The sequence below is a fragment of the Pollicipes pollicipes genome, unplaced genomic scaffold (assembly GCF_011947565.3).
Source record: "Pollicipes pollicipes isolate AB1234 unplaced genomic scaffold, Ppol_2.1 Scaffold_3087;HRSCAF=3621_pilon_pilon_pilon, whole genome shotgun sequence".
In the NCBI taxonomy this organism is placed as follows: Eukaryota; Metazoa; Arthropoda; class Thecostraca; order Pollicipedomorpha; family Pollicipedidae; genus Pollicipes; species Pollicipes pollicipes.
Genome location: NW_023596225.1, coordinates 5,038,154 through 5,175,007, shown reverse-complemented (window position 1 = coordinate 5,175,007; position 136,854 = coordinate 5,038,154). Strand labels below are relative to the sequence as shown.

Below are 136,854 nucleotides of genomic sequence, written 5' to 3'. Positions count from 1 at the left end.
GTGTCTCGGCGCCTTACCTTATAAGGGCCCAGCAACAGCACGAGGCCCTCTAAGTAAACGGAAAGAAACGAAGATGAATATGAAGGGCCCCGGAGCAATTGAGTGTACCCTGGCATATGGGGCCCCGGAAAAGCGTATAGAGCATTTCGGGCGAATGGGAAAAACCCATGGAGGAAAACCTAATCGATCAAGAATACCCAGGCATGAAGGTAGATAGCGTCCCAACAACAGGGTTGGGCCCTACGAGGAAATGCAAAGAGAGCAAAGGCAACATGGAATGCTCCTTAGCGACCAGACTGACCCGGCAAGTGGACATACAGGGCCCGGGCAGCAGCGTAAAGTCTGGACAGCGTAATGAGCCCCAAAATTTCCCCCAAGTAACGCCTTTTCAATCAGGAAAGAATTAACTTCGTCTGCTCATGAACTCTCTACTTTTGCTGGCAGTTGTTTTTAGTCGCCTGTATGTCCAAATACGTCCAATTTTGTTGTAAAAAACTGCGTCTCTTCGGCCGGTTATGGGCCCCTCGGAGCCTTTTGGTGCTCCTGGCGTGGTCCATGGGGACATGGCCCCGTGCACCCCCCTCCTCTTGCTTCCGCCACCGGCCCGAACAGCTTAATAGATGAGGCCCGCCAAGAACATAGGGTCATTCACTCAAATAAGAAATAGTTCCGACGAAATATGTAGGGCGCCCAACGATCGAGCGTGCCCGAGCAGGTTGAAATATAGGGTCCTAGTTAAGAGCGTAAGGCCCTCCATTTAAGCAGAAGGTACCCAAAATCCAACGAAGAGAGCCTCCGAATGATCGGGTGTGCCAGAGCGGGTTAACAGATAGGGCTCCCAACAAGAGCGTAAGCCCCTCCATTCAAACGGAAAGCACTTAAGACCCTATGGAAATGGCCCCTCGAACGATTGCATATGCCCGAGCAGGTTATCAGAAGGGGCCCGACAGGAGCGTATGGCCCTCCAGTCAAATAAGAAGTACCCAAAACCCAGTGCGGAGGGCCCCGAAAGATGGAGGGTACCCGAGTAGATCATCAGATGGCCCGACATGAGTGTAGTACCCTAAATCCAAACGCCAAGACCCAATATACAGGGTCCCCGAACAATCCACTGTAGCCGAGGAGGCAAACAAATGGGCCTCCCCACAAGAGCGTAGGGCCCCCATTCAGAAAAAAGTATCCAACACTCAATGTGAAGGGTCACCGAACGACTGAGTGCGCCCAAGCAGGCCATCAGATGGGCCCCAACAAGAGTTTAAGGCTCTAAGCAAGTGACAGAGAATTGGAAACGCCCAAACCATTGCAAGGTCCCTTGTAATGTAATGGAAGCCAATGCAAGGTCCCTTGAGCATATCGCAAGTGTGTCGGCAGGTTAACCGAGTCCCACGTAAAGGGCCCCTGAGCAACCGAGAATATCCCGGCAAAAGCTCACGGAGCCTTTTTGGCGAATGGAAAGAATCCGTGGAAGGGCCCGTCATTGACAAGAGTGCCCCCGGCACGCTAACGGAAAGGGCCCCAACAACAGCGTGGGGCCCTCTGAACAAATTCAAAGAAATGAAGGGCAACGTGGAATGCTCCGTAACGATCGAAATGATCTTGCAAGTGGGCATATAGGTCCTCCGGAGACAACGTAGGGCCCCTAAATGGTGTAATAGGGCGTACAATTTCTAGTTCACAACTTTTCCAATCATGGAATGATTTTTTCTTTTTACTTCTGACAAGCCCTTCACCTTTTGCTCGCAACTGTTTTTGGTCGCCTGGAAGTCCAGGGATACCCAGTTTTGTTGCGTTTTTTTTTGTTAAAATAACTCCGCCTGTTCGCCCGGCTATAGGTTCCCTCGGGGCCGATGGGCTCCTTCGGGGCCCAGGGGGAGGCCATGGCCCCGTGCTCCCCCCCCCCCCCCTCTGGATCCGATCCTGTTCCTCGGGCGCATTCCACGTCGGCCCCGCACCACGCCTTGGCTTTTTTCGAAGCCCCTGACGTCGATCGGGTCACGGGGAATTAAGTCCCGACCGAAGGATTAGCTGACTGAAGGCCACGTAAAAGCTGCTGCGACACGGGGCTCCCCGCCGCCCGGCCGGCGCCGAGCCGGCGCCACGGCCGCTGGTCTGCGGGTGCAGCTCCTCGTACCGTCTTCCCCCCCCCCCCCCGCCGCAGCGGGGCGGGGGAAGGATCAGCCTGCCGACCTTCGCTGCAGTGACGGGGAGGCGGTCGAGTCCTACGGGTCGCGCGTGCTGCCGGCCACAGCGGCCACGTGGAGGACGGGCAGGGGGGGGGGGGGGTGGGGGGTGGACCGGCTGATAAACGGTCCCAGGGACGTCCATGGGCTTTACCCGAATTCCCAGAGCTCTCCGAAATATACTCCTACGCGAGATGGTGCGAGATGAAGATGAGGTATGCATGCGGCGTTTATGGCACACTTGCGGTAGTACCTGGTCGTGGACTCAATGAAGCTCTACGCCCGTCAGTCTAGCAGCAGACTGATATCCAACTGCCAGTTGGACATTGCGGGGCGTCACGATCGCCTCCAAATTTGGTGTGCTGGGCCTTCTCAACACGCTGAATCCAAAAACCAAATTTGGAGGCAATCGAGACGCCCCGTAATATAAAACTGGCATGTCACGCATCTTGTAACACGAAAGTTACGCAAAATCCCGCCCCACAACTAATGATCACACGGGTGCACACAGGCGTATACAGACATGCTTACACTTACAGTGCATGCATACCTACACTTAGTGTATACTTACGCAAGTGCATATCGATAAAAAAGAGTCACAATATACGGCAGCTTTCTAAAGTAAAGGGTGCCCAGAGTGTGAGTTGAGTGATATTCTCCTCAGCAATGCACGTGTCTTTGTCGTACAATCGTGACTGTGGTAGTATTCGACCACCAATTCGATGACAAAACACGAGCAGTGACGTTGGCAGCAAGAGATCCCACAACCGTCAGATAATAATAACACGATATGCTCTAGATGGCTCCCTGTCGGTCCGGGATGAGCAACAGCTGAACCTTCTACAGGTGATCAGCTGCCCTGCCGATCTTGTCGACGGTGATGAGTCCCATCTCAAGTCTGAAGGCGTCCAGAGCTCTTGAGGGTACGTCGGCTCGGCCATGTTGGATGCGGTTCTTGAGGGACGTACCAGAGTGAGCCCTTAGTATGAAGTTTAGCGACGACAGGTCGGATGGGTGCGAACTGCGAACCCACTCCACTGCGTTGTTTGATTCCCTTTTGCCACCACTGATGTATGAAAAACGATATCTATTCTCGTTGATCACAACTGGTCGATGTTCTAAGGCTTTTCTTCTTTGAATTGTACCCCACTCTAAGCTTGCTTCAAAAAAGTGAGCTTCACGTGGGCTTCAAGCGGGAAGTCATCCCTCATCCTAGATGTTTGGGGACTGGATTTCCCTTTTATTCGACACCGAGGACGTAAATTAAGGGGGCCGAAATCCGGGAACGAATCAGGAGCGGGTGGGCTAGATCAGCTTTATCAGCTCAGCCCCCAACTATTCTCAGAGAGTGACAATTTTGGGAGGTAGCTTCAGCCATTTTCCCTGTCCAGATCTCCTCCACCCCTCAACTTTTTGCGAACTTACACCTTCGATCGAGGGAGTGGACAGGAGAGCAAGGATCGAGGCCGGGTAACTCGGTAATAGGGATTAGTTATAAATTACTTACGTAACTTGGAAACGTATCATGCTTATAGCTACTATCTGTTTTGGATCCTGTCTTTCTCGAGCTGTGCGAAAAGGCAGTTTGAAAGTCGTGAATGGCCAAACAACATAGAACTATGGCTAATAACGCAGCAAAATGCATGCCCCATGCCCTATGGCGTGTTCTTGGACAGCGGCAAGATAATGCACATAGGCGTTGATTTGGATGATAATCGGAAACCATGAGCCAAAACTTTTGGAGCTTAAGACGTCCTTTGCATTTCTAAAGCATACGAGCTGGCCCGAGGCATCCAAATAGGACGTCGAGTCTACAGCAACCATCCTAATTAAACAAACATGGTCCATAAAACGACGAAGAGGGACTCTTAACTGAAGAAGCCTTCTTTAAACCGATTTTACCCCCTCCTGAGCTAATTCATGTCGACAACACTATCTCGCTCATCCAAAGCAGGTAGGAGCTGAAGGAGACCGCAGACAGCCCGGCTTCCTTTGTGGCAGCTTCGTAGTCACGCGCAGCGGACAGAATATAGACCCCCCCCCCCCCCCGAACGCAAAAGGTGCAGAGCCTAAGGGATTATTGGGCTAAGGGGCTATTCGGCTTGTTCTTACAGTAGATCATTTGTTCTAATAAAAACAGCATAGAAATCAGCTGCGCTTGTGTAGCTGAGACGACTGGGGTAGGCAATTGTGAACAGAGCATATATCATATGAAGTATAAGGGTATGCGCAGCTGAGACAACACGCAATGTATGTGTACAGATATGTGCCGGACACCGTACATGTCATATCCTTACATATCCACCTGGTTATCCTCCGGCCTTGTTACCAGCTTAGGTGTACTGGGTGCATCGCTGTGACAACGGATTTCAATAACCGCGAGTCCATCGCGGATAGTTGTGCTGTAAGTTGTTCAGTGCATTATCGAAGAACATTAGTCACAGAGATAAGACAGAAGTATTAGCGTTATTCCTCGGAAAAACAAGGAGAATGGAGATATAGCTAGGTTGATATTTCGGCAACATGCCTTTCTCGAAACATTATCAAAAGAAAACAAACCTCTGCTATTGTTTCGAGAAAGGCATACTGCCGAAATATCAACCTAACTAGATATCCATTCTCCTGGTTTTCCGAGGGACAACGCTAATCCTACTGTCTTATCGGTAGTTGAGCTGTGTTTACGCTTTTCATCTCTGAGATTTTCTCTGGAGCTCTCAGGTGTTAAACATTAACAACAAATAACCTTGATTTGCAGCCATACTGTAGCACATCGTTGCGCTGTCTTTCCCCTCCCCTCTCTTTCCTTGCGCTTAAGTCACGTTCCATCTAAATCCTGCCTCCCCTCCATGTGTAACGAAATACATGAACACCCCTTATATGGCCTATTTGCGACATGTCATTTCCATGATAACAAAAAGGGTTGTAAGGTAAATCAAGCTTGCTGATCACCAGATTTTGTCACGGAGAAACTTCCACTGGATCCTGACGAAGACGGGAGGGGGGGGGGAGGGGGTCTGAAGCCTCACGAGGCCGCCCTCTGATTGCGTCCCTGTATTCAATATAATAATTTATTATCAGGATTATTAACGGGTAAATATCGTGTGCAGGCTTTTGAAGCCTTGGAGCAGCTTTCAACTGCAGCGGAACGGGCTCCGAAGAGAGCTTATTTATCATCTGTTTGGAATCGGGTCTTCGCCGACCGAAAGCTGTACACTTCAGCTCGGGGTCTGAGTCTCAATCAACGCCATACGGTGTAAGTCGGATATGGAACTGATTCTGCCGATGCGAGAATAAGCGCATGTCTCCATTTTGGGGACATATCCGGGGAAGGCGGGGAAATCCGAGGTGGGGGCCGAGGAAGGCAGGGAAACCCCGTCATCCGCGTGCCCCAACCTCAGTCAGGCCAGTCCCTCCCACTCGGCCGGCGGGGATCTCGCTGGTGGCGTCGGCGGCTGTACACTACTGCTCGGGGTCTGAGGCTCAACCAACGCCATACGCTGTATGTCGGAGATGAAATTGGTTCTGCTGGTGCGGGAACAAGCACAGGTCTCCCTATTGGGGACATATCCGGGGAAGCGGGGAAGCCCCGGCATCCCTGTGCCCCCACCTGTGTCGGGCCGGTTCCTCCCTCTCCACCAGCGGAGCCCGCTGGCGGCGTCGGCGGCCGCCCCGCGCGTCTGATCAGCCCGCTCCCTGTGACGTCAGCCAAGGTCGGCGGCGGGCCGCTGCGCCGTCCCGCTGCTCGGCCGTGCGGCGCCATCACCCAAACACGGCTGGGGTGAGGCGGCGACGCAAGCGGTGAGGTTCACGAGCGGCAGTTGTGGTGACGGGTCGGCGAGGGTCGCAAGACGTGGAGCCCCACTGCGCTGTGACGAGGTTCGGACCGGCCTGGAGCACCGCCGTGTACCGCGTGGTCTCTGCTGTGCTTTTTTCACCCTGGATAGCTCCAGTCAGGCGGTAAAAAACCGGCGTGATGTGTGCTCACCGACCTCTGCCTCCCCCCCCCCGCCCCCCACTCTTCAGAAAGTTCTGGCTTCGCCTCTGAGTGGCAGGCAAGACGTGTCGCAAAGCTTGTGCGTTTTGTTTTTAGCTTGACTGAGTGGTCGGCGCCTCAGTGTTTCTGTTGAACGCACTGTCTTGGCAAGCTATAAACTTCTTGGAAGAGTGTTACGCCGTTGGCCTGAATATGCTTTTCATTCACGTCTTCCACGCGCACGCGCGCATCAGGCCAATCGTCGATGGTGCGCGATCTTTCTACAGCAAGCACGTAAAGCTGCCATGGGACCGCTGGGAAAGTCGGCAGTTAGACATCGTGTTTGGAGACGAGTGTATATCCTATATCTTTGGCGAGACAACAAATATGGGAAGTGGAGTTCGACGCTCTGTACCATGCTTAACATCGTTGTATTTTGTCTGACCACGCTCTGACAGCAATGACCAGTCCATAGCTATGCCGTATGGACTGTCTTAATTGGCAAATTGACGCGCAGGGATCTATGTAAATCCGTCCTGGGATGAGTCTGTCTGCTACTGTCTGCTCGCGCGCGCGCTTGTGTGTGTGTGTGTGTGTGTGTGTGTGTGTGTGCGCGCGCGCGCGCGCGCGTACGTGCGTACGTGCGTACGTGGGTGCGTGCGTGCGTGCGTGCGTGCGTACGTGCGTGCGTGCGTGCGTGCGTGCGTGCGTGTGTTTCCCCCGTTTACGCGCTTTCGATAATAACTGATGAAAACCAGTGCCAGCGACATAGTAATGGTGACTTTGCACCCGTTTCAAAGGCATCTCATCTTATTTCCACGTGCGTTCTATTGATATACCACGCACTTCCCTGCCTACGTAACCAGCATTAGTGCTAGGTGTGGTGTGCCTGACCGACACAGCGATGTGGGCCTGCTGTTTCCCGCTCCACGGATGCTCTGGCTTCTCATGATTAAAATGTTATGCTCATGGGTGTAGGAATAGAGGGGGGGGGAGGGGGGCAATCTCCCTCCCCACACTTTTCAAGGTGGGGGCAGCAATGTTCACTGTCCCACATTTTTCTGATTTTATCTACGTTTAGCTTATTTCTATGCAACTTTTATCATGCATGCCGATTTACCTAGTTCTCCAGTCATCTTCCTCAAACTACACTGGACAAATGCTTCATGTGGTAGATAACAGCATTTTATCCCATCATATACGGCGATGGCATATATACGGCATCATCATATACGGCATCATATACTCAGGGGCGAGGCCCTCTGGTACCAAATGTCCCGTACCGTCTTTTTTATAAAACCTTGGATCTTTTGAATAGCTGCTTGCAGCCCCCTCAACATATATATATATATATATATATATATATATATATATATATATATATATGGTGTCCAAAAGAATATAATGTATACATCTAAGGGCTTCGGGATCGATGAGGGAACCCCGCTCCCGTGCCGCCAGAAGGGCAGCAGCGACGCATCCCGCGCTGGGACGGAATGTCAGCCAGGACTGGTTATGATAATGTGCCCCCGAGTGTTCTCAGGGATCCCTTGCCCCGAAAACGTTAGAGGTCTATGAAAATGAGGAATGGGGTGGATCAAAATGAAGTCAAAAATTAAAAAGGCCAACCCACGCTCGCCTGAAAACGTTCAAATACCGTAAACCGGCTTTAGGCCCTGCACGCTCGCAGTCTCAGGAGCAAGAACAGCGGTGGGCGGGACTGCAGTTTTGTTAAACCGAACGGCGTTGGCCGCTGCAGGCAACACCAGGCGGTACGTGCCGTGCGCGCGAGAACGACCGTCGTAAAATAATGCTTCCGAAAGCCTTTCAAAATAAATTTGAGGCATTCAGAGATCAGAGTGGGAAGTATGCTTCTACAATTTTTTGAGGATTTTCTTCAGTCAAATAAACAGCTACAGCAACACGATAAATCGTGATTCTACCTTTAATCTTCCAGTTCTAGCACCAGTTTCCATCGCCATTTTGCGGTGTTGCAAAGGCGGATCCGTCCTTATTATCAATTTAAAAATGTACATACGTACAAATTGTACAGACATCGTGAAACATACGCCGGGCTTACTTTCTAAACGTACGAATTAGTGTTTCAATGTGTTCAAAAGTACTTCTTTCAGCTGCGTCATGTTTTTCGTCTGTCCGTTGGCCACCGTTTTGTGTCAGCCACAGGACCGACGCCGCTCAGCCTATGGAGACTTCAGCGCCGGACGTCAAGGCTGTTGCAAGATTGGCGGGCGCATATACTCAAAACCATGTTACATATTTGTTTCCTGTAATCAATCGACTGAGTGTTGAACATTTCAAGACGAGCATGGGTTAGCCATATCAATGCATATTTTGGGCCCCATTTCGATTTACAACCTCCGATAAGCGGGTCCTCAATATCCCTGAAGAATACAGAGAATATATGGCAGAGCTTCTGATTTCTATTGGTTGGAAAGAGTTCACTGCACCGTTGTAAGCCGAAGAGTGTCGGTGGTGTGCTTCATGCTGTCATTCAATTCCTGTTTTCACCAGTTCACTGACTTCGAAATAGAATCAGAATTTATCTCGCGGTAGCTTCTGGTTCCTGTTTCCTTTTTGGTTACAAAAGGAAAAATAGCAATATACCGAAGAATAGTGCTGTTGCGAACAAGTGAGCTTTATCCGGCGTTCTTTTTTTGGTGGGAATATTTATCAATCCAGTGCCCCGCTTGACAAGGCTCGTTAAAAACTGGGCTATATTCGGCGGTTTTTGAGGGGTCATCATCCGGGGGGCTTTTGTCAACCCTGTGCTCCCCCTGGCAATGATGTGGCTACATCCCTGCTTGCATATGAAAGCAGATCAAGTTGGCTTCGTTGAATGAGGGGCAAATGCAGTCCGGTAGACCAATTCATGCCTGAGGCAGGCAACTTCATGAAATGCTATTTTCTACTGTGGTGTGATTTGAATGAAGATGATTTGGTAATCGATGCTGTGACAGATGTCTAATCTATGCTTTAAATATAAACAACTAGCAATGCTAAACCAAAAACATACGGCAAAGCAGTCTCCGATCAGTTCGCAGTCAGTCATGCGGGGCAGCCGGGCTAAGGTAGTGGCTGACGACGGCGAACAGGAGCAGGGCTCAGATAAGGATACCTGGAAGAAGGACTTTCATTCTGTGACTTATATTTTACAGGGGAAACTCAAGTTTGCTAATTTTCGTCACAAGCTTTTTTGACAGGTGAAATTTTAAGCTTCCGGATTTATTTCCGCTCAAGATGCTGCAACAAATCTTATCCTTTGAAAAGCAGCTGGTGAAATCTACACGCAGGAAACTCTGGCGCGCTATTTACCACTGATTCGCATTAAAAACCCTGACCAGCCTGCGCCCCAGTTGGAAACCGGTATCTACCCTAACGATATAGATGCCTTCCCAGTGACTGCAAGTGTCTACCCACTCGTGCAATTTCGTCTCCCCAAGGAGAGCATTGTTGAAATTAACGAATAGTCTTGGAAGCTGGATAGTCGTATTCGCCAAATGGCGTAGACCGCTTGAATTGACAAGACTGTGCACCAGTGGGAAACATATAGGGATGTATATCTAGCAATGCGACCATGACATTTAACCAGTTCTAAAATATGTTATATGAATTAAAGGAAATGTTCCGCATTTAAAGACCCGAAGCAAGCATCAGATATGATGAAACAGGCTCACTTATACTACTGGTATACCTCTAAGCAAAAACCCCCACTCTTCATGCAATTTGTGTGCGTAGTAACTGTTTTCCTCAATACGCCGATGTTCGAATACGCCGCCGTACCTTGCGCGACATTAATTAAAAACCTATTGACGGCCATTTTATCTAGTGATCATGCTCAGGAATGCCAGATATGAGTGAGCAGACAATTGTATTGGCCTTAATGGCTGCATGACTAACGGAATGACAGGATTTGAGTGACGTTATGGTGGCGTCAGGGATGCCGGGGTGACCTGAACACGCGCTCGGGTGAGGGTCAGACTGAACCCCCACGGTTTTTCCAGAATGGTTCCTGAACGGCGCGGTGCAGCCGCGCCAAATTTTGCCTAACTATAGACAAATGAATAGCGGATCGCTTGGTTTCAAAAATTTAGATGCACTTTGTAAGGTTGCTGAGCTATGGTAGGTCAACGTCAGGCCATGGTTCCAGTGACGTCAGTTTCTAGGGAATCGTTCAATCTGATGTAACAACAGAGTTTTAGACGAAGCCATACATCTCTGAGATGACTTCTTAGGCAACACAAATATTGGATGAGCAACTTACGTCGACCAAAGGCCATATATGAAGATCAGACCAAGGTCAAAACCAACCTGTTTTATTGCTCTATGGGTTGCTGTATGGGGTAGTTTCTGGTGCTCATTTCGAATTTATCGACAGCAGGAATCGCATGATGCATTTCCATGGACTTTTTAGAGGTTACAATAGGTCATTGACTTAAAATGACCAAGGTCAGCATTTTGTTTTCAGATACTGTCTAGCGTAACCTTTGTTGCTTATTCAAATGCAAAATTCAATCAGTCTTGTATGATTTTGGTAGCCATGACCTCCAAAAGGTCAAACAATGTCACTTATCTTAAATAAGCAGGTGCCCTCTTGCTTAGAAACAGTTAGTTAGGTTCTGGGGGCACTTTGGAGACCAACCTGGAATTTGAATGTTTGACCTTATTTTACCCGCAAGTCGTGATCTACGAACCCCAAACTTTGACCGAAGTGAATTCACGTACAGATCAACACGCTCTGTAAATTTGGCGTCTCTAGCTCCCTTAGTTCCCGAGATCTCAGGGGGGGGGGGGGCAAATTGACCCCCACCCCCCATCCGAGCGAAGGGTATCTGGCCGGGCGCCCGGGCGCGTGTTTAAATAGTCTTCCTGAAATGGTCTGCACATCTTTGTGGGCGTATGGCTCAGAAAGTAGAGGGGTTTAGGTGTGAAGAATGGCAGGGCTGAGAGCTGCACCCAATGACCCTCAGGATGGTCATTTCAGCTCAAAACCCAGGCATGAAACACTCCCTTGAAGGGCGGACATTGTCCTGAATCTCCTCCCTCCCCCGAGCCGGGTGGCCCAGTAAAAGCATTCCTCGAGTCTTGTCCCCCGCCCCCTCCCTTTTTGAAACATTCTTACGCCTTTAATTATGTTTCGACACGTTATTAGATTATTACTGTTTTATTATTAGTCGCGTGACCGTTACAACTCATGCAACGAGCAGAGTACGTTTGGCGTGATGTTTGACAAGGACAGGACGTGAAAGCTGACGCCGCATTTTTGCTTGCAGACGCCATGGAGGGCTCCTATACTCAGAAGGGGTCCCTGCACGGGCAAGCGCACACAACGCCACCTGTTGTCAATGAGCAGCCTGCCAGCTTAGCAAAAATGTCGACAGATGGATCAGCAGGGCCCGGAACTGCGTTAGCGAACGAGGATGAGGATTCGTGCTGCGCGTGGTGTTGCTCTGGCGGCGGCGGTAGAAGCAAGCACACATATCACTACACCAGCAGTGGCGCATCCGACACTCATCTAGGGGGTGATTATGGTGACAGTGGTGGTGGAGGATGGTTCAGTGGAGGCGGCGGGTGCGACAGCGGAGGTGGTGGTGGAGATGGTGGAGGCGGCGGGTGCGACAGTGGAGGTGGTGGTGGAGATGGTGGAGGCGGCGGTGGGTGCGATTGATCAGGCCATACCAGGCTGTTCCGGTCGCCAAGGCCAGCCCGGCAGTCCGATCAGGAGAAGCAGCCTTCACCGCCGAGACCGCACGGCCCGAGGCTGACGTCACCTGGCCAGCTGGGCTCAGCCCCGATGGTCAGACCGCCCGGTCGGCGCGGCACCGCACCGTCAAGTCGGGAACACCAGCTGGCAGCTGGAGCCGTTCTATATTCCCCTGCTAGCCTGAGCAGTGCGAATCAGACTGACACACCAGGCCAAAACTTTACCTGGAGAGATGTTCCTGTCACTGTGACTGTCTTCTTTGTCGTGTAAGTTTTAGCCCTTTGGCACTCGGGTAAAAAAGAAGCTTGTTTGCTGCAGCCACCAGCAATGTGACATATGAGGTGAAGTGAAAGTGAAGGATCCAGTGTAAGTGTCTGTGCTAATTAGGCATTGCATGATGAGCTGGATAGGTTCTGCAGCCGCACAGTAGTTTTAATATATGTGTCATTCACACTACAACGCTGCTGAACAAATGCAGTGGCTGTCCGAGTAGGCAACTGCCTCTCAGCTGCCCTCTCTGCCATCGCTGCCTGAATACAATACGCTTCCCACCGCAGACGTTCGCTAACCCGCGAACCCCGCCTTACGAAGGAGGCAAACTATAGTGTTCTCGAGCCGGCAGGACTGCAGGCGGGATCACACGCGTGCGTTTTCAACGTTGGACTGTATTTCAAGATGGTCTGGTAGAGATGGAACCGCAAGTACTTTAAGAGGCGGACAATAAGAGTACGATTTGTCAGGTGAACCATCTGTGGACACTGCATTCGCCGGCCCTCAGAGGTTTACATATTTCCAGTCACGTGTTTACACCAGACGCCGGGGCAGAAAGCGGCGGCGCCCTTTCGAGGAAGCTGGCAGCTCGCGGTTCGGGCCGCTTCGGTTAGCGGCGTCCGCGAGCCTTCGGGTGGCTGGATGCGTCTGTCGCCTGGCGGCACCACGTCAGCACCGTCTGGTGGTGCGTCTTCATCGCCGTTTGGCGATTCGCCATACCGGGCCGTCGGCGATCGGTGGTGCTGGGGCGGTGGCGCCTGGACTCGGCGGTGGCGTCAGCTGGTGTGAAGGCGGCACCGGGCCGTCGGCGATCGGTGGTGCTGGGGCGGCGGCGCTGGGACTCGGCGGTGGCGTCAGCTGGTGTGAAGGCGGCACCGGGCCGTCGGCGATCGGTGGTGTTGGGGCGGCGGCGCTGGGACTCGGCGGTGGCGTCAGCTGGTGTGAAGGCGGCACCGGGCCGTCGGCGATCGGTGGTGCTGGGGCGGCGGCGCTGGGACTCGGCGGTGGCGTCAGCTGGTGTGAAGGCGGCACCGGGCCGTCGGCGATCGGTGGTGTTGGGGCGGTGGCGCTGGGACTTGGCGGTGGCGTCAGCTGGCGTGAAGGCGGCACCGGGCCGTCGGCGATCGGTGGTGCTGGGGCGGCGGCGCCCGTGATGTCGCTCGGCGTTTTGGCCAGGTGTGCGGCGTTCCGCTTGCTGCCATCCGACAGCAGGAACGTGGCTGGTCCGAGCGGCCGTACGATGGGGAGCGAGCTGGAGAACCTGCTGTGGTTCTTGGGTACGTGGCCCTGCTTCCGCACGCAGACACTGTCGCCAGGCCGGAGGTCTGGCGGTCGGGCGGCTCGTCGGGCGTCGTCGTCGCTGCTACGTGTCAACCCCATGCAGGAGTGAGCTGTTGCGTGGCGGCGCCACTGTAGCGACCGGCAGGTTGAGGCGCATGCGGTGTCCCTGTAGCAGCATGGAGGGCGACTCGCCGGTGGTGCAGCGCGGTGTTGCCCTGTACTGTGTACTGTCGCATGTGGTTTGCGAAGTTCGCAGCCATACGTGGTACCAGTTGCGTAGCTTCGTGGATCCACCCCTACAACTCTCGGCTGAGCCGCTCCGCTGCACCGTCGCCGCGTGGCCAGTGTACTACGGAGGTGGTATGCCTTATCCCGCGTTCGGCGAGGTACTGGCGGAACTTCTCATCGGTGAACTGCGGGCCGTTGTCCGTCACCAGCTCCGCGCAGAACCCCTCTCGCGACCAGGCCAGACTGACAAACTGGACGACGTCATCGGTCTCGACGGTCGCTGTCAAAGCGATCTCAGGCCCTTTACTGAAAAAGTCCCTCATTGTTATGGCGCATCTGGCGGACAGAGGTGTGCCGGGGATCGAGCCCACAATGTCGAGTCCCAGTTTGACCCATGGCCGGTTGAGGAGCTCGACCGGCTGCAGCGGTGCGGGGCGCGCCTGCTGCGTCAGCACGGCGTCCTTGGCGTGGCAGGCCGGGCAGTCTGTGACCAGTTCTGCAGCAGTCTTTGCCATCCCAGGCCACCAGGCCAGACCGCACGAGGTCTGTTTGGTGCGCACCACGCCGTCGTGCTCGCGGTGGGCCAGCTCCAGGCACTTGGTGCGAAGGGAGGCCGGCACGACGACGCGGTCCGGACTCCGCGGAGCGATGCCGTCTTCACGGACCTGCAGCTCGTGCCGCACAGCGTAGAACTCATGTGTCTGTGGCGGGCACTTTCGCGCGGCGTCCGGCCAACCGGTGCGGATGGTCGACCGCAGCTCCTCCAGGACTGGATCGGCGGCGGACGCGGCGCGGACGGCGTCGTCCGTGGTCACGTCAGCGGCCTCGTCGGTGACGGGGGCGACGATTTCGTCACTGTCAGTCTCGGCGGTGGCCGTATCCGACAGTGGGAGGCAGGACAGGGCGTCGGCGACCGGGATGCTGTGGCCGGGGCGTTACCCCACCGTGTACGAGTACGGCAGCAGACGTGCCTGCCGTCTGACGATCCGCGCGCCGGCGCGGTTGGCCGACTTCGGCGTGGGCAGCGTCGCGAGCACCGAGTGATCTGTCCTCAGGGTGAAGGAGCGGCCCCACAGGTACACCCGCCAGTGCTCCACAGCGTTGACGGCACTGAGGGCCTCCTTTTCGGAGGCAGAGTAACGCGACTCTGTGTCGGTGAACAATCGCACCCAGTACGCGACGGGGCGCTCATCACCGTCTGGCTGAACTTGGGCCAGGACGGCGCCCACGCCGCGATCACGGGCGTCGGACGTCACAACGGTGCGGAGGCTCGGACTGAAGGGCTTCATCACCGATCTGGCAGTGATGAACCGCTTCACTTCATTGAAGGCGTCGTCGGCCTCCTGGGTCCATTGGAAGATGGCGTCCTTCCTCAGCATAGCAGCAAGAGGCCTGACCATTGATGAGTACTGGAGCACGAACCAGCTGAACCAGCCAGTTGTGCCCAGGAGGCTGCGGAACACCTTCACGTTAGTGGGAGGCGGGGCCTCGACCACGGCCTTGATGGCAGATAGGAGTGGGACCAATCCGTTCTGGGACAGCTGATGTCCGCAGAACTCCACCTTCGCCTGGCTGAATGAGGACTTTCCCATGTTGATGGTGACGTTGGTCTGACGGAGGCGGTCCAGCACGGTGACATTGGTCTGATGGAGGCGGTCCATCACGGTGACGTTGGTCTGACGGAGGCGGTCCAGCACGGTGACGTTGGTCTGACGGAGGCGGTCCAGCACGGTGCTGAGATGCTGATCATGCTCCTGCTGGTCGCGGCCAGCCACCAGGATGTCATCCAGGTAGTGGCCACGACCCTCGATGCCCTGAATCAGGTTAGTCAGGAGTTTTTGGAAGGCGCTGGCACTGGACACGTTGTAACGCATCAGGCCGTCCGGCGTGAGGAAGGGGCGGTGATGTCGCGGGATTCCTCGTGCAGACGCAGCTGAAGGTAGACCGTCTTCAGGTCAATCCGGTTGCAGATCGATCCACGGAGCTTGGACTCGAGCTCGTCGATGGTGGGGAGAGGGTGCACCTCTACCACGATCTGGGAGTTGGGGTCTCGCAGATACACACAGATCCTGATGCTACCGTCCTTCTCGCGAGACACAGTGAGCGGGCTCGCCCACTGGGAGGCGTCGATCCCTTCGATGATGCCTGCTTGAAGTAAGCGCTGCAGCTCAGCAGACACCTCATCCGTCACTGACAGGGGCAGTCTACGAAGCTTGTAGGCAGTGGGCACAGCATCTGGCTTTAGTTTGATAAGGTGCTGTTACCCTTCAATGGCTGGGAGGCGCTCGGGCGTCGAACCTGCTGTCACTGCATGCACAGTGTGGGAGCCTCCCACACTGTGCATACAGTGACAGCAGGTTGGGAGGCTGGGTGGAGCGTGGTGTCCAGAGCACTCAGCAGGTCCATCCCCAAGATGGCTCCTTTGCGGGCATCTCAACTAGGTAGAACGCTGGACGCTGCTGCTTGGTTGCCATTATGGGAGACAATGGCAGGCAGCATTCCTTGCACAGTGAGAGCCTGATGGTCAAAACCGAACAGCTGGGCACTGGATGGCTGGTAGGCCGCCACACCAGGGAAGAGTTGCTTGGCATGGCTGAGGCTCAGCAGGGAATATATTGCACCTGTGTCCACCTGCAGTGGCACATCATGGGGGGTGCCACCAGTCGTCACCTGAACAGAACAGGTGGGGCGAGTTGGGCCAGCAGCCCCTGAGGAGCAGGCCAGCACATGGAGCTCCTTGACAGCTAGTTTGTGACCTCGCTGGGCTGGTCAGGCAGTGACTGTGCTGCTGCTACCACGACACCAGCCGGCGAAGTGCCCCTTCTTCCCGCAGGAGTGGTAGGCAATCTTGCGGGCAGGGCAGGCTGCATTCCTGGGAGCGTGGTCATCACGTTCACAGTTGGTGCAGCGGTCACTAGTGCTATCATTCAGCTGCTGCTGGGTGCGCTGCCGGTGGCCTCTGGGCCTGGTGACCTTGGCCATTGTGGCCGCAGGTGGCACTGTTGCTTTAGATGGAGTAGTGATGACGGCTGCCCCACGCAAGAAGTGCTTGTAGCTTTCCGTGAGACTAAGCACCTTCTGCAGGGTCAGGTCCCTGTCCTGAAGGAACCATTTCCGGAGCGCGGGTGGTGTGTCTTTTGAACCACCACGTCCCGGATCAGTTCCGACTCCATGGGGCCGAACTGACAGGACCGGGTCAGGTTGCGGAGGGCAGCGACAAAGCCAGCAGTTGATTCTAGGGGGGCCTGAGCTCGCTTGTGAAACTTGAAGCATTCCACGATGACGTTGGCTCGAGGAGTGTACAACTCCCGGAGCCGGCGGAGCGGGGTGCCGGCAGTGTAGTGGTTAACGCGTCTGCGTCAACCACTGCGCGTCTGAGGAACCAGAGGTACGGTTTCGATTCCCAGGGGTGCCCGCCCTTCCCGCCAGGGTGAGGGCAGGCGGCGCCATATAGCCTCAGCTGCTGAGTGCGTCGTAAAGCCTCAATGACGCACGAGGTGAAAATCCCGTCAGGATGTTCGCAGCACGCCATTGCACCACACTACAAGAGAAAAATCCTACTCCTCGCCAATCATAGTGTTCACGAGCCAGCAGGACTGCTGGCGAGGTCACACGCGTGGGTTTTCAACGCTAGACTGCATTTCAAGATGGCCGGGTAGACGTGGAACCGTACGTACTTTAAGAGGTGGACAACACGAGTACGGTTTGCTACGGTGAACCGTGTGCGGACACCACACCAGTGTGTGACCAGTCGGACTGAACATAATCAAAAATCCTACCAATTTAAGCACGGACCCTCACGTCAACCTATACACTAGAGCGCTCGGACGCTCGCCCACGACGTCTCCGCGGCACGCGCAGTACAACAGATGATCTCTCCGGCCCCCACGCACGTTTTGTGTTCGGCTAGGAGGGTTGCGCCATTTACGTATTTCTTGCGCCGGCGGTTTAACGGCGGTGAGCTGGAAAGGTCTGCGCTGGAGTTTCCCGGAGAGCTGTGGTCCGGCGTTTTCGCGTAGGGTTCTGCAGTTCATCTGCGTGAGTTGAAAATGTGTCCTTGTTTTTTGCTTTTTGATTGTTGCGCTTCAAAATAAGTATAACCGCCAGGATTTGAAGGCCATTACTTTGTATACAGGCAGCCACGAGCATCCAGTCCAGACTGCAAAAATACATGTTGCGCCAAACAGGTGAAAGTGAGCTCGGGTGTAGCGGTTAAATTTTACTTTAAAAAATGAGGAAATGTATGAATTTAAATTGAGAGTCACAAGTGTGGTACATGGGTGTCATTGTAAGCACTGTGTGCACAGGCAATGTTTCAGGAATTAAAAAATTGTGATTGTGATTTAAACAGGGATTAGCTTAGAATCAGGGCTGTTTGTTTTTCTTCTTTTTCAACAAAATGTTATGTGACAAACTGATTACTGGGCTTGTACAGAATGCTGGTGCATGTAAGGGCCATGTTAGTTATGATGCGGTATAGTGCAACTGAGATTAAAATCCACATGGGATTCTGATGCTTTAAATGTTTGGTTGTTACTTTTTAGGCCATTACTTTGACCATTTCTCTTTGGCCTTACTTTATTAGTATGCCTTACACCATTGCTTTGTGTTGCTAAACAGTGCAACATGATGAAAAAGTCAAAAATAGAAAATAATAATTTATGTGCAAATGTGTTAGTTAGAACCACTTTGCAAGTTGTGACAAGCTTTTATGCTACCTTGGGACAGGGTAGTGGCAAAACAAGAAATTTGACACAGATTTGAGGAGTTTTGAGAACAGGAATTCTTTGCCAAGTGCATACTACTCTGGCCCTCAAGAAAGGTTGAGCATCCATCAGGCAGTTTCTGTGATCATTGTGTTTTAATGAGTACCATAGGTTATAGACTCTGTCTGCAGTAGAATTCAGAGTGTCCCAAACATCTTGTTGCTGTCATTGTCATTATTCAGATGCTTTGAAATTGGTGTAATAATGCTATAACAGTAAGATGAATGATATTGTCAACATTAAAAAACAGAAAAGTTCCAGTCATAACAAAAGCCTCATAGCAGGTAAAGGCACAGTCAGTTTATTGGATCACTTATATTGAATTATTTTTGCACTTTGTACTAAAGTGTAGAACCAGTTATTAACTTATATTGAAGATAGGTGGTGAACTGATGGTGAATGCCATGCCAGGATGTGGCATGAAATGTACATGACCTGCATAACTTTATATTTTTATGCTTCTTTGAGCTTTTATGGTTTCCCTTTTTCTAGCTTTGCTGTTACTCAGCTTGTGGCCATGCATGGTGTGAGCCCTACCTGTAGCCTGTCCCTCAGACCCGACTGACTCCTGGTCCACACCAATGACCCTACCAGGTCCCCTAAACCTCGTCTCTGACTTGACCAGCCCCCCAGCCCATACCCCTGGCCTGGTCAGCCCACTAACCTGCAGCTCTCACCTGACCAGGTCAGGCAGTCCACATCTCTGGCCAGACTGGTCTGTACCTTTGACTGAACTGGACTGCTGGCCCACATTTATGACCTGACTGGGCTCCTCAGTCTGTGCCTCAGACCTGACTTGGTCCCAGTCTAGCCCAAACCTTTGACCTGGCTGGGCTCTTCAGTCCACCAGTGTTGGAAATTTGAAAAAAAAATCCTGGTAGCAGAGTACAAATTTTGTAGAGTGGAATACAAAATTATCTAGGTACTGTGGGTCATTACAGCTTTATTTATGTTAACTTTGCGAGGTAATAGTGCAGTGGGTGTCTCTCAACAAAACCACCACTTAGCATATACAGAAATTCATGTAAAATCACTTTAAATGAAATAAAGCATCATTATTGAACATGGCACACTGAAACAACACAGTCCCATGCTCTGGACTATGAAACACATGTGCATATACTTTGGTTTGCAATTAATTAAAGGCTTTGTGTATACACCCCCCAAAATGAAGGGTAGTTATGCATTGGGCTTATACACTTTCCAAAATGGAGGGTGGCTACACACTGGGCTTATACACCCTCCAAAACAGAGGGTGGGTATGATGCGCACGGCCAGACAAAAATGGTACACAAAAAATGCAAATGAACATGCCACAAATGGCCACCTACTCATGCTCCACTACGATGACGCTACTCACGCTCCACCACAGTCCCGCTACTCACGCTGCACGAGCTAACTGGTTTTAAAAACAGCTAAACATTCATGACCACCTTCCCACTCCCAGTCAGCACACAAGGCCCTGCACGTCCACCCAAACAATAGAGACAGGCGGCACTCCTAACCGATTTACCGAGCCAGCACAAGTACAATGCTTGACAGACCGGTGTAGGCCGGCCGAGAGGGATCGGAGTCAGGCACTCCGCTGACTCCGCCGGTCATGTCATTGCTGAAGATGATAATTTATGTTGCAATTAATTGATGTTTTTGTCCTAATAAACTCCTCCCCTTAATTTGCCGGGCAAAGTTATGGGTTTGTGTTACTCTGGTGTCCTGGTGTTTTTGCCAGAGTGAGATGGCTGTCTCCAAACACTTTTTTGGCTATTCATAGGAATGTTTTTCGACCTAAAATGGTATTTTGTAAAGTTTGAATTACCAGCTTTAATTTCACACCCTTAAGTGACAAATTTAACTTGGTTTAAATCCACAGCTGCCATAACATTTTTGTACTCTGGATACCAGGAAGTGGCCGAAAATACAACCGCATGGCGGTTCTGGATCAGTACAAATAAGCCCTTCTTCATAATCGTGATGCCCACCTCTATACAGCTTCCCTCGAAATGTTTACAAATCTGTTTAAGGCATGAGTGCGAGCAGAATATTCATGCTCTTGACAAATCGGTCACGAAAAGACGAATCATTAAAACCAATTAGAGAGTTTTGCTATATTCAACCTCCAACCTGAGCTGGGAGGCGGGCGCAAGCTGCTGAATAGTTGAGACATTTCCGACACTGAATTGCGAGTGATTCTCTTATTCGCATTGCCATGACAGAGTGGTGGCGCGTGGGTAGGCGGCCGTCGCGGTAGGTGGTTGGGCGTGCGGTTTCCTATGAATTTTCATTGCATCCTTGGCAATTAATGCGGTTCGTCGTCAGTGGTAGGTTAAGTCATGTTCAATGTTCAAGTTTGAGGTGGTCTGCATAGGGTGAAGGAAGTGAAAGCTTTGCTAATCTACAGACCGCTGCGATTCTGGTACTCGTTTCTGATTTCCCAGTATTGTTCAAAGGTGATTCCATTCAACATTCACACACCTTATTTTTCACATTTCCTTGCATGGTTTATCATATACCTAGGTGGCAACACAGGCTGCTTGCTATTGGGCATATTAGTCTGGTGGGTGCAAGATTTGTTCTCGTGCAGATGTCAATACATGGCTCCTGATGGAAGCAGCAAGTCTCAAGCCGTTGCATGTTTTGGTTTTATTTTGTCCTGACACAAAGAGGTAAAATGAGTTTTTGCAAAGCTGTTCTTTTTGCATCATGATGGAATACAAATATTTCATTTTACCTAGTCACAATCCTGGAGTACAAAATCTCCTGGCATACATTATGCCAGAAAACATCAAGTTTTCCAACACTGCTGAGTCCATGCTTCTGGCCTGACTGAGCTCCTCAGTCCACACCTTTGACATGACCAGGCCCATTCTGGCCCACACGTCTGACCTGACTGGGCTCCTCAGTCCACACCTCTGACCTGACCAGGCCCATTCTGGCCCACACCTCTGACCTGACTGGGCTCCTCAGTCCACACCTCTGACCTGACCAGGCCCATTCTGGCCCACATCTCTGACCTGACTGGCCTGCTGACATACACCTATGACCTGACTGGGTCCCATTCTGGCTCACACCTTTGACTTAACCAGCCCACTGGCCTACACCTCTGACCTGACCTGGTTTCCCAGTCTGCACCTCTGATCTTGTCAGCCCCACTCTGGCCCACACCTTTGACCTGACCAGCCCACTGGGCCATGCCTCCGACCTGACCGGGCCCTGTTCTGGCTGCCAGGTGGTCATCAGTGACCTGGCACCCGACCCCCAGCCGCCGTCATGTCTGTGATGTTCGCGCCGGCGACGCCGGCGCAGCAGCAGCACCAGCGCGTCGCTGGCCGCCCGCCGCCCAATGCCCAGCAGATCCAGAAGGTGAGATGTCCAGTGTGTCCCTGCTGATAGGTCTGGATCTGGGAGGACCAGGGCTGCCTGTGTGTGGGACATGTCTATTCTGGGACTGCATTACTGTGCCTCCCATGTCCATCCGGGGTTGGATCCGTGGTGCCCCCTTCCTAATGGGCTGGAGTGTTGCCTGTGTCAGTATCCCTGTTCAAGACGTTATTGTAGGTTGTTGCCAACAGTCTGAAGCATGATGTTTCATGGGTTCCATTTCACCTGCCTGTAACAGGAGAAGTCTTATAGGTGTGAATTTGTGGATGGTGTAATTGCTTTTTGCCTGTTTATGTTTCATTGTATATGGAATCATTATGATTGTGTGCTTGTGGCACCTTGTGTGGGCAGGCTTTTGTGCCTTGGCATGAAATAAAACACTTCATTCTGCAATATTAAATGTATGGTGTTTATAGAAGCCAAATGGAGAGAACAGATTGCTGCATAACATCTAAAAATATGATTGTATGTAATGGCAAACCAATGGGTCTGCATGGATGACTGCAAAAATATATGACCTGTTTCTTCTGCATACAATAATTGTGTGCTCCCTCACTGATAACATCCATCTACTATCACCTCTAGCTACTGGATGAGAACAGCCAGCTGATCCAGACCATCCAGGAGCTGCAGAACAAGGGCAAGCTACAGGAGGTGCACCAGTTCCAGCAGGTGCTGCACCGCAACCTGGTCTACTTGGCCTCCATCGCGGACTCAAGCCAGAACATCCAGAGCCTTCTGCCAGTGAGTAATGCCCAATGACAGCGACCCATGCATCAGCCTCTCCGTAATTGATTGAACTCCCAGCGCCTGAATTGCTCCTTAATCTTTTGTACAGAATGTTTTTGCTCTCTTTTTGCCTGATTGCTTGATCCCAGTGTGCTCGACATCACATGTTCTCAGTGCGTTTTGGCTAGTTACAGTATGGATTGTATATGTTTTTAGCATACATTGTTGCTGAAAATGTAGTTTGCACTTCTCATGCTGCATACTACATGCACTGCAAACGCACTGCTTGTAAAGAATACGTGTAATGTACATGATGTGCACGGCTCTGTGTTTGTGACGGTGTCGCCCTGCTCCGTCAGCCGCCGCAGCCGCCGGGCGCCCAGCCGGGCGTGGCGCCGGCGGACGCCGCTGGCCAGCGCGGCCCGCAGTACGGCGCCGGCTACCCGCCCCAGAGCCCGGGCATGATGGCCAGCCGTGAGTAGCGCCGGCGGGCGGCGACGCGGGCACGCGGCGCGCAGCGGGGCGGGCCGGGACGTTTGGGGCACCAGGATAGATACACCTCAAGACCAGTGTCCACTGATACATGTTTTGTGCGCACTGCACGAACATTTTGCTGTTGAGTCATCCAGCAAAAGGCTGGTTTGCTTTGCGATATGTGGTAACCAGGGTTAAAGTGTCATAAAAGTGAGCCTGAACATCTGCTAGTTCCGTCGTACCACGTTAGCACAGATCAAGCTTGAAGGTTGTGCGCCGGCTACCAGCCTGATCTCGATCAGATGCTGTGGACCGCCCTGTGAAAGCATCGCCTCTCGGTGCGGCGACTTTGGCTGTCGCATGTGCGCCATTTGAACCTGGCCACCAAGTGATATAGATAGCTGATAGTAGTGGATAAACCTGTAACGTTTAGCCACCAATCGCAACTGAGGCGGCTGGTGCCGCCCTGACGCCGCCACCACCCGGCCGGCTGGCGATGTGTCTCTCTATGGGCCCGGTCTCCAACGTGTGTTGTGTCCGTGCCGCAGGTCACCAGGGCCAGTACCGGCCCCAGCAGGGCTACCCGCCCCAAGCACAGCAGGGATACCCACCACAACAGGTCAGGGTACGGCGCGAGCCGACCGCTCTGTCAGCCAGAGGTCAAACCGATCCATGCGGCGTGCTGACAGGTTTTCGTCTGACAGTCCACTGTGTGTGTTTGTAGTTGTGACCCAGGCGGCGTGGTGGTATGTGTCCACCAGAGTTTAGGATACATACGCGCATGCATCGTCCGACCCAAGGGGCAAGTTGGATCTATTGTCCAGGATCTCCTGTGTTCCAAATATGCCGTGACTGTGGGATATATAGCCATTTACAAATTGCTGGATAGACATATGGGGAAGGTGGGACGTCTCCGATCGTAGTAGCGAACGTATTTGGTGACTATGAGCAAACAATTTCTGATTGGAAAGGTCTCTTGAGAAATTTTGCAATTGATAGTTATTGACGTAAAGATGCAAATGGTGATTTTCGAACCGTTATCTTTCCATCGTGCGTCGACAGTTTCTAATGCAACAGTGCAATCTAGGGCAGAACATCAGGCGACTCTGTAGTGTAAAAGTATTAATTGCGTGCCAAAAAGCAGGCTTATGCTGCCGCTGTGTTTTGCGGTTCCAGTTTCATGCCTATTGATAATGTTGGACAATGTATCAGGTTTTTACCCAAGGTCAGCCACGTTTTCAATTTATTTGCAGTACGAGTCCGTTCGCAAGCTGTATGTAAAATCACTCAAATGTAAGAAGTTTTTCCACACAGTGCAACAAGACTCCTTTTTCTGTGGCGTGAACCGGACGGCTTTTTCGCCGCCGGCTTGTTCTATATTCACAGTTGTGTGACAAGGCCATCTGTAAGCAGGCCTGCCACCTCAACGCCGCAAGGTGAATTGCTAAACTACGTCTCCCGCCATGCCGTCGTCTGGGCTTACTTATTGAATCATACTCGGCCCCGCAGTCACATCTCGGCGGGCACCACGGACGTCATGCGGGACAGGACTCGGTATCAGGACTGACGGACATGCGCAGAAAATGGTCAAGGCTCGGCGAGGTGGCTCGTGATGTTTCCCGGCCTCCCCCCCCCCCCCCCCTCCCTCCCTCCGACCACTGGCCAGACTGGGCCCGCGGCTTTGGCATCAACAGTCGCTCATTCGACACGTCTAGAATCTCGTACGTGTTCGATGACGTCATGGTTGGACGGTCTCTCACGTTGCATGCGTGCGTGTCGGTGCCCGGGCGCGGTACGTTCGGGCGCAGCTTGACCGTCGCTTCTCCACCGCAGGCGGGCTACGGTTACGGCGGCCAGGCGTCCAGCTACGGCGGCGGCTACCAGCCGGGCTACCAGGGCCATCAGATGTACGGCTACGGCCAGGCGGGGCCGGGCGGCGGCCAACAGGCGCAGCCTCCGCCCGGCCAGTACGGCCAGTACGGCCAGGCGCCGCCCGGCCAGCCGCAGCCGGCGCAGCAGCCGCCGCAGCCGCCGGCCGCCGGCCAGCAGCCGGGCTACTACGGCCAGCACGCGCCCGGCTACCAGCACCAGCCGGGCTACCAGTACCCGGCCGTCAGCCAGGCGCCGGCAGGCGGGCCGCCGGCGCCAGCCGGCTCGCCGAGCCCCGGTCAGCAGCCGGTGTCGGCGGCTGGACCGACCGGCGGCCGGCCTGAGCAACAGCAGCAGCCGCCCCAGCAGCAGCAGCAGCAACAGCGACCAACTGGACCGCCTCAGCAGCAGCAGCAACCACAGCAGCAGCAGCAGCCGCAGCAGCAACAGCCGCAGCAGCAACCGCAGCAGCACCAGCAGCAGCCACAGCAGGCCCAACAGCAGTCGCAACAGCACCAACAACAGCCCCAGCAGCAGCCCCAGCCTCAGCAGCAGCAGCAACCGCAACAGCAGCAGCCGCAGGCGGCCACGTCTCCGCACCCGCCAGTACGCAGCCCGCAGCAGCCGCAGCAGCAGCCGAGCCCGCAGCCGGGTGGGCCGGTGTCGGCGCCGCAGGGCTCGCCACAGGCCGGCCAGCCGCCGTCGTCGACGCCGCAGCCGCGGCCGGTAGCCACGCCCAGCCCGACGGCGGCGGCGTCGGCCGGGCCCGGGCCGCAGCAGCACATGGCACCGCCGGCCGGCGCGCACCCCTACCAGCCGGGCGGCCAGCGCTCGCAGTCGCCATACCAGCAGGCGTACGCGGCACAGCCGGGCCAGGCGTACCCGGCCGGCGGCCCGGCGCCGCAGCCGCAGCACTACCCGGCCGGCGGCCAGCAGCCATACCCGGCGGGTAGCCAGTCGCCGCACGCCCCGCCCGGCCCCTACCCGCCGTCCATGGCTGGCGCGCACGGCGCTCCGGGTCCGTACCCGGCCGCCTCGCAGGCGCCGTATACGTCCACCAGTCAGGCGGCGCAGTCGGCCGGCTCGCCGTACCCGCCCAGCTCGCAGGGCGGCCACGCGGCGGCGCAGCCGTACCCGCCGAGCAGCCAGCCGGCGCCGCACGGCGCGGCCGCCTCCGGGCCGCCGAGCTCGCAGTCGCCACACGCGGCCGGCCAGTACGCGCCGCCCAGCAGCCAGCAGTCACACCCGTCGGCCTCGCCGTACCCGACCAGCAGTCCGGCGCCGTACAGCGGCCCGGCCGGCGGCCAGCACTACGGCCAGGCGGGCGGGTACGCGCCGCCGCCGGCGCCGGGCCAGCCGTACGCGGCCGGCGCGCAACCAGGCCAGGCGTACCACTACCCGCACCACGGGCCGGCCGCCGGCGCACCGCCGCAGGGCCAGTACCCGCCGGCAGCGCCGCCGCACGCACCCTACTATCAGACGCCGGGCGCGCAGCAGTACCCCGGCTACCACCACCAGCAGTACCAGTACCGTCCGGGGACGCCAGGCGCGCCGCCAGCCGGTCAGCCGGCTCAGTACGGCTACCCGCCCTACCAGCACTGAGGCGGCGCTGGCGCCTAGTGTCGGTATGCTGCGCTGCGCTGCTGCTGAGCGCTGCTCCAGCGCTGAGTGGTCCTGCTGCTTCAGCGCTGAGTGGTCCTGCTGCTCCAGGGCCGAGTGGCCCTGCTGCTCCAGCACTGAGTGGAGCTGCTGCTCCAGCGGTGAGTGGTCCTGCTGCTCCAACGCTGAGTGGTCCTGCTGCTCCAGGGTCGAGTGGTCCTGCTGCTCCAACGCTGAGTGGTCCTGCTGCTCCAGCGCTGAGTGGTCCTGCTGCTCCAGCGCTGAGTGGTCCTGCTGCTCCAGCGCTAAGTGGTCCTGCTGCTCCAGCGCTGAGTGTGTGTCTGAGAAGTGTCAAGTCCGACCGCTACGCGAGTGTTGGGTGGGCCGGCTGCTGCCGTCCACTGTGCCGATGTTGATGCTATGCCAGAACTAAGTGCGCCCGCTGGGCCATTGCTGAGTACGCTAGCTGCTCGACCAGCTCTGAGTGCCGAGTACACCAGTTCTGCTGGTCGGGCAGTCCCCTGCGGTACCAGGGCGTTGCCACAGTGACTACAGCGCTGCGTGCACGGCCCCCAGTTCTGGGGTACGTCCGCTGCGCCAGTATTTGGAACACCAAGTCTGGTACCTCCGAGTACAGCAGCTCTGCCGCATAGGCACTGAGTACATCTCCGCTGTACCGAGGCTGTATCGGCTGAAGCTTGGCCAGCTGGCGGTCCAACTCTCTCTGGGCGCGAGGACGGTGGAGAAGTGACGACACCGCCTGTGTCCATGATGGTCGCAGTTCGAATCTGTGGCGTGTTGCGTCCTTCCTTGGCCGCCGTAATGACGGGAACAGGCGGAGGCGCCGGCCTTTGGACGGTGTCTGTGGGAGTGGGCAGGAGAAGAGCCACATCTGGGAAGGATGGATGTGCGCTAGCTGTCGGAAGCTCCTGACTCGTGCGTATGGTGCATGGGTAGATGGCTGCTGTTACCTCCGGCGGCACCTGGCTTTGTAATATCCTGCTTGGTTTTAGTCTACAACTTTCGTAAACTTTTAGGAGCGGGGCCTGCGCTGGGTGTCGATCGACAGATTGCCTTTGTCGTCTTAGGAGTGGGCTGTTGCCGTAGCAACGTAGACTTTTAGGATAAGGGTCCGCTCTACACCGCTGTTTGTGTCCTGGCAGCGACCGCTGACTTGTGTCGGAGTAGAGAGAGGAGATGAACGGAGTAAGGCGTGCATGTTTTGAATCATCATGTCTGACTCCGGGACCACGATCTGCGCGAAGGACTAAAATTTGGTGCTTGCTTGACTTGCGCAGGTGTCGTTTAGCTTTGGGGGAGGATTACTGTGCAAATCTTTATGTTCGGCAAGTAAAACGTGGCATGTTGATGAGTGCCTAGTTGCCATTAGGCGTGAACGTTCTGGATATCTGACCTGTTCTCATTAAGCCGTTAAGTGTGATCATCCCAGAATTTGATAATCTTTTGCTCCCCTTAACTGGATCAAAATATCTGTACTCGTAGATGTATTGTCATCAATAATAAATAGAGCGGACGAATTACAGTTCACACGATCACGATACGCACTGAGTATGGCTAGTAACAACAATGATTGGCCGCAGTCGCGCGACGCCCCGGTCCCCACAACACCAGCCGGGCACCAACGGGCATCCATCAGGTGCGCATGCGCGTCACCGCCGCGCACCACGTGTCCACTGCACACGGCGTCCTTCGGCGTCGGCCGGCACTGTCCTCGGTCCCTCAGGCGGAGGCCGGCGCCGGGGCGGGCGCGGGTGGCGCCTCCACGAACGTCGCCATGCTGGTGCGCATCCAGGCGTCGTTGGCGGCCACGGCGTCGAAGGCGCGCCGCCCGTCGGGTCCCGCCAGGGGGCAGTGCTCGCGCACCGCCACGCCGACCAGACGCCAGGCGCCGGCCGGGCCGCCGGCACGACACACCAGCGGCGCTCCCGTCACCTCCGTACCCTGCGGGCGCGGGCACGGCTGCTGAGACGCGGACAGTCCTGATGTGACGCGGGCACGGCTGCTGAGACGCGGACGGGCCTGATGTGACGCGGGCACGGCTGCTGGGGCACGGACACGGCTAATGCGACGTGGACAATCCTGATGTTACGCGGGCGCGGCTGCTAAGACGCGGACAGGCCTGATGCGACGCGGACACGGCTGCTGGGGCACGGACGCGGCCAATGCGATGCAGACAGGCCTGATGTAACGCGGGCACAGCTGCTGGGGAACGGACACGGCTAATGCGACGCGGACGGGCCTGATATAACGCAGACACGGCTGCTCTGGCACGGACACGGCTAATGCCACGCGGACAGGCCTGATATGAGGCGTACACGCCTGCTGGGATGCGGGCGCGGCGGCGGCGGTGCGGGCTGTCACGGGGTTTTGCCAGCCCCATTCGTCCACTGAAGTCACGTTTGCTAAAAGACACCCGACTTGGAGAAATATTTGGTGCTGCAGTATTACGCCAAGTTGGAGGCGTGCACATTCCGCGCGTAGTCTCAGTTTCGTGGTTAATTTTATGTTCGGTATAGACTGGGTGGGCTGGAAAACCCCAAACTTCTTGACCAGACCTTTGGCTCTACGTCACAAGCGATGTGGTTCAGATCCGCTGTTCAGATATCTGAGCATGGCTGCTTATGGTCTCCGACTTTTTGAATATTGCAGTGCAGCAGCCATTCAGAGAACTTATCCAGATATTTTAAATTCCCTGTAGGGGTTTCGCGAAAAGGAAGGGGCAAACTCTGACCACCATCAACTGTGCCGCGACCGTAGCGATGCGTTAGATCTCCCAGCGCTGCCCGCATAACGCCCTCCTGCCAAACCCTTGACTTGGACTTGTCTGGGCCTGGGCGATCCTTGGCTGAACGGCAGACTGCGCATCGCACTCCATCGTCCCACACCAACCACTTACAAATCGTGACAGCCTAATAGAAACCGTCACCAGTTCGTTAGTGAACGACTGGGCCTCACCTCGCAGAGGGCGTCGGGCGCCCGTGGCCTGGCGCACATGGACGAGTTCGTGCCGGCCGTGCCGTTCAGGCAGACGCTGTCCTGTGACACGCTCAGCGGCACGTACCGCATGTTAGCGTCTGGAACGGTGCGTCGCTCGTCATTGGCGGCCTGCACGCACCTACCACACGACTGTCGCATGTTCCCTTGGCGTGGCTGATCCGTTTGGTCCGATATGGCTCACACAGATTAATGTAATATATGCCGATAGCTTTTTGTTTCACTTTGGTGCCAGCTTTTCCTGGTCAGACCACACATCCCGGTTTGGCCAGGCGTACACAGACGCAAAATATTACGGCAAGAGCATGCGAGGGCAGGGGCATTCAGATATATTAACATCAGGCTGAAGGCGCACACGACTGGTCAAATTACGCGGGTCATGGGAAAGGCAACGCACTGACTTGCGTGCCCTCTGCGCTCACCTGTTCGGTTCCAGCCGATGGTGTAACAGTCGGTGATGTCACCCTTCCCCGGCTCCTCGCCATCCACACAAATAGGCCGGACCTGGTCCGAGTCCTCGGTGGGCGTGGCTAACCGCAGCAGGGTGATGGTGCTGCCACCCAGCGGCGACCGCACCATACCCGTGATGCGGCGCGCCTGCCGGTAGGGCGGCTCGCTGCCGATGCGCGGCGATCCAAACTCGGCGCGCCACCGCGTGCGTGGCCGACTGAAATCGGACAGGAAACGTCTCAATTGCGGACGCTTCATGAGATGTTGTGCAGCTCACGAGTTAGTTTTGACTGTAACGTGAGGCTGAAAAACCGGTGTGAATTTGTCCTGGCAAGGTTTTTAGCAAAGACGCACCGAAAGGCCTCCTTTCAAGCTAAACAAGTACCGCTCAAACGTACCTTTAAAGCAAGCCCTGTTTTTGCAGTACTGCCCAACACAAAATGAGAATGATCTCACCATTTTGGCATCTCTCCACGTGTAACACATGCAATCTACCATTACACTCCCTTTCGTCATGACTATTAACATCGCATCCATCTCATCACACCAACAGTTTCTCACAAGATCCATAAACATGACATTGCCTCTCCCTAGACCCCCCCCCCCCCCCCCCACTGCTCCGCACCATCCACCACTGACCCCTCGAAGCAGGCGGCCGACGACACCAGCCACTGGTTGTGCACGAGCGTGGCGTCGCACAGGTGCTGGCCGTCACGCAACAGGCGCGCGTGCCAGGGGAAGTCGGCGGCCGTGGCGCGCGCTGGCCGCTCGGCCAGCAGCGCTGTCTGGTGCGGCGCCACCCCGCACGCTGCCGACGGACCGGACGGTGTGAGCTGCCTGTGACGCCTGAGGGGGCGGCGGCTGCCCGGCCGGCGGGCGGCCTGGCGCGGACCGGACAAGCACGCAGCGGGAGCCACCAGAATCTGCTTTCGGCGTGACTTACTTGTGTGGGTTTGAGAAAAGATGCTGCCGTTCGGCTTGATCTATCCTGCAAAGTGGGCTTCACATATGCTCCTTCCTCACATAGTGTTCAAAATACGCTCAGATCTACCGATCTTTTAAAAGGGTGGCGAGACGACATCATCAGTTCCTACTCCGATCACATTATCAGCAAGCAAAGAACCAGGAAACGGAACGAGACAACATTGGATTCCAGCCGGTCCCTCGGCAACACCTGCAGGTCCGTTTGACCCGCCGGCTGGGCGCTCAGGGCGCTGCTGGCTGTCCCGGCGGCGCTCAGGGCGCTGCCGGCTGTCCCGGCGGCGCTCAGGGCACTGCTGGCTGTCCCGGCGGCGCTCAGGGCGCTGCTGGCTGTCCCGGCGGCGCTCAGGGCACCGCCGGCTGTCCCGGCGGCGCTCAGGGCACCGCTGGCTGTCCCGGCGGCGCTCAGGGCACCGCTGGCTGTCCCGGCGGCGCTCAGGGCACCGCCGGCTGTCCCGGCGGCGCTCAGGGCACCGCCGGCTGTCCCGGCGGCGCTCAGGGCACCGCCGGCTGTCCCGGCGGCGCTCAGGGCACCGCTGGCTGTCCCGGCGGCGCTCAGGGCGCTGCTGGCTGTCCCGGCGGCGCTCAGGGCACCGCCGGCTGTCCCGGCGGCGCTCAGGGCACTGCCGGCTGTCCCGGCGGCGCTCAGGGCACTGCCGGCTGTCCCGGCGGCGCTCAGGGCACTGCCGGCTGTCCCGGCGGCGCTCAGGGCGCTGCCGGCTGTCCCGGCGGCGCTCAGGGCACCGCCGGCTGTCCCGGCGGCGCTCAGGGCACCGCTGGCTGTCCCGGCGGCGCTCAGGGCACCGCCGGCTGTCCCGGCTCCGTCGGCGCGCCCCACTGACCCAGCTCGGAGCAGCGGACGTAGACGGCCCCGCCTGAGGCGCACTGCGACGGCTGGAAGGTGCTGGCGGCCTCCGACAGGCCCTGCAGCTGGACAAACTCGGTCGCGTTGGGGCTGGCGTCGCCGGCGACCAGACGGGACTCCACCAGCTCTGTGTTCCTGTCGTGAGGAAGTGTCAGTGTCAGGTGTCAGCGTCAGTGAGGAGGTGTCATGGCGTGGCCACCTGCCCTCGGTGGCCGCCCTGCGCATCAGTCACCTCCCATTGCTGACATTGATGGCATTGACAGTGATACAATGACGATGAATTTATGTTACACCACTGGGCGTAAAAACATGAACATTTAGTACAAAATGTAAATGTGAAACTTTGCCGTATCTCTGATACCGTGCAGGATAAATATCGCCGCCCCAGCATGTCATCAGAAATTACGAAAGCAGCCATCATGGTGACCAAAACGTTCATTTTCGTTGTCAAAATCCCTATGACGCATCATTGTAACCTTTCTTGCTAGCAACGTAAAACAATGTCATATACCACAAAAATTATCCCGACGAATTTATCCCTCACAGCCGTAGTGTGCACCCTAGCCCCGCGCGTTTGGCCCGTCCCACCTGTACGACAGCAGGGCGCAGGCCGAGCTGAGGTTGCCGAGCGGTGCGCCCTCCTCCGGGCCGTCCTGGCCCTCCTCGCCGGCGCAGATGTGGTGGCGCCGTCCCCACCCGTTGTACGTCAGGAAGCCCTCCACCGCCGCTGAGTCGGACTCCGTCTGCCGGGCGTCCAGGCCCACTGGCGGCGGCGGCGGAGGCGGCGGCGCCAGGTCAGGGAAAGGTCAGCGGCGTCCGGCGCGCGGGCGCACGACACACGCTTAACGGCGTCCGGCGCGCGGGCACACGACACACGCTTAACGACGTCCGGCGCGCGGGCACATGACACACGCTTAACGACGCTGGGGTGTGGGCGTGAGCGGGTTAATGCGTGACGAAGACTTCAGTCTGATCCGCGGGGTAATCGGCCTGTCGTTAGGAGCTAACTAGGTCAGTTGAGGGTGTACTAAAGCCGCCGTGTTCTTTTCGCCGTCGTAGCGCATTGTTTGTAAACCGGAGGAGACACTTGCGATCTAATGGGCAATCTCCTTACTTATGTCCTATTTAGGCTCTAATGGGGATGGCCCAGCTTGGACGGAACGTTTAAGTCTAATTGATTGACGCTGGACTTTCAAAACTTCCCGGGATGCAAAGCTCTTAAGAAAGGCCCTTAATTAATGGGAAATCTCATTCAGTACGGCGGAGCGGCTGTCGTGCTCCCGCATAAACATGCTGATGAGGGAACACATCAAGGTTGAAGACCGTGACCTTCATTTTGAAGCAATTGACCGGGTTTCAACCGCCATTTCAACGTTTGCAACAATGGGGACATTTTTAACAACAATAGTGCATTCTAAGATATCACCCTCAATAATTCGCGAATCTAGCGAGCGCAGCAAGTGCTGCGAACTAGTGCACAAAACCGCCACCTCAGTCATAACACTCATCGCGATTTCCACCGCCACCGCAACCATGGCCATCATATGATGTTAGTAAATCCGTCCAGAGCAGGTCTTTCTGTGGGCTTTGGTCACCATTGGCTTTTAGTGGAAATGGGGGGGGGGGGGGGGCATAAGCTGTACCTATGATGTCGCCGAAATGTACTCCCGTTTGCACGTAATTTCATTTGGCAAATCAGATATCAGCCAGCTACATTTTGTGTGGACGTTTTGCCTCCTGCGTTTGGACGCGTCAAAATAACATGAAGTCGAGCTATCTGGTTACAAACATTTGACTTAATATTGTTATCAGTTGAATAACAATAATCCAAAGCTGAACCATGCGCTATTGTGCGTGTCTGGTCAACCAACACGACTTCAAACCCATTCCACCTACACCACCACCACTTTCACCCTTCCCACCACCGCAGATCCACCCTCCCCTAAATCGCCATCTCATCGCCCCAACACCACCCCCATCCCCGGCCCGCCTCAGCTGTCTAACTCACGGCATCCTCTCTCGTCGCCGGCCTGTTCACAGTCGGCGTGGCCGTCACAGAGGGCGGCCGACGGCACACAGCTGCGCTCGCCGTCGCAGCGCGTCAGGCCCGGCGGACACTGGGGGCACACCGCCTCGTCGGCGCCGTCGGTGCAGTCGGGCGTGCCGTCACACACGCGGGCGCCGTGTCCGGCCAGCTCCAGGTCCCGCACGCAGCCTGCCGGCCGGCGGAGGTCAGCAGGGCGGCCGGCCGGCGGAGCAGCTGCTGCTGGGGTGTGGAGAGGGCCAGGCTGTGGCCGGGGTGAGAAGAGGGCCAGGCTGTGGCCGGGGTGTGGAGAGGGCCAGGCTGCGGCCGGGGTGTGGAGAGGGCCGGGCTCTGGCCGGGGTGAGAAGAGGGCCGGGCTGTGGCCAGGGTGTGGAGAGGGCCAGGCTGCGGCCGGGGTGTGGAGAGGGCCAGGCTGTGGCCGGGGTGTGGAGAGGGCCGGGCTCTGGCCGGGGTGTGGAGAGGGCCAGGCTCTGGCCGGGGTGTGGAGAGGGCCAGGCTGTGGCGGGGGTGTGGAGAGGGCCAGGCTGTGGCGGGGGTGTGGAGAGGGCCAGGCTGTGGCCAGGGTGTGGAGAGGACAGGGCGTTACTGGGCTGGTCGAAGCGGCTGCAGCCGGGTTGTAGAGAGGACCAGGATTTACCGGGCTCAGGCATAGTATTTCTGTGGTGTCAGCACTGAACAATCTGCATGTTTGAGCAGGCTCATAATCGTGTAAGTACGGGGAAACGCCTTACGCAAGTCGGACTTGCGCAGCATAATGCATATCCAAGTCGACATATCGTCGTGTATCTAGTGAAACCAAACGCCGATCTTGCCAATCAATGAGCTAAGCTGGACTACCTTTGCTGCTGTATACAGCCCAACCGGCATCAGTTTCTGTCCGACGTTTGTCACCGTTACCTGGCCGAGAGAGGCACTGCTGGTCTCCGTGGGCCGGGAACTTGTCGCACAGGATCCTGTCGACGAACTTTTCGGGTAGACGCGGGTTGCAGCGTGAGTAGAAGTCGTGGCAGAAGTCACGACAGGGCAGCACCATCTGGTCCTCCATGCAGGCGGGCTGCAGCAGCTGGCACACGAAGTCGTGCGCCAGCCGGAAACACTCCGAGTCCACCACCTCCCTGCCAGACGACGGCGTCATGTCACGCAGCCGCTGCGGAGCTGGAGGCGGGCGAGTCGACAGGGGTCTGTCGACTCGTGCCGTCTTCAACACGGTAAACTGCATTCGCCAAATGGTTTTATACCTGCCCAAGTCCCCGTCTCTCACTGTCTGGAAACGGGCCCATTTCGGCCCATCAACACCCACCCGTCGACCTCACACCGCGCGTGTGGAATGGGAGACACCGGGCCACCCGCCCTCCCGTTCCCTGCCTGTTACTCCGGTACAACACTGTCATATCCCGCCCCAATTATACCACTGAAGACAGCCGATCACCTTCCTGTCGGACAGGGAGTTCATGTCACGAATCGGCAGCCGAACTCGAAACAGTTTGTGCGGCGGCTCCTTCCGTGCTTTAGGCGGCTACGGTCGTCAGTAGTCGTCCGCAATGACGCGCGTGGTCACGTCACGCCCGGCGCGTGTGGACGTGCTCCAGGAAGGCAGAGAAAAGCAGTGGGAGAAAGAGAACCAGGGAAGGGAGAGGGAGGTGAAAGATGAAAGCGGTAGGAGTGAAAGAAAGGGTGCAATTGTAAAACTCGTCGTTGCAAGACAAAATTGACCCAATTGCAGCCAGAGTAAGGCTTCGACTCGGTGAAAGTGTTGTCTTTGTTTCCTTACTACATCAACGCTCTAAATAACCCTCACCAAATCTACAAGTCAAGAACATTACAATTCGTTTGGCACGGTCCGTGGGCGTGAAAGCGTAACGTTCGATCAAGCGTAAAAGCGGAGGTCAGCGAGGCGACAGGCTCGGCCAAGAGGTTGTGCATACGGCCCTCGCGAGTTCAAGAGGTCGTGCAGTGAAAGGAGCGTGATCACAGCAGCTTAAATCGGTACCTGAAGGAGATCAGGTGCTCGTTGATCTCTCGTAGGTCCACGTGGCCCAGAACGTTGGGATATGACGTCATGTTGTACGGCATGTGGGAGCAAAAGGTCACTTCCAACGGCTCGCATTGCCGTGGCCTCAGCGTGACCTCGGTGACCTCTGTTGACCGCGGGGTCGTCTGAAGGTCAACCAACGGGTCCAAGTCCGGTGGCAGCGACTCCATAACGTTTGTGCGCTCTGAAAAGAGGCAGGAAGCGGTTATGATTGGCCTACTTTGCACCGCTACTCAAAAGAACATCGGTCGGCAGGATATTCGCCCACGCAAAACGGCTTTTGGCCGAAGCAGGGATTTGGGACGTCTCCAAGCTTCTCAACGTCATTCCTAAATGACGCAGACGGCAGGCATGCGCAGTCACCAAACAGCTGTCCACACAGCGGGGCGTTTTGTTCCAGAATACTCACACCGACATACATACCGCCTCCTATAGGAGGTCAAGTATTGACTATAAGCTCTCATTCACACGCACCAAAGGGTAGACTCACAGCTCCAACTCAGTTCAGCTAATCAAACGGAGTGTCCGAAACTCAAACCACAAACTGCTGCCGTTCTCAACACCTCGCTCAAGTCCCTGAGCATTCGGTGGAGCAGAGGCTTGGCCACAGCCAGCAAACCAACATTGCACACGTCCGTAAAGCACGTAATCCTGGGAGAAAAAACACGTCAAGAGCGCACGAACCAGAACACGACACGGTCCGGGGAGGCTTCGGAAGCCGACGTGAGCGTAGATTCCTTCCATAACGACGACGTCACCGTCGACGCCGGCAGCGGCCCTTAATAACGACGGCGTCACCGCCGACGACGGCAGCGGACCTTAATAACGACGGCGTCACCGCCGACGCCGGCAGCGGACCTTTATAACGACGACGTCACCGCCGACGCCGGCGGTGGACCTTTATAAAGACGTCACCGCCGACGCCGGCAGTGGACGTTTATAAAGACGTCACCGCCGACGCTGGCAGTGGACCTTTATAAAGACGTCACCGCCGACGCCGGCAGCGGACCTTTATAACGACGTCACCGCCGACGCCGGCAGCAGCCCTTAATAACGACGACGTCACCGCCGACGCCGGCAGTGGACCTTTATAAAGACGTCACCGCCGACGCCGGCAGTGGACCTTTATAAAGACGTCACCGCCGACGACGGCAGCGGACCTTTATAACGACGGCGTCACCGCCGACGCCGGCAGCGGCCCTTAATAACGACGACGTCACCGCCGACGACGGCAGCGGCCCTTAATAACGACGGCGTCACCGCCGACGCCGGCAGCGGACCTTTATAACGACGTCACCGCCGACGCCGGCAGCAGCCCTTAATAACGACGACTTCACCGCGGACGCCGGCAGTGGACCTTTATAAAGACGTCACCGCCGACGCCGGCAGTGGACCTTTATAAAGACGTCACTGCCGACGCCGGCAGCGGACCTTTATAAAGACGTCACCGCCGACGCCGGCAGTGGACCTTTATAACGACGTCAACGCCGACGCCGGCAGCGGACCATATAGGCTCACCCTGGATTTGCAGGCTGTCGTGGTCGATCTCGTACTGGTTCAGCACGGTGCCGGCGCGCAGCTCCTCGGCCAGTATGATGTACAGGTCGCCGGCGTCCACCGGGATCTTCCGCGTGTCCACGCGCAGGTTGAAGTGCACGATCAGGTCCTCCTCCGGGTGGCTGTGGGTATACGCGGGGCCCGAAGGTCAGTCATGGCGGTCACAGACGACAAGGAGTGGCGCATGACGCAACGCTTTGGGTCTCGGTCCAGAGACGGGTGCAAATTCCCATGATTTGGGCCTGCGAGCGTGGAGATAGTGACTTTATTGACCTGGCGCGGTCGCCTATAGCGAAAAAGAAGGAAATATTACGGAAGCCGAGACCAATTGAATTACTCGTGTGCCGATACGTTGCCTTTTTGGTAGCCCAGTGGAATGTTTTCATTCAAAAATATATTTATTTTCGAATAATACTGCGCTTCTCCTAAGCCCATTGCGAGTTGGGTACTGTATTCTGATAATAATCGACCTTCACTTGGCCAGGAAGCTATTAGATAGGTGATGCTATCAAAGCAGCATGGGCCATATTGGCAAAGCTCGACTTTTCAAGCTGTGCTCATGGCCATAGGCAATCAAAGTTAGGAACAATTTCATTAAAAATTAATAAGCGTAAAACCAAAGAATGCTCGGAGTCTGTGCAGCCACTGACATTAAAAAAACACTAAAAATAATAAATCATCCGAGCTCCCACACATAGAACACCTGATACACGGTACTGCGAAAGGTTGCCCGAAACACGGGCGGCTCAGCCGGAGGGTTTCGAAGATCCGCGCCGAGAATCAGGATAAAAAATTGTCGGCGGTCATGGATGTTCATCTCGACGAATGGCAAGCTATTTCTAAACATGGGTTGCCTAAAAATGCTGCTTAAAGCAGATCCCAGGATGATGTTTATGTGTTCAGTCTCGGATGAAGATTATGAATGTGTAGCGATTCCGGCATCTTGATGTCCGTGTTGTTTTAAGCCGTCGTCTAAAATGTCTTTCAAATTAGGCATTTCCTGCGATGTGCTCCATTGCTGCGTGTCGGTCTACCATGTATTTCCCTACGGTGTGTATGCTCTCCGCAAACGCGCGTCCCCAAGGTGTCCATTAAACTTTTTTATAAATTTGATCCGAACTCTTTGAATGGATGGATTTCTGGGATCAGCGCTCACGCTAAGCAGTGTCTGTTGTGTGAGCCCCGACTCCCGCCATCCGATCGCGCAATTTCAGGCAACGGCAGAACCTAGTGGCGAAAGCTTAACGTGTCGCAAAGCTCGGAACGGGCCGTCCTGCCCTCTGACGCCAACTGACCTTTAGCGTGACCGCTGCCACCGGCCGCGGGCCATACCTGCCAAGGGCAAATAGCGAGCGCCCTAAAGCGACTCCAAGCCACCACGCCACGGGTGGGTGGATCGGAATGCAGGCGCTGTAACCAACTGAGCCACCGGGACAAACTTATCATGAACTTATCATGAGATTATCATGAACTTATCATGAGCTCATCGTGGGTTGAGAGACATTATGTAGACAACAACCGCTTGACAGCTGGGAAGCCCATGTCGTCAAAATAGGCAATGTCTCCTTGATAACGCCGTCCAACCATCATCTCCAGACGTACTGCAGGTCGATCGCTGCCAGAAGATCTGCCAGCTCACACCGCCGAAAAACCAAGAGCTCGTGGAATTGCCCGCGTACATCTCCCGAACTACCACGCAACACTCGATAAATGATGTGGCCAAGAGTGTGAGAGTGTGCCCTGGTTTCAGTCGACTGCTTCACATATTCTCCATCTTTCTACACGCAACAATGTGGGAAACCAGCTTACACACAGCCTTTTCAGCCGCGTCATAGTCGTCCGCGCCGAAAGGCTCCCCACCCAGCTGGTGGCGGCCGAGCCAGCGTATTCGGCGGCGGCGTGCGCGCGTGACCTCTGACCCGCGGCGGGCGCGACGCCCGCCGCACGGCGCTTTTCCCGGCTCCGGCCCGGACGAAAGTCGGCCGTGAAAATGGCACGGAAGCCGGCTGCAACGGGGCGGTGGGAGGGAGCCCGAGGCGTCGCTGACCTGTGACACGCCCGGCAGAAACCTGGCTCCACCCGTGTCAGACGGGGCCGCCGGACTCGGCTATATACTGGAAACAGAAGTCGGCAGTACTAGCGGACAACGGGGCGGTGTAGTGGAGATTGGCTATGTGGAGAGGGAGACTGGAGTCGGCTTCCCAGTCGTTGTTTATTCGACAAAGGGAAGACAAATAATGAATGCTTAAAGGCTGTATTAGGTGCTACGTTACGATAACATGCTTGTGACAACGTACCCGCCATCTACGATCTGATGATAAGAAGTGCGAACGGCGCTGCGCCCATCTGAGTTGGAAGATCACATAGCGCAGCGCGACACTCAAATCTGAAGTCATCCACAGGTGGCTGACGTATCCAGTGGGTGACTGAAGCAGAAGGCCACGTCGCCATCTCCTGAACTTTATGGACGAAAACAGAGGCATTGTCAGCTTCAGCTAGTGGTGTAAGCGCACTCAGATCAAAGCTGAAAAGACGTATTGATGGGCAAGTCTACTGATGCCATCCCAAGGTGTTTTGATAGCAGCGAAGATATGTAGCCTAAATAAAGTCAGAACATTAAAAACCGTCAGTTTCACAGCGAAATGTTGTCCAAAAACTGAGGCATGATCTACCAGTCAAAATGCATGGAGAGAAAAGAAATGATCGTATCAGTAGCTACCCGGTGCTTGTGATGATGTACCTGCGCTGTGTGATATACCTGAGCTGCACTCGTATCATTCAATGAAAAGAAAGTTCACATCTCTCCCCATTAGGTACTGATTTAGGCGTGACTTGCTGTCAACACTAATCAAGCGCCAGCTCATTAAATCGGAGCCGTCATCAACAGCAGCGGCCTCCACCATGCCGACGTCAGCACGCGGGAGAGCCGCACGAGTCAGTCAAGATCCTTATCCCGTCCTGGAAGCGTTCGGGAATGTTCGAAGGCGAAACCGGAACGAAACGTCCTGACGTTTAGTGATTACAGATGTGTTCGTGAGAGTGAGTCCAATTGCCCTTTATGCCTGACTGGTGTGGCTGTTTAACGGGACGTGTGATTACTCAGGCGTTAGACGCGGCATACGCTCTGCTCTGCAAGCTGTTTAACGTGGACTGTGCTCCGTGCTACGCGCATACAATTTTCTACGTACGATAATGGACGCCTATTTGCTAATAACGGCTACAAAACAGCTATCGGTTCTGCCCGCGCTACATATTACCTTTCATCTGTACTGATCAATGAAACTGAGTCCCAAAACTGACACAATTCCAAGCTATAATATGACGATACCGTTTCAGCGGCGTCGTGATATTGTTACATCCTGAACAATTGTTTCATTCATATCGTTTCTTTCATTGCCTTCATTTTGGCGGCATTTTTAAGTTCTTAATCGCTCTCCTATACACTGCACCTATATACTATCGGCACACCCCTCCGTTCAGACCCTGCAGTTCGGGTTCTGCACGCGTGCATTTCCAGAGAGTGGCCCAGGCCGGTGACGTACCCATCCAAGCCGAGGATTTCCGTGCCGACGAACGCTGACTTGTAGATGGAGTGCTTGAAGATGCTGTCCAGCTTGGTGCGGTAGAAGCCGGCCTTGCGGACGTACTCGGCCGTGCTCGGATCGGCCAGCTCGCGGGAGTAGCTGTCACCCGAGGTAAGGCGCAGCTGACCCCGAAACACCCGCAGGTCATCGACCCGAAGCGAGCGCAGCTGGTCCGACAGAACTGTGGCGACAGGAGAGGAGGGCATCACACTCCCGCCACGGGGAAAACAGGGCGAGAGGGAGTAAGAAGTTGGTGTCGCTAGTTGGTTCGTTGGTGAGCTACTTGAGCTTACTATAGGGGCTCGTCGACAGAGGCGTGCTCTTGCGCCCGCCAAGTGCCGACAAACTTAAACGTCATGCTTCAGTTCAGGTCTGGGAAAGTCTCAGGTCAGGAGGCCGAGAGGTCTCCTGGCCTGACCCGACCCTGAGACGGGTGGAGATGCCGGGACGAGCGTCTGGGCGAGGCGCCCCTGAAGGTTCCCTTACGGCGGATCACGGGTCGCGTGTCGTCGGGGTTCTGGGGATAAGCGAACACAGCTTGAACTGTGATGTACTGCGCATGCAGCCTTCCACTCATTTGGGCACTGAAACGGAAGCAGTCGGCTAGAGGTGATATGTGGGTGTGAACATTTTGTTTCAAAGCATAAGCCTACAATAACGAAGGAAGTTATTCCGAGTATCAGATTGTCAGGGGCTATGTAAGTGCGAGTGCACACATTCTTCAACGGAATGATTCAGCACTTACATTCACCTGTGAAAAACCTCTGTTAGCAGAGCATTTGGCGAACTATCCGAAAAACCATCCGCTCCACAAAGCATCAATAAGCGAGAGTCAGCGTTACTGTCACAAATGCTGACAAACGCTGAAAGATGGAATGAGCGTCTTCGCCAGGAGAGGCTTCGCCTACCATCAGCACGCGGATTGTAGTGGAGCTCACGCCCGCCCTCCGCCCGAGAGTTTGGATGTCACCGCGGTAAGCAGCGTGAGAGATATCAACAATAAATGATCAGAACGAGAACATCTCCCAGACAGGACGAGACAGAAAGCCTTGGACCCAGTGCATCCGGCAGGGAGAGAACCAGCCCGCGTGACTGAGGCAGGTTGGTGGATTTGCTGAAGACGAAGCGTCGAACGTACGAGATACACCACATTTTATGATCCTAAATCAGTTTTTCGTGGGAGAGAATCACGCAAAGTACGCCGCTCAAATGTTCAACACCATACATCTTAGATATCCAAAGCCGGTAGTACCCAAGTTTACCGCGATGCATCCATATATCTGGCTTGGACACACTGGGCCCGTTTCGGATAAATACACTAAAATTAGTGGTAACCATCGGTAATTTCCGGCCCTGATTACGCATATTTGGGTCGAGCGAACGCCAATCATGGGATGATCCGACTCCGCCCCGCTAGATAGGAGACTGTGCCGTCGACGAGGGAGGGCCCCAGCCGCGACACACAAGACACTGGGACAACACCTGGCGCATTCTTTTTTACTGGAATGGAAAATTCTCTGAAAAAATGCCTTCGTATCACCCTATTGCGACACCATGGTCTAGGTAGCGTTGCGCTCTTACCTGAAATGACTTCCGAATCGCGTGAAATAGTCTTGTGATATGAACACGACAATGGTGTCGTAAAATCTGAAATCACTGCGACAATACACAAACGGACTTGACGTTTTGTGGGTATTCATACGCTCATTACTAACCAATTTTACGGGAATGTGAGCTGCTGATAGGATCCTCGGAGTCGGTACTGCGGGAAATCGCCGACAGTAAATAGGTCAATGATACAGCGAGGCCACATCCATATAACGGTTCAGGAGGAACCCACGCGCCTGACGTCAAAATCGTGGCCCCGGACGGCATTTTTGCCTACTAGTACAAACGTCATGCGTCGCCTTCGGGTGAACTCTGGTCACCACAGTCCCGGTGCTGGCGCCCATTCCAGTTTCGTCAGTTTCAGTGAGGGCGGGCTCATCGGTTCATCTGATCAGGCTGCAGCCCCTCTGACGCGGCCGCTGCCGCCGCCGCCGCCGCCGCCGCCGCGAGACGTACGGACGGACCGGAAGCGACCCCTGGACCGCGGCGGTCAGAGGTCGCCGTGCGGGACCGCGGTGGTCGGGCTGGTCCGCGCCCGGAGAAAGGGCCGGCCGGCAACCGCGGTCCGGTGACCCGAACTGACCCCGGCGGCGGCGCGGCCGACCGGCGCGCACGGTGTGACCCCACTCCAGTTACTGAATGACTTTGGGAACGGACGGAGAGCGCAGTGGCACACAATGCAAGGCAAAAACTCGGGCATGGGGGACTGCGGAGTGGAACCAGCAGACAAAGAAAGCTCGAGCTTCTTATGCATCGTTTGAAAACAAGCGTTGGTGACAGGGAAAACGGGTGACAACAGTTCGCTTACGCCAACGCCAAAAGGTGTTTATATTTCCTCAGCCGGCTTCGATCGTATTGAAAAGCTGAGATGCTTTGTTTATTCGTTACGCATATTTGTGATGCAAAGTGAACCGAATTTGATGAGTTTGCACAACGCATGCGTGGCCGGTGCAACTTTTGCCTGACACAGCAAATCAGCATGGAGTACTTACTCTCAAACTCCCGAGATTGCAAAGCCCCCTTCAATTGCTGTGGGCCTGCATGCTCCATCGAGCCCTAGCGCGCTCCATTTCACAACATCAAAACTGTCGGTAAAGTCACTCCACCCACCGCACAAGCCCACCCCGCCGTGGAGACACTTAAGATCGTGCGGATGTTCTTAATTCGTGCGCCGTGAGCGGGGCGGAGCACCACGCCGGCCGGGAGGTTGAGTGCCGGCAACGGTCGCGTAACGGAACGTGTCCAGGCAATCACGCCAGACAGCGGCGGTGAAAAGGCCTGGGAACGCGCGAGGCCCGCCCCACCGCACACGTGAAACAGGCTCGTCCGAGAGAGCCGGCCGCGAAGGAGGCAGGGAGGAAGAGTGAGGGAGAGAGAGAAGAGAGAGAGAGAGAGAGAGAGAAGAGAGAGAGATAGAGAGAGAGAGAGAGAGAAGAGAGGAGAGAGAGAGAGAAGAGAGAGAGAGATAGAGGAGAGAGAGAGAGAGAGAGGAAGAGAGAGAGGAGAAGAGAGAGAGAGAGAGAGAGAGAGAAGAGAGAGAGAGAGAGAGAGAGAGAGAGAGAAGAGAGAGAAGAGAGAAGAGAGAGACGAGAGCGAGAGAGAGACTGGAGCAGAGCAGAAGAGAGAGACAGACAGACAGACAGACAGAACATACAGACAGACAACAGACAGACAGACAGACAGACAGACAGACAGACAGACAGACAAGACAGACAGACACAGACAGCAACAGACATACAGACAGACAGACAGACAGACAGACAGACAGACAGACAGACGACGACAGACAGACAGACAGACAGACAGACAGACAGACAGACAGACAGACAGACAGACACAACAGACAGACAGACAGACAGACAGACAGACAGACAGACAGACAGACAGACAGACAGACAGACAGACAGACAGACAGACAGACAGAGGGAGAGAGGGACAGAGAGAGAGGGAGAGAGAGAGAAAGAGATAGAGAGAGAGAGAGAGAGGGGAGGGGGAGAGAGAGGAGGATATGCAGAAGCCAGGTACGTGGAGGCATTTACGTTTCGAGAGATGCTCATGGTGGGAATGCACGCACGCTCACAACAAGACAAGCGCAGGCGAAGACAACCTGGACCATAAACTCAAGACAGCCAGGCCGACATCCTTAAAAAGCATGCGCTGAGCCGCGGGACACGCTCAAAGAGACTTCTGCTTCAGGAGGGATACCTGCCCCTAGATCTGTGAGACACCTGCCCCCCGAAGGCTTGCTCGACGTCGAGGAAGCCTCCGCCCCGTGCCGCCCCGGCACCGGAGCCCCTCCCAGCCAGCGCGTGCGGGCGCACTCACAGCCGAAGTAGATGCCAGCCGCCGAGCCGAGCCCGACCATAAGGACCGAGAAGACGGCGCAGAACACGGTCAGCTTGGAGCAGCCGCGCTCGCGCGTAAACGTGATGTCCGACGGTGCCGTCGATGTCGACGACGTGGAGGAGCGCGACCACGACGGCAGCGGCTTCTTCTGCTCCTGCGAACAGAGGGATGTCCGGGCTGAGCAGCGGCGGGTGCGCTGCTGCAGGCTGCGTGCCGGGAATCGCACGTCGGGTACGCCGCTCTTTGCTGCGAGAACATGACAGCGCACTGCAGCAAATGCAAACAAGCGCGCTGTTGCGTGCTCTGATTTTTCGCCTAATGACGCAGAATCAACCTCCCATCTGTTAATGTTAATTTTTGAACGAAGCGGTCATGTTGGCTGTCATCAAAACTGCACCGGACATCACACGCGCGCAAAACGTTTGCCTCGCGCAAACGCGCACGACGCGCAACTTCAAGCTTGAGTCGCCCTGAGAACGGGCCTGAAGCGTCTGAAAGGCGCCCCACACGGGAGACCCGGACTTGGTTCGGCTATCCACATCGTCACACCCGGGACACTGGTGCCGCGACGGCCCGGCGGAGTGGCGCCGTTATGGCTCCAAAGGGCGTCACGGCGAATGTTCGGGCTGCCAGACATGTCTGCGTTTGCATCGGAGCGTTCAGCCATTGTGATCTTACGGCCGGGGTACGCTTGATAGCCTCTCACGAGCACACAAGGCCTGCGCGCTGCGTGATGAGGGTGGCAAGCCTCGCTGAGCGCATCGTGCGGCACGTGCAGTACATCGCTGGCGTGAGTGCTGCTGAAACAAACACGTCACCCACGCCGTCGAACGCCACGACGCCTCGCCGACCCGTCAGCGACGTCACCGCCCTCGCCTGGATGTTGACGGCCGCACGGCCCCGGCGTACCCTGATCGCCGACCCGTTAGCGACGTCGCCGCCCTCGCCTGCATGTTGACGGCCGCACGGCCCCGGCGTACCCTGATCGCCGACCCGTCAGCGACGTCACCGCCCTCGCCTGCATGTTGACGGCCGCACGGCCCCGGCGTGCCCTGATCGCCGACCCGCGTCTAAAGGCCGTGCGTCACACTCCAACGCCGGCCCGGCCGTACCGCTGTTGACTCGACCTGTGACGTCAGAGGGCCGGCGCGCGGCGCCAGCCGACGCGCGCGGCAGCTGCCCGGCTCGACCTACATCCGGCCGGCGTCGGCGTCCCCGCCCGCCTGTCTCCGCCAGAGGGCAATCAATTACTGACACCTCCTGAAGAGAGGAGCCCTGGGCAAGGGAGGCGCGCGCCGCCCGTTCTGGCGCGCTCGCGTTTCGATTTACATGTCAGGGCTGCAGGGCGGAGGCCTGGAGTTTGGAGGGCTCGTCATGTCTTGATCATATTTAGTTCACGTCTTTCCAGAGCATGAGATAACAATTTCGGTGATGAGGATCCACGCAGGTGCATGCAAACTTACGGGGTAACAAATAGGTGTCATCAAGGCACCATCATATTTAATATCCCTCCTGCTGGAATTGCCATAGAATGGTCACGAGTCAATCCATCTAAGGTGAGTTGCCTGTTTTCTCATGATTGATGCGCACGGGCCGTAGCTTTGGAAAGAAAGGAAGACAATCTTTTGCTGAATATGGAACCGTGACTAGTGGGTGTCCCGACAAATGGGGCTAAACGCTGCTTTTAAAAAGACTCTTCCTGCTTTTATGCGCACAAGAGCCATGCGACGGCATATATCGACCGTGAACGCCGTACAAAAAGAACAGCGACCAGCTCGCTGGGCCATGAAGATGGTCGTTGGATTGGAAGCACCGTGGCCCCGATATTGGCTCCATGGTAAGCACGGCAGGCGCCGCGTCTTTGGTTCCACTTAGCGCCGCCGAGCAAGATCACCGAGCCGTGAACGTGTCGGCGGCTATCAGGGGCCGGATCACCGCCGCACGAAAAATGACCGCGCAGGTCATGACCTCTTGACACTGGCCGCCGACTGCGCTAGAAACACCCTTCGGCGGCACGCAGCTGGGATGACCCCGTGCCGTGGTAGTGCCGTACCGTACCGCCGATTCAGGGGTCATGAGCCAGCTCATTATTTGGATTGCTCCGTCGGTGATGACCGGAGACGGGCTATCTCACGCTCGGCTTCCGGTCGGAGGCCGCACTGGAGGCCGACTTCCGTCGTTCCACTGACCCGACCGGGGCCGGCGGCGAGGTAAGCGGAGACACCGGGTCGGCCTCGGCGGTGGCGGCGGCTGACTGAGTCGCGGCCCTGCCTGATGCAGCCGCGATCGGGCACTGGGGCTCCGGCGCGTGGCACAAGCGCTTGGAATGAGTGACAGCTTGCTGAGAGCAGCGCGGGGAGCGCCGCCTCACGGGCGGTGACTGGGAGGTCTGGCTGGGACTTGGGCACGCGCCACATCCTGCGCCGGTCCGTAATGACTGATGCACTCTCCTGTGGTTCAGAGAGGACGCCACACAGAATGCAAACATTTATAGGTGCTGAGGGCATTCCGTATGCTGATAAGACGTTTGCACTTATACTTACGCAATGCTGGTATAAATTGCAATCAACTGTGCGTAGGAATAAACCGCGTTGTGCGCACAACGTAGCACCTTTAAAGCCTAAACGAGCAATTTTGGTGGTTAAAAGCCACTATTCTGTTCGACACAACCGCAAGCTGCTTGTTGCTGCTAAAAGCAGGAGCGAAACCTCTTGGTCTAATTATGCACGCCAGATGACAGGCCGTTCAGCCAATCCATAACATGCGCATAACCCACAGGCCGTTTGTCTCCCGGGTCTGTTCTCCAGCGTGCCGCCACACCACACATGGCCCCCCATACTCAGGTTGGCCAACAAAGGGCTGCTGCGCCACAGAGGCGGCGTACGGGGAGACCGACTGAGGCGAACAATGGCCGCGCCAGTTGGGAGCCGGCGCCGGACCGACCCCCACGGCTTTACGATGGTCCGCTGGCGAGGGCGGCTGTTAGAGACGGCAACTGACAGGAGATGGCACCTCCGGGAAGTGCTCCGTGTAACGGTCTCACACCTGTGGCCATATGGCGCGCATCTTACGTCAGGTCGTGTGAGACTGGCGTCAGAGAAGCGAGCCCGGCGCCTCTCCGCGCCGTGTTGAGCACGGCGATTTAATTAATGGCACGCTATGGGAACCATCTATTTTCTCTTTCTTCTGTTGCGGGTGATCAATGCGTCAATTTCTATTGGTCGCCATTGAAAGCCCATTTATGGCTGCTATTCAGAAGTAAGCGCTGACTGTACCACTCAGGATCCCCCGCATCCTACCTATCTCCCCTCTGTCTTACTTCATCTTCCTCTCTTCTACCTCCCCCCCCCTCTCTCTCTCTCTCTTCCGCTTTGGGGGTGAGGGGGGGGGGTTCTCGGTCGATCTATGCGCTACCTTCCTCTCCAAGTAAAGAGCCCCTGGGCGAGATAAAGAGTGGGACGAGTAAGGCAACCGTTACGTTTATTACGGCACTGGTGTGAAGCCTATCTCCAGCTCGTAGGCGAATGTTTGAAGCGAAAGCAGCCGATAGTGTTCTTATATGCAACCAGACAAGACCAATAAACCAATAAGATGCAGCCTGCAGCGCGATAATATGCCGTAATTGCATACCACGTCATCCCCGTGCACGAAATTGGATTTTTGCTGCGGATATGTGGGGAAGAATTGGTTGGATAGCTGATAAGCAGGTAGCCGACTCGCCGATCAAAACCAAGAAATCCAATCACGACGATTTATGCAAAGGAATCTAAGGCATGTATGGGTCAGAGTTTCACCGTTCATAATAGGTCACTACAAGACAACACCGGAGCAGTTCGAACCCAGTGAAAGTGACTTGTAGCCTGCCTGGTTCATTAACAGAAACACGAGGCAAGAAACAGAGACCTCGGAGGGAAGGGCGAGTGATCATAACATATCGAGCCATTCTTCACGATGCGACTTTCTCTGAAACCGGCAACTCACCTCTACGTCAGAGCGGCTCTTCGAAAACCTCCCCATCTCCGGCGGCGGTCGTTCTCGCGTTTTGATTTGACGTCCCACGTGACAGGCCACAAGTCGGCAGGTTCTCACACCGACCTCTCACATTGTCCAGAGGTGCGGCCGAGCGCGAGCGAGCCCACACACAGAGGCACGAGTTTGTTCGAGCACAGGCACGCTATTCCGTCACTGTCCGCTCGTCGGTCACTTTCTTGAGTTTTTACGACTTCACAGTGTGCTAAGTGGCACGATGGTCCCGGTAGTAGATTGTTCAGCCTTCTGATTCCCCCGAACGAATTGAGGTACACTCCCTGACCGCTGGCGTCTGTTCCAGAAAAGTGATCGACTTTTAGCGACCGTACATACCTGCCACCGACGACCGGTCGGTGAGCGCTATGCCGCCGCTCCAAACACACGGACAGGGATACGGCACATCGCCCCACGAAACCCGACAACAGCGCACAAACAAGGCAATAGCGGCGGGGTGGAGCAGCATAATCAATAAACAGACGCACTGCACGGCACCACATGGTCACGGGACGGATCTCGCCCAGGGAGGGGTCGGGAGACACGAAGGCGTCTGAGCTGTCTGGCAACTCCCACGGGCGGGGACAGTGCGTGTTGACTATTGTGGTTGCGGCTGCATGTGTGCTGTACCGCTCGCATGTCGGTGTAATTACCATGTCACGAACCGGTGAGTGGTGGTCACTCCCTCGCAGCCATGTCAACTCTCATGTCACGCGATTGGTTTGATTCAGTTGGTGATTTCATAAGGCTGCTGTTGTGCAGTAGCCGTTGTGCAGTAGCCGTTGTGCAGTAGCCCGGTCAGGATTTGCTTGGTGCAAAGGTGCGTATTTAAAAGACACTTTCACGAAAAAGTGATGTTGCGATTTGGGCCTCACGATTAATTTTGCATGACAAAATTAGGGCATTGAACGGATCTTATCATCCTCGTCATCACAGGGGACCGGCGTGCCGTTTCCTGTTTGGCAAACCTTGGCAGGCTCAGCTCCGATCGTCTGCCACGCTATACCTTCCTGACACGGGGTCGGGCGCGCTGGCGCCGTCTGAATGTGGGACGCTGTCAGAGAGGCTGAGCCACTCGCCGGGGAAACGACCGTCCTCGAATATGCACCGTAATTACCGCAGCCATAACCGCCGATGGGACCCCGGAGCCGCCGAGAAAGCTGGTAAGTCATCCGGGAAATGACAGCCCGACAAGGACGGTCGTGGGACTGCATTGGCGGCGAGTGACGAGACTTCCCTGGTCTTGAAGAGCGCGGTGATCCGTTAAACAACTTCGGAGCGATGAAATAGCCTCAAATGACTGGGAAATGTGGGCGATAGACGGAGTGATCTATTCATTTGGTTTCATTGGAAAGCGGTCATGAGAAAAAGCCCACTGGATGATTTGTCTCTCAGCTAATTGATTGACAGACCGGTTTTGTTTGCATTCAATAGGCTTGAAACGCCTTAGATGAATTAACAGCGCATTGAAAAAGTTCTACTCACTCAATCCTGTATCTGTTTGGCCTTAAGGCGCCCAGATCTAAAAAAGCCACCCGAAACAAAAAGGTCACCGACCTCTCTCACCTAAACAGAGTAAGGCACAGGGCAGATAAATCGCGTCTGGACAGAAACTCCGTCACGACCCCAAATTACCCCATATAGCCCCGGAGACAATGTGAAATGTGTCAGGCGCGGCCGCAAGTTTCATCCCTAATAGAGCGGGGGTCGGCACAAAAAGTGCGGACAAGGGGGGAAGGCGGAGAAAGAATGAAGAACCGTTCCGGCTTCGCTGGAAGTCACCTTTGGCCGTATCCGGCACGCCGCCGTGATTTGGCGGTTTCATTGGAGAAGCGCACCCTTTTTGTGGTGGTCACGGCGACTGGTCGACGCGCGCGCACCCTGCCTATTTGGGTCAGCCGGCCGGGCCCCGCCGTCACCGCCCGGACGCGCGCGCCGGCGCCGTGAATGGCAGCGACCGTCAGCCGGGGAGCCGGGCGGCCGGGACTGGAGAACGGGAGGAGCCGGCAGTCGCGCCGCCGCCCGATCGCTATCGCGCCGGCGGCGGACCGGAACAGCCGAGCTGGCGGCGCTGGTGCCAGGTGGTCCACAGCCCACCGGAAATTCGAGCGCGGAAGCGGGCCCGAGCCACCTGGCCCGGCGGTAGCTCTTCACTGTGCTCTAATGGTCGTGATCTGTGTAAGGGCCCGTGCGGTGACGGTAAGCTAGTGCAGATCCCTGATTCGATGCTGCTGGACACAAGCTGCGGTGTAGCTATTCGCAACAACAGCGGCAAGTACGTCTCTCAGTGCTAACATGAATTTAACCCCGCATCAACTTCCCATTCCAAAGCCATTCCAAAAGAGTGGCAAGAAGACCTCGTTATCTACCGTCCGTCTCCCTCCCTCCGTGCTCCTAAAACTGGCACTCGCCTCCCCGACCGGCCGCGGCGCCCGCGCCCGTCGTCCGCGGCCGGCCGCCGGTACGGGCCGCCGGCCGGCCGGTTTTTGCACGTGCGCCGCGCGGCCGGTGGCTAGGTAACGGTACCGGGTCAGAGGTGCCGTGGCTGACCACTCGGTCATCGGGTCAGGCGGGCCGGTCTGCACCACAGCGCACGGCGCGGCCGCTGCAACACCGCACAGGACGCCGGGGTCACGAGGGGCGGCCGCTAGCGGCCAGTCGGTCACGAGGGGTAAAGGTACCGGGTGTGGTGCAAGAGCTGGATGTGGTTTAAGTGTACTGCCGTCGCTCCCCTGGTGGAGGCTTTGTTTGATGCCTCGCTGGTGTCCATTTTCACTCGGGGTAAAAAGGGCAAAAGCACATAAAACTCGAGCGAATGTCAAGGCTTGGCGGAATGATAGGCAAAACAGAACGGAGGCTGATCACTGGCGCATGGAGACAATCGCAGTTACTTTTACTTAAAACTTTCTACTATTTGCTACAGAACGACGCTGACAAACAAAAAGGGACATGTGTGTCACCTCCACCAATTAGTGACCAGCGCAAGACCATTTCTGGAGGAAACTGAGTGACTATCTAAATGATTTTTGTACGATCTGCCAAGCGAAATAAAGACAAATAGGCAAGCTGACATCTTGCCTGCAATTATGTTCGTGCAATTTAAGGACATGACACTCACAATAAATATTGTTGATGTAAGTATATAATGTGTGTGATGGCACATTATATTCCCCGGGGTAGGAAAGGTTATGCATAAACTAATCTGACTTTTGTGACGCCACACTGCCTTCACAACGACGTGCAAAACTTAATGGAGGACTGATGCCACACCAGAGGAACATAAACCAAACTGAAATGGCACTACTAATTTTACACATGTGCGAGAGGGCAAAGGACGAACAAACGCCCTGCGTGCAGCGGTACCAGCACAGAGGCGGCACCCAATCAACACGACGTCCACGCAGAACACCAATCGAATGCTGAAATGCCCTCACCAACACCAATACCAACGGACCGACAGAAGCCTTCACAGAGCACACGAGCCGGAGCACGCAAAGCGGAGACTGCAACGCCCGCACAGAACGCTAACGGGCAAACTACAACGCTCACACAAGACGGTAACTTCTCGACTCTGACACCCGCGGAGGACACCGACCGGGAAGTTGTGCCACCGGGACAGAATGTTGATCTGTCGTTTGAGACGCCCACACAGAAACTAACTGGCGAATGCGAACCCACGAACATGGGTGGAGAATACGGTGTGTTGGGTGCGGCGGCGGGCCACCAACTTTCACCAAAATAAGCACAACTTCAGTCCTTTGCACTGAAGCGAGCTAATTCCGGCAACCGGGCAACGCCAACCTGCCTTCACATTTTCCACCCGCGTCTACACAGGACGCTGACAAGCTGCAGACCCTGAGCCGAACACCAACCGATCGCCCGTGACACCAGCACGGAGCACAAACCAACCGTCTGCGAAGCCCTCACAGGACACCAGCCACGCCCGAACAAAACACCCCCGCAACCCACTGCCAAGCGCGCAAGGAGCACTAACCGACCGACCACGACACCCACGCAGCACGGCTGAGCACGCGAGAGCTCGGTTACCACGCGTTCCCAGGACGCCGGGCGCTCGACTGCCAGCCGGCGTGCGCTCCGAACTCAACACGGCGCTCGGTCGACTGCGGAGAGCCGGCGGCGCCGCCGCTGCGCCGCCCGACCAATCAGCGACCGGAAAAACGGCTCGACTCTCTCGTCGTCAGGCGACGGGGGTCGGACGCCCGACGCGCGGACCGACACCGGGTCTCGGCGCCGGCGCGGCGCTGGGTGACTTGTGGAATCGGCCGAGATGGGGGCGCTGTGGCTGCTGGGGCTACCACGCTTGTTGCATGGCTCGCTTGTCATGATCTCTGACCTAAGCTGGCGCCCTGCTGGTGGGGCCGGGACACAGTGACTACTGGTGTTGACTTGTTGACATTGGTATGGCTATGTTTTGAGACCGGATGCTTAAGTTGTACACGTAGCACGGCTGTCTGCCGGGACGCATCGCATGGAGTTGGGACGTGCCATTATCTGGACTGCTTCTCCAGATAGCATCTTGTTTCCCTCCGGGAACTGAACGCCGCCGTTTCGCATCCGATAACGTACTCCACGCTTTCCTCAGCCGCATCTTCACCCGACATCCTCGCAGTGCCCATTTTTACTGGAAGCATGCCGCGGTCGTCAATCACAAATCGACCCCGCGGTCACGCTAGAGGGTCGATGTTGAGAGGGTCGAAATCGCCCCCCCCCCCCTCTCCCCGAGAACCGGCACACACCTCCAACGTCGCGTGCCTGTGCAGGCAACCTCCCGGTATCGGTCACAATCCGCGGCAGTCGCAGCATTTTTCCACCGTTTGCCTCTCTCCTGAATCACTTAGTTCTAGAATGGTCATTGCTGGCTGAAAGAGCTCCAACCCGACAAAGCAAACCAAACTTGAACCGAACGCAAATACTTAATCATTACTCGCGCACCGAATGGCTTTGAAGTGCGGATGCATAAAAATATCGTATATCTTAATCAAATACATTTCATAACGGTGGAGTGTTCACAGGAATAATCTGGAACTGAAATGATACACAACGGTAAAAATGGACAGCTGACTTAAATGGTGTAGCAATTATAAAGTGACGAAAAATGGACAGCTGACTTAAATGGTGTAGCAATTATAAAGCGACGAAACATCATAGCGTCATCTAAGGCATCAGCAAAATGTAATTTACTTCAGCTACTTCATGACTTACGCTTACCTTTGCAGTAAAACATCATATCATCATGCCACTAGTATCCTCCTTTTAACCACTCGCCGACTCAAACAGTGCCGCCCATGCGAGGGTCGTGACGACGAAATTAGCCGGCGTGACCGGAGCGCGCTTTTTCAGCGCCGTCTCCGGCGACACACGACTTCTGCCGCCGCAAAAGCCGCTCTCGTGCTGGCGCCTGGCCACTGACCTATTGTCCACGGTCACGCAGCCTGGCCGCAGCTGGGCGCCGCGGGCAGGCCACATGGCGCCACTTGGCCAACTATCGCCGCACGTAGGAAAAACACGAGACGCTGGGCATGGATGGCAATTCAGACAGATTCAGAGAGTAACAGATAACAGATTCAGTGATCCCAGAGTTTGTGGGGGCATTGGTTCAGTTGGTTTATGGAATATGGTGGGGCTCAGTGCTGTTGTGCCTCAAAGTTGTGGAAGTAGTTCTCTTCAGTGTGTAGTCATAGGCCCAATGCTGTTCTTCTTACATAAATGACAAGGCTCAGTTCTCAACTTCAGCGGTCATAGGCATCAAGTGACTCTCTGGCGGCGATGCGTTGCTTTGATAGCAGATAGTCAAAAACATAGCTACTGGCATACATAATGGGTTCTAATCAATCAAAAATCCTTATCAGTCTGGTCTGCCCTGTGTGATCATGGGCCGAATGATCATTGCCTGATCATGGACATTTTGCCCACCAAGCCACCACATAATCCCAGGGAATAAACTTGACTCAGCACCGGCAAGATAGTGAATAAAATTGGTGCATTCAACCCTGCAATGTATCAATAGGGGCTAGATTCTATACTGCGGCTCCCCTTCTCAGAAGTAACGCAGAGGCGTCGCATTCAACCCAATGAGCGCCAGGTGAACAGAGCGTAAACTCACGAGTGTGCTGAAGGTGGAGGCTCGGAGGCCGAACGTCCGTTCCGGTCCCAGCACCACGAATTTGTGGCCTCGGGACGCTTCGGCTGGCTTCATAGCGAAGTTTGTCTGAAAGAGTCGTCAGATTAGCACGGATGTTGGAAGTCCTAAACAGAAACACGTCAACAGGTACACTACGCATAATAGCCGTTAACAAGGTAAAGGGAATATAGAAAACTTCGCACGAAAGGCATTGCTGGCATATCTAGGGGTAGGTTAAAGCTTATCCGCAATTCCCTTTACCGTGGACGGTTCTCCAGGGGTCGATCTTTATGAGTCTTGTGATCTGGAGTGATAACAAAAAATTACGTCACTCCTTCGACATTTTGCCGTCTGCACATTTATGCTCCCTGCGTCTAAAATGATTAAACATTTCAAAAGATTTTAACATCTCGTTTTCCCAGTGAGCAGCAAATTCCTATTACAAAAAACAGATGTTCGACCAGAGCGAATCCCGGCCAGCCAGGATATTGCCGCGTTTACCCGTTCTCTTCCGCCCCAGAACTGTGGACCAAAACGCCGTCATAACATGCGTACCCCTGACGCTGTGCACGTCTGCTATATCTCAATATCGGGACAACTATTTAGTGTTCGTCCCGCCATCCTGGTATATACCACCGCCTGGAGGCCAGTCTGTCAAACGACCACGTTCAGGAGAACAGGTGGACGCATGCCCATCACGGTTTCTGGACGTATGCCACGCTCTTTGCCAAACCACAAACCATAACGAAGGCGGTAGCTCGGTTAATCCACAATCTGCGACGAATCCAACGCGCCGAAATAGCTTGCTTGACGTAGTTTTCTCACGGGATTTCGGCCGTTGAACCAGGCGTCAGCCAGCCGCAGCCGTAGCATCTGCTAAAACGTGCGTGGCGCACCGAATCGGAAATATGTTGGGCACTACAGACTGACAAAAATGACAGCTATGTGTCAATGATTCCATGACAGAGCCTTGGCTGTAATACCTTCATGATTGATATTCATTTTAAGATTTTCTGTCGCGCACTATGGATATGAATCGGAAACGAGTGAGCTTTATGCATACCTACCTTTTCTTCACGGCTTTACGGCATGATATGACGCCCTCATTTCAATACATGACTAATCAGCACACCTGTGCTTAAACGGGCCTCAGGCCTCTGTTTTCCGTTAATAAGCTGAACCGAAAATTTTTTCACATGATTCATTCCAGCGCAAGCACCAAAGTTTCTGAGCACCGGAAACACCACTCATTGTGCGTTTACGTTGTCATGGCAGCCAGACGCTCGGGCACTGTCCAGTTGGCCAGCGGAATGGGAACGAGCCGGCAACCGCAAGTGGGCCGCTGATCGGGGTCTGATAGCGCCTGTCCCCCACAGCGGAGCGGCTCGGCGGGGCGTCCTGTCGCCTGTCCCAATGAGCCAGTCATCAGCCGGATCTGTCGCCTGTCCCACTGAGCCAGCCATGAGCCAGGATCTGTTGCCTGTCCCACTGAGCCAGCCATGAGCCAGGATCTGTTGCCTGTCCCACTGAGCCAGTCATGAGCCAGGATCTGTCGCCTGTCCCACTGAGCCAGCCATGAGCCAGGATCTGTCGCCTGTCCCACTGAGCCAGTCATGAGCCAGGATCTGTTGCCTGTCCCACTGAGCCAGCCATGAGCCAGGATCTGTTGCCTGTCCCACTGAGCCAGTCATGAGCCAGGATCTGTTGCCTGTCCCACTGAGCCAGTCATGAGCCAGGATCTGTTGCCTGTCCCACTGAGCCAGTCATGAGCCAGGATCTGTCGCCTGTCCCACTGAGCCAGCATGAGCCAGGATCTGTCCTGTCCCACTGAGCCAGTCATGAGCAGCAGGATCTGTCGCCTGTCCCACTGAGCCAGTCATGAGCCAGGATCTGTCGCCTGTCCCACTGAGCCAGTCATGAGCCAGGATCTGTTGCCTGTCCCACTGAGCCAGTCATGAGCCAGGATCTGTCGCCTGTCCCACTGAGCCAGCCATGAGCCAGGATCTGTTGCCTGTCCCACTGAGCCAGTCATGAGCCAGAGTCTGTCGCCTGTCCCACTGAGCCAGTCATGAGCCAGGATCTGTTGCCTGTCCCACTGAGCCAGTCATCAGCCAGGATCTGTTGCCTGTCCCACTGAGCCAGTCATGAGCCAGGATCTGTTGCCTGTCCCACTGAGCCAGTCATGAGCCAGGATCTGTTGCCTGTCCCACTGAGCCAGTCATGAGCCAGGATCTGTTGCCTGTCCCACTGAGCCAGTCATGAGCCAGGATCTGTTGCCTGTCCCCACTGAGCCAGTCATGAGCCAGGATCTGTTGCCTGTCCCACTGAGCCAGTCATGAGCCAGGATCTGTTGCCTGTCCCACTGAGCCAGTCATGAGCCAGGATCTGTTGCCTGTCCCACTGAGCCAGTCATGAGCCAGGATCTGTTGCCTGTCCCACTGAGCCAGTCATGAGCCAGGATCTGTTGCCTGTCCCACTGAGCCAGTCATGAGCCAGGATCTGTTGCCTGTCCCACTGAGCCAGTCATGAGCCAGGATCTGTTGCCTGTCCCAATGAGCCAGTCATGAGCCAGGATCTGTTGCCTGTCCCACTGAGCCAGTCATGAGCCAGGATCTGTTGCCTGTCCCACTGAGCCAGTCATGAGCCAGGATCTGTTGCCTGTCCCACTGAGCCAGTCATGAGCCAGGATCTGTTGCCTGTCCCACTGAGCCAGTCATGAGCCAGGATCTGTTGCCTGTCCCACTGAGCCAGTCATGAGCCAGGATCTGTTGCCTGTCCCACGGAGCCAGTCATCAGCCAGGATCTGTTGCCTGTCCCAATGAGCCAGTCATGAGCCAGAGTCTGTCGCCTGTCCCACGGAGCCAGTCATGAGCCAGGATCTGTCGCCTGTCCCACTGAGCCGTCATGAGCCAGGATCTGTCGCCTTCCCCACTGAGCCGTCATGAGCTAGGATCTGTTGCCTGTCCCACTGAGCCAGACATGAGCCAGGATCTGCTGCCTGTCCCACTGAGCCGTCATGAGCCAGGATCTGTCGTCTGTCCCACTGAGCCAGTCATGAGTTAGGATCTGTTGCCTGCCCCACTGAGCCAGTCATGAGCCAGGATCTGTTGTCTGTCCCACGGAGCCAGTCATGAGCCAGGATCTGTCGCCCGTCCCACTGAGCCAGTCATGAGCCAGGATCTATCGCCTGTCCCACTGAACTAGTCATGACTCAGAACATAATGTCGCCTGTTCGACACGAGACAGCCAGATCAAGACACCTGTCGCCTGTCTCACAGGGACAGATTACAGCGTCCTGTCCTATCTCGTCCCGCGCCATGAAATGGTCGCCAGCAATCAGCCGGAACAAAACGCATGCATCAGTACAGTTGCCCCCAACGTAGAGGTGGCAATGGAGTGTCCCGTCCTGGTGCTCGTCCAGGAGGCTACGTACTGGTGCTCATGACTTCTATGCCATACCAAGACTCACGTGCATAAAAGGAGCTTCTCGGACTCAGGTATAGTCTGTTCGACCGACATAGCCGGCAGCTACGAACTTAACATCGTCAGCGTACTCCGAGTCAGTCCCTCATGTGCCTTTAAGGGCTGTATTCCGAGCGCCTACAATGCACGGCGATTGTTGATGCCGCGCACCAAACGAACAGTGTCGAAACAATCACTGTTCGCGATTACGATACGCTAACGCAAGCCGAATGCACGTCCCTGTTTTGTGGACAATGATAGAGCAGTTATGTGTGATGCAGTAACAAGAACAGTCTTTTCGTGTTGCCCAATTTTCCCGCACTGTCCATGCATGAAAAACGAAGCTGGCCGTTGGCCCGACCGAGCGGTCTGGCGGAGCGGACGTAGCGGGACCGCCGCGAGGCTCAGAGGTCACGTGACCCGCCGCCCCGGCGTCGCCGGCGGGAGCGCAGCCAATCAGAAATCGGCCACGGAGGGCGGCTCCCACGTCAGCGCGTGATTTAGTGCTGAGCTGCGCACAATGGAACTGGCTGGTCACCTCTGCGGTCTGCGCCTATTGGCTCGAAGTGGCTGAGTCAGGAGGACTTTGTGGACCATTTATAACGGCTCGTCGGGAGGAGCCACTGGCTTTGGCTCGAAGCATGACCCGTGGTCGGTGCAGCAGTGAGAAAAGTCATTCACTGTGGTTGTTGGTAAGTTCAGCTAGTAGTAAAGCTAGAGCGTTTGAGGTACTCAGTCTTGGAAAGCAATCACTGCCAGCTGACGCGACTCCAGCGGGTATGGGATCGCGAACATTGGAAGGCTTTCCCAGCTGCATTACCCGATATCGTGCATGAATTCCCACAGACACAACCGACTATCAACGCGGAATGCGACATCGGAGACTTGTGGTCCGTGAAAGTCTTCCGGTCGTCACTCGGAGGGCTGCGTGGCAAGGGTGTGCAAATGTCGGAAGGCGTGCGGCGGGTGGCTGTTCCACACGGTTGGATGCCCTGATCTCTTGCAGATCACTTGCATAAGGCCCGTGGTGGAACATGGAAAGAAGGAAAAAAATGCATTGTGGTTTCAATGTACCCAATGCCAAACCCTCGGCACCCGAGTCGGAACTGGTTCTCCTGCCAATGGGTAACTCAGTTCTCAGGTCAGTGGGAGGTGAGATGAGAACATGCACCGCAAATATCGGTCCTTGTGAGCCTTTGGCCACCCCCAGCGAACGTGACGGACAGCGCAGGGCGACAGCAGAGAGGCGGTGCCTTCTCTCGGCGCGTTTCTCCAGTGATGTCGTCAGGATGGTGTTGTTCTTCGCCATCAGCCAAGCGAACCAAGCCCGAGTTCCCAGACCATCGCCCGGCGGTAGTTAAGCCTAGCGTTCCAGTGCTGATGATTCATGTGGTGCGCCCTTTTCGACTCTGAAGGCGTTTACGCACGCACTGGGCCGACAGTTGGGCGTATTGTCGCGTTTCTCTCGGCAGACCTTTCAGTTTGGAGGTGTTCGGTTCGGTACTGTGACCGCAGCTGACCGCCGGAACTGCTCAAGCCAGGCTGGTTATGAATACGGGGGTGGCGGAGGGCTTTTGGAACAGCTTTAAACAATTTTGTCATTTTTGTTCAGTTCAAATACACGCTGAAATGAGTCGGACAACACTGGAATAATTCGCGTAATATGCTCACTACCAAAAATCTGTTGTAGCTGCTATGCACAGATGATCATTATTGTTTAATTGCTGCACCCTTTTACGATGGATGTAGCGGTGCAAATGAAAAATCAGCATGACCTTTAAACCACGAATTCACGATCAACGGGCGGAAACTGTAGCTGCGAGCTACGGAATGTCTGCGAGCGTGCTCCGATGAACAGACAGGCATCACAGAAATATGTTTGATACTGCACGGCAAGGTCTTGGCGGTGTTTAGACCTTCGGCTCACTAACCACACGCTTCTGCCCACGTGCGCCACGTTTTGCACCAATCACGCAGTGCGTGGCACGCTACGAAACGCTTCTAAATGATATTTTTCGTAAAATCTGGTAGCGGCGGTGTTCAACATCAGCGCTTTTTAGGGGTAATCATGCGCTTCAGATAACGCCCCAAGTTCAGACGTAATCCGTCAGCATTCTTATCAGGTCCTCAACATCCATCTCTGTTATACATTACAGAAAATCCACCGATGGTGTAAGTTTGTACACCTTAAAGAGAAGGATCGTGCGATTTTGCAGTTTTGGAAGGTCAATGATCTTGTGCGTCCGGTGCAACATTGCATCTTTGTCAAATGTGACGCTGCTCACCGTGACATGTCGCAGGTAACACTCACTAATGGATCACGTGGATTCAACATGGGAAACGCGAAATTCGCAAGCTGCCGAAAATGGCCGAGTGGTGGACAAAAACCAGGTTTCTGATTGACCAACGACAATTTACGACTCAACGAAAGCAGCACATCTCTGCTCGGCAAGAAATGGGTTATCACACTGGCAAAGCTGTTGGTGATTTATAACAACGCGAAGTTTGTGTGAAAGACGCAAAGTTTGCGTAAAATAATGCAATATCATTCATATGTATACGGTTGGGAGTTTATAAGCCGTTGTTAAACACATACATAGAACAGCCGTACATTCAAGGCTTTGCCGGGTCATGTGTTACCCTCATTCTCCCTTATTACTTTTTACATTTGTTAATGCGCGTGCAAATACATTTTGGCGATTACAAAGCCGAGGTGGGTACGCCAAAATACGCAAGTGGGGAACATCCTATGTATCATACGTCATGCACAAAACTTCGCGCGCCTGCAGCGCGCTGCCTATATTCATTGAAAATGTTAAGTCTCCATTGCAAAATCCCGCGTACATCCTTGACACAGACGTTGCCTATGCTCATGTACCCATGATTCGTACCCGTGATGTGGCCAGTACGAACTGATACCGTCGCGCTTGTTACGTCTATATCCATAAACGATACATGGCCCCTGTCCGTTTTCTAATATACGTATGATGCTTTCGTTGAAACCTTTGACGTAAGTCATGATGCGCCCTAATTAGAAACATTGTCCCTGGACTGGCCGAGTTCTGGGCATTTTCCACGCACAGCCCATGAACAGATCGAGGCACGGATGACTGCACGACAGCGCCTTAAACCGGCTCTTCTAAAGTGAAACCGCTCTGATTAGTTCAAACTCTCCAGCCATCCAGCGAAATCACGGAAACCGATCTCGGAGCCGTCGCTGGACACCGCCGCAAGTCTGGCGGGGCCTCTTAGACCACCGCACGTCCGGCTGGGCCTCTTAGACCACCGAGACTAATGTCAGTTGACACACTGGGCAGTTGACATGTTTTGTCACCGTCTCCATAGTCTGATCTCCCATCGTCCGTGGCAGATGTATTCCTTACTCTGGAACTCGTGGTATTTTGTGGGAAAGTGAGAGTGGCCGGTGGTCACCGGCCAGCCGGCGGCCACGCGCGGGCCGGGACCAAAAGGTCGGTCCCACTCGCATCACCTCAGTTCTCAAAGTACATTATTTCGCCGCGTAAAACAAGGCGCGTTGAGAACACGTGTCGCACTCTTCGAATTTGAGAGCGTTCAATGGCTACAGCGGTTTTGAAGTCGTGTGGTGGTTTAGCTGGCGACGGTGTATCCTGGTGTTTGTTGGAGCCTTCCATAACCAATTTCTGACCCGAGATATGTGCCTTTTGCGAGACAGCCACGTGAGACCGTGGTCGAGATGATCGTTAGAAGGACTGTTGCGCGAGGGTCTAGTCGCTCGTCGCTGCGTGCTGTGCCACTTGGCGCAAAGCCTGTGCTGGTCGCCTTCCAACAACGTAGATATAGGCATTGTGTGGATCAGTAGTCATAAGACAGCCGTGCTATGCTATAATGTGAAGTGTGCAATACGACAGAACTTACCCTTGATGTGGCTTAATCGGGTCAAGCACCGCGTTTCGAGGCTATCCTTTGCATCCCACGTAATATCCAATTAAAACCTGTTCTCCACATGTCTCGTCCCATGTGTGCATTCCCTTCAGGTGGATTGCAAATGTATGGTCTGAAATAAAAGGCACAATGCGGCAAATACGCGATGTACTCGGGCCTCATCTGTTGATGCATTGTTAACCAGATCAGCTGAATATGAGCTAAAATGTGCAGTAGGAATACATACGCTACACAGCGGTCATTTGCTGCTGATCAGCGGCGGCTTAGTGACCAGACGCCTGAAGGGATTTGCATCATGAAAAAACTCTATGACAATTGCTTGAGTGTTTGATAAAAATATTTTTGTCAACACCAACATATAGAACAGGAAAATATGTATTTCTGCCACACCTGTCCTCTCTCGAATTTCATCCACTTGTGTTCTGGTTTTATATATATATATATATATATATATATATATATACATATATGCACATATATATATATATATATATATATATATATATATATATATATATATATATATATATGCATCTGCATCCCTTCTGGCCCACAAAAAAATTGCTGCGCCTTTAAAAAGCTGATGCAAACTGTCAGTACAGGCTTTCATATATATATATATATATATATATATATATATATATATATATGCACATATATATATATATATATATATATATATATATATATATATGTGCATGTATGTATATATATATACATATATGTATCTATATACGATTTATCACCCATTTTTATCAGCTGATGTGCCTATCCGCAGCAACTGCATATGAAAGCCTGTACTGACAGTTTGCATCAGCTTTTTAAAGGCGCAGCAATTTTTTTGTGGGCCAGAAGGGATGCAGATGCACTTCTCTCTTGCGTACTGAGATACAAATCTGCATAGAATGCACCATGATATGCTTAGATAATTTTTCGATTATTTAGGTATGTTTTCACAAGAATGGACTGCCCAGAATATATGTGGCCTTCGCGACCCGCTTATACGTACTTTCCCGACACACCAAAACTAAATCGGCCAAACAGATGTACTTAAGTTAATGTAAAACAAAACATAGGTGCTCCTCCACACACCATGCAACACAATGGAACTCAACCTTTTCCCAAATACGCCTAGGCAGATGCCCTTCTGTTGGTAATGTCTTTTCCGCGCTCGATTCAGTGAACAGGCACAGCGAACCTGCTGTTTTCTTGGGGCACACTAATCCAACCTCCCGTGCCTCTGAACGAAAAGCAGCCCTCTGCTGTATCTTAAAGCTGTTCAGAAGTCACCTCAAAATTTTACATCAGGAATATCGCTCCAGTATGATCTTTGAACGATGCGACTTTATTTGAAACACCTTCGGAAGGATTGTTTCACGGCGGTCGTTCTCGCGCGTCCGGCGCCCAATGCCTGATGTTATCTGCAGCGGCCAACATCTCGCCGTTTGATGGAAGCTGCAACTCCGGCCCATCGGCGCTCTTGCTGCTAAGATTTGCGAGCGCGCAGGCTCAAAATCTTGTCAAGTAATTTTTCTTACTAGTCAATACTGCCAAAGAATCGGCGTCATGGGGCAAATATAGGTTAGCTTTTTTCATTTTGACCACATTTCGATTAACTTTGTACACTTCTTAAACCTTTTCCTTCTTGCGGGCAAAGAAAAACTTGTATCATTCTCCTCGATGCTCTATTGTCGCTATTGTCTCGATGATATACATTCTGGTGTTTTGCTACTCTGAACAATAGATCTAAATTTTATGAATTTGTTCTCAAGATTGGTTGTTTTAGATTTATGCGCTAGAAGCATAACAATTTTTAAATTTAAAGTTACTGCTGTTCAGATATCAATTTTTTATTTCCGCGGCTTAGCATAAAACTGCCTTTCTGCTCCAAGACATTTCCTTGCTCTATCTCGGCAAGAGATGTTGTCTTTGCGCACCCGTATTTTCTCGGACCTCAATTGTCGACACCAGGTTTCGGCGCCCGAAGTAGGGTCGGTGTTGTTCAACTTCAGACGTTGTTGGACGTGTATGGCTTGGGAAATGAAGAGTGAAGCTGATGTGCGCGGCTCTTGAAGCCTGCCACGGAAACTCCGGCAAGCAACCGCAAGGCAGGCTTCAGGCTGCAGCGCGGCATTCACGATAGGCGTGTGCGAAACGCCCAGTGTTGTTTTGCTAATCACTGTGGGACGATTACCGCTATTGGCTTAGTCGCATGATGTCGATCGTCAGGTTTTTGTGATTGTGTGATTGTGATTGTTTCATTGAAAATTCACATCGAAGAGAAGGCGGGCGCATCTCAATGGTTCTCCTGAACGTAGCGTCTCGTCAATTGCTCGCGTATTTTGGTGCCACTGTTTGACTTTTTCAATTTTCCGATAACACGTGGCAGACCACCACGGCGAACGCAGGTTGTTGCAGGTTATAGAGCTTGAGGCATCGCTTAAGCTCGCAGGAATAACACAAAGCTAGACCACAATTAGCACGGCATATGCATTGTGCAACCAAACGCGATAAATGCAGAAAAAAGGAAGTGTTTAGGCAAACATGACGTGAAGCGGAGCCCTTAAAGTTTGACGGAATCCGTCAGCTGCATACAACTGAGCATCACACAGCAGTCTGCACGCTCTTTGCTTCTTCTACCCGTAAGGAATTATTAGAAACACTCAAAATCAATACAATTTTGAGGTTTCAGCTCTACATTCAGCATGAACATACACAGAACTCAGAGGGCTGGGGGCAAACTGATCGCTGGGAGGAGGAAAATTGGACTGCGGGGGGGGGGGGGGGCATGTCCCACCCAAAAGGATAGAAATCGATACCCATGTCTGCTTACTTAAGACATTTTCGCTGGTTGCTTGGACGACTCCAGGTCGTGCATGCCAAGCAAACCAATTTGGTTCACAGCCTCCACCCACCACCTACAAGAAGAGAGCCCACCTGATAGACCCCCTACCACGTGCCTGGTAGCGAAACAAAACCGTCGGAGGCTCTTCTTGGGCACCACAATGTCGCGAGCTTACCATGCCTGTGGCAGGTCTGGCGTACGGCCGGGGCCGCCGTCTTCAGAGCGGCTCGCCCGCACCACCGCAGGTCTGTCTCACCACACGGCGCGCCGCCGCCGGCCGCCAGCGGGGTGCTCCCTCACCGCGCCCACGGGCGGACTGGGAGGACCCGCAGCCCCGCACGCGCCGGGTGGAGCTGGATCGGCGGCGGCGGGCTTTCACAACAGGTTAGGACTCCGATGGCAAAGAAAGAGCTGTCCGGAGCTGTCACCGGAGTGGGGGACCCCGTGGGACGACAGGGAAAGTGAGAGGCGGGCTGGGTGGGGCACGTGGCGGTCCCGCGGCCGAACAGACGCACGCGACGGCGCACGTGTGAAGTGGAGAGACCACAGCGCTGTGAGAGCCGAAGTAACCCATGCTGGCAAGGTACGTGGTCACTTGGCTGGGCGCGAAATTTGGAAGATTTCCTCCAGTGAGTCACTGGCTCACTGCTTCTGCAGCCTTGGTGTCGCCAGTTCTGATACACCAGAGAAGTGATCACGATTTATTCTAATGTGAACAGCCTACTGCACCTGGGGTATCCAATAAATTCAAAATTTGCTGTCAAAACGCGTTGGTGGGAAAACGCACCCAATCAATTAAACTTGGCCGTTGATATCGAGTTAACACAGTGCAGAAGTAGCCCAAGCACTTCATTCGGACCGTATATGTACGTTGCATAGCGAAGTTGCACGCATACTGCATGCACTACGCAGGCAGCAACAGGATGTCTTGAAACTTAGCATAACAGTTCCATGCCAGGTGCTCATTATGAGTGTCAGTAGAAGTCGACTGACACTCATAATGAGCCCCTTCCACTGCCTTTCAAAACTTGCCAAACCGGTTCAACAATGCCAATCACCTAGATGGCCCCGACTGACCGCTTAACTGTGCGTTGCATTCATATCACATTGGTGTGGCAACACCATCCTTATGTATGTACCTACAGGCTATTTGATATTTCAGAGCTCAGGCAAATACAAGGTACCGCTGCTTAAATGTATGGGAGGGTCACGCAGAATTAGAATATATGACATATACTGTGAGAAAAGGCAAGTGGAACGGGGAGGGGAAATAGCCCATATGTAAACGTCAGTGGCGTGGCCAGGACTTCACCCAGGAGGGGGTGAAAACTGGATCAGATTACGGATCCAGAATTTATGCAAGGAGGGATACCGGTCAGAGAGAAACCTCGGTGAGCCTGAAACCTCGGTGGGCCCTCTGAAGACCAGAATGGGTCTTCTATCCTGAGACACCGCGGGTCCCTGTTTTGGAGGCCTAAGTAGGCAAGCATAGCTTGTCGCTCCTTCGTCTGGATTCGACACTGCCCCAATCCTCGGTGAGCCCAGGGGCGCGGGTACTATATTTAAGTTGGAGGCAAACTCCAGAATACCAAAATGGGCCCCTAAGGCTAGAAAATAGGCCCCCACAAGCCCGAATGGGACCTAGACAGCCAGCACTGGGCCCTCTGCAGGTCAGAAAGAGCCCATGCGGGTCAGAATGGGTCCTCTGCAGGACAAAATAGGCATTCGGCAGTCAATAATGGGCCATCTAGAGGTTAGAATTGGTCCACGGCAGGCAGGAATGGCACCTCTACGGGTCAGATTGGGCCTCGTTAGGTCAGAATAGCGTCTTTACAGGCCAGAATGGGGCTTCTTCAAACCCATTAGACCTCACAGACCGTGCACAAAATCTTCATGTCGGCTGCCGCATCGAGCTTCATATCTTATTCTGTCTGTAAAAAAATGTTCGCTGCATTGGCTGTAGCGGTACCGCTGGTTGATGATATATATATATATATATATATATATATATATATATATATAAATTTGATCCGAACCCTTTGCCTGGATGGATTTCTGGGATCGGCGCTCACGCTGAGCAGTGCCTGTTGTGTGAGCCCTGAGCCTCACCACCCGATCGCGCGATTCCAGACAACGGCAGATTTAGTAGCGAAAGCTTAACGTGCCGCAATGTCCGGCACGGTCCGTCCTGCCCTCTGACGTCAACTGACCTTAAGCGCGACCGCTGCCACCGGCCGGAGGCCATACCTGTCAAGGGCAAATAGCGAGCGCCCTGAAGCGACTCGAACCCACACTGCCACGGGTGGGTGGAGCGGAAGGCAGACCCTCTAACCAACTGAGCCACCGGGGCGGACACACTATATCAACGTTACCACGCGGTAACTTTTTCGGGCATGTGGCAGATGCAGCGGGATCGAAACAACGCCACGTGGGTTTGATTACAGCCCGATTCGTCGTATATTTCCGAAGAGGGGCAGAAGCCTTGTCCATTGCGCCCGGGCCACGGGCTTCATAGCTCGATGCACATCGTCAACGCTATTTGTCCAGCGGGCTGAGGTTAGATCGGCCCCTTGTTTGGACATATGTGGCGGCAGCTATATCTGCGCAATAGGCTCTTAATTTAGCCAGGTCTGATGTACACAGCGATCGTCCCAGAAATCCATGCTTCTTAGCATGCTGCAATATCACTAACTTCTTCAAAAGCGAACGGCTGAATAATATCAAGGAAGGAAAACAAGGCTAAGTAAGCGAAATTACGTAACAACATAAGAACGGGACCCACCTGCACACTTCAACCCTGCCAATCGTGCAATTCCTCCATCTCGCGTGCCTACTCACGTTGCCATAGTCGCTGACGGCGTGATCGTTCCTTTTCTTCTCGCTGCTGGGAACGTCTGTGGACGGTCGCTCAGGTCAGGTCACTCCAGCCAGGTCACTCACGTCAGGTTGCGCCGTCCGGTCCCGTCCCGTCCGCCACCGTCGCCGCCACGACTCCCTCTGTGGCGCCGCACCGGCCACGACTGTCGGCCTACGGCACGCTCCTCTGGCCTCTGTCACAGTCTATTACCGGCGACAATGCGGGCGACTGGCGTCCGACGCCCTCCGAGGCGCGGGCGGCGCCACCACCCGTCCCGGCGACAGGCGCCCTCCAAGGCGCGGGCGGCGCCACCACCCGTCCCGGTGACGGGCGCCCTCCGAGGCGCGGGCGGCGCCACCACCCGTCCCGGTGACGGGCGCCGCTCCTGCTGTCGTGCGCTACGGGCGGCACGCTGCGTCAGGGAGGGGCGCGGTACAGCACGGTACGCTGTGTTAGGGAGGAGCGCGGCACAGTACGGTGCGCTGTGTTAGGGAGGAATACGGTACAGCACGGTGCGCTGTGTTAGAGGGGAGCGTGGTACAGCACGGCACGCTGTCTTAGAGGGGAGCGTGGTACAGCACGGTACGCTGTCTTAGAGGGGAGCGTGGTACAGCATGGTGCGCTGTGTTAGAGGGGAGCGTGGTACAGCACGGTGCGCTGTGTTAGAGGGGAGCGTGGTACAGCACGGTGCGCTGTGTTAGAGGGGAGCGTGGTGCAGTACGGTACGCTGCGTCAGGGAGGGGCGCGGTACAGTGCGGTGCGCTGTGTTCGGGAGAGGCGCAGTACAGTACAGTACGCTGTGTTCGGGAGGAGCGTGGTACAGCACGGTACACTGTGATAGGGAGGGGGGGGGGGGGCGGCGCAGTATAGCACGGTACGCCCTGTTAGGAAAGGGCGTGGTACAGCACGGTATGCTGTGCTAGGGAGGAGCACGGTACAGCACGATACGCTGTACTGGGGAAGGGCACGGCACAGCACGGTGCGCTGTGCTGGGGAGGGACGCGGTACAACATGGTGCCCTGTGCTGGGGGGGAGGGGGGGGGGCACGGTACAGCACGATGCGCCGTGGCGGGGAGGAGCGCGGTACGGAATGGTACGCTGTGTTAGGGAGCAATATGGTGCAGCGCGGTACGCTGTGTTTGGAAAGAATGTGGTGCAGCATGGTACGCTGTATTAGAGAGTAGCGTGGTACAGCACGGTGCGCTGTGTTAGAGAGGAGCGTGGTACAGCACGGTACGCTGCGTTAGAGAGGAGCTTGGTACAGCGCAGTACGCCGTGCTGTAGTACGCTCTGCCGTCACCTGACCTTTAGCGCGGCTGCAGCCACCGTCCGCAGGTCCTCCATGTCCAGGGGGAAAAAAATGGCGAGCGCCTAGAGCGACTCGAACCCTCTCTCCAACGGTTGAGTGATTCGTAAGGCGGGTAGCGTAACCAGTTGAGCTATCGGTGTGGACAGATGAACAGTGATGTCAGAGATGACGTCATTGCTGAGCAGACGCCGACACTCCGGCCCACCGTCTGGTGGCCACCGAAACAATGGCGTCCGCCTTGCTGGAACCACAGCCGCCGCGGCGACAGCCCAATATCCCGTGCTGAGCGATGGCACTGTCTGGGGTCACGCAGAACAATGCGCACCGGCAGCGGCCTGTCGGCGCCAGGGCAGACCGTTCGCGCACCGCAGGTCCCGCCTCTCTGGCATGTCGACCGCTGCAGGCACTTGGACCTCGTGACCGACAGGGCAGGGCCGCGCGCCGGTTCCGCGGTCCTGGTGGTCCCTGGCGCGCAGAGGGTGACCTCACGACAAGCACCACCGCCGGCCGTCCCGGACCTCGACACCGCCACCGTTGGCGGCCACGCTGCTGGAGCAGCCTGGCACGCCTCCGGAATGCGGGCGGTGGAGCAGGCGGTGGAGCAGGCGGCGGAGCAGGCGCTTCCCGGCCGGGCGACGTCAGGCCGCGGAGATTCCGCACGACTCGGCGCCTCAGGCGTGACCTACTCCGCTAGAGCCAGGGCGCCTCAGGTGTGACCTACTCCGCTAGCGCCAGGGCGCCTCAGGCGTGACCTACTCCGCTAGAGCCAGGGCGCCTCAGGCGTGACCTACTCCGCTAGAGCCAGGGCGCCTCAGGCGTGACCTACTCCGCTAGAGCCAGGGCGCCGCAGGCGTCACGGCGGCAGAACAGACCAACAGCGTCGCGCCGCTGGCATCGGGCCGGCGAGTTGAGCTGCGCCGGCGGCAGATGTGACGCGGGGGCATTATTGACGCGGTGGTGGGCGTAACATGGTGGCATTCGTAGCGAGCGACACAAGGCAGCGGAGCGTGCGCTCCGGTCTCCTGTTGTTAATGACGTCAGACGAGCGATGAAGGGGCTGATCTGTGCTGGAGTGCCACCTGCCAGTCCAAAAGGTCTGCTCCGGGGAATGGAGAGAAAGGGATGCCATGAATGCGAGGATCAATTAGCGATGATGAATTAGGCGAAAGTGGACTGTTTGTGACCGGACACTGGTGTCAATGAAATTTGTTGTGTTTCACTTCCTTACGTCCATTTGTGTTCATGTGTTAGGGTGCATAAGGGGATCGGTGAGTTTATCATCATTTTTACTTAAATCCGAATCATCATTTGGATACAAAACTTAATCTTGTATAAGAGACCGATAAGGTCGTTTGCATTCTTTCATTTCACGTGTTCATCTAACATCGGTAAAGGATGCCTGTGACTAACTGAACTGCAGAATACAAATGCATTCTTATACCTACAGTTAGTTAGCCCTGTACGCTTTGCCCAATGGCGTCACGTCATAATACTACTCAATGCCCTTTTCAATGCCCTCAGTGCCCTTTGCCCAATGGCGTCACGTAATAGAACTACTCCGCACTGATTGTAGCAACTGTTATTAACTCACTCTTGCCACATGCGCAATTGTGCGTGAGCATCATAAGCCATTCCAGGCTGTGCAAGCATTGTTAAGGACATCATACACACTGTTACACATTTGCCCTCAATCTTGTTTGCACTCAATCTTGGCTTCGCTTAGCACGTTCTGGATTGCACAAAGCCAGCCAGAGATATAGCCGGCTGTCGTCCATCACGGCTTTATGTACCACCATTTCTGCCGCTCATTTCATCTTACCTGTCCTACCACGAAGACTTGGATAATCTCGAATCGGCGCCGCCTCGACTAAATCACCATGGAATCACACTGAGAGCGTCGCTGTAAGGAAAACTCTCCAGCCTCTGGTGCACCGCGAGAAGTACCATCAGCACCACACCAGATACCACGCGCGCAGAACAACGGGCCTCGTCCAGGCCAGCAGTCGTGCCGGCGTCCTGCGGCGCACCCACGGCCGACACCCGGGGCCTGTCACCGCACCGACCACCGAGACACCGCCGGCGTGGCGTAACCAGCGCGCCTCAGCTCTCGGCCCGCGCGAGTGCCGCCACCGCGCCGGGCTGAGCCCTGCACACGGGCCGGGAGGACACCGGAGGCCCTGCACACTAGCCGGGGAGACACCAGCGGCCCTTGGCGCCTCCACAGCCCCTCGCACGGCCCTCGGTGCCTCCACAGCCACTCTCACGGTCCTCGGCGCCTCCACAACCCCTCACACGGCCCTCGGCACCTCCACAGCCCCTCTCACGGTCCTCGGCGCCTCCACAACCCCTCACACGGTCCTCGGCGCCTCCACAACCCCTCGCACGACCCTCGGCGCCTCCACAGCCCTGCACACGGCCGGCGGCGGCGTCGGCGGGCGCGCGCTGACTCGTTCAAGTACCGAGCGTCGGCAGCCAGCGTCGCGCGCCGCCGCCCGGAACCGAACCGTACGTGCCGGCGGCGTGTCAGCCGACGGGGTCAGCCCGCCCGCGGATCGGCGCCGCTCGGGCTCGCCAGCCGCGCGCCGCGCTGATCAATCTGGTGCATGCCGCCGCAAGCCTCTGTCGTGCTGGTGGTCCCGACGCTGAGGTGGAATGGTCGTTTGACCGATCACGCGTTCGGCGAAGGTCCCGAAATGTCCCTCAAGTGACGCCGCATCGCCAGCCGCCTGGCCCGGCGCATGAGCGTAGATCCCAGACATTGATTGCAAAGTTTGTGTGGTGGGTTCCGGGTGCCAGTGCTTTTAGTACCGAGGGCTCATTTCGAAACTGTGTTGGATAATTTTGTGTGCTTTCGAACCTTCCAAATTGTTGTCAACACTTGAATTATCCTCGGGGTTCTAGATCCGCTTCATGAACAGGTCAAATGATCAAATGATCAAAAGGCCTCAAATCAACCAGATGATCTTTCGGGATACCCCAGAATCTCTTGGTTGTCTGGTGTCCTGAATCCACACTTAAGTTTGTTCATGGATGATGTGGGACTGGGAATTCTGTTGAACATTTGCCGCAAAGTCCTGTCGTACTTTTGCCGCAGTGTGCTCTGGGACCCAGGACGTATTTTCCTGAAATTTGACTTGGTACCACGTCTGGATTCTTGGACACGCAAAATTCTGGTGAGAGTCTGTAAGGATTCCAAGAGCTTTTTGATTTTTTCCAAATAATCTCCCATAGCATAGGACCATCGCAAGCTGTTGCCAAAAGTTTTGCTGTTTCGGGACCCAGTTTTAGGATCCATTCGCACATCTTGTACGCCCCAGCTGCCATGAGACTTACCGGGGATGATCAGCACGAGCCAACATCTGGACACAGTGTTGACGAAGTCTGTCTATGTCAGCGCCGGCACCCACTGCCCAGCCACGAAGAAAGCGCGCACATAGGGGCTGCAAAGAGCACGTCCCTCCGAGTCTAGACAGGTGAGCATAGCCCGGTTGGAAGGTCCAAAGGGCCCAAACGGCTTGTCGGAGGCCGCTCAGGGACACCGTGGCCTGCGGTTCAGAGCCCTCGAATGCTAGAGGGCCTCTTGCGCAGATCATGAGCCCCTGGTTCAATGGGGGTGTCGTGTTGGTCAGAGACCACCACCAAGACCAAACAGTCAACCCCTTGTCGGCCTGGGGACCCGTTTCAAAAGCATGGGTATGGTCGGTCCTGCATATATTAGTCAGACCTCCTGCATTGGCAGAGCCCATGTCGACCAGCGGATCCAGAACGACTAACGGGGGATCCTGTAGCGGCAACCCCGAGTCAGCTGAGAGCCCGTCTGCTGTAAACGAACAGAGACGGAACACGCAATGTTAGAGGGCTTCTTGCGGTGACTGAAACCCTCGGACGATGAAAGGATATTTTATAGATGACAAATATATCATGTCATGTCATCATAACAATAATGTCAAATGTCGGGCATGAAGCCCACTGCGAATGGGGAGTTTCGTTCCACTTACACTAGGGGCTGATGACCGAACTGCGGTCGTTCTGCCCATAGGCGTAGGAACGTTTGAAAAAGTGGGGGGGGGGGGCAAGCTCAGGGCGTACTTCAGGAACTTTTCGGGAAAATAAGCCCGACGACCGGGGGCGGGGGGGGGGGGGCAGGGGTGGAGATGGAGGTTTTCTCTCTTTATTCGAATGTAATGACTGCTATTCTAGATATGCATCTATGGCTGTTTCTCACTGGTGTACACTCTTGCCTATCCGACTCATCCATATCATTTGGGGAATAAGGCTATCCAGCTTCCTAAGACTATTTTTCCATTTCAACGTTGTCTTTCCTGGGGAGCCGAAATTCCACGAGCGGGCAGGCATTTTGGGTCATTGATGAGGCATCTGTTTCCACAGGATAGATGCCAAATATGGCCTGAGCATAGTCTGGTGAGAATTTTGAAAGTGAATCGATGACTCACAGTACAACAGATTTTGCATGCCCCTTCATTTCGCTGACTGCTTTTCAAGAGATAAGACTTATCGCGGCATTTAGTCGGAAACAAATTCGGAAGCTTGAAACTGCCAAAAACCATGTGACAAAAGCCATAGAACTGGAGATTCTCATTTGAAAACCGAGCTACAGAATAAAGGCCATTCTGTCATATATTCCTTGTCTGAGCCCTGTTCCCGGCCGCCGTCGGTGGCCACTGCCCTGGCCCGGCTGTCTCCCGAATCACTGACCGTGAATTGATGGTATGGCTGCTTTATTGCATATTTCTGGATCAGCATTGCTACTTATTGGAATGTAAAGCATGTGTTGGACACCTGCAACAGTACCTTTTTCCGAATTATCTTCCCTTACACCACACCACCCCAGAAAAATGGCGCCGGGAGCTGCCTACTTTAGGTATGAATTGGCCCAACGGACATTTAATTGCCTACCATTCAAAGAAGCTGACTTGATCTGTTTTTGTGTGTAGGCAGTGGGTAGCCAGAGCCTTGCTAAGAGGAACACATGGCTGACAAAAGCCCCCTTTATGGTGATCCCCCCACATAAAGACATCCCGGATATAGTTTACTTGTTAACAAGGGATACGGCTTTCTTCGTTTCATTGTTATTTTTAAGTTGTGACCAGAACAGAACCCAGAATCTACCGTAAAATAAATTCTGTCCACATTTTTAACACGCGCCGGGTGGCCGGGTAGATACCCTTCACTCGGGTGGGGGTCAATTACCTGTACATGAACTCACTTAGGTCAAAGTTGGAGGTTCCTAGGTCATGATTCTCGTGTCAGAGAAGGTCAAACAAGGTTAAATTCCAGGTTGGTCTCTAAAGTGCCCGCAGAACTTAGATAACTGTTTCTAAGCAAAAGGTCACATGTTCATTTAAGGTCAGTGACCTTGTTTGACCTTTTGAAGGTCGTGGTGACCAAAAGCGCACAAAATTGTTCTGAGTTTTGCATTTGAATGGCTGAGAAAGATTACGCTAGGCAGTATGTTTCGAACAACAATGTTGACCTGAAACATTTTTGGCCAATGACCTATGCTTACCTCTAAGAACTCCATGGAATATATATACAATGCGGTTCTTGTTATCAATAAATTCGAAAGAGCACCAGAAAATATCCCATACAGTAAGCCCTAGAGCAATAATACAGTTTGGTTTTCACCTTGGTCTGACCTTTATACCTGGCCTTAGGTCAACGTAGTTTGCTCATTCAATATTTTTGTTGCCTAAGAAAGCACCTCAGAGATGTATGGCTTCGTCTAACACTCCATTGTTGCATCAGCTTGAACGATTCCTTAGAAGTTGACTTCGCTGAAACCATGGTCTGACTTTGACCTGTCATAGGTCAGCGGCCTTACAAAGTACATCTAATTTTTTATGTCAAATGATCCGCTATTCAACTGTCTACAGCTATGCAAATAGGGCGCGGCTGCACCGCGCCGTTCGGAAACCATTCTGAAAAAACCTTCGTGGGGCGAATCAATTTGATTCCCTCCCCCCCCCCCCCCGAGCGCGTGTTAAGGTTAATAAACTGCAGAAATCAAGCGTTTAACGACGGCATGGAATAAATCACCGGTGCCATGACCTAATTTAACTTGCCTTGGCTTAGCGGACTCTTTCTAAGCCGATAGAATTCAGAAGCTTTTTCATAATGTTTTATCTGCGTTCTACAAACATTCATTACATCGAGAAGGTAAATTGTAGATCGATATGTTTGACCCAAATTTGAGGGTGGAAATTTGGATTGTAGATCGAGTAGTCAACAATGTGCATTAACATTGTCAAACCATGTTTGTCTGGAAATGTTTAACACTCAGCCAGAACCGATTAGTAATGCAATTTATATAACGTGGTTTTTAACATACGCGCTCGCAAATCTTAGCGACAAAAACCTAGACACCAGGCGTTGCAGTCTCCGTGGTCCGCGGAGCGTCGGTTCAGCAGTTCATATTGAGCCGCGGTTAACGGGTGGACAAAAATGATGACGCTTCTGAAAGAAGTACCTTTGAACGCTTCAGGAAATCAAATCTTACATCTACAAGGCAGTCTGGGCGCATATTTCACGTGTGCGATTTTTAGACTGATGATAAGAGCAGGTTGGCCCCTAAACCACCGCGAAGTGGTGCTGGAATCTGGTGGTGGAACTTGAACTCCCGTGGCACTTGCAGTGGCCGACGCCGTTCGGTTTTACGGAAGCTGCAGCCCAGACCATCACTGTCCTTGCTCTCGAGGTTGCGGGCGGACATGTTCATACCTTTTGATGCACTTTTTCACTAATTCATTCTGAAAAAGTTTTTAGGCAAACATGGGATGGCCTCGTTCGTTTTTTTTAAATTTACTTCGACCAATTCTATTCAACAATAATGAGATCTCCACTTAACTCAACAATAATGAGGCCCCTTATTTCCTTCCGGGCAAGGGGCCGCTGAGTAGAACACCAAGAGCACATTACCGGCTCCGAACTGAACTGAAGTTTCGGTCAAGTTCCGGTTCCGGTCAATAACTGAAGGGCCACTCCGTCCCATCGCGAGGCGTCTTCTGGCTGTCATTCTAGCGACACGGGGCGGGATCTCCCGGCCGATCTGAAGGCCATTGGAAGGATATATCATATCACATTGTTCCCCTCCCTGACACAGGAGGCCTTCTGACCCGCACAGTTGGCCCCGGATCAGCACAGTAACCCTCATTGACACAAGAACATCCCTTATCGCCAAAGGTGGTCCAACAGTTGTCACAAAGGCTTCAGTTCCGTGCTTTTTTGTTTTCTTCAGAGGTGTTGAGGAATCCCTGAACGTAGATTGTAAATGAAATGGCGTCGTAAACTTGTACTAACATGGCTAATCCATATTCGTCTTAAAATGTTCAAGATTCAGTCAGAATTGATTACTAATAAAAAACTAGGTTTTGAACATACGCGCTCGCAGTCATAGCAACAACAGCCTGAACGCCCGGCGCTGCAGTCTCCATAGGCCGCATGGCGTCGGCCTGCGACTGTGACATTAAGCGATGGCCAATAAGCAAACGAAAAAGATGACGCATCTTGAGGAAGATGGCTGGTGGACTAGGTAAATAGGCATGTACATTTAAATGTGGTGCAAAAGTAAGCCAAACGCAACCTTAATCTGAAAAGTGGGGGGGGGGGGGGCAGCTAACACCGTTGGCCCCTACCTTGAAAAAGGGGGGCCATGGTCCCCTAGCCCCCTGTTCCCACGCCCATGGCTCTGCCCACCAATGGTCCCCCTTTACCGGTGGGGATCCTCTTACGTTATAGAGGGCCTCTGCCTTAATCCGACGCCGCTGCTCCGGTTAAAGGGCGTTCTGTGTCGGAGAAGGAACCGATACATGATGGATTCCTCCAACGGCCTCAGGATCCAACAGGTCGCGCCCCCGTATCGCAAGAATTGCAGTCGGTGCTGTGTAGGTGCTCCTCTGGCTGGGAAGAAAGGGCACTTCAGCCACTGGACGGGAAAGGTAATGGGCTCCGTAGTATTGCACCCACCAGATCCCATGTCCGGAGAGTGTAAGGGGTCTTTTCAGGGCCAATGCTACAGGACTATTTAATGACCGCGCCTGGTGGCATGACCAGATCGAAAGAAAGAAATAAAGGAAGAAATGTTGAAGTCCCTTCAGAATTAAGTGGACCAAATCTTTTGTGCGATTGGCCGCTTTAGGGGGTTTTCACCAAAATTCTGGCTATGCATCTGAAATGAAATTATCAATTGCCGGATTAAGATGCTTTTGGAATAACAGTGGCTTGGATAGTACCAATTATATGACGTTAAAGCGTTGACAAGTACCGTGTTCTCTAAACTTTTTTCAAGAGTAATTAATTTAGCAGCTCTTTCTTCAAGGTTGAAGGGCTGATTGTGCAGCGAATGTGCCGCGTAACAGACAAAATACGCCTCCCGAGATGTTGCCTTGCCTTGTTAGATAGCCTTGGATGTTGCTCAAGTGCTTTAACCCATCATTGATTTATCTCACATGTGTTTCGAAAGAATATGATACGTTTCCGCTCTCAATGACAACATTTTTTCCTTGGATCTGGCAAGCATGGTGACTGAAAATCTAAAATGGTCAAACTACAGCTCATCTGTGTCAGCAAGTTTTCTCCAGTTCTGGAAAGATGTGCGTGCTAGACTTAAAGCTCCAGTTATTCTGTATTCTCATAAAATATTCCAACATTCTTTTCAGCTTGCACAGGTAGCAACATTGTGATGGGCAGTTGAAGGGAAGGAGCTCAATGTGGGAAATGATCCTGTACATCAGACCAAGGCTGTATCATGCATCAAACTGCAAAAATCCATGCCACCTTTGCAGCATTGCTGGGTGGCGTCCATTATAGCTGACAGTTAAGTGTATGTGCTGCATAAACCTGAGTGTTCATACTTTGGTGCAGTTCAACTGCCATTTTCAGGGAAAAGAGATCTAGTGCTTCAGAGCATTATGATCATGTGAAGGCTTTATGGGTTAAAATACTTTAAAAACACTTGCTATGCAAAACACATTTAAGAAGTCAATGTAGTTTATGGAAATGTGATGGATGGATAGTTCCTTCTCCACTACAAAATGTGGGCAAGGAGAATTTGTGCATGCACCTGTAACATGCAGCCTGGAAATGGATCTTCTAAAGATGGTATTAAGTTGCATGACATATATTTTGGTTTGTGTTACCATGCATTCTAGATATTAGTAATGGGCTTATTTTGTGACCTGAAAATAAATGGAAGTTTCTATTTTTGAATGAGAGGGACAAAGTGCCTGACAATAAAAAGTGCCATAGGTTATTCTCCTTGCCATTATTTTTTTAAAAAATGTTTGCTCATTAACCATTATCAAATCAAGTTGTGCTGTGTCCTGGGCTGTCCATGGCTGTAGGTACACTACACAGCTACAGCATATAGCCAGAGTCTCCCGCCAACTGGATCTGGGAGGCCACACTGACCTTGCTGGGCAGAGCAGTGTGCATCATCTCTGAGCTGAGGTGTTGGCTGCACCAGCATTGCAGGCCATGCTGCACTTGTGGCTGTGTATGTCCTGCAGCTGGCTGTATGGACATTGTCCTTGCCTCCCCCACAATGGCACCCATGTGGTTTGGACACCTGATGACACCTGGCACTGGCACGGCCGTCTGACGCTGTGGAGTCGCGTTGGCGTGGTACGGCCACCGGCTGTCAGTCACTGCCCTCTCATCTGCTGCGATGTGGCTGCGCTCCACACGGATAATATCCACTCCAGCTTCGCTCTGGATGGCCGGCCCTCATCACGGCACCGATCACCCAGAAGCCGTCATGGCTTCTGGCGTCCCTTTCGACCTTCTCGACGCTGCGCGGTCGTCCCACACGCTGGCCGGTGCCGCGCACGCGTCCCCACCGCCAGTCTAGCCGTGCGCGCTGCCCCGCGGCCGGCTGATGAACTACAGCTGACGCGCTGGCGATCGGAGGGCGCGGCGGAGATAGGGGATGGTGGCGCACCGCAGCCTGCCGGCGCACGCAAGTTAAAAGAAGGGGGGGGGGGGGTACGAGGTCCCTCTGTTTTGTGCGACGGGAAGTCGAGAACTGCATTTTTTCTGTCTTCTGATCTTACTATGAAGTGTAAGTGTGTGTACATGCTAAATGAAGTGCAAGGTTTGAATTGGAATTCCTAAGTGACAGTCCTAATGTCTGTTTTTCAATGTACTCCTTGGTACTTGGCTTGGTACCCCTTGCACGTCATTTGTGCACTGACTAGACCATTTATGCATCTGGCTGTGGTGCTTCTGACAGCCATAGCGATGTACAGACGGCATATTTTATTGCCGTCATATGCCCACCTTTATCACCTATGCTTTCAGTTATTCAACATGTAGTCGACGAATTGTTTTGGCCTTCAGTTAGGATCCAACACATGAAGCTTCGGGATGTTTATTAGTCCAGCTGGGAGGTCCGTGTGCGACCTCGTTGATGCGCGGGTGACGTCAAATGCAAAATGAGATTCGGCGTTGAAATATGTTTCAGCTTTGAAATAGGCTTCGGCGTTCCCTCTTTTTCAATTCCGTACCATTTTTGGAAACATCGCGAAGTCTAAAGGGTCTTCTGTGGCAATCTCTCTCTAAAAAGGAACAATTCAGACAGGAATGCCAGCCACTGTATGCAGTTGCGTTGGTGTCCTGGCAGGGGCTGATGACAGACATTACGTTGGCGGTGCCGGGGGCGACGGTAGCGGCGCATCGGCTCGTGCTGGCCTCCCGCTCGGCCGGCCTCCGCCGCCTGCTGCTGGCTGCCGGCTCCGAGGCGTCCCCATCGCTGCTGCTGCCGGGCGTGACCGCTGACCAGCTGCACCAGCTGCTGCAGCTGCTCTACACCGGCGCCGTGGTGGGCGAGCAGCAGCAGCTGCTCGGTGAGCGTTCCTGCGCTCACACACAGGCCGCGCCGCTCACCGCACGCTCACAGGCACGCTGCTCACCACAGACCGCGCAGATGAAGCCGCCGTCGCTGCAATCCAAGTCTGCACAATTTGTGACATCACTTGGCTTCATGCCACCCCCTGGCTGAAACCAGGGGAAGCTGTTTGTTTTTTCTATAACCTGACTACACCTATCGGCTGCTGATGTGTGTTTTTTCCAGACCTGATGACGTTGTGTCGCGACCTGGAGGTGGACGGTCTGGACATGGACATGTCCACGCGCTCCACTGAGGACATGTTCACCCGCTCTGAAGATGGCCTGGCCATCTGTTTGTTGGAAGACGTGAAGCAGCAAGCGCCATCGGAAACCGCTACCTCGAGGGGGGACGGGATGGCGACATGCCTGACACGCACGGCTTCGGATTTTGAAACTGCGGCTAACCTGCCTGCGAAGAACATCACAGTGTCTCACGGTGACCGTGCAGTAGACGCTGCCGTTGGCGCTGCTGAAGAGGGTTCTTCGAGAACCAGCCCGCCGTCTGGGAGAGACGGCGAGGTGGGTGTAAAGTCTTTGGCGATTGATATGGGGTGTCGTAACTGTGCGCACTGGAAACACCATTTGGAACTGGGGGAGTTTCACGTGGTGTGGTACAAATGTAGTTTACTGAGAGATTGGGGAGTTTGTGATATGCGGGTTATGGTGACGCAAATCAAACTGACCAAAATATTGAAGGGGGGGGGGGGGGGCTGTGAGAACGGATAGTTACAGCCGTTGGACACAGTCACGTGTCATTGTGGCTTAATGACGCACTCAGCTGCTGAGGCTACATGGCGTCGCCTGCCTCTCACACTGGCATGAAGAGCAGTCGCCGCGGGGAATCGAACCCCGCACCCCTGGTTTCCAGACGCGCACTTCACTACACTATCGCCATCCTCCTGGCATACTGCAGCCCTCAGCCGATCAGCAGCGTGCTCTGTCGATTCGAGTCGAATAGCCGGCCCGGTCGCCCGGTCTGTTTCAGCTGGGGCGCGGCTCGGCCGGGTTCCGGCGTCTGCTCAGCCTGCTGAGCTCGCTGGACCGCCGCGAGCTGCTCTGTCTGCAGCAGCAGGCGCATGACATCATGTTCCCCGACTTCTCCAGCTGGCTGCCGGATGAGGTGACTTGGTCGGCTTCCCGCTCGTGCGCGGCACCTCGCCATCTGGTGGTGTGCTCCGGCTGGATCCGGGGTTACGTGACTTCACGGGGTCATTCGGGTTGGCAGGTTATGGCGTTCCGTGTGTCACTTGCCCCCCCCCCCCGCCCCCTTCCCCGTCTCCTGGGCTCAGGGCTCGTTATCGTTATGTTGTCAGCTTAGTGGAGGAGACACCGAAGGATGTTATGCATTCGAGTCAGTGCACCTGCCAATGTAGTGTATCCTTACAGCACATGCATTTGCGCGAAATGACAACTGCAGTTGGTGCGTTCTAAAATATTTATGGGAGCTAAAATAGACATACAGAAGCCATAGAAGCCTCCATTGCTCTCAGCCCAGAGTTTACCTCACTTAGCACGCGCCAGTATCGGGGCACGTTGTGAGGAGCTTCCTGCAGTGCTCGCCATCTGCGCAGGTTCGGAAGGGCATGCTGTGTGCCTCCCCCCCCCCCCCTCCCTCTTTATCCTCCTCTCCTGCCCTACTTTCCCTACGACGTATTCTGGCGGACATGCTTTCTTGTCAACCCGCTCCTCCCCCCCCCATTGAGGTGGTAGGCCATTCCGTATACTCACTCCAGCAGAGCCTAGTGAAGAAGCCGCGCCGCCAAGCCCCTGACAGATTTCGATGGACGTGCTGCCGCCTCCCTCCGCGATAGTCTGATGGACATACCGTCCCCGCTCCCTCCGACACATTCTTATGGACATATCATCCCCCATCTCTCCGACAGATTTTTACGGACGTGTCATCCCCCCCCCCTTTCCAACACATTATGATGGACACGCCATCCCCCTCTCTCCGACAGGCTATGATGGACACGCCATCCCGCTCTCTCCGACAGATTATGATGGACATGCCATCCCCTCTCTCCGACAGATTATGATGGACATGCCATCCCACTCTCTCCGACAGATTATGATGGATATGCCATCCCCTCTCTCCGACAGATTATGATGGACATGCCATCCCACTCTCTCCGACAAATTATGATGGACATGCCATCCCTCTCTCTCCGACAGATTCTGATGGACATGCCATCCCCTCTCTCCGACAGATTATGATGGACATGCCATCCCACTCTCTCCGACAGATTATGATGGACATGCCATCCCTCTCTCTCCGACAGATTATGATGGACATGCCATCCCACTCTCTCCGACAGATTCTGATGGACATGCCATCCCACTCTCTCCGACAGATTCTGATGGACGTACTGTCGCGCCTGTCGCCGCGAGACCTGGTGCGCGCGGGCGGCGCGAGCCGCCGCTGGCAGGCGCTGGCCGGCGACGAGGGCGTCTGGCGTCGGTGCTGCCGCCTGACGGGCGCCGACCCGACCGGCGAGGGCGGCATGACGCGCGAGGGCTGGATGCAGTGGCTGGGCTGGACGGAGCTCCCCCTGCTGGCGCCCAAGGTGAGCGGCGGCCGCCGCTGTCGCTCCGCCCGTCCAGCGTGGGTAGGCGTCAGAGGCAGGCTCCGCGGGATGGGCTCCTGACTTCTGCGTCCTCAGCTGTGTCGTTGTGCCAGTCACGGGATGGGCTCCTGACTTCTGCGCCCTCAGCCGTGTCGTGCCAATCACGGGATGGGCTCCTGACTTCTGCGTCCTCAGCTGTGTCGTTGTGCCAATCACGGGATGGGCTCCTGACTTCTGCGCCCTCAGCTGTGTCGTGCCAATCACGGGATGGGCTCCTGACTTCTGCGCCCTCAGCTGTGTCGTTGTGCCAATCACGGGATGGGCTCCTGACTTCTGCGTCCTCAGCCGTGTCGTTGCGCCAATCACGGGATGGGCTCCTGACTTCTGCGTCCTCAGCCGTGTCGTTGCGCCAACCACGAGATATTATTTCGTAATCTTGGTTTGGTGTGGCAGAAGTGGAGATGGTGTTGCGTACGGTGATAACGTATTATGATGTTACACATTGTGCTGTACTGATTGATTTATATTCATGTTGGTACGATTTCTCGAGACGGTTCCTGGGCCTGGTCGGACGTGCTGCAGATGTGAGAGGAAGGGGTTGGAGAGGGCTCTGCCTCTCCACTACACCGTTCGTGAAAGATTAACATTGAGCCCACGATGATGCCTAGAGGAAACCAGCTTAAGGGTCTGTATTACTACTCGTCTTTTTTTTGCTGATGTTCATGCGTTCTTACAATGGAACTTGAGTTTGAGCCACTCAGCGTCGTGACCCAAGCTGGACCAGGGGGGCTAATTCTTCCTCTAAACATCATTTGGTGTCCGAGCTGTGCTGCGCCCCAGTGCCAACGCCGATAGAAGGTCACTTCTACGAATTGTGGCCACGTATGCCACCGAAAGGGCGCTGAATCCGCCGCGGCTAACTGATGCCGACGTCAGCGCTGACACCAGCACCGTTGGCAGATGCCGATATCAGCGCTGACACCAGTACCGTCGGCAGATGGCGATATCGGCGTTGACACCAGCACCGTTGGCAGATGCCGATGTCAGTGCTGACACCAACACTGTCGGCAGATGGCGATGTCAGCGCTGATACCAGCACCGTTGGCAGATGCCGCCGTCAGCACTGACACCAGTACTATCGGCAGATGCCGATGTCAGCGCTGACACCGGCACCGTTGGCAGATGCCGATGTCAGTGCTGACACCAATACTATCGGCAGATGCCGATGTCAGCGCTGACACCAGCACCGTTGGCAGATGCCGATGTCAAAGCTGACACCAGCATCGTCGGCAGATGCCGATGTCAGCGCTAACACCAGCGCCGTCGGCAGGTGCCGATGTCAGCGCTGACACCAGGACCGCCGGCAGATGCCGATGTCAGCGCTGACACCAGCGTCGTTGGCATTTGCCGATGTCAGCACCGTGGGGATGACGGCAGCACCGTGGGCAGGTAGCGCTGGCACCAGCGCCGTCGGCAGATGCCAATGTCAGCGCTGACACCAGCGCCGTTGGCAGCGCTGACACCAGCACGGTCGGCAGGTGCTGAAGGGCCACGACGCTGTCATTCGATGTATGGATGTGGACGGCGACCGCATCGTTACCGGCTCCAGCGACAAAACCGTGGCGGTGAGTCCTGTTGAGTCAGGGTTTTTACGGTGCTTTGTGTCTTGTTGACTGTTGGGCGGCGTGGGTTCAATATTGAAGACACAGAGACATTCGCTGGGAGGGGAGGGCATGGCCTTTCCAAAGAGGTATGAGGCTACACCCATCAATGGAGAGCAGTTGCGTGAGAGAACGCGAAAAATGGCCTTTGTCTGAGCGTGGTGGTGGGAAGGTAGAACATCTCCAGGGTTCTTTGCTCCAACTCTTCCCCGCATAGTCTCCTTGTTCTCTACCACAGGTAGGGGAGAGCAGGGAGAGTTTTCTCAGTTTTTACTCTAGCTACATCATGCTGTAACTAGCGAAGATAGTACTAAGATTCTTATGTCGCAGACTTATGGCCTTCAGCTTCGCATGTAGCAATAGAGTTTTGGGGGGCGCGTCTCCACCTTTTCGTAAATGACATCTGAATGAACTACTTCCAAAAGAGACAACTCGCGCACCCTGGGATAAATTGTTATCAGTCAGTGTTTATCTTACGTCCTTTGCCAAGTTAGCAGTAGTCGTAAAACAGGCAGCTTGGTTTGTTTCGGTTGCTCAGGTAGAAATCATGGATCTACGTAAGTAATGTAAATGTCGACTTGTTCTCTGGATGACAGTAATAGTCTTACCAGTATAAAATAACAAATAAGTTTTAACAATCTTGTCAATCATTGACAGCAAGTCAGTCGAGGACATATTTTCGGTGTTTTGTATCACATTATGAGCCGCCCGACGTCTGGGAAGGAAGTCTGCGTCACCGAAAATTCATGGCAAAGAGACACCAAATGTTCTGCAGCATAAACCATGCATGTACTTTCCCACCACTCAGTGAAGCATTCAGATTGGTCTAGTTATGTTGTAAGCCCTCGAACACACCTCTGCACCGAGCGCTTTAGTATTCGGCGATGTGCAATACACATTGTCGCGCTCATCCCAAGACGCTTGCACGTATGCAGCCGGAACTACGCTGAAAGGTGGAGGGAGCTGCTGTGCGTCAGCTGAGTAACTCAAGACTGCCCTCCATAACCCAGAATTCGAATGAATCTCAGGATGCTTCTTGGACATGATACAACTTACCCTACTCTCCCCCACCTCTAATTCTATCAGGAATAGGAGACCGTGTTCGACGCTGGGGGCTCTAAACCATGTCGATTCGACATTGGGAACTCTAAACCATGTCGAGTTTTTGCGCTGCTGCTGGCAACAACTGGCGACAGATTCTGGCCGCTGCTGGAAGATGAAGTCAGCTGGGACGTCGAAACCTCAATCCATGTACATTTTCTTAAGAACAATAACTTATACGCATTGATCCAACCAACTCCTTTGATCTTTGACACGCCTGACTTCGAAATGCGCACAGTAAATAACTGCTAATACTTTTTTTTCCAGCGTGAAGACTTCGTGACTTAAAAACATCGGTTAAATGGCCCATTGTACCATCATACCATGAATGACCTTTGGTGCGTCGGAGGCTTCTAGAAACTTACTGTTGACGGCATCTGACTGTTCCTGTGCGTCTAAGAGCCATTCAAATCATGAGCCCCTGGGCGCACGAGACCCGACCGACCGGTGCCACCGCCGACCGGTGCCACAGAAAGAGCGGACGCGGTCCGCGCGCGCGCGCCGACATCCACACTGTGCTGGCAGGTGTGGTCGGCGGCCGCCGGCCGGCTGGAGACCCGCATGTCTGGCCAGAGCGAGGTGACCTGCGTTCAGGTGCTGGGCGACCTGGTGGTGTCGGCCGGGCGCGACTGCTGCCTGCTGGTCTGGGACGCCGCCACCGGCCGACTGCGCCACCGGCTGACCGGCCATGACGGCATCGTGTGGAGTGTGGCTCTGCACGGCGCCAGGTGGGCGAGCGCCGTTGCCCGGGGCTCGCTGAGGCTGGCTAAGGTCACGGGGGGAGGGTGTTGTCTGGTCCGGGCCAGGCCACGGGGACGCTGCCTAGTCCGGGTCAGGCCAGGGAGTCCCGCTGGGGTCAGTTGGGTCAGGTCAGGGAGTATACTGGTATCAGATGGGTCAGGTCGAAAAGTCCGCTGGGGTCATGTGAGTCAGGTCAGGGAGTCCCGCTCGGCTAGTACTGTTGCCACCTGCGGCGGTCGGACGCAAGTAATGCTCAAGAGCTCTGACCCAGCGTATGTCCAAAAGGTTGATCGTCCGAAGTCTGCAAGTTCGGCGAATCGGGCCAGCCAGCATGTCTGTACAGTGAGCCCGCGTTAAGTGGAGTTTGTGAGTCGAGTTAGAGGCTCGGATGCCCATCACGTTATTAACGTACCGGCCCTGCGAGCGAGGTGCATGAAAGGGAGCTCAGGTGATCATGATCGCGCGTAATCAGGAAAGGAACAGTGACGCAACCAAACGACATTTACGTGAACAAACGATGATGATGTGACCACACGACCGTGACGTGACCAAATGACAATGGCGTGACCAGGGGACCGTGGCATGACCAAACGACAGTGGCGTGACCAAACGACAGGGGCGTGGCCAAACAACAGTGGCGTGACCAAACGACAGTGGCATGACCAAACGACAGTTGCGTGACCAAACGACAGTGGTGTGATCAAACGACAGTGGCGTGACTAAACGACAGTGGTGTAATCAAACGACAGTGACGTTACGGGGGCGCTGTGATCCAGCGACACAACACCGATCCGATCACCAAGACTCAGCTGGATTGGGTGTCTCATATGGCGTGTTGCTCCGTCCTGTATCAGCTCACTTACCCGCCTGACACCTTGGACCTTTTCCCAATTTTCCAAACTGATTTTTGTCCCCTTTAATTTTACGCGTGCAACGTACGTTTTTATGGTTCTCAATTCAACAAAAACATGTTCAGACCAAGTCGTCACCCATATTGCAGTTTTACCCCTCTCCCATCCTCATCCCCCCGATCTGGGAGACGCGGTTACACCCCGCCGCTGACACGCGGGGGTGGCGCGCCAGGGCGGCGAGCTGCTCGGACGACAAGACGGCGCGCCTCTGGGACGTAGTGGCCGGCACGCAGAAGGCGGTGCTGCGCGGCCACGAGACGGTCGTCCGCGTGGTGTGCTTCGACGGCCGGCGCCTGGTCTCCGGCGACGACGCCGGCTGCGTGCGGGTCTGGAACGCCGAGACGCGCGCCGACGAGCACGTCTGGCAGGCGCGCAGCCGCTACATCATGGTCCTGCAGGTGGGCGGCAGACGGAGCCGTCGCCAGGGGCCTGGGCACGGGGGAAGAGATTGGGGGGGGGGGGGGTGACTGGGGTGTTCAGGTGTTTGGTGTTTAGTATGGTTCAGTGAGGGTGGTTTTGAGGTTCTTGAGGTGGCTAGGTGAGGTGGTGTCGGAATGTGTTGGACTGCTCGAAACAGGTAACTGCTAAACTGGGTGGAGTGCGTGGAAGTGTTTTAGCGTGTGAGAGTGTCTGGGCCTGTGGGAAGGTGGGAGAATCTGGCTGTGTGGTAGCGTCCGGGTGTCTGAGTGTAGCTGGGTGTGCGGGTATTTGTGTGAGGGCGCTGCCGGGTATGAGCTATGTGGGTGTATTGGGACGTCTTGGGATATACCGCGATTACTTAGTCTCGATCTGCGTTACTGCAGCCATTTCGCGACACGTATTGCCCCTCAAGCATTGTGTAACCCCTATAGCATGTGTGAATGACGGACACGTTGTGACCATGTGGTGTGGATAACGGACATGTGGGCATGTAGTGTGAATGACAGACATGTTGTGGCCTTATAGTGTGAATGACGGCTGTGCTGTGGACATGTGGTGTGAATGACGGCCATGTTGTGGACATGTGGTATGAATGGCGGGCATGTGGTGGACATGTGGTGTGAATGATGGACATGGACATGTTTATAACTACACAACATCGCCCCGTTATGCTGCGCAACGTAGGCTTATTCCTCCTGGGGGCCTGCTCTCGTGCACCATTGTCGTGCACTCGAGCACAGCGTGCCGCGCGGCGCCTGCCTTGCGAACGGCCCCACCCGCAGGCGACGCGGCCCGGCGCGCCGGGTCGGCACGCACGCGGCCGCTGGGCACGTACGTGCAGACCCGTGACATGCGCCGCACGTGCCGCCAGTACGGCTTCGGCGTGGTGGTGAGCGGCCACAGCGACGGCGCGGTGCACGTGTGGGACACAGGCACGGGTCGGCTGCGCCACCACCTGACGGGCCACACCGGCTGGGTGACGGGCCTGTGCCTGCGCCACGACCGGCTGCTCAGCGGCTGCCGGGACGGCACGGCCATACTGTGGAACATCAGCGACGGTGGCGTGGTGCACAGGTGAGCCCCGGCGGCCGCCAGATCGGCTATCAGGGCGGCAGAACGGGCGCAGCGAACGCATGCGCATTCCAGTGGGGACAAAGCACTGGGGCGCAGGTGCAGATGGGTTCCAGTGGGCAAGAGCAAATGCATAGTGGAACTCAGCAAGTCTGCGACGTGGTATGACGATATATGTGGGAGACATACTGGTAGCATGTTCCTTTCTCTTCTGTTCTGCTCGCGTCCCCTTTAGTAGGAGCGAGTTTTTGTTGCGTGAGTCAAAGCCCTGATAACAAGCGACGGACCATAATATGCCCAGATGCCGCTGCCTGGCGATCCTTTCATTCAAATTTGAGATACTCTGGGTGGCGGCTGCTTCTGAACGTCCTGTGGTCAGAGCAGCTCTTGAGCATCGTCTGATCTCGCTACACCGCAACAAAGACCTGCCCACGGCTCCGGACTAAGCCTTATCATGTGGCCACACTCTCCGTGCGGCGGGTCGATGACCTGTGCTGACCCGCCTCTGGCCCGCGGCGGCAGGCTGGGCGGCGCCAACGGCCACCGGCAGCGCCTGACCTCTGTGTGCCTGCTGCTCGCCGACCTGGCGGTGACGGCCGGGCGCGACGGCCGCGTCAAGCTGTGGAACACGCGGCGCGGCACGCTGGTGCGTGACCTCGTCACGCCAGACGTCAGCGGCGGCCCCGTCAAGCACGTGTGGGCCGACCCCGGCCGGCTGGTGTGCGCCGTGCAGAACAACACCAGCGACCGGCCGCGCGTGCTGCTGTTTCAGATGGCGCCGCGGCGCGACGACCGGCCCCGCTGACGCGGCCGCCTGATGGGGGGGGGGGGGGGGGGGGGGCGGCCGCCGGGTGTTCGCTGGGGGCCGATGGTGCAAGTCGTGGTACGGGCCGGAGGGAGCCCTCCGAGTCACGTTGAAGCATGAGGCTGCCTAACTGGGGTTTATGAGACCAGTCTATGACATTGGACCCATGGATGGTGCTCCTTAGGACGACCAAAGTAAGACTCCTTGGATACCCAGTAAGCCCTTCCGCGCACTACGGCACTGGGGTGTACGCTGAGATTTGCTGTTTTAGCTTCGGAAGAGCTTTTGCATGTCACTTCGCAAGGGACACGGATGTGAGTCTGCGGTCTCAAAGCCCAGTCAATTATCTAGTCATGGTGACAGCTTCTGTAAGGAGCGAACTGAGCTGAATTGAGCTGTTACGATCAATGCCTACCTATGTGTGTTACTGAAATAAACAATTCTATGATCCAGTGATTTGTCGGAAGCTTAAGAGACCAGTGCTGCCGATTTTTGTGAATGATCCTTTTTATGAATGATCTGGGGCGGGGGACTAAGCACCAAACGATTTAACATCTCCCCATTTTTACGGCAGTTTTAGCCCAAGTTATTTCTCCTTAAGGCAATTGATCTTCTTATTTTTGTATCATTTGTCAAGGAGTATTTAATTTAAGCATCAAAGTAGCCATGCAGGGCAGATCTCAACAGCGAAGGCGCTGGGGGCGAGTGCCCCAGTGCCCCTTCGGTTCGGAAAGAAAAGACTCCTGTAGAGGCCGCCTGGGGCACCGAGGGCGTTTCGCTATGGCGGCCATGGGCGGCGGCAGATACTCTTGGCTGTGGGGGACAGAGACGAGCTTAACCACGAAAGAATCAGGTCAGCCTGCACTCCGCAGCTTTTCAGGCTAGCCTCTTAACCTGTAAGTGTCTCATAACCCTATGTGTATGCAGTTTGTTGCTTCGTTTATCCGCTTAGCTATGGCGATTTTTAGCGGGAAGTTTTATAGCGAGCAAACACTTTCATTGGCGGTGGGAGAATTGCTCTAGTATTGGTAGACGCACTGCTGCATGCGACAGACATGAGTTTCTATGGGTAGGTTAACGTGCCATCATGAAGCATGTAACATGTAACATGTAGGTAAACATCCGTAAGAGACCTAGCCATCGGGTTTGGAGGCCAAGCCATTCAGCCAGCTGACACAAGATATGAGAATATTCTATTTTTCCTTGGATGTTGCTGACAGTGCTGCCGTGTAAACAGGCTTTTTTGTATCATTCCATTACATTAAGTCTTTATTATATAAAACACCTCTAAGACACTATTTTAGCGTGGCGTGCGGGCGGTACGGGAAGTTTTGGTCTGAATTTACGTCGCATCACATTATCACATTTTTTCAACGTCGATATCGACTTGTGGGGCCGTCTTTGTGATCTTCGGGGATGGGGGCATTTTGGCACTTTTAAGTTTTTCCACAACTTGACCATAGTTTCCACGCCCCTGAGCCCCATCGGCATACAGGGATGTCGTAAATGGGTGATTGTGCCTTGGTTGATTATCCACTGTGAGTACCCAAGACAAGGCCTAGGATGTTGACAGGAAAGTTGCGGAAGGCCTGATCTGAGTTCATGGCCCCATCACATTTGTGAGACAGGGTGCATCCTACCGAGCTAGTAAGCAGCGAAGGAAAGATTCCAAAGTCGTTCTTCGAAGGGAGTGTTCCACTTTTATATGGGGGTTTGAAATGAAATAGCCATCTTGAAGACCTTTCGGCGCTGTTCACAATCACGTCCCTTTCAAGACCCATGCCGCTCTAGTTTCCGAGCTAAACGCCCGCGAAAGTGGGGAAGGATATATCGGGGAGAGCATTTCAAAGTCACCCTGGTGTTCGTGGCGTCATGATAGCGTCATGAAACCCTGCCATTCCATGAGTCATGCCAAAATCGAAGTAGAAAAAACATGTTGTCGTGGCATTCGTATCTGGCGTTCGTGAGTGCAATTTCCAGATTAAACAGCCGTTATTTGGCTCTCAGTCAAAATTGTGCAAAGTACGATGACGTAATCAAACCAGGACGCGCTGAGGAGCATACTTACTAAACAGAGAATTTTGATGTCTAGGGCGGTATTTGTCATTTAAAGATATACCAATGGTTACAAGTGAGCTTTTTCTATCATGCTTAATGCTTGAATAACTTTGTGAATTGTGAAACATTCCTTTTTAATAATTTACAATTTGATACAGCATGTTACCATCCGGTTTTTAAGAGGCAGACATGCCGCATTTTTGCAATCACGACGCAGTGTGTGACGACTATCCGGCGGAACTTCAGTGGAACAAGGGAAAGGGGTTTGGGTGATGGTTGGACGCTGTAGGAAGTGCCTGCATGGCAGGTAGCCTGTTGTTTTATGTTCAGTAACTGTTGTTTGCCAATGCAAATGTCGCATTCAGGTAAGAATTAAACCAGCGGTTCTGCTGTGATGATAGCGATCTCACGTGTTGCATGCATGTATGACCTGGGGAGAAGTGAAAGTATGATTCCAAGTTGCTTCTGAATTTGACTTTAGCGTTCAAAGTTCATCAAATTTGGCTAATGTTAGTTCAAAATCAGATCACTTGGAAACGTTCTGTGCCTATCTGCATGTTTTCACAGGATGAAGTTAACTTACCTGCGAATGTTAAACTATTTGCCCTTGCTCTCCTTGTCACACACTGGTTATGCTGAACAGATGATTATGCCATTTCAGGTAAAGAATACACACTTGAAAACATAGTGTAATATAAGAATGGTCCTAGTGAGCAACCTGAGTTAGCCAAGTATTACAACTTCAGGGTAATGCTACTCTTATGAAGGTCAGGGTATATATTGCTACCTCATGTTAAGAAAGAGCACTGTACATCAATCATCATTTTTAAGGCAGAACATATCATAATTAATCATAAAACAGGTCATCAAAACTCTTACCTTGGAACTTAAATAACTATGATAGGGAGCATCTGAGCGCAAACAAGCAGCAATCACGGCCCGGCACCATTTCTACGTGTGATCACAACATTACTGCTTGATCACAAGATTACTGTGCATCAAGAACCATAAAAATGTATGAGGCCAAGGTAACAAGAATCCAATAAAATGTGTTTCTTGCATATCCAGGCAGTCTTCCATATTGCTTGTAGATTGGTCAACATGGTGGGGAAATATGATGTTTTTGGGTGGGAATGAAAAGTGAGAATGAAAATATGGCAGCTAAACAAAACTTCTTGATATGGTACATATATATGGCATGGAACATGGATGCCAATAGGACACTGGGTTGAAGGGGATAGGGTGGGGGATTAGGTTAGGTTAGGTTAGGTTCAGGACAGACACTTTGCATGACACCCTGGTTTTTTAATAACTCTTAGGCAGCTGCAACAGACTATGAAAGCCTTATGTATGTGACATCGCTAACATGTAGTCCTTGAGGCCTTTACAGAATTAATTTAAACATACCAAAAGTGTTCCTCCTCCTATTCTTCTATTTCTGCTCTTCTCCCCTTTCAGTTCCTCCTCTGCTCTTTCTGTCACTCTTCTCCTTCCACTCCTCCTCCACTTCTGCTCCTCCTCTCTTCTTGCACCTCCTGTTATCCCTCTCCTCTTCTCTAAGTCCCCTATGATCCTATACAGGGAAAATTTTAATAGTGTCACTGCAGGATCTTATGCCGGACAGCAAGGAACATGGCAGCATTGCCACCTGACATGTTACAGCAATTATAACCACAGGCTGAAAACAGGTCAGTCTCATATTTGATCCCACATGGGAAACCCAAACCTAGCATTAATGTTGTATATAGATACCTTAGTACCTGCCTACCTACCCACCATGCTGTAGGTAGAGCAGGTTATAACAAGGTGATTTTGCATCGGCCTGCAGTGGTAAACATTTGTAGATCAGCCCCCAGGCATTTATTAACCTTTTTTGGAAGGACTTAATAGCGGTCCAAAACTAAATCCCGAGTAACTTAAGAAGTGTGGATGCATGCTGTGTGAAAATTTAAGACAACCAATTCCACTTTGCCTCACTGAATAACTCAAACTCGCAACCACGATGCACATAATCCCAAGCAGCTACGCTCGCCCTCCGTCCTCCCCACTCCGACCACATCAAGACAAACAACCAAACCACCCACAGGAGTTCTGGCGCATTGCCAGACATTGTGATGACATTCTAGCACTCATCAAGGGGCTAACCAAGTACAAGTACCACAGGTTGTTCCTGAAATGACAGGCTGTGATGAATAGTCTAAGAAAAGCCATTTATCCAGTTGCACCAACACAAATTGTTAAGTGTGGTAGAAATATCATAGTGCTTTATAGCCATGCATTTCAAGTTCTATTATGCCACCTTTAAATATATCTTATCTTCTGATGGTGCAAGACAATGCTGAGATAATGCAGTACCTGTACTACAAATCGATAGATATTTCTCATTCTAAGGCATATCACGTCATTTCAACACCCTCTAAGGAAGACCCACGTCTGGGCGATACCAAAACACGTAAATTTGTCATTAAAATTTGGCTAGCCTTGCCAAAAACTTGCTGTTCTCGGGCATGTACTCCGGCTTGTTCTCCCCGGGTCTCCTCATAGGTCCCATTGTGAGAAGGGCAACCAAATGCTTTATCCCACCGGATTATGGACCATCTCTGTCTTGCAAGTACAGGTACTGGTTGAGCCTGGAGACGTGATATCGTTGTTAAATGAGTAAGATATCCTCGAATATTTAATGGCCGGCATTTACCGATTTCTTAAGAAGTGGTTGACTTACTATCATTTATACAATAGTAATGATAAGTTTTGGAATGCTTCACGCCACAAACTCCCATTTTGGGAACGTAATTTCCGATGACAAGAACCCAAAAGAAGCCGTTACCACCAAAAGTGCCGCCCGCAAAAGTGATATTTGGATGTCATTTAATGTCATGATTCTATCTTAAAAGTGCTGATATGTGGTGTGTTTGAGTGCTATGATTTTCAATTTAATTGCGAGTTGGATGGTGATTGATGGTTGGTATGGCAAGAGCAAGAATGAAACAAGCACTTTGAAAAGGATGTTCATTGCTGCAATATTTTGGAATTCTCCCACCAAACCATTTGCAAAATGCACGCCCTTTGGTAAAATCGTTAGCATGTTTTCTTAATATGAGGTAAGTTAAGAGCATAGTTGGCATCCTGGACTTCTTGCTCTGTGAGTCTTTGAATGATCTAGTTGAAATAGATGAGTCATGGGTGATTTTGGTGCCGCTGGTGGTTTTCCGGCCGAACGAATATCGTTGTAGGTGTCTTTTTGTTCCGACGCGGACCTTCACTGCCCGAGAATGCACTCGTCAGTTACAGGGCTGTGGACTGCCATAAGTTTCGGGCAAGGGAGGCGATGGGTTCGTCGCGTGGTGGGAGCCGGCGCCGTGATATGTTTGTCCGTTTCTTGAAAAAGGTATCGGTAGGTGTGTGCGTCGTGGAGAATGCGGTCTTACTCAGGTGCGCCATATATTTTCCCCACAGGTGACATCTGAGGTATGTGGCAGCGGTAGGTACTTAAAACAAGCACATTTCGTATTTCAGTTAATTTCATTTCCACAGAAGTACCTCACATGAGTTGCCATCACCCTTTGGGAGTTGCATAGGCTTGTCCAAGTGCATCTAACCCATGTAATACAATGATGAAGGACATTGACATGAACACCCTGGATTGGCCAGCTCCTGCAGGATTGCAGATGCTTGTGTCCATTTCTTGGTGCTCCATATGGTTGGTCCCTGGAAGTCAAATAAAAGTTATAACTCACTTTATGAAAACAAAGTTCATGCACCCTCCTGGCTATCAAGAAAACAAAGCTGTCTGCCTTGGTACTTATGCTCAGGCTCATACATTTGCAATGGTGCCTTTGCTTTGTGGGGCAGACTGCAGCATTTGTCTGGAGTACAAAAATTGTCATTCTTGCTAGTCAAGAGCCTGGAGTACAAAGTTTCCTGGTGCCACATCCACCAGAAAATGGAGGTTTCTCCCACACTGGTTAGGTAAGGTTAGGTTAGGTTGTTAGGTTGTTAGGTTGTTAGGCTAGGTTAGGTTAGGTTAGGCTAGGCTAGGCTAGGCTAGGCTAGGCTAGGCTAGGCTAGGCTAGGCTAGGCTAGGCTAGGCTAGGCTAGGCTAGGCTAGGCTAGGCTAGGCTAGGCTAGGCTAGGCTAGGCTACTAGGCTAGTTTAGGCTATGTTCTGGACTATTCTGGCCTGTCCGTTTCATAAATGTACCTAGACGCAATAAGAAACGTGTTTCATTGCATCATTATTATTACCTTGGTCCTATACATTTTTTATGGTTCTTGATAAGCAGAAATATTGTAATTATGCAATAACAACGCAGAATCGGCGCTGGGGAGTCGAGGCGGTGGGGGTGTGTGCAGCGCTCGGGAGCTCACTATGGTAGTTATTAAGATTTGAAGGTAGGAGCATGAATCTACCTGTTTTAAGATTATTTACAATATGCTCCACCTTAATCATGATGAATGGTGTACAATGATTTTTTTATAATGTTAGGTACCAATATATACCTATACCCTTATGAAACCTCCCTCCACTCTTGTTATGCTTTGGTTATGCTCCATCTAAACTGCTTTCATCCTATTCTTCACATAACTAATGGATTCCCCCAACAAACACACCAACATTGGGTTTGGAAGGTTGAAAATAATTGGTAGTTCTTGTTGGGATGTCATGCATCAGTGCAAACCAAGCTGCCAGCTTCTGTGTAATGAAAGGGTCATAGTAATGTTACTCAATACCATGCAATATGCACATGCAATACCATGTAATGTGCACTTGCATCAAGTTGCTGAAGAGTGCATGTGGTGATACTCTTAATTTTTGACATGCTCTTGCATGATGGGTCTGTTTTCCAAAAATGATGTAGATCTTGTACCCATTATTACCATTATGTAACTGGACTTAGTTTTGACAGTTATATATCACAAACATTTATGTCTCCCCACATAAACAAAGTGTGGCAGCGATTCCAAGCACTGCTGAGCTTTGCTTGGCAGCCACCTCCCATGTAATTTTATGCACTACCCTTCAGTTGGAGGTGCACAAAATCCCCCAGCATGGCACAGTGTGGTCCCAGCAGGTGGTCATTTGATAAGGGCTATGAGGATGCAGGCATACAAGCCTTGCCCAGCTCAGACAGAACTGCAGGGTGTCTCACACTGCTGGACAATCACACCATCCCACACCACCAGACAGCAGCCAGGCACCACTGCTGCTGGGTGCCCCACGCCATCAGACAGCATCTAGGCACCACCACTGCTGGGTTTCCCACACCGTCGGGCAGCAGCTTGGCACCACCACTGCTGGGTGCCCCACACCGTCGGACAGCAGCTAGGCACCGCCACTGCTGGGTGTCCCACACTGTCAGGCAGCAGCTTGGCACCACCACTGCTGGGTGTCCCACACTGTCGGGCAGCAGCTTGGCACCACCCCGGTTGGCAGATGGGGGGTAGTAGCGGCGCTCTGGTTAGGATCTGTATTAAACCTGTGCTGTTAACAAGGGAGCTAATTCAGTAGGGCATGGGGCACTAGCAACACTCCCGATTTCGGCGAGCAGATGTGTCATTCCCAGCCATCACGCTGGGCGGCATGTGGAGTGTGTCGGTATTTCAAAGGGTCTCGAGTGGTTGATGCGAGTCCATCCGACCCTCGGCCTGATCGGGAGTGACAAATCGTCCATAATCTGTTAAGCCAGTCCCATTTGCCTCATTGGTGCATACCAGCCACGTCAACTAGCACGGAAACAAAGGCCACCTGCGTCATAGCGCGGCCAAACTGTTTTGGTTGGGTTCTTGAGGGCAGCTCGTGTGATTGACAGACTGGGACTTCCGATGGCGCGGTTAGTTTTAGACCGTGGATTGTCCGCAGGCATCCTCTTGCAGCACAAAGAGCTCATGCTGGCAGGCGTTATGGAGTAATTTTCACCCGTGGTCTGAAAACTAGTGCATTTTGTCACTAGCATGGCATAAATGTATTAATTTCAGGTACTAGAATGAAAAATTAACAGCATTTTGAAACGAAAGATACACCCTCGCTCAAAGCTATATGTTTACTAGTCCCGTGCTGTAAAGTTGTATATTCGTCATGAATTTCACCTCGAGCCCGCAGGGTGCTAGTTATAAAACATCTAAAGGGATCTGCATTGTGATTGGCCTGCGGGGCGACCGTTCCTGTTACCGCCAGGCGCGACCGCCGGCAGCTCTCGACACCGCCCCCGCTCGCCGATAACGGATAGCTGGCTGCGGGCGGGACGCCGTCTTTGTCTCTTTGTGTAGCAGGACTGCGGCCGGCGCTGTTGCCTGCTCGTCTGTGCAACCCACTGTCGGCGCAGCCGGCGGCCGGCGCTGCGATACAGTCTCGTCTGGCACGTCTCCGGGCGTCGTGAGCGGTCGGGGTGCTCCCTCTGACTCACCGCGTCCGGCTGCTGAGCCGGCGCTACGAGCGGGCACCGCAGCCGGCCGGCCGCTGTCGGCGACTGCGCGCCGGACCTGACCCTCGGCCTCTCCCGTTCCAGGTGAGATTGCCCCGTTCCTCTGAGCCGCCGCCGCCACCCGTTTTAGCTGCGATGGATGCGGAGGGCGTCGTGTCGGCGCCGGCGCCGCCGCCGTCGCTGCCGTCGCCGCCGCCTCCCGACGTGACCGCAGTGACGACCCAGCTCCGAGACGGGCTGGAGCTGGACGAGACGCGCGACCGGGCCGCGGCGGAGAGCCTACCGGAGGGCAACGGCGCGCCACCGAACGGCAAGACCATGGCACAGGAGGAGAAGAGCTGGCCGCCGGAGAGCGGGAGCGCGCCGCCGGACGCGGATGAGGGGCCGGTCGTGGTCACGTACCGCTGGGAGCTGGTGCGGCCCGGCTCGCTGAACGGCTTGAAGCGGCCGCCGCTGGTGTTCGACGAGGACGCCCATTTCAAGGAGGCGTCCAGCAAACGCTGGAGGCCGCAGGGGCCGCTCAAAAAGCTGCTGGAGGCCAACCACTTCACTCTGCTGAAAAAGGTGTGGAGCTGTGTGTCTTGCGTCACAGTTGTCGTCGACGGGGATTTCGTTGGCTAACGATTATTGAACATTCGCTGGGAGGTCCGTCGTTTTGCATCGTCAACCCCATACTCATTGTCAGCTACTTAAAGACAAATGTTCACACCGAGTAAGTGGCATTGTGTCGTTCTGGTTAATTTGTCAGCGTTGCACTCAGGCATCTAATTAAGGCTGACAAGATGTGATAGCGACAGCAGTAAGCGAGTGCAACCGACTGAGCTATGGACCATGGCGCCGTGCGCTGATCTTTTCGTCTTCATACCGGTCGCAGGCGCCGGTACGCCACAAGAACTCCAAGTACTGGTGCAAGATCTGCGACCTGCACTGGGACACGCTGCTGCAGGTGGAGAAGCACGCGGCCGACAAGCGTCACACCGCCAGCCGCCGGGTGAGTATGCTTCCCTCCCGCTCCCCGTCCCCCTCCTGACCGTCCGGGCCTTGTGTGAGCGCGGTCGAGTGAGCTGATTCACCAAGCCGCGTTATCGCCCACTCGACACCGCCGTCTGGCTCGTGGTCTGCGCTCTGCAGCCCGGACCGGGAGGCCTGAGTTCGAGCCTCGCTGCGCGGAGATTTTGTCACGCTCACCGCTCTCATTCGGGGAGGGGGGAGGGGATAATGACCGTGGTGCCGGCTGTCGTATGTAGCACCAAGCGTTCTAAAGCCGTGCATCTGACCGTGCCGTCGGCGCCCGTCAGCGTCATGAGGAGATGACCGCGGTAAGCACGCTGCCGGGACCGACGCCGGCGCAGACGTCTTGCCTCACCGGCCTGCTCAGCCGGCTGTACGAGGAGCGCGGCCTCACCCCGCACCGGCTGGCGGAGCGGCGCCGCGTCGCCGACCAGCTCAGGCAGACCGTGCTCGACGGCCTCCGACAGCATTTCGACGGCGCCGGTAGGACGGCGGGCGGGGCGGTCTGCTACGGTGCGGGGATTACCGCGGGTGCTGCCGGACTGGCTGGAGGTGCTGGCTACGGCGCGCTGGGGACGGCTCGGAGTTGCCGGGCGTTCGTTTCCCTGTCTCGGCTGTGATCTGGTGGCAGCGCCGCGGGATCTCGCTCGTGATCTGGTGGCAGCGCCGCGGGATCTCGGCTGTGATCTGGTGGCAGGGCCACGGGATCTCGGCTGTGATCTGGTGGCAGCGCCGCGGGATCTCGCTCGTGATCTGGTGGCAGCGCCGTGGGATCTCGGCTATGATCTGATGGCAGGCCACGGGATCTCGGCTGTGATCTGGTGGCAGCGCCGCGGGATCTCGCTCGTGATCTGGTGGCAGCGCCGCGGGATCTCGGCTGTGATCTGGTGGCAGGGCCACGGGATCTCGGCTGTGATCTGGTGGCAGCACCGCGGGATCGCGGCCTTGTCGGGACAGTTTCGTGCTCCCTGGCGTTTTGAAGCATGTTGCGGAAGGCGGCTGGAGCGTTATGTTCGAAATCTGGTGAAGGGTGGTAAGTCCGCGTTGATGCCGGTAGCGACCTGTCGCTACGCAAAATAAGTGTAACGGCACACATAACAAACGTCCTGTATGTCATGGGCCCCTCGTCTCGCCTGAGCTGGTCCGCTGCTGGCCCGCCCCGCCGCCGCCTTGACGCCGGTGGTGACCGGCCACCGCCCTGACGCCGGTGGTGACCGGCTGCCGGCCCGTCCGGCAGAGTACGCCCTGGAGACGTTCGGCTCCGCACGCCACGGCTGCGGCTTCGCCGACTCGTGCCTGGACATGGCGCTGCTGACGCCCGACGACAGTGTCGGCGCGCCGCAGCTGACACACGCCATCCACGTGCTGGAGCAGAGCCAGCTGTTCACGTACGTGCCGAGCCGGCCCGCGGCGGGGTCTCCGGCTGGCGGGACGTGGCAGGCTTATTCGTGGGGGGGGGGGGGGGGGGGAAGAGGTGGGCGACCGTGGGGTTGGCCGTACTCTTTGCATTTTGTGGCTGGTAGCTGTGTTTGGGCTGCACGATATTGTTGACGCATGACGAAGGCATTGTGCGTTATATGTGGTTTGTTTGACGTGTCAAATGTAGATATCCGACTTGTTTAGTCCGGTGTTTTAACATTATAGCGGTCATAGCTAAGTCGGATAGATGTTGTCGCGATGATTACCAGTGCTGAGGTTGATTTGCTGTTAGCAGGACTCCTTGGTGCGTGCCGAGATGGTTTGTGTGTGTGTGTGTGTGTGTGTGTGTGTGTGTGTGTGTGTGTGTGTGTGTGTGTGTGTGTGTGTGTGTGTGTGTGTGTGTGTTGGTGTGCGTGTGCGTGTGCGTGTGCGTGTGCGTGTGCGTGTGCGTGTGCGTGTGCGCGTGCGTGCGTGCTGCGTGCGTGCGTGCGTGCGTGTGCGTGTGTGCGTGTGCGTGTGGGACGTTCGGGTTGATTTGCCATTTAACTTCTGTCAGTGTCCTGTTGCTTATAACACCAATGGGAGTCCTTGGATTGGTGGCCGCTATGTCGGGCCCGGTTTCGTGAAGCTATTTGTGCGATAGCGTATAGCTCCCGTTCGCCTCCCCCCCCCCCCCCCTTCCTTTACCTCTCAACCTCCTCAAAGACAACTTTGGTGCGCGCACCGGCCGGCCTGTAATTCGTGTAGCCGTGTGCATCGTTATTACACGGAACGGAGCTATGGGTTGATCTCCATCCAGCCTTCAACGCTGGCCGCCATGAACCCCGCCATCATCAGCGCGGCCGTGTCTGCCGCAGGGAGGTGAGCCACGACTTCCACAGCTGGGTGCCGTGCGTGCGCTGCGTGCACGCAGCCAGCGGCCAGCCGTGCCTGGTCGGCCTGGGCGCCGGCAAGGACGTGCAGCTGGCGCAGCTGGTGCAGCTCTACACGACGCTGGACGAGCGCTGCGCGCCGCTGGCCGTGGCGCTCCGCCACCTCGCGCAGGTGAGGATCTCTGCTGCTGATGATGGTCGGGGAGGCAGCTGCTGCTGGTGGTAAGGGCAGGCAGCTGATGCTGATAGTCAGGGGAGATAGCTGATGCTGATAGTCAGGGGAGATAGCTGCCGCTGATGATCAGTATGACGGCTGCTGTTGATAGTCAGTCAGACAGCTGTTGCTGATAATCAGGGAGACACCTGCTGATGATGGTCAGGGAGATAGCTGCTGCTGATGATCAGGGTGGAACTATCGGCGCTGGCTGATATGAGAGCAAGCAGCACCTCACTGGGATGAAAAGCCGTAGATGCGGACGAAGACGAGAGGCACGGCAGCAAGGCAGCCGTCAGTTGTGTAGCTGCGGAAAGCGTTCGCCACGTGTGTCACTTACCAACCTGACAGCGAACTCTAACGTAGACAGCAACCACACACACATGCACGGAGCCGTCGCGCCGTGAACTGCTTGGAGAGCTGTGGGCCGTGCTGGGCCGGCTCCCGGCCGCCGCTGTTGTCCGTGCTTACTCACCGCACGTGTTCACCGCGCGACGGGCCCGCTGGCTGTGCGCCCGGCACGCTCCCTGTGACGCCCCCACCCCCCCCCCCCGCGGGCCGTTTCAGGTGTGCGAGATGGATCGGCCCAAGGCTGGCTCGCTGCCGCCGTCCGCCTTCATGCTGATGACCATCTACTACCTGCAGCAGTGCCAGCCACCCGTGCTGCCCGTGCTGCACGAGCTGGCGGGAGTTGACCCCAGCGACCCGCAGGCCAAGCTGGACATCGGTGAGTGGGTCACGTGTTAAGACGCACAGTGTTTCCACATCCGGTCACTTTGATGGCAGGGATGTCGGCATTTTGCCATGCCATTGCACCCTCAGTTTGAAGTTCACTGTTTGTGGCCCCTTCCCTTACTCAAAATCGGCCAATCAACACCGAGCCGGGCGGCGGTTAACTCAGCATCTAAGCGTGCGTGCGTGCGTGCGTGCGTGCGTGCGCTGCTGAGGCTATATGGCGTCGCCTGCCTCTCACCCTGGCAGAGAGGGCGGGCACCGCAGAGAATCGAACCCCGTATCCCTGGTTTCCCAGCCACACAGAGGTTAACGCAGACGCGTTAACCACTACACTACCGGCAGTCCCAGCATCTAAGCGTCTCAGGCCTCACAAAGGGGCCGGATAGGTCAGAGATCTGGGTTCGGGGTCAAGTAGAAACGGATTAGTAGCCAACGAATATTGCGTGTGACGTAGAGGTCGCTAGAGAGTCAGATTTCTGATGGCATGAATCTATATTTACCTCCTGCGCGCCCCGCTGGATGAATGTTGGAAGGATGACAGGGGGTTGGGGCGTGGCACGTGGTCGTTGAACAGGGGGCTGGCACGCGGTGGGTAAGGAAGAGAAAGCAAGGGGTGTTCCGCGACGGCGATCGCGGGCGAGGCGAAAACAGGGCTCTGAGAACGACCCTACACGTATTTTATGTTCTGTTTTACGTCGATGCTGTTTTGCAGGACTTCTTGCTGATGTGTCGGCAGGGAAAGACCGACTCTCCACCCGCGCGTCAGCGCTGCCGCTTCCGTCCTCGTCTTGTCGCGTTCACGTGCCAATCTGCCGATCTCCTGCGACGCTCGGCTTCGCGTGTGTCCGCGCGCTGACACTGCCGCACGTGCTGGTGCGCAGATCTGGCGGCGGGGACGGCCGCCGGCTGGCGCTCGGAGAACACGGACGACCTGGGGCTGCTGTGGCTGCGCCTGCTGCGGTTCTACGCGCTGGAGCTGACTGGCAGCAAGGTGGTGGTCTCGATCCGACAGAGGGAGCCGGTCACGTGCGAGGACAAGGGCTGGGGCAACAAGAAGATCTCCATCGAAGGTCAGCCCGAGGGCGGCGCTAAGGGGTTTGGGGGGAAGGGTGGTCTTGGTACGAGCGACAAGCCATCTTGGTGTTAGCAGAGCGTCTGAAACTGGAGACATTTCGTGTCCATGCATCATTTTGTATTTTGGGATTTTGTCTCTGCTCTAGTCGATATGTCACACGCAGCCGGCACGCAGTCGGCGCTTGCCGTGTAGGTAAGCCGACATCACCGGCCGTTGCGGCGAGCCACTCGCGCCCCCGATTCGCCGACGCCCCTCCGGCACTAGCGCCGCCGCCGCGCGTCGCCGCCAGACCCGATCCAGAGCAAGCGCAACATCTCGCGCAGCATCAGCAGCAGCGCCGTGGCGGACGTGATCGTGGACCGGCTGCGCGCCGCCTGCCTGCTGTTCGGCGTACCACGCACGGCCGAGGGCGCCGCCGTCAGCCTGCAGCCGGCGGTCGGCGCCGCCGGGCAGCAGCAGTGCGCGGCGCTGGCCGCCCGGCTGCGCGAGATCGGCGCCGACCGGCTCCAGTACAGCTTCGACACGGAGCTACTCTGCGGCCAAACGGTGAGGGGCCGGGGACGAGGCTCGGCTGCTAGCGGGACGGGCTCGGCCGCAGTCGGGAGGGACCAGGCTGCAGTCGTAAGGGATCCGGCTGCAGTTGGATGGGGCCCGTCCGCAGTCGGGAGGGATGCGGCTGCAGTCGGAACAGACCAGGCTGCAGTCGGAACAGACCAGGCTGCAGTCGGAACAGACCAGGCTGCAGTCGGAAGGGACCGGGCTGCAGTCGGAGGGTATCCAGCTGCTGTCGGGTGGGGCTTGGCTGCACTCGGAAGGGATGCAGCTGCAGTCGCTGCAGTCGGGAGGGACCGAGCTGCAGTCGGAAGGGACCAGGTTGCAGTTGGAAGGGACCAGGCTGCAGTCAAAGAGTATTCAGCTGTTGTCGGGTGGGGCTCGGCTGCAGTCGGAAGGGATGTAGCTGCAGTCGCTGCAGTTGGAAGGGGCCAGGCTGCAGTCGGGAGGGGCTCGGCTGTGGTATGGGAGAGACGGGTTGCTGTGAACGAAGGGTGGGATTTTGCCAGGGAGGGATGGGCCGCTGGCGGCGAAGGAACGGGCGACCATCAGCTGAGTGGCAGGGGCTGCTCGTTTGACCTGAGGTGAATGCCACGAGCCCCTCTGACCGGCTGCCCTCTGGCGGCAGAGCATGCCGCTGGTATGCAGCGTCTGCCAGAAGGCTGGCCACGTGATGGACGACTGCCCGACGCTGGTGGTGCCGGCGCCGGAGCCGCTGCCGCCCGCCTCCGAGCAACAGATAGCCACGCTGGACCGACTCTGCCGCTCCGCGTTCGGTGAGTGGCCTCGCCGCCGGACGGGCGCGGCTCGCGGCGGCCGTGACAGAGGCTCCGGCGCCTGGTGGCCAGGGGATGCTCCGTCTGTGCGGCCTGGTATTTCTAGGCGTGCTCGTGATGCGTTTGTTTCCTCTTGGTATGGTGCGTTTACGGAGAGCTTTTGGGGGCGCTAGGTGCGTTGCACCGTTTGCTTGATACTTGTTCTTTTTTGTTTTAGATTATTTATTCATATATTTGTTTCCCCCCCCCCCCCATCCGTGTTTGCCAGGGCTGTGTTCATTGGAATTTTTTCGATTCCTTTTATTTTTTCGTGTATTTGCGAGCATTTCCGTTTCTTCTGCAGACATTTTGTATTGTCATTCACCACTGGATTTTGCCTGCCTGTTTCACGTAAATGAATATCTGCTGCATTTGTTATTTTGGTATCAGTGGCATTGCTAATTGTATGTAAAGTGGGTGTCATATGACCAGCGCAGACGTGCGCCTCAAAAACCAGATAACAACTTGTATGTAAAGATCATTGTCCGCTGGGTTAATTATGTGATGCCTTAGCATCCCATGTGTAAGCTGTTACCTTTTTTTAACTACTCCTCTGTTTGGTGATGCTAGCGTCATCTGGTGCTGTCTGACGTCACCCGTGACGTCACACCGCGTTTGCAGACGACTGGGCGCTGCCCTCGGAAGAGTACGTGGGACGCCAGAAGATGCTGGAGGGCGTCGAGTCCTACATCCGCCACTATTGTTTCCCCTCGGCTCGGTTGACGCTCTTCGGCTCCTCGTGCAATGGCTTCGGTTTCCGCAACTCGGACCTCGACATCTGCATGACGTTCGAGGACTGCACCGATCCGCAGGTCAGCCTCGGGTTCGGGGCGGGGTGAGCCCCTCCCGGATGCTGTCGGTACCTGACCTCCGGGGGGGCGGCCCTCAACATCTTCCGTGGGCGCTTGTTGAGCGGGGACGGCGTGAGGCTTTTTGGCGCTCGCCCGTCCCGTTTTTGCCACTGCCGCGCTGCCAACCCCTGCTGCTGTACTATCGGTGCGAGATCGTGGCGCCGCTGACAGCGGCAGCCTCCAAACAAGACCTTCACCTATACCACTGTCATCCGCTGCAGGCGCTGGACCAGGCGGAGATCATCAAGAAGCTGGCGAACGCGCTGAGCCGGCTGCGCTCCCTCTGCAACATCATCCCCATCACGACGGCCAAGGTGCCGATTGTCAAGTTCACGGACCGTCGCACGCGCCTGGAGGGCGACATCAGCCTGTACAACACGCTGGCACAGCACAACACCATGCTGCTGCACACGTACGCCCGGATCGACAGCCGTGGACGGGTACGATTGGCCGCTGGTGAACCCTGGGGGCGCTGGGGGACTGGGGTTCAGGGCTACCGCCGTCTCCCCGGGGGCGCTGGGGAACTAGGGTGCAGGGCGGCCACTGGCTTCGTTCTGGCGAACCCTGGGGCCGCTGGGGACTGGGGTGCAGGGTCACCGCTGGCCCCCGTCGTGGCCAACTCCGAGGCGCTGGAGAGCTAGGGCACAGGGCGGCCGCTTGGCCCATGGTCTGGGTCCGACTGCGCGGCCGGCGCGCCATGCTCAGTCGTCTGCAGCAGGGCCCTGCTGCGCCGCCAGCGGCGTCGGGTTCAGCTGGCGTTCAGTACGTTGTCCAGGAACCGGCGCTCAGACGGATGTCTCGCGGTCAATGCTCGTGTTAGCCGCGCGTCACGTGCGGTCACAGCAGAGGGTGGACGCCCACCGGCAGGGGGTCATCGTGCCCCGGCGGGAGTCTGCCCGGCAGACGGCGGGCGGGCGCCGTGCTGCGCTGTTCCCCGTGGCGTGCATTGTTCCCCGTGGCATGCCCCCGATGGCGTGTGCCGCCAACTGCCGCCTTCGCCCGCAGATGCTCGGCTACATGGTGAAGCTGATGGCCAAGATCTGCGACGTGTGCGACGCGTCGCGCGGCAGCCTCTCCTCCTACGCCTACACGCTGATGATGATCTACTACCTGCAGCGGTGCCAGCCGCCTGTGCTGCCCGTGCTGCAGGAGGTGGGCGCCGCCGGCCGTGCCGCGCGCACCGTCGACGGCGTCGACGTTAGCTTCTTCTCGGACTTGGAAGAGCTGGGTCGGCACTGGCCAGACGCTGGCGCCAACCGCAGCAGCGTCGGCGAGCTGTGGCTCGGCTTCCTCCGCTTCTACGGCGAGCAGTTCGACTTCGAGCGGCACGTGGTGTGCGTCCGCCTGGCGCACACACTCACCAAGTTTGAGAAGCTCTGGAACGGCGCGTTCATCGCCATCGAGGACCCCTTCCTTCTCAGTCACAACCTGGGCGTCGGCGTGCGCAGGAAGAGTGAGTGTCGCCGTCGGGTGGGCCGCGCATGCGCGCTCGGTGTGCGGCGCTAACACGCGCCGCTTTGGCGAGCCTCGGACGTCGGGCCAGCCTCCCTCAGATGGCGCTTGCGATTGACGCCGATCACGAGGTCACCTCAGTAGACATCCATCATCATGCCTGTGGCGTCTCAATATGTTTTCTGCGCGTTGCGCCGGCGGCTCGCCAGGTCTTCGTGCGCTGAGCGTGGGTACGCGGTCCGCTGCTGTCTGAGCCAGTGTCCCGCGGGGGGCGAGGGTGCGCGGCCTTCAATCGTCTGAGCCAGTGTTCTGCGGAGGCCACCCGCAGTCCCAGCGCGCTAACCCGTGCCTCATCCGTTCGTCAGTGGCGGCCTTCATCCGGCGCACGCTGCTGAAATGGCGCCGTCACCACCTCGGCTACGTGCCGGGCACGCTGCCGCCCGGGTTTCGCGACTGCAGGGTAAGAAGCGGCCTCGTGCGTACGTGGCGTGGTGTCTGCGTGCTTGCCATGGGCAGCGAGTGAGACTGGGGTCGTTGGGGTCGTTTTAGGATAGATGGTCTTTGTGAAGGTAGGTTGGATTGGTCAATGGACGGAAGGTAGCTAGAACCACACGGGCTTTCGGGGCCACAGGGTCGGAATATGCGTTTGACCGCGTAACACGCCTCTTCGCGTGACGCCACCCGGTGTTCTCGCTGTCTGAAGCTGCCTTGGAAGTTGCCAGGTGCGCACGTTGTGCGCCAAAACGCCTTTTTCTGTATTTATAAAGAGATGTGTCAGGGCTGTCGCCTCATCGTTCTGAACGTCGTCGTTTATGGACAGACAGCATATTTCACACGGACAGCATGCACCACAGCATATGACAGCATATGCGATGCTCACTTATGACCTAGTACATTCATTTTTACTCGCATATCAAACTGAGACCTTAACATGTGGAGCTCTGTGGAACAAAACCTTGCTTATGCAGTGGATGCAGGTACACACACGCGCTCGCACGGAGTACATGGCCAGTGTGTACGTCCCCGACTACCAAACAGCCCGCCTGCTACGGCTTGTGTATGTGTGTGTGATGTGCGGTGATGACAGTCTGCCTGCTACGGCGTGCGTGTGCTGTGCGGTGAGGACTGCCTGCCTGCCACGGCGTGTGTGTGTGCTGTGCGGTGAGGACAGCCTGCCTGCTACAGCGTTTGTGTGCTGTGCAGTCAGGACAGCCTGCCTGCTGTGGCGTGTGTATGTTGTGCGGTCACGACAGCCTGCCTGCTACGGCGTGTGTATGTTGTGCGGTCACGACAGCCTGCCTGCTATGGCGTGTGTATGTTGTGCGGTCACGACAGCCTGCCTGCTACAGCGTGCGTATGTGTGCTGTGCCGCCAGGCGTTTCTGATGTCGTCCGAGCACCTGTGCGAGGGGCCGCCGCCCAACGCTAGCGGGTGCCACGTGTGCGGCCACATCGGCCACTGGGCCAGCGACTGTCCGCGCCGTCGCGGCCGCGCCGCGCCCGCCGCCAAAGGTAAACTGCGCACGCCGACCGCTGACCGCGCCGCGACCGACGCGCCGGCCGGCGGCGACTCGCCGCACGCCCAGCGCGCCGTGCGGCGGGCGACGGCGGCGGCGGCGCCGGATCCGGCTCCACAGCCGTCGCCGCCCGATCCGGGTCCACAGTCGCCGCCGCCGGATAGCTCTGGACCGGGGCCGGCGGGCAGCCCGGTGGTGTCTGACGCGGCGGCGGCGCGCGTCACGCAGGCGCGGGCGTCGGGACAGGTGTCGGCCCCTGTCCAGGTGGTCGGCTCGGCGGCGTGTGTTGCTGCGACGGCGGCGGCCGCGGCAGCCGCAGCGCCCGCGTCGCCGGAAAAGAAGGCGGCCAAGAAGCGGCTGCGCCGCCGGCGTCGCCGCGGTGCGCAACCCGAACCACAACTCGAGCCGCTGCCCTCGGCCGTGTTCTATAACTCGCGGATGGCCGGCGCCGCGGGGCCGCCGCCGCCGCCGCCGGCGCCGGCCGATGTCGTGTCCCCGTGAAGTGATCCTCCGCCCCTCACACCCCACTCAGTGTGACCTTTTACCCGTGAGAGACGGCGCACTGCCAGGGCGGCCTGTAGCCGCTCAGAGACGGAGACGGGCTGTTACATTGTGCGGCTCGTGAGTTGGTGAACGGCCGTAAAGCTGCGCGCGGCTGTGCACTGCCTTGGACGTTGAAGGCACGCGAAAGGTTATGTTAAGCTATTGACTGTTCCAGTGACGGTTTTACTGGGCCCGTGCGGGTGATCAAGCTTGAATCCGTGGATGCAGGTTTGGCAGTGGGGAGAATAGTGAACATACAACGGACCAGGCTTGTCCAATTGTTATACGTAAGGATCGGTTGGGTTGTTGGAAATTTGTTCCCTGCATTTTAATGAAATACATCTGATCACAACCCGTCGGTTAGTTTGCGTCGTCTGGAGACAACCTTCACTGGAACAGCTAATGGTCTTCTCCTCATCATTCACCAGCTATGCTGCCTGCTGTGGTAATGAACATTGTTCAGATCGCGTAGTCGGTAAGACGACGCTACGGACATCTCACTTCCAATGGTTCAAAGCAGGTGTCTTGTTACACGCCAAATTTGTGTGAACTGAAATCCTTTCAGCTCCCAGCCAACACGCCCTTTTCCAGTCCAAACAGGCAAACACAGTAGTTCGTGCAAACCTCTGGTCATCACCCAGAGGCAAACGGGCCAGTTTTGGCTTCTCTTGGCTTAGTTGTTGTGACCGCATGCATTCCTCACATTGGTAGCCAAGCGGTTGCTCATGCATTAGCGGTGCTCCTGGCTGTGGAGCTCAGCTGTGCTCTCCAGCGGTCTTCTTCGATCGGCCCGGGCTGGTCTGGACCGTGCCGGCAGCAGCCACGCTGATTCGTTAGCTCGGTCCGGGCCCGCCTGCTGCTCTTCTATGAAGGAGCGTATTTCCGAGAACTGTGTGCCGCGCTGCAGCCGCCGGCGAGCCTGGCGGAGGTTTGTTTATAGACACTGGTGCCCTGTTGGTCGGAGGTGCCGGGAAATCGCCGCTGCGGCCTGCCTGCAGTCGCGTAGTCGCCTGCCCGTTGGAGTGGAGTTCAGGCGCGTGCGGCGTAGGTCAGCGTCGCGAGCAGTTCACGTTGACAAAGCGGCATCTGACGAACTGCTGGCAAGTCAGACATGTCACATACCGGCTCGCGTGGCACTTCCTGTTCGGGATGCAAACTCACGTATTGGAGCCGTCTCCGACCTCAGAATGCATAGCTTTTTATCATTGGACGTGAATTTGGTAGCCCTAGTTCATCATGATAATCCTCTAGCAGCCAGCTGGCTTCGTATGCATCACATTGCTGTTGTCTCCAATATCAGAAACTATTGCTTTGGTTTCAACAAATATACACGGTCCAGTCCTCACTTTAACAGCGTCAGCCTTCAGAGTCCTGGCGGTTTGGGGCTGCCTGGGCGACCTTCCACTGCATTCCTAACTATGGATGGCGTTACCGCCGTCGCCGATCTAAAAAAGAAAACAACTGAAGCCGAAGAAAGTATTGTCTCATTAGATTCAAAGGCAAAACAAATATTAGCACTTCGACTCGTCGCATGGCGTGGTTGTGTCGTTCGGTGTGAGGTTGGTGGTCCCAGGTGACCACAACGAACGGGTGTCCATGGCACGCAGCGCGTCACTTCCGCTGCAGTGTCGAAATTTTTGATATGGTAGTCAACAAAGACTCACATTTCGACCCGCAGTTTGATTTATCCGATTTTATTTCAATGTCTGGCGGTCGCGGGTTACTATGTTGGCCTACAAAGGACTGGTCAGCCATCGGTTCGCGTGGCAGCTATCCCTGATCTAAACATCTGTTGTTTGTTTTCTTAAGAATTAAAGGATTTGTGTGCGGCGGGTGCAATGGTGAATGCTTTGTGACGAATGGTCCAATAGATTTTAAGTCGGAGACAGATACAGGGCCCGCATTCATTACCCCCTGGTCATTTGAGGCCATCTGGCTTGTCGAGGCTGATGCAGCGGAACGTGCATTCAACTCTATACACACGAGTGGAACTGTTGACATACCGTAGAAGTGAGATAGATGTTTTGTCTCGCATGGACACACGCTCAACTTAAAGTTACCATGGTGACCTGGTTTTGCGTCAAAAGTCACCATAGGAACCTGTCACCGCAAGATCCACACCGGCTGATGCCATACGCCGAGAGTCCACCGGTAAAGCTTCGTGTGGGTGCGTGTGGGGGGGGGGGGGGGGCGATTACTGTTCACTGGAATTGTGGATGTCGCAGTCCCCCCACACATAGCTACCCGTTTATTTGTAGGCCGTGGTAACCTGGGGACAATAGATTCATATCCGCTGAGTAATGCTAACAAGATGAGATCAATAATCGATTCATGACAGTCGTTGAATAAATCGAATCCTACCAGTTGACTGGTGTAGGTTCCATGAAGTTCTTACTCTTATCCGACAGTAGATGCGGCAGCTCAAATGGCGATGACGTACACAACGTTTTGTACGTTAATGTTTAATGCATGCTGTGTGAAATGCAAGGACCTGAACCGTGTATGTGGATGCATTTTAGCTTTGTCGGTATCACACCGAGCTCACGTGTTTTTTCATGGCTGCATTCCAATCACTCCGCGTTCTGAGCCTTGGCGACTTGTTCCGAGCATCCTGTTTGCTCGACCCGTCACCGGTTGAGCTCTGCATCAACCCGAGGCGATTCTGGGAAAGGCAGGCGGCCACGTTAGGATGGACCACAGGCTTTCAGGCGAGTGTGGCGCGCGCCGCCGTTGGATTACACAAATGGCCTATGTTCGAGTGGAGTCAGTCATAACATGTTGTTTCAACATCAGGACTGGTCACAACTGGACATTTCGAATGCATGTGGCGTTCCAGGGAGGTATCCCAAAGCAAGCAGGAGAAGAGTTCAGGTGCTTCTGTTTTGCATGGGCTATCCTGATGAAAGATACTGGCACAGCGTAACGTTATTGGCAGAAGTTATGAACAACGAGCAGCGAGCGAGCTACAAACTCTGAATCGTCATGATGACCACGAGAAAGTGCCAATCGCAAAACACATTCGCGTGGCAAATGCAGGGCTGTTCATATATAGTAGCAAATTGTATCAGGCTGCTCGAGCCGTGGAGCCGTGACGAACTCGCTGCGAATTTAAGTGCCGGCCAGTTTGGTATAGTCTTTTTCCCTCTCCTGGCGTAGCGTTTTAGGACCTTGATAGAATACCATATGGCTTATAGGTATGAACATGCACAGATTTTGACAATATGGGTGAATACAAGATTGTTGTACCAACATTTCACGGTCATACAGTTCCATGAAGCGGAACTATAAGCATGCGCGCTGTCGGTATATTTGTACCTCCATCTGCCTCTTTTCCTTACTTTTCTCCGAGCATTTGAAGTAATTCCCTGAGCCCTTGAACTAGTTACCCGAACCTTCCATTAAGACCCTTCGAAGAAAGCATGCTCATCTCCCCTGATTAAAAATCATTCGTTGGTTGTTTTATGAACCATGCAGCATCTGTCATGCATTGTTGCTGTCGGAGACTCGCTTAAACGTTTCACGGTGGTAAAACGATCACGAGTTTTGGTCAACTGGAGTTGTGGATTTCGTCAACGGTGAAGTGGCAGTACAGGCTGAAAGTTTAACAATGTGGTAATGGTATTTGATCACCTGGGAATCTAACTGTTAACGTTTACGTCTCCGACGCGGCATGACTAAAAGCAGTCAGATATGGCGTCATGGTGGCATGCGTGGTTATGAAATCCCGTCCACTATGTCCGTTGTAAACTGATGTAGCTGGGCGCATGACTCAGGCGAGGGCGCTGGACCAAACTGCTGACAGTATTTTCTAGGAGACGCTCAGTCGTGTGCGTATCGGGTCGATAATGTAACTATAGCCCACCTTGAACATGTACTTTGGTTTCGATGAGACAAACGTCAACGTTGCTTCTGCTGTGTCGTTCTGTCCGAACCGTGCTCAACTCAACAACACGACGCGCCTGCTGGTGATTTCGGGTGCGAAGTTCGGCAGTGTCATCTTGTCTCTTGTTCCAGACGAGACCCGACACCAGCGCCGCGAGCGGTACGACTCGGAACCACCGACCGACTCTCCACACCGGCAGCCGTGGCCGGCGGCGGCGCCCGCCGCGGCCGAGGGCACCCCGCGTCGGCGAGTCGCTGCCGGCGGCGCGGCGCCCCCTGGCGGCCCCGCCGGCGGCCCGCCGCCTGCGGGACGCGTGGTGGACGAGGCGGCGCGGCCGAGAGCGGTGGCGGAGAGCGCCGGACCGCCGGTGGACGGCGCCGCGCAGCTGCTGGCGATGCTGGGCTCGCGCGCGGCCGAGCCGGGGTCGGGGCCGGGGCCGGGTCGGCGCCGCGTACCCGGCACCCACCGAGCCGAGAGTCTGGAGCGGCTGCAGGCGCGGCCGCCGCCGCCCGGACCGCCAGCAGGGCCGCCGGCCGGACCGCCGCCTGGACCGCTGCCCGGACCGCCGCCTGGACCGCCGGCCGGACCGCCGCCTGGACCGCTGCCTGGACCGCCGCCGGGCTTCGCGCCGCCCGACCCGGCGCGCGCGCTGCTGGCGCAGCTGCAGCAGCCCTGGGCGCAGCCGCACCCAGTGCTGGCGCAGCTGCGCGGCCAGCTGCTGCTGCAGCCGCCGGTGGTCGCGCCGCCCGTCCATCTGATGCCGCCGCAGCAGCTGGACATGGCGCGCGCGCAGTATCAGCAACTGCTGCTCCAGCTGCAGGGCAGCGCATGGCCAGCGTCGGACGCGCCCGGCGCGCCGCCAGGAGCGGCCCCACCGGCCGACACGAACGGCGGCCGCCTCCCGCGCAGCCCCTGAGCAGCGCCGCCCTGTTCTGAACCGCGCTGCGCCGCACCGCTTCGTCACAGTACAACGGGCCCCGCCGGGCCCAGTCGGGCTGCGTGATTGTGAGCTGCCGTTGTGACGGGCTCACGTCTGTCCAACACGATCTTAGTTGCTGTGTTGTGCATCAGGTTCTTTACTTTTTAGCCGTTTTAGACGTTGAGGTGGACGCTGTATGTATCGGCGTGTCCGCTGACTTTTATTTAAACCTACGAGTGGGGATGTGAATTTGCCACCCGTTTTTACTGCCGCAACTTTTTACAACGTTGTTGTTTTTCGTATTCCCGCCAGTCACATGGTCGGGCTTGTGATCTCTTTGTATTTCGCATGACACTGGGCTGGGCCTGAACCTCAGCAATACACAGCAGGTCACGGGAACTACTCTGTTAATAGGCTGTCGACACTACGGCGGGAATCGTGGCAGCCACTGACGATATCAGACCCCGGCTTTTAAGTCCTGCATGGTCCACGGCGCTACAATACCGGGGTGTGGCCTGAAGCGGCCTCCGAAGCCTGTTCAGAAGCCGCTGCTGACGCTTCTGAAGGCTTCTCTAGCGTTGCAGAAGCCTCTGGAAGCCTTTCTTCAAGTCATGGGAAGCCACCGTGAAAGTTGCTGCTGACGCGTCTCCTGAAGCCGTCCCTGAAGCTGATCACGCGAAGCCTTCCCTGCAGGGTCCTGAAGCCGCTTCTGAAGAGCGTCCTGGATCTACTCCCGAAGCCTCTCCCGAGTCCTCCCCGACTCCGTCTCTGAAGGTTCTCGTGCAGCCGCCCGACCGTCCGCCCGCCTCGGCCGGGTCGCTAGTAGCCGCCGGCGCCGCCGGCGCCGCCAGGGGCGCGGCAGTCGAGCTGCGCCAGCTCCGCCACGTGGCGCGGGGCGACGTCGTGCCGCCGCTGGCCGGTGGCCGCCTCCACGCAGTGACACTGGCTGCCGAGGCACTGGCGCAGCTCGTAGTCGCCGCGGGCGTCGCAGCGGACCGTCAGGCCGCGCGTGTGGCTTCGCTGCACCTCGAACTCGCGCCGCGCGCAGTCTGTCGGAGCAGGCGGCACGGTCAGCCAGGCTTTGGGTCGCGGCGTGCTGCGGGGACGAACAGTGCCAGCACCATTACAGCGCCGTTGTGATGAACCTCTGTCGTCATCTACATTAGCTATGCTTGGGGGTTGACCTCGAGCACGACAGTTCACGAGTGCGGGCTTATAGATAACAATAAGCAATATCGTGGTTCATTGTTGCTTAAACAGTGGTCAACATTTTGAAGCGTTATCACACGAACCGCTGAATATCCAATGTCCGCGGCTGAAGAGCACACAGGCTGACGCAACCTGAGGGACAGACACTTTCATAGCAGCCAGCTGCATGAGAGCGATGCTCGCGCGTGCGGTCGTATTACGTGTGTTGGGCTTCCTAGTCCGCGGGGTAAATAAGGTAACCACAGATGAAAATAGGCTCTGAAGGTTGACAGTTCGTCAATTTCCAATCGTGTATCATCATTGCAAATTTTTTCTCGATAAAATTATATCTCCACCTGGTCCATCCATTGCATGAGATGCACAAGGTACTACACCCGAATGAAAGAGAATTTGGTAATTGAATCTCACCAGCTATCCTGAGCTTACCACATGATCTTCAATGTACGCTTATTTACCCGCGGCGGACATCCCACGATGTGCGCTTCTCTAACAAAGACTGCGACCAGACAACCCGCCTGCGGCAAACAGCGTCACAACCCCACCGCCCTCCCCTACCATCAGCGCCGCCACCACCACCGCCGCCGCCGCCGCCGCTGCCCCGACGCCGCACTCACGGCAGGTGGCGCCGTCCTCGGCGCGCGACTGGTACTGCTCCAGCTGGCTGCCATCGGGAGCGGCGCAGAAGCAGGCCCCGCCGTGGCACTGGCGTGCCGCGTACCGGCCGTTCCGGTCACACTTGGGCTGGCGGCCGGTGCCGGCCAGCCGGCGGAAGGCGTCGTCGCAGGGCCGGTCGGCGCCCAGCAGGGGCTCGGAGCGGCCGGCCGCTAGCCGCGACCCCGTCACCGTGTCCACCTGACGGCGCGGCGCGAGAGGTCAGGCCGGCCCACAGGCCCACCCGACGCCTGAGTGCTGCCGGGGCTGTCCGCGAGGTGGAGGCGTCTGAACAGCGAGCATCTGCGTGTCTGAGACCTGAATCGTCAGTCCAATCCCAGGGTCTTCTCAATATTTTCGTCCCATCATTCCTCCATTCCTCCATCATTCCGCTCCATCATCCCTCCTGTCATCCTCCGCCCTCGCCCCCTCCATGTCATAGATCCATCGGCGAATCTCGCCTCTGCATTGGCACCATCATCAGCTACCGCACGAACCTCGTAGCAGTCTGATCCGGTGCACTGCTGCGGCTGGTAGTTTCCAAGTCTGTCGCAGCGCACCGACCGTCCCAGCAGACGCTGGCGGCGCAGCTCCCACTCGCGGCGAGCGCAGTTGCAGTGCATCTGCGTCGCGCTGGTCACGTGCGCCGTGTACCCCTCCAACGGTTTGTTGTTCGGATCCACGCAGAGACACTGGCTGCCCTGGAGGTGAACAGCGCGACGTTGGTGTGTGCTCCGGTTGTGCCGTGAGTGCTTTGAGACCGCTGGTGGGGAGTGCGCTCAAATGTGATGTTGAGTTCAGGGAATTGCGTGCTTCGGCGAAGGATGTGTCGAAGTTAATTTCCATCCATTTCGTCCCATCGCGTTGCGTCTAGATCAAACTCGCCAGCTACCGCCATACAGTCACGTGAATCGGTCAACTCTGGAGAGAGACAGCTGTTTGGAACGTTATTCGGGCCTGCAGAGTTGATGGGGTTGATGGATGGCGTCTCCAATGTCCGCCTCCAAGCCGTCTCAGCGGGGCGTGACTCCAATATAATGTTCCGTAGCCGCAATGCGATTGGGTCGAGTTCGGCAGCGTTTCCGCCGCTCACACACGCCAAAGCCGCGGCGCCGAGGCTCCGCGGCGGCCGCTCCCTGTCGGCATCGCACCCACCTGACACTGTTTAGGGGAGTACTGCCCATAGATGTCACAGGCGGGGGCGGCGGCTCCGACCAGTCCGCTGGCTTCGCGCCGCTGGGCCTCGTCCCAGCACCTGTGGTTAGCGCCGAGCGGGGCGCACAGCTGCTCCAGCCGCTCCGACTCCGACACGTGTACGTCCTGCGGGCGCCAGTCACGCGGCCTGGTCACACCGGCGGTGATCGTGCCGCGGGGTGACGTGTCACGTCGCCGAACGTGATTTGTCACGTGGTGACGCGGCCGAGCATGCGATGGCGTGGCATGGAGAGAAAAGAGGGCGATGGAAGTCTTTCTTAGGAACTGCGCCAGCAGTTGAACAGGCGTCAACAGTCAGCAAATGGCAAGAAATATCATGCATCGGCGTTGTGATTATAGTCGTCACCGATTAAATGTATCTTTGAGATATGGGATACCGGGCCACAACAGGCTACCACACGCAAGGAGGCCGAACACTGATCTGAGGTCTACGTCGCCACTCCTTGTCACTACATCAGGCCGCTAACATATGATAGCCAGATGGTCTGCATTGTCACTTCTGGCAATGGGCCGGCTACGGTCAGTACCAATGACATAAGTCAGCCTTTAGCCCACAATGCGGGCCCCACTCCGTCTCTGGTCCACATCACTGGCATCAGTCCGTCTGCATGACTCACAGCAGGTACTGGTTTCAGCCTGTTTCTGGTCTACAGCACTGGTTCCAGTCCGTCCTGGTCCGCAACACTGGTTTCAGTCCTACTCTGGTCCGCAACACCAGTTTCAGTCCGTCTCTGTTCCACAACACTAGATTTAGTCCGTCTCTGGTCCACAGCACTGGACTCAGTCCGTCTCTGGTCCACAGCACTGGCGTCAGTCCGTCTCTGGTCCACAGCACTGGCCTCAGTCCGTCTCCGGTCCACAGCACTCGCCTCAGTCCGTCTCTGGTCCACAGCACTGGCCTCAGTCCGTCTCTGGTCCACAGCACTGGCCTCAGTCCGTCTCAGGTCCGCAGCACTGGCCTCAGCCCGTCTCTGGTCTACAGCACTGGCCTCAGTCCGTCTCTGGTCCACAGCACTGGCCTCAGTCCGTCTCTGGTCCACAGCACTGGCCCCAGTCCGTCTCTGGTCCACAGCACTGGCCTCAGTCCGTCTCTGGTCCACAGCACTGGCCTCAGTCCGTCTTTGGTCCACAGCACTGGCCTCAGTCCGTCTCTGGTCTACAGTGCCTACCTCGGCGCCTGGCTTCCTCTCGCCGGTCAGGTGGTCCACGCAGTAGCAGACGGAGCCGGTGCACTGGTGACTGTGGAAGTTTCCCAGCTCGTTGCAGGTGACTCGGGTGCCAGCCTGGCCGCTGAGGTTCACCTCGTACTTCAGGCGGACACAACCTGTCAAGCAGCATCCCTGAGCTCCCTGCGTGACGCTGCACGGTGGTTTGTGCCGTGAAGGCAAATGGTAGGAAGGTCCGTGTTGCAATTCGAGCCCGTTGCGCATAATCTTTTCTGCAACTCTCGGAAACGACGTGATTATTGCGATAGCTGCCTTCTCAATGGATCTCAAGAAAAAAACTGGCTAAAATGTTTCGGTGCCAAGAAGAGTTTGATATGCTGCCTTGCCCGCGATAAGCTGGTCACGTTGTACTGACCGCAACGGCTTGCATTTCATGATATGATAGAATACAATATGCTCGCTTTCCCTGAGACCTGGTTCGACCTACTAGTTCGTCTCGTTAGCCACAGTGCTAACCTTGCCGATGTGCTCGGCTCTGGCCGCCGAGTCCACTCACCACAGTGCATGTCCTGGGCGTCCCACAGATTCCTCTCGTATCCCTCGACGGTGTTGCCCTCCGGATCCACGCAGTTGCACTTCGACCCCTGGTGGGCAGCGTCACAAGCACATGGAGTGACACTGTCAGTGTTTGCGCGTAAATTACTGAAAGTTAAAGGCGCTTCTGCTTGACGTTTTCAAGCCTCAAAGCCTTCCTGCTTTGCATCTCGTGCTGCCCGCAGCTGGAGGTGCGCGACCCGTCACACCTCGAACCTTTCACAACATGATGTATCTCACGCCGTACGTACTCTCCCCGCGTGACCACCCCTCCCCTTCCCCTTCTCACGTCACTGCGTACCTTGCACTGTTTGGGCCGGTATCTGCCGGAACGGTCGCAGTCGGGCAGGCTTAAACCAGACAGCTGGGCGCCGCCCGTGTCCATGTGCTGCATCAGGCGCGTGCGCTCGTTCCAGCAGGGCGTGTTGCCACCCAGAAGCACCGGGCCGCTTCCGGAGGAAGCCCCGAGCAAACCGAAGCCCGGACGACCGGAGTGGCCAGAGCCGGAGCCGCCCGACTGGCCCGGACGGCCGGAGTGACCAGAGCCAGAGCCGCCCGACTGGCCCGGACGGCCGGAGTGACCAGAGCCAGAGCCGCCCGACTGGCCCGGACGGCCGGAGTGACCAGAGCCAGAGCCGCCCGACTGGCCCGGACGGCCGGAGTGACCAGAGCCAGAGCCGCCCGACTGGCCCGGACGGCCGGAGTGACCAGAGCCGGAGCCGCCCGACTGGCCCGGACGGCCGGAGTGACCAGAGCCGGAGCCGCCCGACTGACCGGGACGGCCGGAGTGACCAGAGCCGGAGCCGCCCGACTGGCCTGGGCGGCCAGATTGGCCAGAGCCAGAGCCACCCGACTGGCCGGGACGGCCGGAGTGACCGGAGCCAGAGCCGCCACTAGAGCCGAGCAGTCCCGAGCCAGAGCCGCCGGCGCTGACGACGAGTCCTGTCCGCTCCAGGCAGTTGAGGCTGTCCGACTGCGAGATGTGGACGGTGGACGCGTCCACCGGGGCGCCGGTCTGCGGATTGACGCAGTAGCACTGCGAGCCGAGACACTGGCGACGCTCGAAGTTGCCGAGCTCGTCGCAGCTGGCCGAGATGCCGATCAGACTCAGCGAGCTGACCTCGTGCCGCCGCCGGGCGCATACTGTCGGCAGAGCTCGCCGTTAGCTGGAGACGTTCGTGTGATCACGTCAGGTCGAGAGCTGCGTTATGACGTCATGATTCGGCTGCGCTGGACCCAAAACTACGAGTGACTACGAGGGGAAGCGCGGAGCGCGGTGTGAACGGACATAATCACCGCGTGCGGGTGACAGGCGCGCCAGACGAGCCGCCCATCGAGCGTGGGGCGTATGCGCCCGACTCTGCTGTGGCGGGTTCAGGCCGGCGGCGTGAAGAACTCACCGCATGTCATGGCATCGGCGCGCCACCTGTCGACCGAGTAGGCCTCGAGCCTGCGGCCTGCGGGGTCCACGCAGTAGCACTGCGAGCCGGAGCACTGCTTGGGCTGGTGGCGACCCGACCTGTCGCATTCGGGCATCTCCAGACCAGCGATGGGATGCTGGGCTTCCCGGAGGCGGCGCTCGGCGCGCCGGCGCGCGTCCCAGCAGGGCTGCTGGCCGCCGAGCAGCGGCTGGCCAGCAGGGCCGCCGCCGCACGCCAGGCTGGCTAGCTCGCCCACGTGCACCGTCGCGCCGCCGCTCGGTGCGCCAGTGGCCGGGTCGACGCAGTAGCAGGTGCTGCCCTCGCACTGGCTTGTGTGGAAGCCCCCGAAGCGGTCGCAGGTGACATGGCGGCCCAGGCCGTCCTGGGACAGCTCCCACGCGCGGCGGGCGCACCCTGGCGGCACGGCGCGACCGTCAGCCGCGCCCGGCTGCGAGCGATGGAGATGCACGGGATTCGCGTACGAGGGGATGAGGCCCACGACCGAGCTGCTTGAGTGATGGGATCCCTGGAGCCAGCCATCGGTGCTACCCCGGTGACCCCGACACCTGACCACCCTACTAGCTCAGAACTAACTATCGACTATCAGTTCTGTTAACGATCAAAGCCATCAGTTTGATTGTGAGATCGGCAAGAATGCGGAAGTCTCATCTCATTGCGCGTGCTCAGCGACCAGGCGTCAACAATCTTGCATCGGCCCGGATTTTGAGCACGTCTTTAAGCCGCGCCCGGTGCGGCGGCGGACCCTCACTCACGGCAGGACATCTGCTGGCGGTTCTGAATTGGCTGGTCGTAGCCCTCCAGGCGCTCGCCGTTCGGGCTGACGCAGTAGCAGAGCGAGCCGGTGCACTGGAGCGCGGCGAACTTCCCGTCGCGGTCGCACTCGGGCTCCTGGTAGCCGGGCGGCTGAGGCCGGCCGCCGAGCCGGCCGCGCATCTGCCGGCGGCGGTCGTCGCAGGGCCGCTCACCGCCCAGCAGGCGGCGGCGGTGCGCGGCGCAGTCGAGCCCGGCCAGCTGGCCGATGTGCGTCTCCGAGGCGGGGATCTGCTCGCCGGTCACCGGCAGCACGCAGTGGCACACGGAGCCCACGCACTGGTGCGCCGCGAAGTTGCCGCGCTCGTCGCAGTTGACGCTGAGCCCCAGCAGGCCGTCGCGGTGCAGCTCCCACTCGCGGCGCGCGCACAGGCAGCCCATGTCGACGCTGCGGCCGCGCGGCTGCCGATAGCTGCCGAGCGAGACGCCGTACGGGTCCACGCACGTGCACTCGGACCCCTGCCGGAGACGGCAGTGCGGGCCGTGAGGGGCGAGGCAGGGGAAGGGGGCCGGCAGAGGCGCGGCGGTCGCAACGGTGATGGTCAAGAGCAAGAGGATGTGGCGCCAGGACGCCGGCAGGCGGCGACGGAGCGAGCGCATCTCTCGGCACGTCTGGTCAGGTCTCGGGCGGAGCTGCTGATTTTGTTTGAAAAGATGAATTCATCACTTTGCAATGCTACGTTGGTCTATTTCTTACGCAGCCTGTGACATTGCGTTGAACATCTGTGGCTTTAAGTTGTGTTGTCGCATTGTGAAGGCGTGGTGCACGGGGGGCACTTGTATTGCAAGTGACAAACCAGTGAAAGCAATATGGCACAGCATGCGATGCGATGAGTTTGGTTGCGGCGGTTTCCAAGCAACACAATACGGCGCAGTGTATTCCGCTTCAAGGGCGACTGTCCGTTGTACAGACGCCGGACCACCGCCTGTCCTGGCGCCGTTACCTTGCACTGTTTGGGGTGGTATTTGCCGGCCCTGTCGCACTGCGGCTTGTGAGCGCCGAGCAGCGGCGTCTGCCGCACCATGTGCCGCTTCAGCGCGTCCCAGCAGGGCGTCTGGCCGCCCAGCAGCGGCCGGTCGGTCTGCGGATCACCGGCGCCGGTCAGCGGCGCGTCACAGTCACCAGTGCACACACCAGTCTTACACGGGCGGCGAATCACCGGTGCCAGTCAGAGTCGTGTCAGTCACTAGTGCACGAATCCGTCTTACACGGGCGGCGGATCACCGGTGCCAGTCAGAGTCGTGTCAGTCACTAGTGCACGAATCCGTCTTACACGGGCGGCGGATCAGGCGGCTGCCTCGCAATGCTTTGCACAATTCAACGTTTTCTCTATGACGGAGCATGGAAAGGAACAAGTTTCCCCATGTCCCGTTACCTCAGAGGTTCGGCTGTCACCGCTGCCCTACACTCAACATATCAGAAATAGGTGCTTTTGAAGGCGTGAGAAAAGTGAGCATGAAAATTCTGACATTTCCAATTATACGAAAAGTCGATTTTGTATTTACAATGGCAAATGATTTTGGTGATATTTGACCCTCGCCTCGGTGAGGTTTCCACGCGTACTGCTGCCTGTCGCCGCTGATAGCATGCGCAAAATACAGGCGATGGTTTGTTTCCCCCTCACAGTACCAGTTCGAAGGCAGTTCGTGGTTATGAACTGGCCACTAAGAGCATCGTAAAGCATTCAATCTGGAAACCCTTCCCAACAAGTAACAGCAACTCCCTTCATACTATTTCGGTGTCATCGAAATGAGAAGACGGCTGCGGTTGCCGTTAGGCTTCGAGAAGCGCTCGGCGAAGCAGGTGGGGTCGTCAGCACAGCCAACGCAGTCCAGCACCATAGCAACGCTCCGACCCATCCCAGACGGCCACGCTCGCCCGCGCTCACCCGCCAACCCCGCGCGGGGGCAGGCGACCGGGCGCACCTGTTGGCTGCGGTCGCAACTGAGCGTATCCAGCTGGTGGATGGCCACCTGGCGGCTGCCGTGGCGTTTCTCGCCGGTGACGGGGTCGGCGCAGTGGCACACGGAGCCCGTGCACTGCTTCAGCTCGTAGTCGCCGTGCTGGTCGCAGTTGAGGGTGACGCCGACGAGCCCGCCCTCGGTGATCTCGTGCAGTCGCCGGGCGCAGCCTGCCACACACAACGCCCACCGCTGAGGCGTCTGGCCACCCGCCCCAAACGGGCCGCTCTAGCGGCGCGGCGTCGCCGATTGGATAAAACTATCGTGACGTCTCAGTTATTGCAATCCACAGCGAGATCAAACGCACGGCGGGCAAGGCGCTGACTCCAGTCACGCCGCGCTCTCATCAGCGCCGACCGGCGGCATCCTACCCGCTTCCTCCCGCCCCGTCTCGGCCGGCCCCGCCAGCACGCCCTCCACAGCTGGCTGCCGGCCCGAGCGCAGCCTCACCGCAGAAGATCTGCCTGGCGCGCGGCGCCGCCCGGTACGCCTGGAGCCGGCGGCCTGCCGGCGTGACGCAGTAACACTCGGAGCCGCGGCACTGCTTCGGGTGGAAGCGCCCCATGCGGTCGCAGGCGGGCGGCTCGGCGCCGAGCAGACCCGAGCTGGACGCCTCGTGGCGCTGCAGCTCGTCCCAGCAGGGCGTGTCGCCGCCCAGCGCCGCCTGCTGGCCGGGTCAGCAGCGGTCAAAACGGGTCAGACGGTGGTGGTCGGATGAGCGATCGGCAACGGTTGGGGAAACGGTCGGTGGTAGTGGAGGCCAAACAGTAGCAGAGCTGAGGCAAGTTTAAGCAGTTGTAGTGGCAGGGTGTAGTTTACCGCTGGTTAACTAATGACAGAAAACAAGCAGCTGCGTTCCGAGGCCGGCCACCGAACAGTCAGCAGAGCACATGTGTCCGGTCGGCGATGGCTGGACGAACGGTCAGTGGTGGTCAGTAACGGTCAGATGCCCTGTCCGCGTTGACTGGCGGTGGTCATGCCAGGTCAGCGATGGTTCGGTTTTACTATCAGAGATGACAAGCGCAGCTTAAGCGAACGGCCAGCGGCAAGTAGAAGTGGTCGAATGCTCGGTGTTTTAATTTAATAATGTAATTAAACTTTAAATACGTTAATTGCATTTAATAATGTAATTAACGCGCAGACAGTCATCAGCGGTGAGCAGGGGTCGGCGGGCTCCTCAGCCAGTGAGGCTACCCTTCCGGGCCGTACCTGCCGGTCGTCGGTGGCCCGGTACGGCTCGCCGCCGGTCGCGGTGTTGCAGTCGAGCGAGGCCGCCTGGCTCACGTGCACATCCCGGCTGCGCGCCAGCCGAGAACCCGTGCGCACGTTGACGCAGTAGCACGACGAGCCGACGCACTGGCGCGGGCTGAAGTTGCCCTGCGCGTCGCAAGTGACGGCCTCGCCGCCCAGCCGGCCGGCCCGCTCCGACCGCTGGCGCGCGCAGGCTGCCGAGACGCGGACGTCAGGCGACGCGGACACGTGGGGACATGGGGAGGGGGAGTCAGAAGGCGAGGACGCGCAGGGACGCGGGTAGGAGGTGTCAGACGCGGGAGACGCGGGGAGGAGTTAGTCAGGGCGAACACGCGGGGATACGGGAGGAGAAGTAAGACGGCGCGGCCATGCGGAGACATGGGAGGAGGGGTAAGACGGGACGGACACGGGAGATACGGGGAGGAGTTAGGTGGGGCGGAGACGCGGAGGCACAGGGAGGAGGAGTCAGATGGCGCGGACACGCAGAGACACCTGGAGTAAGATGGGGCGGATACGCGGAGACACGGCCCGGGCAGCGGGAGTGTTGGCACCACGGGAAAGACACCAGGAGTAAGATGGGGCGGATACACGGAGACACGGCCCGAGCAGCGGGAGTGTTGGCACCACGGGAAAGACACCAGGAGTAAGATGGGACGGATACGCGGAGGCACGGCCCCGGCAGCGGGAGTGTTGACACCGCAGGAAAAACACCAGGAGTAAGATGAGGCGGATACGCGGAGGCACGGCCCCGGCAGCGGGAGTGTTGGCACCACGGTAAACTTATGAGAAGGTAGGCTGGGGAGGGGTGGGGTCATCAGGCGGTGCGGTTGCGCGGAGACAATGAGAGGAGTCCATCAGACGGAGAGAGGCATGAATGCAGAGGCTTTGGATGGCGGGCTTGGCAGGACAGGGAAGCTTTCAGAGACACGGGCTGATCAGAGAAGTGTCATACACCATCCAGGGACTCCTCCCCGCACTTAACACTGTCAGGCGAACTCAAGGATCTGGCCAGTCCGTGTCTCTGCGTGTCTCCTTGCCTCACCAGGCCCGGTATCCCCAGCCTGCGCCACAATGGTGCCATTCCGAACGTAAACACGTTCAGAGTAGAAATAAACACGGCTGAAGATCTGACCCAGCGGTGCTTCAGCAACTGGCGATCGCTTTAACAGACGCCACTACACGTCATTGATTACAGAGGCTCCCATACTGACGAGACACATGAACACGCTGACAAACACAGCGCCAGCTCCAGCCAAAAAACGTCGATGAATTGTTTCAGATCAAGTTGCATGGTGGCGTAAGCAGTTGTTGAGATTATTTACACTGCAACTTCACTTACTGACCGAAGTGACGAGAGCAAAGCGCCGCGAAACTGGCAGCTGCCAATGAGCGCACTAGGGAGCAACTCGTTACAGTTCCCGTATTTCTGACTCCCGTTCTCGGAATTGTTGGCGATTGACGCGTAGGGAAGACAAGAAGTGGTGCGGCTGGGATGGCGTCACTGTTTGCCCTGCTGTTCTCCGCTGCGTTGAGAGAAGGCAGTGATTGGCTAGACAAGTTCTTGTTTCTGCGTCAGGATGTTTGAGTTGTGTAATATGCATAGCATTTATTGGCCATGGACTGCTTCCGTTAACTAAACTGCATCTCCCTAAAAAACTAAACTGTTTTGGAGGGAGATGCAGTCTCATGGCCGCCTTGACATGTACCTTTGGCAAAGAGCTCAATTTGTTTGTTTGTTGATTCGTGTGCTTCACTTTGTTTCATATGGTATTTGATTTAAGAATTAACTGGTACGGGGAAAGATCACTGAGTTCATATTATGCATATCCATGGCAGATATCAGACGTCATTTTTACTTGGATTGCACCAGTGCCATTTACAGTGAGCTCCAAATAAAACATCTGACCTATTTTTTTATTTTCGTTTTTCTCTTTTTCAACAGAAGAAATCTTCTTCATAGGAAGTTAACATCAAAATAAAACATGCGTTTTAGTGCCGGTGTGCCTCTTAGGTTGCATTGAATCAAGACGCAAATATAGATTCGTTGTTAGACTGGACATAAGCTTTCAGATGTCGTAAAATGCGTTTGTCGTGTCATGTCTGGTTGAATATTATGCATTCGTCATATTATGTCTGAGGGGACGTGCTCCAGGAAAACGAAAGGCAGGCGCTGGGACCCTCCGGTGAAATGCGGTCCCAAACCGCTATGCACACACATTGTTATCAGTGACTGGTATGACCAGCAAACCATGTTTCTGGTAACCGGTGACCCGTGTGACCAGTGACCGGGTGACCGGTAACCGATGACCGTATGATTAGTGACCGTGTGACCATGTGGCCAGTAACCAAGTGACCCGTGGCCTTGTAACCGATGATCGTGTAACCGGTGACCACGTGATCTTGTGACCGGGTGACTGGTGACCGGATGACTGGTGACTGGCGACTGGCGACTGGTGACTGGTGACTGTTGACTGGTGGCCATGCGGCCGGGTGATCGGTGACCGTTGACCGATAGCCAGTTGACCGGGTGACCGTATGACTCTGTGACCGTGTGGTCCGTGGCGTGTGACCGGTGACCGAGTGACCGGATGACCATGTGACCATGTGACCGCGTGACTGGTGACCGGCGACCGGGACACGCACCGCAGGAGATCTGGTGTGCCTGGTGGCGGCCGACGGCGGCGTACTCCTCCAGCTGCCGGCCGTTACGGTCTACGCAGAAGCACTGCGAGCCGCGACACTGCTGCGGCGCGAACGCCCCGCTCCGGTCGCACTCGTGCTGCGGCTGGCCCGGCTCCGGCGAGAGGCCCTGCTGCTGCCGCTTCGCGTCGAAGCACGGCGTGTTGGAGCCGTAGCCGGAGCTCAGCACGGTGGGCACGCCGAGCACGGCGAGCACGGCCAGCGCCGCCCATCCGCTCGCCATGGCGTGGTCTGGAACGGGTGGCAGAGTTGGTGGCGGGGCTGGAGCTGCCAGTTGGGTGTGGTCGGGCCACGTGGTGAGAGAGGGATGGGGCGCTCTGGGTTGGATGGGCGGTTATCGCTTGTGTATGCTGGTGGGGTGCTGCGGAGTGGCTGCAGACCAGACACCGCTGCGCTCTTGTTTATGGAAATAAATGATGAATACAGGCCAAGACTTAACTTGGGACTTAATCTTTTACTTAATCTTCTTAAGACGTGAACTTTCAGCTGGGACCACGCATTAATCTACTCATGAGATTTTACCAGCCATTTTTTCCTTTGTCTCTCTCTTGAACCACTGACCACTTCGTGAATCCGTATGAAAGTGATAGCGTTGAATTTCGCGGACGACCTAAACATACATAATGTGGTTACCTTGAGATCACGGATGACGGCAAATATAGGCCAAATCGCAAGGTAACTTCTGATGTTAAGATCACTTATAATTTTTTGGTAAGAGCAGTTTCAATCAGGGTCTAAATTTGGCAAAATTAGTTGGGGGGGGGGGCAAACAGTGAAAAATGAAAAAGGTGAAAACCGACCAAAACGTCGTCCAATTTCGGCGCACGAATTTACATGTTTGAAGTTTCTTTTACCACATTTGCATTTTGTTGAACTTATCAATGGCAGTACATAAATGATGCATGAAAATTACTGCAAATGACATTCGCCACGTGGTCATACATCGTGTGTGTAGCATCCTTGGAATGGTGGAAACTGTTACATAACGAACCGAAAAACCCATTCGGCATTGTGCTGATTTTTATCACATTTTGCTCTTAAGAGTTTCATGACAGAAGAATAGTTAAGGTCCGCACGCACGACTCAGCAAGCACGCATGAGCGTCACCGCGCAACAATACGCCCAAATACAAGACAACAGAGCAGGCGGGCATGCGCGACAGCGCACAGCAGTAAACCCAAACGCAACACAGACATGGATGAAACTTCGCGGGTACCAGAAGGCAAGAGGATGTAGACTTGCGCGGCGGTAAATCCATCTAATTCCTGCGTTAACCATCACGCACCGTCACGGTCTTCGCTTGATTGGTGATGGATGTGTCGGCAAATAATGTCGGACAGTGCAGGGCAGCAACCGTGATTGATACTGACAAAACTGGGTTCCGTGGCCTGCCCGTGGCTCGTGCTGCTCTGATCACGTTTGCTCAAAAACCGAAATGATGCATGCTGGTGCAATTCACAGCTCGGGGCGCCTTGCCCCGAGGTAGTTCTGGTGCAAATGTGTGATTTCGCAGCTGTCATAAGTTGTGCTCACACTGTGATTAAGACTGGTTGCCGCCAGGCAACACTGCCAGCGCTCTGCGCTGTGCTTGAGGAGAGTCTTGACGTGGACTGCAGTTTCCGATCTAATCCTTTCGTAGCTTTGGAATGGACTGTGGAAGCTATCAAATTGTTGCTGAGTCGAGGCGAACAAACACAGTTTACAGCGCGCCATTCTTCTTGGAGAGGCGGGCGCTGTTAGCGAACCACCCAAGGCACTGTTCTGTTCGCTTTACTAGGATTTGGTTTGCTTTTGTGCGAAATAATGTATTCTAGAAGAGTTGGGGACGCATCCAGCCTCTCCTCTACTTTTTCTCCTCCCTGGCGGAAGTCCCAAAATGAGGTAGCTCCATCTCTAGATGCGGTCTGCGACTTGGCGACCAGTTCATCTGCCATATTAACAGGAATATAATCAGCCCGTATATGTTAAACTGCTGACAGGCTTCTGGACGGATAATGAAAGTAAACTTCAGAGCTTACATGCAAGCTGTGTAGAGGAACATGACAGTTGCTGAGATGTTCAAACGGCATCTATTGTTGATAGACCTGACAACGTTATCGAACGACCTCGGGAACACACAGATATTTTGACGAGAGCGTTCAATTGCTTTGAAGGGCCTTTGGACTTTGACGTTTTTTCAGTCCACTCAGTCTTTGATCAAAATCATCAAGAAAAACGCATGCCCAAATACAAAAATAGGTTATTTTCTTTCGAAGGAAACATGGCCTTTGCCTTCAGTTATGGTTTTAAGGCTTCACCTTTAACGGATACACCTCCGGCATGCATACCAGTAGCCATGGGACGCCGCCGGACTGTTGAAATTGGACGGGTGAGATTAACACCTCGACGTCGATATCATTCATATTCTAATCGTATGTTCATGATGCCCAGGGAACGAAAAGGGGAGGTGTGACCCTTGCACTGGTCTGACAAAAAATAAGCATTTTCTGGAAACAAACTTAGATCATTAAGCCATGAAGTGTGATAATTTTAAGCCGGTTTTACCGTTTACTTTTCGCTCCTCTCTAAAAGCTCACCGTTGGAGCACTATCACTTTAAGCATGAAACTCGGTTTAAACGTATGCTGCACTGTCTTTCTGCGTACAATCGTGCCTTTGGCACCGTCTGGGTGCAAACCTGCCACACAAAAAAATGAGCCTTGCAGAATAGTCGTGGCGTCTTTGTTTAACTTTATAAAAAAGTGCGCATTTGCAACGATGCCTCATCGACTTGATTTTCCCGGTTTTCCCAGACTCCCTTCCGCAATCATCCGCAAAGGGCAGCAGCCCTTTGCGGATGACAGGTTTCAACCTGTGTGTTCAGTCTTCAAAGTACTTCAACCGTTTCTCTGCATGGACATGTCCGTGTCGCCGTGCACAAGGACTGCAAAGACGACGGGCAAGCTGCTGAGGCTGTCAAACCCATACAACAATACAAAACGCTCTGTCACAGGCTTATCATTAATCAAGTGTCATGGACGAACGACTCATTTGATAAGCTATAAGTTAAAGACTGGCGCCCAGGCGGGCAGCTTATTACTTCAATCATCCTAGATTATTAATTAATTCAAAAAGAACCACAGTTTATCCTAAAAAAACAGGGTTCCTGTTTTTGACTGGTGGGAAGGTGCCTAAGGCCTGGGTGCTACCATGAAATTTCAACAGAAGGCGAAGCTTCTCGTTGGACTTCATGACACGGAATGTCTCACCAATGCTAATGACAATGGGAGCCGTACCATTCGCACACGCACGACTGTCCCCGCCAGGGGGGGGGGGGGGGGAGGGCACCAAGAATGGCTGACGGTCGCCCACATCCAATGTCACAAGGTATTCACAAGCCAAGTCTGGATGGTGCTGTGTGCGAGGTTGGATCTTGTCGCCTACCTGAGATCTCGTAACGATGGAAGAACGAGTCTGCGTCTTGCTGGTGGAGAAGGTGCCCGAAAAGCTGGCGATGTTTGAGCTCACACCCAGCAGGACGGAGGGCTCCTGTAGGAGTGTCTCTCAGACTCCCATCGAATGAAGCCTCCCAGCGCCAGAATAAATAAACGTTCGCGTAATCTAAACAGCGTCCAGGCACCGCCGCTCGGAGGATTTTCCACGTTGGAGGAGAGTCTTCGGAACCGCAGCTATTGGCCAGTTCGAAGAATGTGAGCCGATGGAAAATTGAATCATACCAAGGATTCAAGGATCTTAACAGGATCTGCCCACAAAAACGTCACGGCATATAGGCTAGAGCATTGTTACACGCAAAGTGCGTCGTTATTTGCCGTTCCACCACGCAGTGAAGTACCTAGTAATTTAGCGCAGTACTTTGCGACAGGTTTCTTACGGTAGTGAGCAGTGTATACTACACTATACTTTGCACTTCATATTGTACATTATGTACATACTATGCGCTATATCAAATACAACATTTCTGTTGTATATATCATAACGCCTGCACGTCTTATTGTATAGCATACTGTAGGCTTGTACTCTAGACAATTTAGGTATTCCACAACATCTTTTGTTGTCTTCTGCATATGTTAGTTAAATATGTTATGGCACGTCGTTCGTGCGGTACCCATGCTAGGCACGGGCGGATCTAGCCTGGAGTTTGTTTTTTTTTTGGGGGGGGGGGCCAAACGTTCGTTGCCAGCTGGCTAGTGTGAGATCCGAGGTCCAGTACATGGTGCCTCTCGCGAGTACCTAGTAGGGACACCATTCAAAACCGAAAAAAAAACACAGAAATGCTTTTGAATCTTAAACAGAAGTTAAAACAAAGCAGTTAAAACAGTTAAAGTTAAAACAGACGGTAAGTAGACGAAACTTTTATGAAGTTCTGGGAATGTTTTTTTTGGGGGGGGCCAAAACATACTCTCAGAGGTTTTGGGGGGCCAGGCCCCGTGCCCCCCCCCCAAGGATCCGCCTATGATGCCAGGCAGGAGCGGATCCAGAGGGGGGAAGGGGGGCACGAGGCCATGCCGCCCTTGTGCTCCGAAGAGGCCTGAAGGCTCCAAAGGGGCCATAGCTGGCTGAACAGATGCAATTCTTCACTAATTGTGATGGTGGTGATTGAGAGGCTTTAAGGCTCATGACGCTGTCCAGAGGCCCTACGCCCTTTTCGAGGGCCCCTATATGTCTGTGTGCAGGGTCAATGCGATCGTTTTAAAGCCTGCCACGTTGCCACTGATTTCTTTGCAGTTCTTCGGAGGGCTCCGCGCTGTTGCTAGCCTCCTTCCTGCTAGCGTGCTAGCATGTCGAGGGACCCTTATCAATCAGAGGCCTTCCACGGATTCTTTCCATGCACCCGAGATGCTCTATACGCTAGTGCCGTGGACCCCATATGTCAATATGCCAGGGTATTCTCGGTTGCTTAGGAGCTCTACACGTTGGCATCGGTTAACCCACCGACACACTCGCGATATGCTCTCAGGCCCTCCACATTGTTCTAGGGCCCTTCCAACTCTCTGTCACTTGCTTAGGGCCCTACGCTCTTGCCGGAGGCCCTATCTCATAACCTGCTCAACCACACTCGATCGTTTGGGGGGCCCACCACACTGAGTTTTGGGTACTTCCTTTTTTAATGAAGGCCCTACGCTCTCGTCAGGGGCCCCAACTGTTAACCTGCTCTGACCCACGCGATCATTCGGGGGCCTCTACATCGTGTTCGGTGTATTTCGTATTTGAATGGAGGCCCATTACACACTTGTCGGGACCCCATCTGTTCGCTTTCTCGGGCATGCTGGGCTGTTCGGGGCCCCTGCACATTGGTCTTGGTATCTGAATGTTGAGACCTTACGCTCCTGTCGGGGGCTACCTGACAGCCTGCTTGGACACATTCGATCTTTCAGGATCCCTCTACATTGAGTCTTGGGTACTTCTTTGGAATCGAGGTCCCTACGTTTCTGTCGGGCCCCTTCTCATAATCTGCTCTGAAGCGCTCGATCATTCGGGGACCATCTACCTCGGGTCTTGGGTACTTCCTATCTGAATGGAGCGCGCCACGCTCTTGTCGGGAGCCCCATCTGTTAAGCTTCTCGTGTGACTCGATCGTTTGGGGCCCTCCACATTGTGTCGTGGGTGTTGATTACTTGAAGTGAGGGCCCTACGTTTTTATCACGGCCCCCCATCTGTTAACCTGCTCGGACACAATTGATCATTCCTGGGCCCTCCCTCATATCATACTTGTCTTGAGTGCTTCTTATTTCAATGGACAGCTTTATGTTCTTGCCGGGATCCCACCTGCCAAGCTGCTTGGGCCAGTGGCGGATCCAGAGCAGGGGCACGGAATCATACCCCCTTTGTGCCCCGAGGGGGCCCAAAGGCTCCGAAGTGGCCATGAACGGCCGAACGGACGCAGCTTTCTAACACAAAACACCAACATTGGACGCTTTTGGGCCTCCGGTTGACCAAAACAGTCACAAGCTTTTGGGCCTCCGGTTGACCAAAACAGTCACAAGCGATACTGAATGGGCCGTGGGTAGAAAAAGTTAAATATTCGCATATTGAGAGGGCGGTGACTGGGGGATACTTTGAGATTCATTACGCTGTCTAGAGGCCTTTCCCGATTGCTGGGGCCTTATATGTCTCCTTGTTTGGGGTTAATCCGATCGCTAAGAAGCCTTCCACGTTGCCCTTGATCTCTTTGCACTTCATCGCAGGGCCCTACGCGCTGTTGGGGCACTGTCTGCTAACATGCCGGGGCGCTCTTGGTCGATCAGTAGCCCTCCACGGATTTTTCTCATTGGCCCGAAAGGCTCTATACGTTCTTGTCGGGGCCCATATCCCGGGGTATTTCTCAGTTGCTCAGCGTGCCCTTCATATTAATATCGGCTTCTTTCCACTTTCCCGGAGGGCCTTGCGTTGTTGCTGGGGTCCATGTAAGGTAAGGCACCGAGCCACTCGATGCGCGCGGGCCCTCTTTATTGATCTTGGGCTCTTTTCCTCTGATCTAGTTTGCTGAGGACCCTTCAGTCCTATCGGTCTCTTTCTGTTAACCTGGCCGGGCACTCCTGATCGCACATAGCCATCAACTCACGCACACTGGTCTTGGGTAATTCCCCTTTACTGCAAGGGTCCTGTGCCCTGGCCGGGGCCCTGTATGTCAGCCTGCCGGGGCGCTTCCGATTGTTAAGAGGCCCATCGTATTTGTCTTAGGTTCTTCTCGCTTGCTCTGAGGACCCCATACTTGTTGACAGAGCCTCTTTGTTGGCCCGCTGCGGCAACCATGAACTCTCCGGTTTCGTCCTTATTGGCCCTGGTACCTTAGCCTTAGAGCAGAAGCTAGATTTGCGCCTATAATTTTTTTGCGCGCAATTGTCGAACATCATTTGTTATGCGCCGATCCCGTATATGACATTTCCGTTGGTTATTGAATTTGGTACACCGATCATATAGCATTACGTTCTTGACACATTTAAAGTTCTAAGATATCTTGAACTCCTTCGTAACAAACATAGCAAAAACTCTGCATTAGTCATCGACCATGAGCTGATCACATCGACCAGCTGGCTAGCTATAAACATGCTAGTAATCGAGTTCGTACTTTATTTGAATGGTATTTAGCTGTCAACTGTAGTTTATTTCACCCTTTTTACATTCACTTTTCCCTCACTTTTTCATTCAGCGAAGAATGAGCTTCGTCTGCTTATGAACTTTTTACTTTCGCTAACAATTGTTCTTGGTCATCTGTAGGCCCAAAGATATCCTACGTCTCCTCGGCATGGTCCACGGGGCATGGCTCCGTGCCTCCCCCCCCCCCCCCCTCTGCATCTGGCGCCGGCCCGAGCAGCTTAATAGTTGGGGCCCACCAAGAACGTAAGGCCATCCATTCAACTAAGAAGTTTTCACGGCACAATGTGCAGGGCTCTGAACGATCGAGTGTCCCCAAGCAGGTTTACATATAGGGCCCTCATCAAGAGCTTAGGGCCCTCCATTCAAATAGGAAGTACCTAAGACCCAACGTGGAGGGCTCCCGAATGATCGAGCGTGCCTGAGCAGATTAACAAATAGGGCTTCCAACAAGAGCGTAAGGCCCTCCATTCGAATGGGAAGCAACGGAAACCCTATGTAAATGGCTCCAGAATGATGAAATGTACCCAAGCAGCTTATCCGAATGGACCCGACAAGAGCGTAAGGTCCTCCATTAAAAAAGAAGTACCCGAAACCCAGTACGGAGGGGCCCCCGGAAGACGTAGTATACCCGAGCAGATTATCAGGTGCCCCATACAGGAGTAAGGGCCCTTAATTCAAACACCAAGACCCGATGTACAGGGATCCGAACAATCCAGTGTGGCCGAAGCAGCGAACAGATGGGGTCCTTGACAAGTGCGAAGGGTCCTCCACTCAGATAGGAAGTATCCAATACACAATGTGGAGGGCACCCGGATATTCGAGTGTGCCCGAGCAGGTTAACAGATGGGGCCCCGGCAAAGGTGTAGGGCCTTCCGTTCAAGTGTGAAATACCCACGGCACGATGTAGAGGGCCCCGAAAAATCGAGTGCGCTAAAGCAGGTTAAGGTAGATAGGGCCCCCGAAAATAGCGGAGGGCCCTCCATTCAAAAAAGAATTACCTAAAACCAGATGTAGAGGTCCCCCACGATCGAATGGGCCCAAGCATGTTATCAGAAGAGGCCCCAACAGGAGCGTAAGGCCCTTCATTCCAATAAGAATTATTCAAAACCAGGTGCGGAGGGCCCCCGAAAGATGGGGTGTACCCGAACAGGTTATCGCATGACCCCGATGGCAGCAGAGGGCCCTAAATTCAAACACCAAGAACCAATGCGCAGCCCCCCCCCCTCCCCGAGCAATCCAGTGTGGCGGAAAAGGCAAACAGAGGGGCCCCCTACAAGTGTATTGAACCACATTCAAGTAGCACGTGCCCAATGCCCAATGTAGCGGGCCCCCGAACGATCGAATGTGCCCGTGCAGGTTTTCAGATAGGACTCCCAAAGGAGCACAGGGCCCCCCATTCAGAAAAGAAGTACCCAAGACCCAGTGTGGAGGGTCCCCGAACGACTGAGTGTGCCCAAGCAGGCCATCAGATGGGCCCCCGACAAGAGTGTAGGGCCCTAAGCAAGTGACAGAGAATGGGAAGCGCCATAGACCAATGTAGAGGACCCATGAGCATATCGCAAGTGTGTCGGTAGGTTAACCGAGACCAATGTAAAGGGCCCCTGAGGAGCCCCGGGAATACCCCGACAGATAAAGATATTGAAACCAGGATATAGCTCACAAAGACTTTCTGGCGAATGGAAGAATCCGTGGGAGTACCCGGGCGCGCTAGCAGAAGGGGCCCCAACAACAGCGCAGGGCCCTCGGAGCAAATGCAAGGAAATGAAGGGCAACGTGGAACGCTCCTTAACGATCGAAATGATCCTGCACGTGGGCATATAGCCCCCCTCCCCCTCCCCCCCGGGAACAGCATGGGCCCCTAGACAGTGTAATGAGGCTTACAATTTCCAGTTCACAAGTTTTCCAATCATGTTTTCTTTTTACTTTTTACAGGCCATTTAATTTTGCTTACAACTGTTCCTGGTCGCGTGGAAGTTCAGAGGTATCCAATTGTGCTGCGTTTTGTGCTAAAAAAAACGCACCTCTTCGGCCAGCTATGGGCCCCCCTCGGAGCCAATGGGCCCACGGGGGGGGGGGGAGGGCATGGCCCGTGGCTTTCCTCTCCCTCTGAATCCGCCCCTGGGTGTTCCACACTGTTCGTCATTCTAGCTCTGAAATACAAAATAAAGACTGATAGCCATCACGGTTAAGGTTCCAGTTAACTACAATTGATTTTAGATGTGCACCGATGCTGCGAACAAGTGAAGCAACAAAATACATGTGGCGGCAAAGAAAGGAGCGTGTTTCAAGCCCTCTTCAAAACTCCAATGCGGGACGTGATCATTTCTTATCTTGGATAGCCGTAAAATCGCGCACTTCCTGGAATAAAATTTGTCACTAAATTGATATTTCAATGATATATTGTGATGACAGGCGATTCAATAAAAGGGTCCGCTTTCTATAGCATGGTTTATTAATATGTCCAAACGCTGCACGAGGCAGCACCGAAAATTCAGCGTCCCTTACACAGCGTCGAGTTCCGAAGCTTTAGCAGCAAATAGTAGACCGAAGGCCGTTTTCAAACTCCTTTACTCTGGCTTTGCCCTGCCTCGAGCATGTCATAGTTTCTCCTGCTTATTGCACGTCCACGTGTCAAGCGTATTTCCAAAAACCCGTGACTCACTCCATATACAACGCCTGTTGATGCACTTTCGACGGGTTGTCTGCTGCCTAATCATTTAGGTTCCAGCAAA

At 55.3% G+C, this 136,854-nt stretch overlaps 6 protein-coding genes and 1 long non-coding RNA gene across 11 annotated transcripts; 4 read left to right on the top strand and 3 right to left on the bottom strand.

Annotated features, from left to right (window-relative positions):
- The first annotated feature begins 5,957 nt into the window (after positions 1-5,957).
- On the top strand, positions 5,958-12,329 carry LOC119090588 (uncharacterized). 2 transcript variants are annotated; one of them, XR_005093264.1, is made up of 2 exons: positions 5,958-6,056; positions 11,445-12,329. It is a non-coding gene; the product is annotated as an uncharacterized LOC119090588 (long non-coding RNA). The 2 variants fall into 2 exon arrangements; XR_005093263.1 differs by having other exon boundaries at positions 5,989-6,137.
- Positions 12,330-17,091: 4,762 nt separating this feature from the next.
- On the top strand, positions 17,092-26,472 carry LOC119114967 (protein SSXT). Its single transcript, XM_037239020.1, has 7 exons — positions 17,092-17,692; positions 21,647-21,780; positions 22,384-22,542; positions 22,887-23,001; positions 23,550-23,620; positions 24,835-24,987; positions 26,227-26,472. Exons 2-7 carry the CDS (start codon positions 21,688-21,690, stop codon positions 26,470-26,472), a joined length of 837 nt encoding a protein of 278 aa, XP_037094915.1. The 5' UTR covers positions 17,092-17,692; positions 21,647-21,687.
- A 1,485-nt stretch (positions 26,473-27,957) lies between these two features.
- Positions 27,958-71,442, bottom strand: LOC119089479 (atrial natriuretic peptide-converting enzyme). 4 transcript variants are annotated; one of them, XM_037212192.1, is made up of 15 exons: positions 71,333-71,442; positions 68,186-68,241; positions 55,099-55,203; positions 44,931-45,105; positions 40,956-41,178; positions 37,375-37,535; positions 35,815-36,040; positions 34,722-34,939; positions 33,789-33,995; positions 32,369-32,543; positions 31,758-31,915; positions 30,574-30,742; positions 29,907-30,151; positions 29,446-29,564; positions 27,958-28,431 (listed from the first exon to the last, which is right to left on the bottom strand). In XM_037212192.1, exons 3-15 carry the CDS (start codon positions 55,189-55,191, stop codon positions 28,210-28,212), a joined length of 2,391 nt encoding a protein of 796 aa, XP_037068087.1. In that variant the 5' UTR covers positions 55,192-55,203; positions 68,186-68,241; positions 71,333-71,442; the 3' UTR covers positions 27,958-28,209. The 4 variants fall into 4 exon arrangements, with proteins under 4 accessions (XP_037068087.1, XP_037068089.1, XP_037068088.1 ...); XM_037212194.1 differs by lacking the exons at positions 55,099-55,203; positions 68,186-68,241; positions 71,333-71,442 and adding exons at positions 48,933-49,272; positions 53,022-53,085; XM_037212193.1 differs by lacking the exons at positions 55,099-55,203; positions 68,186-68,241; positions 71,333-71,442 and adding exons at positions 48,933-49,272; positions 52,969-53,074.
- An 8,898-nt stretch (positions 71,443-80,340) lies between these two features.
- LOC119114966 (F-box/WD repeat-containing protein 7) lies at positions 80,341-98,275 on the top strand. Its single transcript, XM_037239019.1, has 11 exons — positions 80,341-80,372; positions 80,600-80,934; positions 81,401-81,535; positions 82,767-82,979; positions 84,518-84,604; positions 86,267-86,469; positions 87,566-87,791; positions 88,685-88,887; positions 89,407-89,443; positions 89,486-89,639; positions 98,253-98,275. Exons 2-11 carry the CDS (start codon positions 80,605-80,607, stop codon positions 98,273-98,275), a joined length of 1,611 nt encoding a protein of 536 aa, XP_037094914.1. The 5' UTR covers positions 80,341-80,372; positions 80,600-80,604.
- On the top strand, positions 92,001-109,261 carry LOC119114965 (terminal uridylyltransferase 7). Its single transcript, XM_037239018.1, has 17 exons — positions 92,001-92,112; positions 98,253-98,732; positions 99,043-99,159; positions 99,467-99,662; positions 100,417-100,567; positions 101,456-101,642; positions 102,252-102,411; positions 103,301-103,489; positions 103,784-103,911; positions 104,675-104,822; positions 105,483-105,673; positions 105,934-106,152; positions 106,718-106,864; positions 106,937-107,165; positions 107,530-107,624; positions 108,540-108,675; positions 109,233-109,261. The coding sequence occupies exons 2-17, from the start codon at positions 98,304-98,306 to the stop codon at positions 109,259-109,261; spliced, it is 2,751 nt and encodes a 916-aa protein (XP_037094913.1). The 5' UTR covers positions 92,001-92,112; positions 98,253-98,303.
- Positions 109,262-114,345: 5,084 nt separating this feature from the next.
- Positions 114,346-119,436, bottom strand: LOC119089508 (thyroglobulin). Its single transcript, XM_037212237.1, has 7 exons — positions 119,162-119,436; positions 118,823-118,910; positions 118,270-118,424; positions 117,041-117,205; positions 116,383-116,586; positions 115,849-116,086; positions 114,346-115,074 (listed from the first exon to the last, which is right to left on the bottom strand). The coding sequence occupies exons 1-7, from the start codon at positions 119,252-119,254 to the stop codon at positions 114,845-114,847; spliced, it is 1,173 nt and encodes a 390-aa protein (XP_037068132.1). The 5' UTR covers positions 119,255-119,436; the 3' UTR covers positions 114,346-114,844.
- Positions 119,254-130,567, bottom strand: LOC119114963 (thyroglobulin). The gene is made up of 10 exons (XM_037239017.1): positions 130,448-130,567; positions 126,969-127,256; positions 124,284-124,519; positions 123,525-123,741; positions 123,039-123,244; positions 122,057-122,194; positions 121,055-121,571; positions 120,261-120,695; positions 119,659-120,003; positions 119,254-119,309 (listed from the first exon to the last, which is right to left on the bottom strand). The coding sequence occupies exons 2-10, from the start codon at positions 127,246-127,248 to the stop codon at positions 119,254-119,256; spliced, it is 2,430 nt and encodes an 809-aa protein (XP_037094912.1). The 5' UTR covers positions 127,249-127,256; positions 130,448-130,567.
- Positions 130,568-136,854: the final 6,287 nt, after the last annotated feature.

Excerpts from the sequence above, each read along its gene's own strand:
- LOC119114967 (XM_037239020.1), top strand. The coding sequence starts at position 21,688 with ATGTCTGTGATGTTCGCGCCGGCGACGCCGGCGCAGCAGCAGCACCAG. Across the intron at positions 23,002-23,549 it reads CCCGGGCATGATGGCCAGCC|GTCACCAGGGCCAGTACCGG; the intron begins GTGAGTAGCGCC and ends TCCGTGCCGCAG. Across the intron at positions 24,988-26,226 it reads AGTACGGCCAGTACGGCCAG|CCGTACGCGGCCGGCGCGCA; the intron begins GCGCCGCCCGGC and ends GCGCCGGGCCAG.
- LOC119089479 (XM_037212192.1), bottom strand. The coding sequence starts at position 55,191 with ATGAAGCCAGCCGAAGCGTCCCGAGGCCACAAATTCGTGGTGCTGGGA. Across the intron at positions 37,536-40,955 it reads GAAATCCTCGGCTTGGATGG|CCACCCGGAGGAGGACCTGA; the intron begins GTACGTCACCGG and ends GTATACCCACAG. Across the intron at positions 30,152-30,573 it reads TCGGCCGCCTGCTTCGAGGG|TCGGCCACGCACGCGGTGGC; the intron begins GTCAGTGGTGGA and ends GTCCGATTTCAG.
- LOC119114966 (XM_037239019.1), top strand. The coding sequence starts at position 80,605 with ATGACGTTGTGTCGCGACCTGGAGGTGGACGGTCTGGACATGGACATG. Across the intron at positions 89,444-89,485 it reads GCCACCGGCAGCGCCTGACC|CGCGACGGCCGCGTCAAGCT; the intron begins TCTGTGTGCCTG and ends GTGACGGCCGGG. Across the intron at positions 89,640-98,252 it reads CAACACCAGCGACCGGCCGC|GTGAGATTGCCCCGTTCCTC; the intron begins GCGTGCTGCTGT and ends CTCCCGTTCCAG.
- LOC119114965 (XM_037239018.1), top strand. The coding sequence starts at position 98,304 with ATGGATGCGGAGGGCGTCGTGTCGGCGCCGGCGCCGCCGCCGTCGCTG. Across the intron at positions 99,663-100,416 it reads ACAGCATTTCGACGGCGCCG|AGTACGCCCTGGAGACGTTC; the intron begins GTAGGACGGCGG and ends CCCGTCCGGCAG. Across the intron at positions 102,412-103,300 it reads GCAGGCCAAGCTGGACATCG|ATCTGGCGGCGGGGACGGCC; the intron begins GTGAGTGGGTCA and ends GCTGGTGCGCAG.
- LOC119089508 (XM_037212237.1), bottom strand. The coding sequence starts at position 119,254 with ATGCAGCACATGGACACGGGCGGCGCCCAGCTGTCTGGTTTAAGCCTG. Across the intron at positions 118,425-118,822 it reads CGCCCAGGACATGCACTGTG|GTTGTGTCCGCCTGAAGTAC; the intron begins GTGAGTGGACTC and ends GCTGCTTGACAG. Across the intron at positions 116,587-117,040 it reads ACTCCCCTAAACAGTGTCAG|GGCAGCCAGTGTCTCTGCGT; the intron begins GTGGGTGCGATG and ends GTTCACCTCCAG.
- LOC119114963 (XM_037239017.1), bottom strand. The coding sequence starts at position 127,248 with ATGGCGAGCGGATGGGCGGCGCTGGCCGTGCTCGCCGTGCTCGGCGTG. Across the intron at positions 124,520-126,968 it reads GGCACACCAGATCTCCTGCG|CCTGCGCGCGCCAGCGGTCG; the intron begins GTGCGTGTCCCG and ends GCGTCTCGGCAG. Across the intron at positions 123,742-124,283 it reads GGGCCACCGACGACCGGCAG|CAGGCGGCGCTGGGCGGCGA; the intron begins GTACGGCCCGGA and ends TGACCCGGCCAG.